Source organism: Gymnodraco acuticeps, unplaced genomic scaffold (assembly GCF_902827175.1).
Source record: "Gymnodraco acuticeps unplaced genomic scaffold, fGymAcu1.1, whole genome shotgun sequence".
Classification (NCBI taxonomy): Eukaryota; Metazoa; Chordata; class Actinopteri; order Perciformes; family Bathydraconidae; genus Gymnodraco; species Gymnodraco acuticeps.
In genome coordinates this window covers 711,550-855,728 of record NW_022991127.1, presented here as the reverse complement: position 1 = coordinate 855,728, position 144,179 = coordinate 711,550, and the positions used below count along the sequence as shown (strand labels likewise).

Sequence of the window (144,179 nt, the reverse complement as noted above, 5' to 3'; positions counted from 1 at the left end):
AAGTAAACTTGAGTCAAAGATGGCTGCAACTCCACCTCCTCGGCCCGTGCCTCGGGCAATATGAGTATTGATATGGCTGGGTGGAGTGGCCTCATTTATGCTGACATATTCTTCATGTCTCAACCAAGTTTCAGTGAGACAGCATATATCAATATTATAATCTGATATTAAATCATTTACCAATATTGCTTTAGATGCTAGAGATCTTATGTTTAAGAGACCACATTTAATATTCCTGTTTTGTCGCACTGTAGTAGTTGTTACATTTACTTTTATTAGGTTATTATGTATGACACCTCTATTAGGTTTTACCATAACTTGTCCTTGGGCAGACACACACCGCTAATATTGGGTATTTTATTGGGTTCGGGATTCCTATGGATGGCCTAGGAGAGAGCGCAGAGAAGCGTGTAAAACTGCGACTCCGCCTCCTGGTCTCAACTCCAGTTTGTCATGGATTAAGTCCACAAAGCCCTGAAATGTTTGCCGAAATTAGATCTGCACCTTCCAAAGTAGGATGAATGCCGTCTCTCTTAATCAGACCAGGTTTTCCCCAGAAGGCTGTCCAATTATTTACGAAGCCCACATTGTTTGCTGGGCACCACCAAGACAACCAGCGCTGAAATGATGACATGCGGCTATACATGTCATCATTGATCAGATTGGGGAGGGGACCAGAGAAGATTACGGTGTCCGACATTGTTTTAGCATAACTACACACCGACTCCACATTAAGTTTGGTGCATTCTGATCGGCGTATACGAACATCATTACCACCGACGTGAATAACAATCCTACTGTATTTACGTTTATTTTTAGCCAGCAGTTTAAGATGCGCCTCAACGTCGCCCGCTCTGGCACCCGGAATGCATGTGACTGTGGAGGCTTCGGTCTCTAATTTCACGTGTCTCATAATAGAGCTACCAATAACCAGAGTTGGCTTCTCAGCGGGTGTCTCGCTGAGTGGGGAATATCTGTTAGATACGTGAACGGGTTGGTGGGGACCTGCGGGTTTCGCGTTATGCCCCTTCTGAACAGTCACCCAGTCTCCCTGCTGCTCGGGAGTTGCCGGGGGACGGCTAATAGGAGCTACCTTTTGCCGGTCCGCACCGGCTAACATGGGCGTTACTGTAGCTGAGTTTCTTTCTAAGATGCGGAGCCGGGCTTCTATGGCTATGATTCCCGCCTCCAACCTAACAACTATACTACATTTAAGACATGTACCTGTACCAGTAAAGGAGGTAGGGAAGTAACCAAACATGAGACAGTTAGAGCAGGAAATAGCACCCGAGGGTGGGGAAAGAGCCATGGCTAGCTATCAAGCTAAAGTAGCTACCGTTAGCAAACCCGAAAAGAGTGTAGGCAACTGTGGAGTTACAGTCGCTAAGAGAAGGAGAGTTGTGAGTGCTTAAGTTATAGTAACGTGTGATTACAACGTCAGGCAGTTGCCGTGATCAAGAGTTTTAAAACGTTCGATTAAGTTAAGATAATAAGCTATCAGCAACAGAACAGGCACACGGGATACCCGGAGATGACAACAACCGGAAGTTACAACATGCTTACCGCAATAGTGGTCCGTGTAGAAACAGATCCATGCTGGGAAATAGTTTGTTTGTGTCTCTCTCTGCATTGTTTCACAGGACAGTTTGTCATAAAGTGATTAAAAAATGTTTAGAAAATCATCATAGGCCTTGTCAATATCGTCTCTCTCATTCTGATTTAGTAAGTCATTCTTAAATGCAATTATGTTATCTTCAGTTCTCAATCTTTTGTATTTGAAATGGCTGGCGACTTTCGGTTTCTTAGAACTGCAGTGATAGACAATAAAAACAGGTACATTATCACTTATGTCACTATATAATAGTCCGCCTACTGTATTGTTTTCCATAATGTTTGTGAATATGTTGTCTATTAATGTAGCAGAATGAGAAGTGATTCTACTAGGTCTGGTAATTTTAGGATACAAACCCATACTGTACAATGTATTGATGAAGTGTTCTGTCATTGTATGCTTATTTGGATTCAACAGGTCAATATTTTAATCCCCACAGATAAACATAATTGTTTGTAATGATTTAGTAAACATGTTTTCTACCCTATCTGTAAATGTGTCAATACAGGTTCCAGGAGCTCTGTATATACAACTCACAATACATTTTTTAGACTTTTCCATACACATTTCTACTGTAACACATTCAAACAAATCATCAACAGCTGTTGTCATGCTCTCCACCACCTTATAGTTCATTCCTTTATCCACATAGATTGCCACACCCCCTCCACTCTTATTCCTTCTGTTTGTATAATTCAGTTCGTAGCCATCCATCTCAAAGTCCACACCTTTCTCAGCACTGATCCAGGTCTCTGATATTGCTATGATGTTGAATGGGTTCTTAAACTGACTTAGATATTCCTTAATGTTGAGGAAGTTGGCATATAGGCTTCTGCTATTGAAGTGGATAATTGATATGTTCTCTTCTGATTGACACGTTACATTGAATTGCTCTTCTGTGAAATAGTTGCAGCTGTTGTTGATATTGTTCAGTAAGTTGTTTACCGGATCAATGTCATTTTCCATGTCCTGTGCTTTATGCTCTGTATATGCAAACGTTTCTAGTCTTGATGGAGATATGTGTATATTATCTGGAATTGTCATGGTAGTGTTTTATTTTCATTACCTTGTCTGATTTGTTTCATTGGTATTTTTACAGTTCCTCCAGGTCCCTGATGATTAACACTTTGGCTTGTTCTGGTGATCCGTTAAGCTTGATGAAGATTTTGCAGTTTGCAGTCCATGTTGATTGTATTTTTCACTGTTTCCTCAGGAATCGGGCCTTTCTGGCGATCTCAGCATTTCTTTTAGTGAGGTGTTCATTCATATATACATCCGAGCTCTTAAGCCGTCTTCCCTGTTTCAGAAGTTCAGTTTTATGTTTTCTGTTGGCAAACTTTATTATTATTGCCGGTTTATCAGTTTTATTTCTCCGTGGTAGCCTGGTATATAGTGACAGGCCTCGATGTTGTCGCTGTCAATCTCTATTCCCTTGGTGTTGAGGAAGGCCGTCACCTGTAGCTCCACAGATGTAGCATTCTCCTCGCTTGTGTCCCCTCCGGTCATCCTCGTCGCCGCCCGGGCGTATGAGCGGGGTTTCGTCTCCAGTCCAGTGATTATGATGTTGTTAATTCGGGTGTATTGTTCCAGCTCATCCACCCGATTTTCCAGCGAGAATATCCTCTTTTCTTTTTTGGAGTTTTCTAGCCTCAGGGCTTTAACTTCCTCCACCAGACTCATAATTGCTATCTGTTGCCGTCTTACAACAGATACATCCTCCGTCAACATGTCTAACGATCGTTTAATGTCGTCAACCTCCTCAGCATGCGGAGGAATCTTTTTTGGTGGCATTGCGTTTTGCTTAGGATTATTATATACGGAGAGAACGAAGAAATGTTAGTTTTCTCTCTCTTCATCTCTTTCAAAATGAAACAAAAGGCGAGCTTTATTTACAAAAGCTGAAAAAACATGAATCCATGAACAAGTACTGTAGCATCCAAACAAAAGGTGACTGTGACCAACATGAAGGGAGACATGAAAGACAAACAATGAACCAACACCGAACACAGGAAGAGACAAGACTAAATACAGGGAGGGGTAATCACGAGACGAGAAACAGCCGGGCAGGGAAGGAGAAACACAAGGGCAACAGGTGAACACAATCAGACAATCAGACACATCAGGGAAACTAACGACAGGGAGGAAAACACATGGAGAAAAGAACAGCAAAACAAAACCCATTACCAGACACACAAAACTAAAACCGTGACATGACATAAGAATCGTGACATACTTCCTCCAAAGCGTTGGCATGCATTTATATTCAAGTGACTCTGGAAACTAACCTTGTCCAGTTTTGTCACACTGGCTGCTCTGTGTAATAAATAGAACAAAAGCTGAATCATCTAGCAGTCCAATGTATTATCAATTACTTGATTTCTGCCCGCTCTAGGTCAGATGCATTATACAGTGTGGGCTGACAGTGAAAGCTCCACTGTCCAGACTGTCATTAGAGCTCAGCTAGAGGCCAAACTGGCATCACAAATCCATGTACTGTATGTGGTGAGTTAGGACTGAAGACACAGTGTGTAAGGGCAGCTCATTAATCAGCTCAAATAATCTACTGCTTTATCAATAAGTTGATTGCTGGCTGGCCTGAGCCAAATCTCTGGGTACAGCAGAGAGTTTCTTATCTAATGTGAAAGAGGGAGAGGTTGTCTTTGTGTGGGAGCAAAGAACAAGCATGAGTAGTCCACAAGATACTTTTCTGTTACAGTCATCTGGATCTATGCCATGACCTTTACACCATTTCCCGGTGCAGCTCAGGTGAAGCTCAATTAAAGCTGCAATGTTATATATATGTTTTGGCTAGTTGGGGACAATGAAACAAGTTGTAAACGCTACAAAATATATTAAGTTGATAGAGTGAATGTATCAGCAAACATCCAAAGACATGAGCAGACATTTGGAGCCGTGTTGCTTTCACAAATGTAACCCTAGGGGCGGCTGTGGCTCGTCCACCAATCTGAGGGGCCGTGGTTCGATCCCCAGCCCCTGCAGTCAACATATCAATATGTCCTTGGCCAATGGTGTGCGAGAGACGAGTGTGTGTGAAAATATGTCTCCCTGAGCATGTGGCACCTTGTATGCTTGCCTCTGCCTGTGTGAATGCTGTAAAGTACAGTGAGTGTAGTAAAAGTGAAATTTCATTTCATTTCATTTTTATTTGTCCCGCTCATGGTACGCAAAACTAAATGTACAATAATTGCCACAAAACATGACTCTACCAAAACACCATTGAGCGAAAAGGAGCAGGGAGAAGAATACAATCTTATGTGACCTGCCCCTTTCTAAAAAAAACAAATAAATACAAATAGATGGTCTGCCCTTCATAATAATAATATTTTTTTCTTCACAGCCAAACATAACAGTATCTTAGGATACTAAGAGAAACACACAAAAAAAATACTTATTTCCCACTTGACGGTTAATGGAAATAAACAAAACAACACCAAAACATCACATGTATAAGGAAAAGAAAAGTGCAACACCCTCATCTGAGTCCTACTGGAGAAGAAGGTGGAAAGTGACGCATGATGATAATAATAACAATAACAACAACAATAACAATGGCAATGGGACCCGCAAATACAGAGGAGACATCACATCAAAGACATCAAAAACATGAAGGACCAGAGTACATAGACTTATTCACATTCTGCTTCATATAGTCCCATCTTTCTTAATTTATACAACTTCTTTAACTGAAAAATACAAATACAATTCTTTAGATCCTTTTGTTGAGAATTCCACAATTGTACACCAACCACCAAAATACACATTTGTTTAAGAGTAGTCCTTGCATATGGATGCTTAAAATTTAATTTCCTTCTGTGGTCTTCCTTGTCTGATCCAAAAACAAACAACTGTTGTAAATATGCTGGTAACATTCTGCTTTTTGCCCTGTGCATTACTGATAATGTCTGCAGCTCAGCTATGTCTTTGAGTTTCAAGAGTCCTGATTTAAAAAACAGTCTGTTGGTGTGTTCTCTTGAGTCAGCTTCATGAATTATTCTTACTGCCCTTTTCTGTAATATTGACAATGGCTTTATGTTGCTCATATACGTGTTGCCCCACACTTCTATACAATAAATGAAAAATGGCAAAATGAGTGAACAGTACAACATCCTCAATGCCTTGTAATCTAGCAAACACTTTGCCTTGTTTAGAACAGACATATTCCTAGACACTTTCGTTTTAACATGTGCTATGTGTGATTTCCATGTCAGGTTTTCATCCAGCGTCACACCTAAGAATCAAAATTCAGAAACCCTTTCAATAAAAACTCCATCAATGGACAGTGAAATGTTTTCATCTTTTTTTCTATTAGCAAAAACCATAAACTTCGTTTTATTCAAATTTAGGGTTAACTTATTTTCATCAAACCATTTTTTAAGTTTGACCATTTCATGTCCAATACACTTTGCTAAAATGTTTAAATCATCTCATTTCAATCACAGCAACAAAAACTATATGTATCTCACGTGATACTCAAATCTTGCGAGAATGCACTTTTAACCGAGGAAATTGATGCGCTCCCTGATCTTGCCAACCATACTCCCAGCTGTGGAGAAGGCGGTGAATCTGCCACACACACACACACACACACACACACACACACACACACACACACACACACACACACACACACACACACACCACACACACACACACACACACACACACACACACACACACACACACACACACACACACACCACACACACACACCAACATGTAAGTGAATAACGCTTCAGTAAACACATCTTTAAAGTAGAACCGCCATGTGTGCAACCATAGTCGAGTTACTGACACGGTGTGTGTGTGTGCCATGTGTGTGCAGTGCGTGCCCTGCACAGTCAGTTCCGGTGATGTGCCGTGGATGGAAGCCGTGTTCGCTCGCACACGCAAGGGGGACGTCATTTCAGTTATTGGGCGTTTCGTCAAATTTTCTAAGCGGAAGAACGAAATAAATTATTTACTTTCTCTCCATTGAATTATATCTTTTCAATCAGATACACATCAAACGGCTGATTAAATATTGTGCATACAATTACGAGGAGGTTCGTCTTAAGAACACTTTACTAATCTATCAAATGTTTAGTATTGGAAAAAATTACAGTTTTTAAGTGTAGGCCTACTCGATTATTATTCCTCCTTCCTACAGAATAGATAATGAAATGATAAGATGTCATTTGTATGTATAGTCCTATTTCCATGGGCGTAGGAAGCATCCCCTTTTAACAGGGAGTGTGGGGGTCGCCCCCCACGGGAAAAAAAAATAGATTTCCTGTTTTCTGGTGCATTTTAACAGGTGGTTTGATACTTTTATGTGGCTATACTAGCATGAGGAAAATGATGAGTACATTTTGTAATTTCATCCAGTAGTAAAGAAAGGAAACATATTTGATTATTAATTCAGAGCAGTCTTTGAATTAATAAAAAGCAGTTTAAATGTATACAATGTATACAATGTATATTGTACATTTATATACAACAATAACTATTTGTGAGTGCATTGAGAGATATTGTTGTGGAGAGTCATTTATATATAAATCGCAAAATACATTTGTGAATCCTTCTGTGAGCATTTATTAGGGCCCGAGCACGGAGCGCTAGGACCCAACGGCGTCCTAGCACGAAGTGCGAGGAACCTATTGTTATTGGTGGAATTATTATTTTTCTGCTGGCGTTTCCTGTTTTTGAGGCCTTTAGGACGCTGACAAAGTTGTATAATTTTGCACGGACGCCAGGACTGGTGAAAAATACAATATTCTGGAGTCAATGGGTTAAATATTCCAACCTGCTCACTAGCGCCCCCTATCAAAATTCCATTTCGGAATACATTCACAAAGTCGCACCGTAACTCCGAATGACCTGAAATTGTGCACACATATCCGGGTGGACCTGTTCTACAAATAATCCAATTGGAACCCTAAGCTCCGCCTACATATATATTTTTTTAATTGGCATAATTTACATACACAGTTAAATATTCACTTAAATTTCCATTTTCAGTTTTTCAACACCAAACTTCGTATACAGCATCGTTGGAGGGTCAGACACATTACCCTAGGAGATGAGCATGTTCAAACGATAAATATTTCCGCCATGAATTAAAACGTACTCGCAAAAAGGCGGGGCTTATAAAGAAATGCTCATAACTCATCAACAATGTATCCATTCACCACAGATTTTGGTGGAAAGGTTCAATCTGTCTTGGGAAATAGGCGCACCAAATCATTTTCATTTAGGACTATAGGGGGTGCCAAAAACACCACCAATTTATAACTCGAGAGCGGATGTACGAATTATTATTATTATTATTTTTTACACATACTCTCGGGGTGACTACGAACTCAGATTGAAAGTGTCGCAACAAATGCAGAATGTGGGCGTGGCCTGTACATTTTTTTTTAAATTGCATATACATTTTTTAAAAATTGACAGAGTTCGAAGCAGAGAAAGAGGAGAGGAGAGCCTGATAGGTTAGGAGGTCGTCACGGTGTTTGGATTTCCACCGTTTCCGCTCTGCTGCCCTAAGGACGGTTCTATTACATTACATTACATTACATTGCATTTAGCTGACGCTTTTGTCCAAAGCGACTTACAATAAGTACATTCGACCAGGAAGACACAACCTTGAAGAAAACAGAATCATATAAGTATATCAGGTTTCATAGAGCCAAACATTTCAAGTGCTACTCAACTGGCTTTAGGTAATCCAGTCCTTTATTGGTATAAAAGTGCTTCGTTAATCGTTCTAACGCTCGAAGTGGAGTCGAAAGAGATGAGTTTTCAGTTTGCGCCGGAAGATGTGCAAGCTATCTGCCGTCCTGATGTCAATGGGGAGCTCATTCCACCATCTTGGAGCCAGGATAGCAAACCCACGTGTTTTCGCCGATGGGAACTTGGGTCCCCCTCGCAGCGAGGGCGCAACGAGTCGTTTGGCTGATGCAGAGCGTAGTGCACGCGCTGGGGTGTACGGTTTAACCATGTCCTGGATGTAGGAAGGGCCAGATCCATTCGCAGCACGGTAAGCAAGTACCAGTGTCTTGAAGTGGATTCTAGCAGTTACCGGAAGCCAGTGAAGGAGCGGAGGAGCGGAGTGGTGTGGGAGAATTTAGGAAGGTTTTGAAAACCAGACGGGCCGCTGCATTCTGGATGAGCTGCAGAGGTCGGATGGCACATGCAGGTAGACCAGCCAGGAGGGAGTTGCAGTAGTCTAGGCGTGAGATGACGAGAGCCTGGACCAGAACCTGAGTCGCTTTCTGAGTCAGCTGGGGACGTATCTTCCTGATGTTGTAAAGCGTGTATCTGCAGCAGCGGGTTGTAGCAGCGATGTTTGCAGTGAAGGACAGGTTGTTATCTAGGGTCACACCTAGATTCCTTGCAGTCTGAGTCGGGGAAACAACTGAGGTGCCGATGTTGATTGTCAGGTCAAGAGTTGGACAATCTTTTCCCGGGAGGAAGAGCAGCTCAGTCTTGTCAAGGTTGAGCTTGAGGTGGTGAGCAGACATCCACTGAGAGATGTCAGCTAGACAAGCAGAGATGCGTGCGACGACCTGGGTCTCTGAGCGGGGAAAGGACAGAATTAATTGGGTGTCGTCAGCGTAGCAGTGGTAAGAAAAACCATGCGGGCTAATGACTGATCCGAGCGAGTTTGTGTACAAGGAGAAGAGGAGGGGACCAAGAACAGAGCCCTGAGGGACCCCCGTAGTTAATTGACAAGGGTCGGACTCAGACCCTCTCCAAGTCACCCTGTAGGTACGGTCTTTCAGGTATGAGGTGAGGAGGGAAAGTGCAGAGCCAGAAACTCCAAGTTTTTGGAGAGTGCGAAGGAGGATCTGATGATTCACCGTGTCGAATGCAGCAGACAGGTCCAACAGGATGATGACAGAGGAGAGGGATGCAGTTTTGGCAGTGTGCAGTTCCTCCGTGACAGCAATGAGAGCAGTTTCTGTGGAGTGACCTGCCTTGAAACCAGACTGGTGCGGATCCAGAAGGTTGTTCTGATTGAGATAACAGGAGAGTTGTTAAAGACAGCGCGTTCAAGTGATTTAGACAGGAACGGGAGGAGAGAGACAGGCCTGTAGTTTATAACATCAGCCGGGTTGAGAGTGGGTTTCTTTAGGAGAGGGTTTACTCTTGCCTCCTTGAGACTGTTTGGAAAGTGACCAGAAGTTAGAGAAGTGTTGATGAAATGGGTGAGAAACGGTAGAATATCAGGAGCGATAGTCTGAAGGAGGTTTGAAGGGATAGGGTCCAGAGGACAGGTGGTAGGGAGGGCAGGGCAGAGGTAATGAGGGTAAGAACCTCACTTGGAGAGAGAGGAGGGGAAAAGGAGGTTAGTGTGTTGTGGAAGGAAGGTCTGGTGACCAGCGGTGAGTAAAGGTGAGTCAGAAAAAGAAGAGCGAATATCATTAACCTTTTTTTCAAAGTGGGTAACAAGTCGCTTGACAGAAGTGAGGAGGGGGGAGGAGCTTTTGGAGGGTCCAAGAGGGTGGAAGAAAGATGGAAAATAGTTTTTTAGGATTGGAATAGGAAGATTGGATCTTATCTTGAAAGAAAGTGCTTTTTGCCTGAGAGATCGAAGCAGAGAAAGAGGAGAGGAGAGCTTGATAGGTTAGGAGGTCGTCACGGTGTTTGGATTTCCCACCATTTCCGCTCTGCTGCCCTAAGGACGGTTCTATTAGCACGCAGTGCATCATTTAGCCAGGGAGCAGGAGGGACTGACGAGCCTGCCGAGATGTGAGAGGACAGAGAGAGTCCAGAGTGGATGAGAGAGTAGAGAGGAGAGTTTCTGCAGCAGAGTTGGAGGCAGGAGTTGGAACGAGTCAGAGGAAGGGAGGGCTGAGAGCACCGATGAGGCAAAGGTAGAGGGGGGGAGAGGGAGCGAAGGTTACGGCGGACAAGTGCAGGATGAGAAGAGATTAGTTTGTTATGTTTGGAAAGGGGTAGAGAGAATGAAATGAAGAAGTGATCGGATGTGTGGAGCGGGTTTACAGAGAGGTTAGAAGTAGCGCAGTTCCTTGAGAATATGAGATAAAGGACATTGACAGCTTTATGAGTCGGTGGGGACGGAGACAGTGAGAAAGCAAAGGCGGTTAACAGAGATGTTAGTTCGTCTATCTTCCCTGTCTGGAGGTTGAAGTCTCCGAGAAGTACAGCGGGAGGGCCAGTTTCAGGGATGTGTGAGAGGAGATTATCTAATTCCTCCAAGAAGTCCCCCAAGGCGCCTGGTGGACGGTAGAGAACAACAATGGGTAACTGTATAGGATGGGTTACTGTGACGGCATGGAATTCAAAGGTGGAAGGAGTGAAGTTAGGTAGTTTGAAGAGGGAAAAGCTCAATTTGGGAGAGAGCAGGAGACCAGTGCCACCTCCTCTGCCAGTTGGTCTGGGTGTATGGGAGAAGGAATATGCAGTGGAGAGAGCTGCTGGGGTGGATGTGTTGGATGGAGTAATCCAGGTCTCAGTGAGAGCAAGGAAATCCAGAGACTGCAGGGAGGCGTAGCCAGAGATGAAGTCAGCCTTAGGAACAGCTGACTGGCAATTCCACAGGCCACCTGAAACTAGATGTTGGATCTCAGTGGAGCATGTGGGATAGACGAGAGCAGGCCGATTATATCGATTACGAGATACACGGGGCCAGTGATAATTGCGAGAAGACACATGAACAGGAATGGAGAAAATACACATGATTATAGCATGAGGGGCTAAACAACCAAATAAAATAAAACACCAGCGATACTTAGCCCAAGCAAAGTAGGATTTGCCTCCTCTTTGCCTCCCTCGCATTTCGATGCCTTTTCTCATCTAAACTATTCAGTATTTGTATCTCTCTATCACAGAGATGGGGACTCGAGTCTGTGACTCGGACTCGAGTCGCACTTAAGTCGCACACACAGAGACTTCAGACTTGACTTGGACTCCTGCTCAAAAGACTTCGGACTCGACTTGGACTCGTGTTTTGGGACTCGTGAACAATCATTGTGTTTTCTATTTTTGGCGTATTAAAGGTGGGGTAGGTAAGTTTGAGAAACAGTCTCGAGATCGCTAGAATTTGAAAATACACAACCGGAGAAAATCTGCCACTTCCTCACAGAGCCCCTCCTCCAACACACACGAACGCTCACATGACCAATGAGGGCACGAGATAAGTTTGTGCCCCGATGGGAGGCTGACAGGCAGGTAGGCCATCCAGTTATTTTAGCCGGGCCGGCTATCGGGATGTTAAGACCATTCCATGGAATATAACAAAAAGTGTATCTCGAGCCGGTTTCTCAAACTTACCTACCCCACCTTTAACATTAACATTAACATCATGGTAACACCATGGCGACCAGCGGCACACCTGTAGCTGTACCGCTTGTAATTAGGTTCAACTATAAAAACTTCGAACAAAACTCCGGCGGCACCAACAAAAGGAGCGCACACTGCAAAGTCTGCAATATTAAAATCAAGGATGCTGGTGCAACAACGTCAAATTTCAGCAGGCACTTGAAAACTCACCCGGAGAGGTCAGTCACATTAACGCATATGGACGGTTAGCAAACATGTTTAGCTCAGCATCAGCTATGTAATGTTAACTTAGCTTGCTACTAGCTTTGTAACTGAATATTTGAAAAGATGAGTGAATGTTTGCTTGTCACACTTGTTTGCGTTGAGTGGCGTTGACATCCAACTCTTGACATGACATAAAAAAGGTCGGTAACGTTAATCATTACGTTCCGCTGCCACCATCTACTGGCTAACGATAAACGTAGAAAAATACATAGTTACATACATAAATACATCTGTCGGTTTATAGGCAGGTTACAGGTTTATTGTTGACCACGTAACGTTAATGTTACAGGTTTATCAGGTTACCATTACACTGGGTTTGAGTGAGATGATAGAGGAATATGTTTATTTATAGTAGACTTAAAAGATGTAATTAGAACCCAGTGTAATTAAACAATATGGTTGCAGAGGTCACATTTTAACATTTTTGTCCACTGGCCAAATGGCTAGCCTAGTGAATGTTGAAATGTTACCAGCCACTCAATAGATTGCCATTGTTATTTTTGGCTGGTGCGTGCAACATACAGTACAGTACCAGCCACTTGCATGATTTACCAGCATTTGGCTGGTAAATGGTGTTAATGGTAGATATCTCTTTTGGAACAGGTCATGTTTTAATATCACCAGTTCAGTATATTTCAGATAATATTGCAGCAATAGTTTTTTAGTTGCAAATGGCACAGAACAAATGTTTACTTTTAAGTACTTTTAACACAGTTTCCCTGCGGGGGATTAATAAAGTATTTGTGATACTGATTTCTGATTTTGAAGTGTTTTGCTTATAAGTTGTTTGCATTTAGCTAAACTGTGATGTTTTTCCTCATATTGCATTGCAATAGCCTGTTTAAAGTGATCATATAACAAACAACTAATCAGTACTGATACTGTATGCTAATAGATATAGGAGTGATAATAATACAGTAAATGCTTTGAATTTCTTAGATATAGCTGTGCAATATTCTTAACAGACTGGATAGCAGCAGACAATAGAAGGCTTATTACAACCAGAAGAGACATGAGACTTTTATTTTTTAGAGACTTGAGACTTGGACTCGTGACCAAAGACTTGAGACTTGATCAAGTCTCACCCCACAAAGACTTGAGACTTGACTTGGACTTGTGACCAAAGACTTGAGACTTGACTTGGACTTGCAAAAAAAGACTTGTGAACATCTCTGCTCTATCATGACATAAAGACGAAACTCCTCTCCAGAAGTGAGACGCTTTTGGCCATCACTGTTAACTGATTAACTTCTACCAGCTGATGACTTACTTTCCTCTTCTTTGAAACAAATGTTCTTATGTCCATGTTGTCTGGGGGAGAAAACATATCAAACCAAGAGATCATCAGTTTTGATTTTCGCTGTATTAACCATTTCCTGAACATTTGGTGTCTGTGCCTTAACTCCGCTACCGGCATCGCTTCATACAACAGATCTGAGCTGTCCAACTATGACAACACTCCTTGAACATGTGCGCGCTATGGGAGAATCTGCCTTGGTACAAAGTAGCAGTGAAAACATGGTACGGAGTTTCATTGATTTGGGCATTCTCTCAATAAGCAAGTGGAATGGATTTGATAGTGAAGCACTGACACAGCGCTCTACAGAGTGAGGCGAGTGGAGAGACCGATTCACGGACTTTCCACATGGTAAAAGTGAGGGGGTCTAAACTAATCATTTGAAAAGTGGGGGGGACTTGTCCCACCCTCATATAATGGCTGCGACGCCCATACCTATTTCATAAAACCTTCTCTGTTCAGTGGCTGATACTTTATAAAACTAATTTGTTCAAATTGGCTTTACTCACTTGAATTGCTCCTTTGGCTCGGAAGATCCACACTGCTCTCTACAGCCCATGTTCAGCAGAGCAGGTGTTGGTGCTGCCAGATTTGACCCCCCCCCCCTATAACTTTGTCCAGGATAGTCACACTGTCACACAGAGATGTTCACAAGTCTTTTTTTGCAAGTCCAAGTCAAGTCTCAAGTCTTTGGTCACGAGTCCAAGTCAAGTCTCAAGTCTTTGTGGGGTGAGACTTGATCAAGTCTCAAGTCTTTGGTCACGAGTCCAAGTCAAGTCTCAAGTCTCTAAAAAATAAAAGTCTCATGTCTCTTCTGGTTGTAATAAGCCTTCTATTGTCTGCTGCTATCCAGTCTGTTAAGAATATTGCACAGCTATATCTAATAAATTCAAAGCATTTACTGTATTATTATCACTCCTATATCTATTAGCATACACGCAGTGCTTCTCAAAGTGTGGTCCGCGGACCACTGGTAGTCCGTGAGCGCCCCCTAGTGGTCCGTGAGTATATTGATAAAATGTCACATTTGAAATAAAAAAATGTATTTAAGTTTTTCGCACTCTCGCGAGAATATCTCCGCAATGGAACGAGTTTACGTTTCACTTTCAATTGCATGATATAGCCCAGATAAGCACCTTCATCACACATGTTGCCACTTGTTTGTACAATTTTCAGGCGATTTGTAAAAAACGATGTGTTTTTGGATATTTGTGGAGTTAGGTGGTCCGCGAGTGTTTTTTTATTGGTTAAGTGGTCCTTGGTATGAAAAGGTTTGAGAAACACTGGCATACAGTATCAGTACTGATTAGTTGTTTGTTATATGATAACTTTAAACAGGCTATTGCAATGCAATATGAGGAAAAACATCACAGTTTAGGTAAATGCAAACAACTTATAAGCAAAACACTTCAGAATCAGAAATCAGTATCACAAATACTTGATTAATCCCCCGCAGTGAAACTGTGTTAAAAGTACTTAAAAGTAAACATTTGTTCTGTGCCATTTGCAACTAAAAAACTATTGCTGCAATATTATCTGAAATATACTGAACTGGTGATATTAAAACATGACCTGTTCCAAAAGAGATATCTACCATTAACACCATTTACCAGCCAAATGCTGGTAAATCATGCAAGTGGCTGGTACTGTATGTTGCACGCACCAGCCAAAAATAACAATGGCAATCTATTGAGTGGCTGGTAACATTTCAACATTCACTAGGCTAGCCATTTGGCCAGTGGACAAAAATGTTAAAATGTGACCTCTGCAACCGTATTGTTTAATTACACTGGGTCTTTAATGACATCTTTTAAGTCTACTATAAATAAACATATTCCTCTATCCTCTCACTCAAACCCAGTGTAATGGTAACCTGATAAACCTGTAACATTAACGTTACGTGGTCAACAATAAACCTGTAACCTGCCTATAAACCGACAGATGTATTTATGTATGTAACTATGTATTTTTCTACGTTTAACGTTAGCCAGTAGATGGTGGCAGCGGAACGTAATGATTAACGTTACCGACCTTTTTTATGTCATGTCAAGAGTTGGATGTCAACGCAAACAAGTGTGACAAGCAAACATTCACTCATCTTTTCAAATATTCAGTTACAAAGCTAGTAGCAAGCTAAGTTAACATTACATAGCTGATGCTGAGCTAAACATGTTTGCTAACCGTCCATATGCGTTAATGTGACTGACCTCTCCGGGTGAGTTTTCAAGTGCCTGCTGAAATGTAACGTTGTTGCACCAGCATCCTTGATTTTAATATTGCAGACTTTGCAGTGTGCGCTCCTTTTGTTGGTGCCGCCGGCGTTTTGTTCGAAGTTTTTATAGTTGAACCTAATTACAAGCGGTACAGCTGCAGGTGTGCCGCCGGTCGCCATGGTGTTACCATGATGTTAATGGTAATGTTAAAGGTGGGGTAGGTACGTTTGAGAAACCGGCTCGAGATACACTTTTTGCTATATTCCATGGAATGCTCTTAACTTCCCGATAGCCGGCCCAGCTAAAATAACTGGATGGCCTACCTGCCTGTCAGCCTCCCATCGGGGCACAAACTTATCTCGTGCCCTCATTGGTCATGTGAGCGTTCGTGTGTGTTGGAGGAGGGGCTCTGTAAGGAAGTGGCAGATTTTCTGAGATGGGTCTGGCTGCAGACCGCAGCAAGGAGGCGTATCGTATAGGGGCGGATCGTATAGGGGCGGATCCTAACTTTTTTTATCCAATAGAATAATGACACTCAGCAGAAATACATACTGTAGGTGGCAGTAATGCAATTTAAGGGATTCCAGCTGCTTTTATAAATCCTCGCAGAATAAGTCATTCGTTCTTTCACGATGGCCGAACAACAAGTTGAAACAGCGGTAATAGTATTTTCCAGAGATGCATGTTTATATTTATTGTAATGTCATTTTTCTTAACACACAATTGTCTCGTTATCAAAGTACAACATCGACTGTCCAACCTCGTTAAGCGTTAATAAAGTAGATAATAGTTGTATGTGGTAAACATGTTTGTGGTATTAAATGCTAACTTAGCATGATGCTATAAACACGTTGGCCTATAGTCCTGTTTGCAACCAGGCCTACTCTACTGTTGTAATAACGTTAAGCTTAGATAGGTCAATAGATTATCAGGCTCGGTAACAATACTGATTTGTGTTACCAAAGCTGATCATCTAATTGACCTAAGGTTAGCGTATATGCTGTGATGCTAACCAGCACTTAGCATGATGCTAGTGTACTGTTGTGTTTGATTGATTGATTGAAAAGTTTATTAACAGCTTGTATATTGGGTACAGTACAGCTCAAAACATACAATTGTTAAGGGGATGCAGACCAGAGAAAGACTTTCGTCTTGTTTACATCAGGGTCCCCCATTTCCTGTACTGTTGTATTATCTTGGAAATATAAGTAGGCCTGCCCTACATACTGTAACTTAATCAAATAATATGGTATGGATTCGGATAGACAACATGGCTAGCTTGGTTGGTTGAATTGAGTAATAAGATGTGCGGTACTTATTAAGGTTGTAACTGTAACAGTTTGTAACTACTAGTTGTAATGAACCAGACGAGAGACGGACGCATCCTTTCAGTAACGGAGCGTCCACACAGCAGCGTGCGTTGACGCTTGGAGGTGGGCGTATCTGAAGCTTGGGGATTTTTTGCGAGCAACACGACCAACAACCAATCACATGAATCTCCCGCCCCCGACATACAAAGCAATAGCAATGTTAAAACGAAGTAAACTGGATATAAAATCCCCAAACAGGCGAAAACTTCCAGTTTCACCCACTGTCTCTGCCTCCTCCCTCCATGCCTCGCTCCTCCGGTTTGTATCCCGGTAGATGAACAGAGACTGATCATACAGCACCGGGTGATTCACTACCGCTACAATGAATTTTCCCTCAATTTTTTTGAATATGAGGAAATGACCTGCGTAGTCTCTCCCAGCATACACGCGGTTTGATTGGCTAGTGATTTTACTGGCAGATTTGAATACACGGGATTTCATTGGCTGACGCCTCCGTCGAGGCGTCAAAAGTTGAACATTGCTCAACTTTTGACGCCAGCTACACCAGCAACGCTCCACGTCGCTTCCCAAAATGCAGTTCGGCTAAAAGTGACGTCACCCCATTCAAAGTGAATGGGCAGAAGCGTTGGAAGCTTCAACGCACGCCGCTGTGTGGACGGGCCGTAAATGTCGGCTGCTAATCAATATGTAAAAATAACACTTCGGATGTGTCTTCTATAATTATGTAACATTAGTTATGGCATCATCAGAAAATATGAGCTGGCAGGATTCTGCAACATTGACTGTTTCTATGATGCTGGAGGCACCTTCCAAGAATAAAACGTTTGTTTAATAAAGACTGTATTGTATATATTTTTTATTTTTTTTATTAATCTTACCACCAGACACAACATGAACAAATGAATGATACACATCAGGACAGTAACTTAAACTTCAGTATTTTAGGTGTACAGAAACCTCTACTCATGTTGTTAAATGATATATACAGCAATATCTTCCATAAAACGTAGTTGATTGATTTGAATAATAATTACTACCACTGCACAAACAGTGAAAAATGATATGCCTACAATTTATGAATTTGTCTTCTCTGTGGGTTGTATACTCTTCATTCTTTATGCAAATTAATTATAATTATGATTTTTCAAAGTTCGTTTATGATTCATTCAAAGCATTACAATAAATGAGAAACAGAGCGTCAGACTCATATACCTTTAAGAAATACGTGGGGGTGGGGTTCATAACCCTTTAGGAAACGCCCCTATACGATCCGCCCCTATACGACCCGCCTCCTTGCTGCGGTCTGCAGCCAGACTCTATTGGATTTTCTCCGGTTGTGTATTTTCAAATTCTAGCGATCTCGAGCTAATAGAAAATAGAAAACACAATGATTGTTCACGAGTCCCAAAACACGAATTCAAGTCGAGTCCGAAGTCTTTTGAGCAGGAGTCCAAGTCAAGTCTGAAGTCTCTGTGTGTGCGACTCGAGTCCGAGTCACAAACTCGAGTCCCCATCTCTGCTGTCACAGAATTCACACTGGTGGGGTTCACCACAAGCACACACACATGCACGCACAAGCATTTTACTCTGGGCTCATCAGTTGAAAAACTAAAGAGTTTTTCTGTGGTTATATGCTCTTGTATGTTTTCTTTTGATTCCATTAACCGGCCAGGGACAGCAGATGCAAATGTGCCTCTATGGCTAAATCCGATACATTTACTTGATGGAGTCAAGTGCTCATGTTGATCAATGTGCATTTTCCCGTGGGGTAGGTACTTTGAGAAACCGGCTCGAGATAGACTTTTTGTTATATTGCATGGAATGCTCTTAACATCCCGATAGCAATGAATATCTTAAGTGCTTTGACAAAAAATCCATACAAAAATGCCATCTGTGGAAGCCGTAGTAGCCTACTGTAAAAAGCACGACCAATCATCTGAGCCGGCCCGGCTAAAATAACTGGATGGCCTACCTGCCTGTCAGCCTTCTATCTGTGCACAACCTTATCTCGTGCCCTCATTGGTCATGTGCGCGTTCGTGTGTGTTGGAGGAGGGGCTCTGTAAGGAAGAGACAGATTTTTTCCGGCTGTGTATTTTCAAATTCTAGCGCACTCGAGCTGGTTTCTACAAAATTACCTACCCTACCTTTAAACAAATACATTCAAAAATACTTACAAAAAAAAATCACATTTAGACTGATTAGCCTACTATAAAATGACAACATTTTAAAGATTCTGTAATTTTTTTAATATAGCAACGTGAAATTAGGAACTGAATGTAGCTAATATCGTTCGTAGTGCCATCTTACTGCACACTCAGCAGCATTGAAGCTCACATCAATATGCATGCAGAAATGTATATCGCATCGATATGTACAAGGAGACACAAACTTACCATTACACACACATATGCATTCACATTTACATCAAAGGTAAATACAGCATGTTATAAACAGTAGGCATTGTGAAGAGGCCTTCACTGATGATATCTTTTATAAAGCTGTAAGGATTCTTAAGACTGCAGACTGAAATGCATAAACCATCATTTTGGCCTGTACTCCACACACACATGAAAGTCCCTGGATAAGCAGCAAACTGTATATCTTCCTCTGCCAATCAATATGGAAATGATCGCTTTGCTCAGCTTCATGTAGAAAAATCACAAGGGAAAAGGCAAATACGAAAAGATGGAATGGGTAAAAAATCCCTCATTTATGTATTCATTTTGACCATATCTCCCTGAGCTGTCCATATTTCTAGTTGATGTGGTTTAATGCAGACTAAGTTCTGAAGCTGTTAAATGCAAATAAAGCTGCATAAAAGTAAGATACCGTGAGGTCATTTACAGTCTCAATCGGGAGGAGAAAGTGGATTTATGGAAAATCTGTAGCGTTGAAAGAAACCTGAAAAAATGGTGTGAAATGTAGAGCGAGCTAATACATGTCTGAGGAATTTAATGGCAGACCAGCTTAAATCGCTTTCATGTAGTCCTGCCTTTACTATTAATGTATACCACTGACATTATTTACAAATGTCATTTGTATAGTGAATTTGTTTGATTTAAATGCCCCACTTATAATATCTATGAAGTGGCAGCATCCAGTGAAACAGCTTGACTGTAGCCGCAGGAATCACAGCTGAATCTATTTTTTTTACTTTCTAAAAATGTCCTCTTATCTTTTTCTCTCGGAGCCTGCGAGCTCATGTCTGTCAGTTTCATCCGACCACCGAGGGTTCACATCATGTGCACAACCGGCTGTCATTTAAAAGCTCTGTTGCCCAATGTCCCAGTTGTTTTGTCATAACTCTTGACAGCTGGAGAGCAAACGTAGCCTTACACCAAACACCTGCAATGCAGATCCAAACCCCTTTGGGATTTGAAATGAAGTTGGAAAAGTTGACAGTGTGACAATGAGGAAAACTTCCTGAGCAGCAGTAGGCTCACCCATATAATACATTAGACATCAGACTCACCGCGGGAGAAATAGTCTATTTGACCTTTTTTATTCACAGTTGGTTCCCCTGCTTGTCCTCCTCCCCTGCAGCTACAGGAGGTAATTATTAAAGGTTTAATGATGTCCTGCCATTCAACAAAAGCTTCATGATCTGTAACTAAACTAAATGAACATAAAGCTTTGTAACAAGGTGTCATTCATAAGCATTATTATGTTGTGAGTTTAAAAATTAATATTTGTCGAACCGCCTACGGTCAAAGGGAAACCTTTACTATTACTCTTGAGAAGTGGTTCTGCCTGTGATAACACATGTATATTCAGTGTCTCTGGGGGGGGGATATTTAAAATCTGGTAATGTATCAGACTAGACAGAGTGTTTAGGGTACAACCAAACAAATATGGTAAGAGCGGCAGCTATTTAAACATATTCCCCTTGGAATTGCAAAGATTGCAAAGGTCTAACTTTAGTTTGAACTTTCTGCAAGATGCTGACGTACTGTAGTGAGGTTTTGCAGTCATAACTTAAACAAGTATCAGAGTAAGGTTACGTATTATGGAGAGCCCGAGTGAATTCATCTTCCCCTAACATTCACGTTAAGTTTCTGGGGTTATGTTTTGAAACTTTTTTAAAGTAGGCTTAGAACTCACTCACAAGTTGAATTAAAACAAAGCTGCTGCCCCAGCATTTGGCCCCTTGGGAATCCTGTGTGTGATGAGGTCCTACATTATTTGACTTTAATGAATAATAGATAGAAGCTCTAGCTGATAACACTCCATTTTCTTTGACTTGAAATATCTTGAATGTCTGTACAATTACAAAGACAAGGCACTTGTCGGAAGGCTGGAGCAAGAAGGCACTGAAGCGTATGATCTTCTTCCTCATCTTTTCTATTCCCTCTGCTTGCTCTGTCTCTTGCATTCAGACTTTATAACTCAGCTCACTCATGTTTTCTCACTTCGGCTCTAAGCATACAAACACATCAGGTAGTCCTCATCCTGAAGATGTTCCTAAAAATTAAATGTAGGGTATGTCTTATGTGTCTAAGTATGCAAGCAAAGCAGTCAAACAAGTGTTGTTAGAAATACATATCCTTATCATACACTAGGACTAAGTGATTCTACGCCGTTATACTGTCTGCCAACGATTACCAACAGATGTGGATGTCAATATTTAGCCTGGGACATGCAGCTTTACCCTTAGTTTGTATGTGTTAGTATCATTATTTTGATATTTGGCCTTTTCACAGGTTTCTTAGTCACGTCAAAAGATTAAAAAGCAATCCATAGGTAAATGAGTTGGCAGTAGCTGATTTAAATCTGGTAGGGACAGTTCATAAAAGCTTGTCAAATTGATTGTCATTGGCTAGAAATAAGAAGTTGAGGGGGTCCGGGTCTAGCACATGGACAATTGTACAAATGTATACTTTGGAAAAGGCTACACATATAAAATGGTTGGCACCTTCTCTAGTTAATTGGACAGAAAGTGGACAAAAGAATACCTGCTTGGTCCTTAAATGCAGCAGTCATCATATTTGAAGGTCAGTTTGCTAGAAGCACTTTCATCCCTCTCCATTTCTGGGAAAAAAACCACTGTGCTCAAGTAGATACCGCCGCAGCACCATCTGCCCTGCTCATTAAAGCGGCTGTTTGTTTCAGGCTGATGAAGGTATCAAGGGGGAGAAAAACAAGTTTGAAAATGAGAGGGAAATTGGATGCGCTGGCTATGTTGATGAAGGTGTTTCAATTACAGGGAAATTAATATTTTGGCTGGGTATGGTTCCAGCTGAAAGTGGTTGATGAAGAATCAGGAAAACTCTAACAGAGGAGACATAAATGGAAAGGGAGACTGACGCAGAGAAATATCAAAGTTTTAGGGTTGCAGGAGAGATGTTTCTTTTGTATGGTTACGATTTTGAAAATGGTGATGGATCAGATATACAGACCACCGGACACTAGAGAGAAACAGCTGAAAAAAAGAACCATGAAGAACCTTGTTGTTAGATGTGGATACTCTCCTTTGTGTTCCTAATGGACGCAGGTGAAACTCAAGGTCTTCTATTTTTTTTAAGGACACACTCAACCATCCAAATGGGAACAATACATAGCATATGGGTTGCTGAGAACATGCGATGCTGTTTCAGTGAAAAGCTTCCAAACTTGAATATAAGAGCAGCATTGGTGCATTCATGCTCTTATCTTCCTTCTCATATATCACTCTGAGGTATAGCACACAACTTGATAAAGCAACACACACATGCCTTAAGAAAGACCCGATTGGGGTGATGCCAATGTGTAAGATCCATAATAATGTACATACAGGAACAAATAGAAGTTGATTATGCTGATCTTATCCTTACTCAACTCATTCTTAAATACCTTTAAGGACAGCGTACGCTCATCTGTTGTTTTCACAGTTCTCTGCTTTTGGCACAGTCCACATTTTAGTTGAGCAAATACTGTGTCATTTTATCAATAACCCAGGCATTGTTGGATGGATTTGAGATTTCCTTTTTGATAGATTTAAGCCTGTAAGTATTAACAGTTGTGTTCATGATATGAACCATTATTCCACCAGGTAGCCCCTACTCATACTGTACATCGGTGACGAAGGTCCTACCTGAAGGACACATTGTAATGTTTGCAGATGATCCTGTCATTTTGAGCCTATTTCAGGGGAGTGATTCTGGTCATGGTCCAGTGGATGGTTTTATTCAGAGATGTGGTGGTGGTGTTTACATTTAGAAGTTCACCGTTAAGGGATCGCACAATAAAAAAAAGTTTAGGGCAACAACTATGTGGGTACCTTCATTGATTATCAAAAACCTTCAATGACAACACTACAGCAATCAATAAAAAGCAACTACTGCATCTTCCTAGGAGGAGAAATTGATTTGGGCTGTCTGGGAAATTCACAACACACTTCTAAATTTAGTTTAGCTTAGCTAAATAAACTGCATTATATCAAACTGCATTTGCACAGTATTTATGGCCAGCATTTTGTAGGCAATAGCTTTCCAATACTTTTACTGCATTCTTTAATTGCATCTCCATATAGAAGTCAGTCCACATTTATGATGCAATGAATTAATTTAGCACACTGTTTTCTATTCATTTTTAAATGTCCAAGACTGACAGAGTGTACGTACCTATGGGAGACATTTTCATTTGGCCTGATTAGCTTTGAGTTGTGGTTAACTCCTTGTGTACAAAAAACAAGTCATTTGAGTCTGTATGCAGGCCGGAACCTCTTGCTTTATTTTCCTTGTTAAAAAAGACAACACAAAGTACACATACCACAACACAAATGAAATAAAACACAGAACTTGTATATCCTAAGGATACAAATCCATAATGTATGGGTTGTTTGTGCCTTCTGTGGAATAGAACATGCATCTGAGAGACATGCTGAGCTTTTGGTGCACAGAAAACAGAATACAAGAGAGCCAAAGGTGACTTCTCGAAAACACATTCATGCAAGCAAACAACAAGTTTTCAGAAAAACCTGGTGTCTGCAATTTCACATCTTTGCATTAGGGAGAGAGAGGCACATAAAGGTCTGCTTGGGGGCCAGAATTGACACATCGGAGAGGCAACATAAGTCTGAAAAATGGGCACTGCAGACAGTAAACTGGGATGATGGGACCAATATGTTGTCCCACAACTGGGATTTTGTCCTAGGCAAGAACAGAAATGACTTCAGGGGAGACCACCTGGTAGTGCTTGTGATATTTCTGAGGAAGGTAGCAAAACTACACCCAAAGATGTCAGGTTGGATAAACAAATAGGGTTAATCTAATGTAAAGGACGTAGAAAATAGTGCAGACATTTGACGGCTTAATCTTACTTTCTCTTCCAGTTACACCGTCTAAGGGAATACTGATGCCACATAATTAATTCATGCCCAAATAGAGCAGACTCTATTAGTGTCAACACAGATGCATCTTTTCATGGAAAATGTTTGATTTGGCTGCCCAACAAACAAAACAGGCTGACAGTGTTTTATAGTAAAGTCAAGCTGGAAGACTTTTCAGTTCTTAAAATAAATGAATGAATGTGTTCCAATGACACACTGAGTAGTAATCACTGATATTCAGAGCATTCCAGGTCATTATTGAATGATACTGTTGACAGTTCTGCTGTTTAAGTGGCCGTGTCAGACCCGACCTTTACCTCACCTACCTCTATTAAGCTTACCATAAAAAGACGCTAAATTGGCTGTAAATAGAAAGGATGTATGTTTCCATCATGTCTTTTCAGACGTGTGAAACCAGGCATGTGACACTAGATAGAACATTCTGAACTTTTGACCTATGCGCACTATGCATTCTAGATGGGGTAATACAAGCGTAAAGGTTCCAGCCACAATTCTGAGAAGGCGTTTGTGGTTTTTGACACCTTGAGAGCGCTTACAGCGGGTATGAAGACAATGAAGCACAGGATGCAGGCGACCTACGCAAATATTTGAATCAACTTCCTTGGCCAGCGAATCGTAGAGACAAGCTGTCCTTATTGTCTCTGTTAATAATTGAAGTCTCTGTTAATAAATTAAAGTATAAAGTTTGCATATTTGAAATTAAATGTTTAAAGAAAAAACGTGATTCTAAACATGACATTGACAATGTGTTCTGCTTTCATGAAAAATGTAATATTCCCTTTTGTTACAATTGCATATTATTACTATAAGTCTTTATTTGTTTTATTTTAACTTTACATTTGTAATTGTTCATTAAGTAAAAGTTGAACATATGTGACCTCCTTCTCTCTCAAAGATAGAAAAGGGGAAACCACCTGATGCAGAGAGGGAGGAGGGAAGAGACTATAAAAGATGATGTGTGAAGAGAAAGTTGGGCTTTTTAGGCTTTTTGAGGCTTGAAGGCTTGAGAGCTTGAGAGCTTGGGGGAAGTTTTCTGAGGCCCAAGCCCTGGGCCTGGGCTTGGGCTCTTTTAGACGTCTTTAGGACACTTGACTTGTGAACCTGTTGCTTTTGTATTTTAACCTTGTGTCTTTGTTATTTTTTAGGATTCTTGTAATCCTCTATTTTTGATAAAAAACCTTAATAAAACCGGTTTGTACTTTGTACATTTCGACCCAACTCCTGGTCTCTCTCGTGGTCTCTGAAGGTATCTGCTTGGGCTTAGAGTGAGGTAAGAACACCCTTCCTTGGAAAAGGCTGACATTAGTTGATCATTTGGATTTGAAATAGTTTAAGGGAATAGAAACTCTGCTAAGGTTAAACTGTTTCATATTGGCTACTGTGGTTGATGTGGTTTTGATTGATGTTGAAATATGACATATGCTCTGCTGATGTGGTAATATCATTGCTGTGATATTAATGTTTGACTCTGGCTGTGTTTGATATTACATTTGCATTGTTTTGATTGGTATAACTGGGGATACAAATTGGGGGTGAGGGATTGTGGGTCCTGAAGCTGCCCTAATTACCAAGGAGTCTCCCAACGACACAGGGTTTAGTTTTGATACTGCTCTGGGGTTCTACCAGCCCACCAACACCTACTACACTATACACTCCGTTTTGCTATCCTAGCGGTCGGACATCCGTGGCTGGAGTGTCTAAAATAGGGATACGACGGGCAGTTTGGTGTTAGAGGCCACGCTGTAAACGCCCCCCTAAGCAGATTACGTTGATCTTGCGTGTAGATTCTGGGGGGTTTAGTCCTAAAAAGATTAGACGGCCATTCACCGGAGCCTTATCAGCACCGGAGTTCGGTATCGGAGACGGCCTAGATATTAACGTTGGTTGTATCGAAGTTAGATTCCTTTTCAATACAATGATGTAAGTGACATGGTTTTGTTTCCCCTCAATGTCTTATTATGTCCTTTACTTCCCACAAAACCTGCTGAGGATTGACCTTTCTATCACTTCACTTAAAAAATGCATTGTTAAACACTTAAAAGCATCCATATGTTTGCAGCTACACTAGTGTCTTTTGAACACTTGAACATTATAATTTAGTGGCATTAAATGCTAAATAGAGGAGATAACGTAATACTTATTACTTTTAGGGATTTTCTAGTGTCTGCACAAATGTTCATTTAACAGCCTGTATTTGTTATTCCCTTGTCTAGTTGATTATAGATAAAGGCTGCAAAATACCGGAGGCTGCTCCTGAAAGTGTAATTTTTGGCTGACTTTCAACTTTAGCAAGTTTAAAATAGGTAGGAAGAGACAGCCCTAAGTAGTCTGTTTACAGCATGTATAGCTTTTATAGCTTCTTCCTTGGGATTAATCTCCTTCCTAAACTCTCCTGTGCGACATGACAGATTGCTCTGTTATAGATTTAGCTGGAAAAGCTGAGCAATTATATAGAAAGCATCCGATGAGGTAGTAAAGTGCGACCATAAAACAATTCTGCTTCAGTTCCACCGTTCCACTCAGCAGTCATGCCTGATATTATTTCTCTCGGTCTTTGCATGTGCTACTGTAATTTCTCTGGTGAATTACCCCTTCTTGACCTTTCCTGGCATTAAGAAAGGGCACTTTCACACATCAATTGTGTAGGCTGTGTTCCTTTAGCATCTTCAGCGCCAAGAAAGCAAAGGCAGCCCAGGAGTTTCATTATGGGATGTTGTTTGTCCAGCCATATAGGCTATATAAGTGATGAAATGCACATTTGAAATGTGCTTAGCTGTAGTGTTACATTCATTAAAACATAACGGTGTGTGATGGAAGACGTACACAAGTCCCAGGGTGGAAGGACATAATAACCTGTAGCACATCCTGCACGTGTTGTTGCTGTAAAGCTGGTGTAGGCAGAAGATTTTAGCGTCAATGGGCAAAAGTTCCATAAGATAGATAACTATACTTCTGAGAGCAGATAGCTAGTCATGACGTTACAAGTATGATGATAGTCTTTAACAAAATGATGTCTTTTTACAGTGCATGGTGTTTCTTTTTTTTGGTACTGATCAGGATTATAATTTCACACATTTTCAATTTTACACATTATTAAAAAAGTGTTTGATTGGCCAGAAATGAAAAAGTTAATTGTACTACAATCACATATTATTATTTACGCATCAAAGAACATCCCACATTTACCTAACTTGTTGTTTGTTGTACCTGCAGACATCCCACAAACATGGCTAATGACTAAAAGCAGGCCTCAGCTGTGATTCTCACTTAATGACGGACAGGCTTTGACCATTTCTTAAAGCCCAAATGAATGTCTTGTTTTTTCAACCATCAGTCCAAATTCAAAGACAGTCAGGTAACTATACAAAACATGTGCATGCTAAACTAGGCTTCAACTTGAGAATATTAGTCACATTTGCTGGAAAAGTATTTCATTATTCAATTATCATAGTAGTTGCTGAATCATTTTCCATCCAGGAAGTGGATCTTCATCCTGCGTCTCTCTCCCTCTGAGTAAAAGGTCCTTTTATGTTTCTGTGTACTACACGTATGTTAACTTTCTGTGTACGTGTATGTTAACTTTCAAGCTCTTCACGTTAGAAAGGACATTGTGTGGCTTCTGTTTTCATTTTTTGAGTCTCATAGGGCTGTATGTTTAGTAATGGCTGGAGATGGGAAAAGACCTGCAGGCTGAGTAGTGAGGATGGGAAGCTTCACCTTGAGCAGTTTTTAAAGATGTATGATAGTATTGATCACCACTCTTATCAAATCCCCACAGAAAACCCACAGGGATCATTTCAGTTTCAAACTAACAGAAAGGTGAGATAGATTGGGAAAAGCTGCTGGGGCAGAAATAATTACCCACATTTATCTGTTTTGTGTCCAGGAAAACAGTGCCAGCAGTAATGTTCAGTTAATCGCTGTTTAGCTCAATTAAAAACACTGACGTAGGAACGGAGAATAGCATGTTCATGGCACAGGTTAACGGCAATATTTCATTAATGAGGTTTTACAATGATATGACACAAAGCCATTACATAAACATGTTTTATGGGCTTCTTCAAATTATGCAAACCGTATGTAAATGTATTTTGTGTTAAATATTTTTGCTGCATCTATAGCCGGTAAACACGTCTGAGTATTTATTGTTTGTTTGTAGCCTTTATTTAACCAGGTGAAAGCCCCTTGAGATCAAAAGATCTCTTTTTTAAGGGTGACCTGCAGGACATTAGTTACACATGTGACATAAAAACAACAGAACAACAATAAGGATGACAAACAACATAATGTACAGGGTACAGTTTACAAACTCTATTTACAGTGACAGGTACCATGAATATCAAACAGCATGTCACCCAGCTGAGTTTATAGTCATGCTCGTACAACATTGTGATTCCACACTCTATAATAACTTGCCAGCTTCCTGACACAGACCCTCTATCATACAGGGAAAACAGAATGAGAAAAATAGTTGTACATTATATTAACACATTTGAATGATTAGCCTCAATTGTATTTAACATGGGTATTGTTATCCAAAGAGTCTGTATGAGCTACTTGTGTAAAATAATGGAGAGTGAGCATGACAAAAACATGTTTTTTTTCAAGAGACAATTGCATTACACTGTAAACAAAGTAAAGGAAATGTTTCTGTTGTATCAAACATTTTATCCATAACTTATTTTGTTATCAAAACCCATATCTTGTGTTTCTTTTCACCTGTTTTAATCTGCATTTTTGCATGGAAAGTGCAGAAAATAAAAGTGATTCAAAAAGTTGTAACACTTGGCTGTAGTGGAAATGTTTGTTATGGATACAAGCACTATGTGACAAATTACAATACAATTGAATTTGTGTATAAATTATGAACACGAGTGACATGTGACAACTTTGACGTCAATAAATATATTTCCAGGTTCATATTGAAAAGTTTTAGCTTGGTAGGTTGACTTTAAAATATGTCATCTTGTTTTTTTCAAATGGAAAATGCGCTCCACATACTGCATATCTATAAGATGGTAATGTATAGAAACAAGCATTGCATTTTCTCTTTCTGATTTTCTCAAAATCAGGTTCACATTTGCAATATATGTTGATTGTCAAAAGTAAATTAAATACTCATCACAAACATTCAAGGAAGCTTTGGGCTCATGAGAGACGACAGACTATTAGCCATATGTGTTAAAACACCATCAGCACTTGTGTCAGAGATAAACAGATGATCAGCAATCAGGATAATTACTATAATATCAACGTTTTTCACACTCTGTGTTCGCTGCATGTTAAGTTTTGCGTTTCCATGTGATTGTCCTCCAGCCCAAAACTGCTGCATCATCGTGCCCAAAGTTTCCTTGATTTTAGCTTCTCAATTGCCTTATATAAAACTTTGCAACAGTGATTCTCACTCACTTTGCTGCATAGTCTGACTGTCACTGATAGCACGGCTCGTCTTCTTGAAATCAAACGACCCATTGATTCGTTATTGTTTCATGTGGCATTCGATTTGCTGTAACCTCTGACACACACAATGAACAAATCCCCATTTCTAAACCAGTCAAGCATCTACCTAATCTCCACTAACCCTTGTATTTGACAGTCATGTGTAGAAAGAACAAGTGTGGGTTAATTGAAGATTAGCCACATTGTTTTACAGAGTGGACTTGAACCCAGGATGTGTTAGAGTCTCACTCCCTGCTAATCCTGCTCGTTCTATTCCCGCTCTGGAGGGAGAGAGAGAGAGAGCTCATTCCTCTCCTGCTCCCTCCATCTGTACCAGCCTGAGTTGTGACAAGTCAATCTGTTCAGCGTCTTCCCAAATGAATTATGGATGAACCCTGCAACCCCTGCATGTGGAGGGGGATTTACGCTCTATAACTCCTCACGCCCGTGTCACAGGCTCAGTGTGGATTTGATAGAGGTTGCGGGGGGAAAAAAAAGTCCAGGTAATTCGGAGAGCATCAAAGCAGAGGAAATGCCGGTATTACTATCCTTTGATGGCATATCACTGATTGACTCTTCTGTGCTGAAAGCCATTAGCAGAGCTCATTCATAAAGGGCCGTGGCGTGACTTCCCCGATAAGCAATTACTGAAGCATCATTCTGTCTCAATGAGCTGAGCTGTGTGATCCTACAGGTCAAATAAACAGAACCATTTCCTTAAGACTTTTCAGAGGAATAACAGCAAAACACATTTGATAAAGATACATTGAGTGTGTGTGTGAAAGAGAGTTTAAATGAGAGAATGCAACACTAATTGTGATGGGAATCAGAATTCCTTTATTCGTCTAAGGGGAAATGTACAATGGTGCATACATAGCAACTACATTACATAATAAGCAATCATATCAACACATTCATTTAGAGTAATTGAATTCAATGGAAAGAAAGGTATCTTTTGCTGGAGTGTAATATAGAAAGGCAGGTATTCATATGAGATACTGGTGCACATTCTTTTGCAATGCTTCAACCTCTAAAGCATGATGCTCACTAAGGTGGATCCCCTGACTCATAACGGTTTAATGTCTCTTCAGAAATGAATGGAAATCATTGGCTACCTGGATGGTATATGATGAAACCAAAGAAAAAAGGTCAGCAGTAATAATCCTGAAGGTATTACTGGGCTGGAATGAAGGAGATTGTTTGCCATGACACGTGTGCTCCTCTGAGATGATTAGATATACAGAAGAAGAAGAAGCAGGAAGAACCGCCGGAGGCCAGGAACCTGGAGACCGATACTGTTCCTCCTTTTCTTCTTCATCTTTTGTTCACTCTTGTGTAACACCTGCCACATTCACAATGACTAGTTTTATTTTCTTTCCAAATGAATATATAATCATATAACATTAGATATTATTATAGACATATAATCAGGTAGTGAGGAGCCTGAATATTTATCTACCTGATTTGTTTCATCTTTACCTAATTAGTATCGCAATGTGTTTATATTTTTGCTATCACAGCTGGATAAATGTGTCGGTTTTTCAGGTTAAGCAAACACTACATTCAACTAAGCTTGTTCAACATGTGATCCAGTGAGTAACCGTCAGTGTTCTTCTAAAATAATACATCGAATCAAGCTTGATGAAGAGAATCCGAAAACCACAGGATGTTAAGTGCTGTGCCTTCAAAATAAAAGAATGATTGATGTCATTCCCAGCAGAGGGGAATGGGGAAGTCGCTCTGCAGGACCACTTAAACCAACATACTTCTAAATAAAGGAGAGTCGAATGTATATACATATATAACATTTAGGATAGGATATTATGAAATAAACATAAATAGAAATATATTTCAGTCGGATTGTTCTGGCACCTGCATTATGCTACAGACTAGAACTCTTTATTAAAATAGTTATTAAAAAAGCTCTTAACATAGCATAACAGTGACAGCTGTCCTTAGCTGCACTGTTTTACTTTTTTGATTCTTACCTGGGGCCATTTTTGTTATTTTTCTATCTTTTAAACCTATTGTTTGATATTATATTAGAACTACCTTGACTGACTATCATAATCCTGGTGAACTTTGGTTGATTGTATTTGGTTGACTCAATTTCTATGCATTTATGAATGCATTTAATGAGCATGTTGTGAGATTTGAAACGTCTCTTTAATTGTGAAACTGGATTTGCAACCACCAAGGTGTCACTGGTTATCCTGGTATTTTACCATGTTCCATATGCATTGTTTATACAGGGAACACAAAGACTACTACTTTGACTATTGTATTTGAATTCGCCAATTGATGAGTCTTAGGGTTTTTTATTGTGAAAGTTCTGACAGGAAGTTGCGTCCTTGAGGGTATTTAGAGTAGCTTGAAAGCAGTGCGTACTCCAGTCAGTCAAACTCCGTGGGAAAGTTGTCTCCACTCGGGAAGCAGGCAGTCGGGGCTTGCTAGTTTCCACCGCCGCTACTTCACAAGCTTTCTCCCGGAGAGATGAGGCGGAAGGAGAAGAGGCTGCTGCAGTTCGCTGGACTGCTCATAGTGGCTCTACTTTTCCTCTCCAACGTCGGGCTGTGGTCTTTGTACCGGGACCGAGTGTTCGACAACTCGCCCAGCACAGTGGACGGTCCACGCGGCATTCTCCAGATACAGGTTAGCAAATATGGGTGATAATACTCCTCATGTATTGCATCCCAAACTTGGATCCTGATAGACACTTGTGCCCCACATTTGTTTTGTGACGTCTTCTCGTTTTCAACTCAATTTTCGGAATCTAAAATATGAACACATATATGCATGCGACTTTAGAAGCAACACTAGTCTACAGAAATAATTTTAGACCAATTCAGATTGTTTACGAGGTGGAGTTTATATATACACGGTGCCGATTCAGCACCATGGAGAGCGTCTATGCATTCAAGCGATGTTCAGGGTCAGATCCATGGAGAGCGCCAATACTTGTTTTTTTTAGAACTGCAGTGATAAAGCATGGGAATGCCGAGATAAATCAACACTATTTAAAATGTGATTGGTCTGCTTAAGGTTTTATGCTGTACTGATTTTAAATAGTTTTCTATCAGGCGCTTAAGGCGAGACACCCCAGATGAATAGGGTCATTTTTTAACTTAAAGATATCAGCTAGAAATGTCTCCAGTTAATTACTTACAATAAGGCAATTGTTTTAGTCAAAGACAAAGCTAGAGGCATAGAATGACAAGAGGTTAGTCAACATATTTGGTGTTGTCAGTTTTCTTTGCTTTAGGTTTTATTTAGTGATCTTATTTTAATTGATGTCACTTTCTTCCAACAAATAGTCTGTAGCTTTTGATAATGCAAACAAGCAAGCATACCACTGGTTCATCTGTACAGATATATGTGATAAGGATTTAGCCACTAATAGGGATTGTGTGCTGGTTTTAGACCTTGGCCAGAAAGGTTAGTTGAACATAACTGACAAAGGGTTTTTGCTCTAGTAATTCGAACATGAAATATTATACGCATTAGGATTCACGTCTACGATGTTAACACGTTTTCTGTTCTCCCTCTTTTGACGAGGGTTCCTGGAAATAGTGTCAGTTTTACTGGGATAATCAGTTTACCCTTTTAATAAACCTTCTACTGCGAGAGTCATCAGTCATTTACCCTTACTTTGTGGCAAAGTGTTAGATTTAATGCTGTTGAATTACTCCTTGTTGCACTTTGATGTGGATCACATTTATTTTAGAACATTTTGCATAGATTGCCTTTGATATCCCAAATTATTTCAACAACAGTACGGCTATAACATATGTGTTGCATTCAAGTAGTCTTTTGCTGTAACTACTCTGAGGGAGTGAGATCATTTTTGTATTTGTTCTGTTGAAATGATTGTCCTATAGACTCTCAATATGTTCAAAGTTCTGCACCAAAACAAGTAAAAGAAATGGAACATGATATTAGTGTTGACTTGATGAGTTGATCCATCTTTTTTTTCTCCATGGTTTTTAAACATATAATGGAAGTCGCAGCATAATCCTTGTAGAGTGTCAATCATGCCAGGGAAGGTTGTAGGGCATGTGATGTTGCTATATAGTAAGAAGGCTGCAGATGGAGGAAGTCAACCCAAGAAGTCAGTTAGTCGGAAGAAGGTGCTGCAGGTCATCCAATAATTGCATGGTTGGCTGATCCCTGGCTCCTCTTCTCTTCTCCGCATGTCAAAGTGTCCTTGGAGCCAGACACTGAACCCTGATCCTCAGCACCTCGCGCAACTACAGGTGTGTGAGTGTGTGTGAATATAAGACACATTCTTACATACTCTGTACGGAAGCTTGTGTGTTGACTCTGTCATAGCAGATGATTTTGAAAGGCGTTTATAAATGTCTTCCATGACGGGTATCAGATCTTAAAATGATGCCGTGTTCTGGAGGGTAACTGAAGGAAACATGTTGACATTTCATTTGGAAACTTATAATAATTAGTTTACACAGGAGTTTTTTAAAAGCCACTCAGGATTGCATTGCCTCGGGTTGACTTTGACGACTTTGTGTTATGACTCTACCTCAGTACAAAAGATGTACAGAAAGCTGGTGAGTAATAGTGATTACACCTAATGCGATTGGGTTGATGTTTGCCTCGGGTGAAAAGCAGGGAAATACACAGGCTGACTCACATCAGGAAGCACCAACATTCATCTTTAAGTTGCTAATACAAGCCTTTTTTTACACTGCTGGAAACTAGCTGCAAGCTTTTTTCTTCTGTTCTGCTTTTTATTCTTGCAATCTTTTAAAAGCAATTGAACAAAGGGCAAAGGATTAAAAGTAAGCAGCAATACGTGTTGTTTGTATCCTGTGCTCGAGTGCTCCCTGTGGGCTGTTATGGTTTCACTGAGGTAGATACAAATCAATACCCTTATCCCATTCAGTATTTTCCACATAAGTCTTGTTGGGGACAGCGGTAGCCGATATTTCCTCCCCTTGTTGGCTCCTGTCTGCTTCACTTGTAGACGGCAGTGCTTAAACCATCAGATTAAGATCAGAGCCTATTACAGTAAATATAAACAGAACGGGCCGCATACACAATCCCTGCTGTATTAGATCAAATATAATATGTTGTTTTTCACTTTGAAAGAAGAAGGAGAAGAAGACAACATTTTTTAGTGGCATACAATATTTTATTTAGCCTTGTTTTGCAGTTTGTCTGAATAATTTTAGTGAACATAAATTGTAGTTTGTAATTTCTTACAGTGAATCTCCACGTTGACAACCAGTCATGTCAAACGTATCCAAACATCCATTGAATCTTCTCAAACCACTACTGCAGCTAAGGTTATTTTGACCCATATGAGTATGTTCAGTTTCTCCATCATTTTCATTTGAAGCCTGAACAAACGTATTTAGGAATGTAGTGAGGAGAATTATTTGAAAACTAGGGATGCACGATATTGGTTTTTTGAAACCGATACCGATAACTTCCTGCTTCTCAATACCGATACCGATAACCGATAATAATATAATATATATATATATATTAAATGTACCTGTAGTTTTTGCACACCTGGTGGTAAAAAAAGACTAGTAGTGAGCAAATGACATGAGCATTACTACTATGAACAAAACAAAGCCAAGAACAGTTTTGACTCTCGTCAAGCGCCATCATTTCTATAATGAAGTTAGAGATCGTTTTAGCCCTGGGGTCGTCTCTGGCAAACTTCTTGCCTTTTTCAAAAGCCTCGTCGATAGGTAAAAGCCCCGGTGCCTTTGCAGCTGGCTTTGGATTCGCCGCTAGTTTAGCAGCGCAGGCGTCTTCGTACGCTTTTAACACACCATCGTACTGATGGCGATGTTTCAGGTGACTAATCAGGTTGGAAGTATTATAGCTCGTTGCCTTTTTCCCTCCTCGTGGAACTTCTGCATTGCATTTGTTAATACAAATAGCAAGCGAACTATCTAACTCTGAAACTTTGAAATAGTCCCATACTACCGGCGACATGTTTGTTTACTGTCCTGGCTTCACGGCCGCACACCATTTACGTCACAGCCAGGCATGAGTTAGGGAGCGCTGGATTTGTGAAAAACTCCCCTCTTCCTTTAAACCACTAATACCACAGTACTGGCAAAACGGGAGGAGCCGAGTGAAAAACAAGCGCCCCTCATCCAAATCCACCCACACCGCAGTATTTTTTTCTTTTTTTTGACCCAACAAATATATTGTATATTATCTGGGCTATTAATACTGGTATCGGGTTTATCGGGATGACGTCATAATTCCTATTATCGGACCGATAATTATCGTGCACCACTATTGAAAACGGCTGCTGACTTCTGTGTAGGAACAAACTTCAGGTTTATCAGAGCAACCGTTAAAACCTTCAGTGGAAAAAACCCTTGAGGTTTGGAGGTTCTTCATTGTCTGACACAAAGCTGCCCTTCTGAACAGCAGCACATCACAGTGGCAAATGACTTTGAGCAGTTTTCATTGGAGCTACTGGCTACAGAGATTTGTCATGTGGATTATCCAGAGACAGAAGGACACTTTTAGCCCACATTTGTCAATATCAATCGTTTTTAGCCCTGACGAAGACCTACAGCCGTCGAAACATGTTGGCTTTTTAATGATTTGGCCATTACCATTTAGGCTTTTTGAGGCTGTTTATCCAGTTTCTTCCCCTTAGGAGCGAGGATACAAGGAAGAATAATTAGCTGAATGAAAAGTACTCATTGTAGAGCATGTTGAACACAAACTGTCCGTGATGAAGTTGTGGCCAGAAGCATCAAATGGATGTTATTTCAACCCAAACCGAGCCGAGCAGCAGCCCTTTATGTGTTCTGTGTTTGTTTCCAATTTCAAAATTGGATTGTAAACGCTTCAGTTTTTTATATTTTACCGTGAGGAATTAGGTCAAAAGGGTAAGAAGCTTAAAAGACGGCTACTGTTGTTTATAAACAAATTGGCCTTGGGGGAAATTAGCCCTACATTAGACACACCAGTGTGGCTAAAGCCTTTAGGCAGCACACTGACCGTTTTTTGAGCTAAGCACAACACTTGTGACAAAGTCCCAGCAGAAGTCTGCTTTAGATGGAAACATTTAAAATGGTAAGATCCAAAGTATGCTGCAGGGTAGACAATACCCACCACATCTGCTCTTTAGTAGCCCAATGTTGACCGAAGTCCTGCTCCGCGTCAACAAGCAGAGACAGTACACTCATGTGTTGTCTGAATTCCGCTGACAGAGACACATTCATACGGAGAATGGGATGATACTGCCTCTGTCTGTGTTGTGACTGAGAGCTTCATTGGGTGCTCTTACAAGACGCTGATAAAAAGATACATTTTGTGGTGGCCTTTATCATAGCATATGAAAACACCACGCTAATATACTTTCAATTTAACAGACAAATGTGAGCAAACCTTCTCTTATAAAGTGAAAACATTGGTAGCCGCTTCATTATAACACATCTGATTCTAATGTGGCCAATAGTTCCCCTAATTCCTAATCACTGGTCCTTTAATGGCATGGTTCAGTCTTTTCCTCTGCTTTTAATTCCCGAGCCTTCCTCTCCATCAGACACGATAATAAGGAGCTTATTTGAACGGCTCGGATGGGTTTGGACTGGAGCCAGTGGAGGCGGTGATCCCAGCAGAACCAACACAGCAGTAAATTACCAGTGATCCCCCCCCAGCATGTCCATCACACCATGCTTAAAACACCATGATGTTTTTTAAAGTTCCTTTTGTTCGCAAGTCAAAATCATGTGAAAGGATTCTTAACATGTTTTCTTTCCCTCCCTCAGGGTCTGTTTATTGAAAAACACATGTTGTAACTTGCTGAGTAGATTCTTGCCACACAGATATTTCGGTTCTATGTGCCAAGGTTTGAAAAATATGTAAAAATCCTTAGCCCCTGCACTACATTAGAGGAACATTACATTTAGTTTGTGGCCATCCAACATAACTTCATAACACTTGACATTTATATTTTTCAAAAACAACCTCCTAGTTTTCCTTTAAGCATTTTAATGTTTATTGATAGAAGCTGTTCACATAGACACATACATTGTGGCAACAAGCAGGGCAGCAAACAAAGGAAATAATTAGTTTGCAAGCATTTAGCTACTCAAGCGTATATGACTCGCCGTCTAACACTTGCATTACACAAGTGGAGCCCCTCTTGAACCTTCCTGAAAAACAACATATTTACCTGAAATACCTTGAAGTACACCCAAAAGTACCTTGAAACCAAAAACAATCTCCTGCAGCATTGCATTTGATGAGCGAGTTTAGCAATATTTCATGAACTTAGCAGCAGTGTTTTATTAGTTAAAAGATTGCGAATTCAGATATCTGTTGTATCCATCAGTGTTTTTTTATGAACATCCTGTGCATCTAAAGCTGTTTCAAAGAATCTCTGCCATAAGCTGGAGATGGCAGGAATGCTTTTTGCTGGAGGCTGTTGTGTACTTTTTTGTGAAGTTGACCTCCCTATTGCATTAGTGATGTTCTTTCTTTATAAAGTACAGTATACAGTATGTGCACATACACAGCTGACTGTATATCTATTCACATACTGTGTACCTCTGAGTTTACCTTGACCTGCTTTTCTTTTTGCAGCTTATTTATTATAAGTGCATGTTTACAAATATACAAACCGACACAAAGCCTGCAGGCTGAAAACAGAGCCACTACTTACTGGAAGTCCATCATAACATATCACTCGCAATGTTGAAACCTGACTGCTAGATTTGCTCCCATTCCCAATGTTTCCTTATGTGTAAGTCCTCTGTTTATCCCTCCATCAATTCCACCTGAAAACCAGTCTGCAGTTTGTCTCTCGGAGTAAAACATTTTAATAAGATACATTAATATCAAGCAGAATGCAATGTTCTAATAGAAAAAGGATTTGGATTTCTTGTAACAAAAACAAAAAACCTCATGACCGATAAATGAGAGGCTGGTTTCAACATTTGATAAAGAAGCGAGAGCCTGCATCCGTATTTCACCATTGGTAACAGCAGTTATTTTGTAAGACCAGTGTTCACATCAGAATCCATCAATATCCAAGCAGGAAGTCTGAGGGCTCTGTGAGTCCTGGCCTCTATGTGGTCCTCGCTCTGCTCTCTTCCCTCTCAGCGGGATTCTGGGTAATGACTCCTTTTGGGATATCAGACCCAGCAGTGGCCTCTCTGAGCTTCTCTTTGAGGGGGTGTGGAGTGTCTCACTGCAGGGGCGTCCGCCTGGAGGTCCTCTGTCTCAAGCTCATGTCTGACTCAGACAGCAGTATCTCTCAGGACTCAAGTGGGATGATAATGTTGCTCTGTGTCTGTTTTTAGCCACTGATATGACTTGTGACTTGTGTGACTCCCTCTTGCCGGGCCTCTCACTGAACTAAAGCGGGAGTGGGTCAGACAGTGCACGCGGAAGTTTGGTGTTCTAAGAAAAAGCTAACGGGGGATTTGTGAGCCTCTAGCGCAGATTGACTTGCCTGTGTAGTGGCTGAAGGTGGAGGAGCAGAGGGTGAGGTGAAATAGGAAAGACAGGTAATTGTGTCTCTGGGGGTTGAGGCTGATCTGCCTGTGATCTGACAGAACAGGAAGGGGGAGAACAAAATAATTGAAAAGCTTCCATTCCCAATCTGAGCTTCTGTTGGCTCTTAGCAGGAAGAGAGGAAACAGAGAAGAGAAGTATTGACCCAAGGTGGTCTGATTCGTCCTCCTCAGAGAACAAATGGGCAGCTCTGTTCTTATCAGACTTTCTGCTCTGCTGGTAATACCAGCTTCTCCCCCACACCAAACAAAGGAAGTCCAATAGGAGTCCTCTATCTCTCCTTGTTCACTCCTCGTCTTTGTTCAGCACCACAGACCTGAAAGCAGATGAAAACCAGCAATGCATTGTCTGTTCAAAATGGGTGCAAAGTAACAATGCCTTGAATAGTGCAACACGTGTTAGCCAACAGCTTCTATTCATATTTGTTCCTACAAATTGTGGTGCAAGAGTTAACCTTAACATCATTTGAATCAGTGCTTTAGGACAAGCAGCAATGAGGGCAGAGGATGACAAACACATGACCATAACTAAATTAACTAACTGATGTTCTTAAATCCTTACCACAGCAGCAACTACTTTGTCCAGAGGATGGTGCCACATTATGTGACTGTACAATGTATCTCGACAACTCATATATGGGGATATATAATGTCAAAGCCAAATGAATATAAATATATGCACACTTTTTTGAAATTGCCACTACTGTGAATGGTAAATACATATATTAATAGTACATGTTTCCTACTAGCCTACCGACACATCTCACCTATATTTGCACCATGCCTGACTCATACAGGAAGCTGAAAGAAGGGCAAGGCCTGCATTTTCTAGACAACTCTTTGAAGATAGAACCAGCTCTAGTTTATACAGTAAACACAAAGGGCTACTGTGCATCTGCTCTGTTACAAATGATAAATGTAGTTGTAATGCTAATACCAATATTACAAATACAACCAACTAGTTTATACATTTACTGTAAATAATTGACTTGGCAATGTAATCATGTTTTCCCCTGGAGGCATCAAAACAGCCTGAAAAGCATAGCTAATATGTTACATCAATACAAACAATGCAAAGATTGAGAAAAAGGTAGAGCAGGGTGTTTTCAAACGGAGACAACACAATGCAGACTGGATAGCAACCACAATCTGACATTTTAACCTCCTTGAGCTTTCTATAAGAACAAGAAAAAGAAAAACCAACAGGTACAACCGAGACCTCAGAGGTTACTGGCCTTTTGTTATTTTGCTGTCACTCACTTATGGAGAAAAGGTTTTCCCTTGTGCCTTAGCACATCCAGTGAAAAATAAGCCACTGCTAGACAGCATGACGAGGCAACTCTTTGCAGAAAAGGTGATACCTCAGGGGTTAATACCATGGCATTTCCCTTCATTGTGGTGCAGTCTCATTGTTTTCGATGTGCTGAAGACCTTTTCAAGTCTAGTCAGGTGCAACATTTTCAGAGAGCAGTGGGGGGTGGCACCAAATAAGCAGGTAAGAAATGAAGTAGAACAATATTTGGTAAAATAGATTCAAAGCGTACAATGTAGTACATCTGCAGTGTAGTGATATCTACAGTATGGCAGATTTTGATTTAAAGTTTCGACACAATAGGCTTTGTGTTTTGCACTAAAAGTAAAACTAAGCAGGCTGGAGGTTATCTGCTGCAAATGCAACTGATGATTACATACTGCATTACAGTTTGGGTGAATCATTTTACAGCTATTTCATTACCTTTGCAACCCATTTCTTTGTTACCGTAATAACTCATTTTTACAATACCTTTTGGTCTCACCAGACGAAAAGCCAGTGTGATAAGCTTGCTGCATAGCGCTATAGAGTAAAAATACAAGTAATAAAAAGCTATGGCTGCAATGTTGTTGTCTCGGGGATGAATTAGCAAATGTTCAACTGCATTGTAAAAATATAATAGAGCCCTTTAACTATGCCTCTGTTCATGGTGCTTAAAGACACACACACACACACACACACACACACACACACACACACACACACACACACACACACACACACACACACACACACACACACACACACACACACACACACACACACACACACACACACACACAGACAAAGCCTTCAAAGTGGAACTCATAGCGTTTATCTTCACCCAGGGACAGATATTGTCTGAGCAGCAAACATTAGATGAATAGACCCATAAAAGGCTACACAGAAGTTAATTAGTGATCACTCATGCAGGTGAAATCAACCTATGTCCTCCTCATTCTCTTCTGCTCTCTCTTTTTTTCCTGTAAGCTGAATGTTTTGCTTGACAAAGTCATTTCCATTTCCGCCTGTCTTTTATATGACACCAGGCTTTGTAATTGATGATTGAATGGTTGATGGATAAAACATGGGCTGCATGGTTTCTGGTGTAGCCCCTGTCATGCCCTATTAGCACATTTATGCTGTACCTTGAATATTGATGGAGTAGAAAAGCCCAGAGCAGAAAAAAACAAGTGTTTAAGAAACAGTTTGTGGCAGCATGAAGCCACATCTCTGTAATGATGGCCATTAGGAAGGTAGTGGCAGAGCACACAGCAGGAAGGCAAATTAAGTAACACAAAGAGAAGAAGAAAGATGACTGTATTTACTGTCCTGTTTTTCTTTGTGTAGAATACCAGTGCCACTCACACCAGCGTTCATGAGGAAGGTATCGGTTTTGTGGTTGTTACTGCACAATACAGACCCCCAGCGGTATAGATTCCCTTCTTTATTTGAAATCGACCCCACCTGCCTTGCCGGTTGAATTGGATCTTTTTCAGGGGTTGGAGTGGATGAAAAAGGGGGTTTTGTTTAGTGAGGTGGCAGCAGGTGAGCGACTGTGATACAAAAGAGAAATACTGGCTAGACTTGCTGGTGGGTTTGCTTGTATCTTTTAAACAATTGACAAACATAAAAAAGCAGCAATAAGTGAAAACCCCTAAACAAGAAATTGGATACAGTAAACTTCATATCAATGTGTAATTAGTATTATGATTAAATATTGGCAGCAGCAAAATGACTGGAGTCATGTTTGTGCCCAGTTAATGAATTAAATATTAGCTGTCCTTTAAGCTCGGATTTGGTCTCCACCAACTCCAGAGCAACCTCCACTATCAATTCAAGCTCCACTGTATGCCTCCCCTATCAATATAGTTGCCGTTTGCCTCCATATTTGTACACAGAATCATCACTTTATAATTTAACTATATCATACATGACTGTTATTGCCATATTGAGCACACTGTATACATGTTTAAGTTTCAAAGAAAAGGGTTTTGTGAGGTCACAGTGACCTTTGATATTCTACCGTAACATCATATTCTACTCTGGTCATCTTTCAGTCAAATTGGAAATGTTTCCAAATTGGAAGCGATCCTGAAATATAACCTTTGCAAGAAAAAATCAGACGGACAGACAATCTTGAAACATCATGCCTCCAATCAGGGTTGCAAGACGAATACACATATCTAGATCTTTAGCTTGTAGATGTTCACTTTGTCTGTCTGCTGATTGGTGATGGGCAGGTGAATCCAGTGTGTTTCTAGGAGCTTACTGAAAACGGTTGCTTTTAAGATTTGTGTTGAACAAATTACATTCTTGTCCATTGGCCTCATTGTATGTGCACAGTTCAAGCTTCGTTTCTTCAGCAATGCATTTTACCTTGCACTACTGCAATTCAAAACTAACGTAATTCTATTATAATACAATCATTTTAATTCAAACAAATGTGCCTGTATGTTGGGAAGGAAACGGGTGTTCCACTAGAATGCTGGGTTAATGTTGTGTCCAGTTTCATTTCCTATGTATTAGTATTGAGTGATTAAAACTGTTTTGTTCCTGGGAGTGAGATTCCCTGGTGGTTTGCTCATTGCAAAGTCCTCTACATGTTGTGGCACAATCATTTCCTTCTCGTAAGAAATGCACAGATGCATGAAATATGAAGCAAAAAGAGGAAAAAGTGATGGAATTGTTGGACAAGTATACAGATATTTTACTTGTTGAAGAACAAAACTAAGCAGAGCAGAAACAGGAACTTATGACAACCTCAAATTCACATTTTAACCCAAATATTGCAGACACACATCAATGTTAAATAAGCCTCTATGATGATCCTTTCCACAGAAAGGCAGTGTTGGCGGTTCCAGTTCACTGACCTCCTCCTACAAATCAATCAGAATTCCCCACATCGCTTACACCATCAATCATAATCATTTGCAATTAATTATTCTGAGCTAATTAAGCACAAAAAAACCGAGACACTGCCCACAAATTGAATTAAACTTAAATGGCTGTGGTGTTAAATCACTTTATTTTAAATGCCTTCACCGGCTCATTCAATTCGGCCCGTCTGTCAGTCATCACTGCCTCTCAAACTCAGCTGTTGCTAAGAGCAATTTCATGTTTCCAGCATGTAATTACATTTGCATTACATATTCTTGAATTTGTACATATGCAATTATACATATACATATATATATGAAGTAGGAAAGTGCACTTAGTATATTTTCACCAGATGTGTCTGGGTCTCTCTGGATGGGAGTGCAGTGCATTGTCCATGTTGTGACAGCAGTGGAGTGAAGGGAAGGAGATGCGCAGCTGACATGACTATATATTTGCTAGCATTATAGGATGCTATACATTATTTTTTATTGAACCCTGCAATATATGACATACCTTTTTTAAGGTTTTTATTTGTGTGTGTGTGTCTTAAGAAACCTTCAATAGAAAAGCAGAACTTCTTGACTTCTACTTCAATTAATCAAGTTCTCCTTAATGGTGCTCAAGCTCTTTTGGGAGAAACTCTTAATGTCCAGGTAATGAGAGGAAGAGCTTTTGTGTGATCCATCATATATTTTCAGACACTTCAGCTAAATGAAGAGTTGATGGAAGTTTTATTGGTTTGTATTTCTTTCTCTCTTGCCTTACAGGGGTTGAACCAGATGAGAAAGGTTGCTCAGGTGGGAATTGATGGTGTGCGGCGGACAGACTGGCACGACTACGAAGCGATGATGAGGGATGCTGCTCGCTCAGGTAGGTCCGAACGCTGTGCTGACGCTGCTGTTCAGTCTGGGTTCAGTTTATTTTGTTGAGAACATCTGCTGTGTTTCAGCACACACACACATACACACACACACACACACACACACACACACACACACACACACACACACACACACACACACACACACACACACACACACACACACACACACACACACACACACACACACACACACCACACACCACAGCACTGTTTTTTCAGCAGTCTTTCCTTTATTCGTCTCTGTGAGTCAGTGGGAATCAAGGCTGAGATTACAGTTCTTAGTTCATGATTAAACACAGTTAATCTTCTAAAATAAGCATTGATCCAGTCTTAGGCCTTGAGTGGGAAACATACCTTTGCCTCTTTGTTACAAATGCAACAGATTTAACTTCCCTTTATATGGTATGATACTTAAGAAGCAAAGTCACTGGATTTCTGAGAGATTGCCAAGTTGTCTAAGACAATAAGACCTGTAATTGGGCGGTGAAAGGCACATCAAGAGACGACAGAGTTGTAAAGAAACTTAAGAAAACACTTGACATATGAAAGGAAACGCGATTAATAACTTTGCAGTTTAAGTACTTTAACTGCTTGTAAGGACATGGTCTCCCGGAGGATCAGCAGAAAAGATTAAAGGGGCCATTTAATGCTTTTTGGGGATTTCCCTTTCCCTGTAGTGTGCAGGTTCTACGCTGCAATAAGGATGTGTTTTGAATTCACTACCATGTGTCATATCCAAATCCTAAATGTGTTTCTCAAGATTCAATACATCCTTATTATATTGTTTTAGAGCAGGGGTGCCCAACCTTTTTTGAACCGAGAGCTACTTTTAAAGTTGCCAGTCTGCCGAGATCTACCAGTCCAAATAGAGAGGCGTAGCCATTACTGACAGCCTACTACCAGGTAAATACACACTTCTACTTGTATAAAACTGACCTTTGTACGATTAATACTTCATAAAATACTGCAGATCCTTTATCTTACCTCTTTCTAATCTACACACATACAAGTATTTAACTGAAGCTACACAACAGTGTTGTTGATACAGAGTTGGAGTTTATTCACACGTCACTACAGTGGGTAATGTTTTCAAGAAACATTGAACAGTGCTGCCACATATGACACAGGGAAAAAAGAAAAGACTCTGAACCCTTTCTTTGCCATTATATAAAAATAGTGTTGCTACAAAAGTATAAATTAGGCTTACTAATAAGACAACTCAGATCTGAAGCTACACAGGAATCTGCTGCAACAGTGCAATACAAAAGACAACATTAATAGAATCAAACCCTTTTTTTGTTGCATTTTAGTAGATTATAAAAATAAATGCCTTTTTAAAATAGGATGCAAGCAATACTAGTTTCTTAACCTGAATTGATAATAGACTATAATCAATTTAAGTTTGCATTCTTATACCATTTTGTACAATAATTATAATGAATAAGTTCAAACAAACTCAAACTTACAGCTGATTAATAACGGTATCTAACTTGAGTTTTTATTATATCAAAAACCTGTTGAAATGCTACTGTTATTTTTACTGTCCCCCAAAAGCGCATCGGCAGCCTCCAGGAATGCTTCTTTCACAACTTCGCCGTCTTTGAAAGACTTCATGACACGATAAGATGCTCTGGTAGCAGCCTTGCTCTTGTTGTTGGGCCTGGTGAAAATGGACTGCTGTGCATTTAGCTGTGCTCTCAGGCCCCTCCCCTTTTGGGAGCGTAGGGCAGAATTAGGAGGGAATTCCGTCTCGTAGCGTTTGTGCACTGTTTTGAAATGCCGCTCCTAAATGACCCTTCTTCGATAAAGCCACGCTCGCATTGCAGATGAGACAGATGGACTTTGAATTGGAATAGATACAAAAATAATCATCCTCCCACTCGGAGTGAAAATTATATATGTTTTGCTTCTGCCATAATTGCGGTCTTGTGTGTGTGCGGACTGTCACTCCTGTTGACACGGACAACGTTAGCGAACTAGTGCACTGCCCACTGCTCACCAGCCACGCCCCGACACATGGGGTCACGCCGGCCAATCACAAAGCTTTGATGCGTTCATGTGCATTATTCTGGAACAGGAAGATTATGTTACAGGACATTAACGATAAAACAGAATATTGTTGTTCTATTTTTAGACACATCTCGCGATCGACTGGGAATCTCCCCGCGATCGACCGGTCGATCGCGATCGACTGGTTGGGCACCCCTGTTTTAGAGTCTCTGTTTCATTGAAATCACTTGAAATGTGAATCACTAATCATTATTGACTTTTTAAGAGTAGTTTTGTTATTTTACGTCAGTAGACATTCTCTGAACCTTTTGAGGAGTATGAAGTAGGAATGTGAGGATTATATTTTGCTTGAACATTTAAAAGAGAAAGGCACATGACGAGCCTGAGTTTGAATATTTTAGCTGCAAGGAGAGGCAGAAAAAGAGAAAGCAAGTGTCTCAATATTCAACCTATAAATGCCGCTAGCCAAGTCTTAACGTTTCTAGTGTGCATTGCCCTACACAAACTCTGGAAGAACATAATTATCAACATTTTTCTCAGGGTATATATTTGCATAAGGAGCAATAGAAAACACCATTTAAGTGATCTATGTAACAAGTGTATAATGCAGGGAAAAGCACAATGTTAAGTAGAAGTGTTTATCTCCGAAATGAGCCATTAAAGTGAGGAGTTATTTTCCACAGTTATTACCTTCAGGAATGCAGACCGATCATTTATGCCTAATGGAACAAGGCAGCTCACTTTAATTTGATGCTTTCCCCTGACTATAGATTAGCCTCTATGCATGCGTCTCTGTGTGTTTGTGTGGAGTGCATTGATGTGTGGCTAATGAAACATGCAGCACAGCATAATTTGATGCACTCCTGAGGTGAGCACAGATTTCTAAATGTTAGTGTGGAGAAGGGTTGTTGAGGAGTGATAAATGACATGCTGTGTGTACAGTACATGTCTAACTAAGTGTTATATACTGTGTATATTAAGATTGTATACATCATGGATTTGTATTGACTGTCTTGGTCTATATGATAAGTTGATTAAAGGTGGGGTAGGTAATTCTCTGCAGAAACACTTTCATCTGTGGAAGCCGTAGCACTGTAAAAAGCCCGAACAATTATTTTCACCGGCCCGCCGAAAATAACTGGATGGCCTACCTGCCTGTCAGCCTTCCATCTGTGCACAAACTTATCTAGTGCCCTCATTGGTCATGTGCGCGTTCATGTGTGTTGGAGGAGGGGCTCTGTAAGGAAGTCTGAAGGAAGGGGCAGATTATTTTTGGCTGCGTAATTTCCAATTCTAGCGCACTCGAGCTGGTTTCTCCATTCTTACCTACCCTACCTTTAATGAATTACTCAATGGACTGAAAACGTATTCCTATATATTTTATTGATTTGTCATTTTGCCTCCAAATCAGAAGATTTTGCTGATGTTCTTAGTCATTAACAATATTAAACTGTCCATTTTGGAATTGGGAAGCTTCTATTTTGACTATTTTCTGACATTTCGTAGACCAGACTCCACACATTGATTCATCAAGAAAAATATAAAAATGGCTGTGCTTGAATACTGCAATCATTTAGATGTATTTTATAAATATAGCTAGTTTCTTTTTTTTTTTAAATGATTTTGTCTCAATAGACATAGAATTCGAAGGTTCAGCATGCTTTAAGGATTGTGTAAAACAGACACAATGTTTAGTAAATATTTAAATGCAGCTGAAATTGTAGTTATTGTATCCATATATCTCGATTTAACATTCGTACCTAGTATGTATTCATTAATTTGAAATGGTCTTTGACTCCATATGCATGTGTCTAGGATGCTTTATAAAGAGTCTCTTTTTACTGATCAGATGTACGTTTTTGATGCAGGTAACGGTGAACAGGGGAAGCCGTTTCCTCTGACAGAAACTGACCGGGTCGACCAGGCCTACAGGGAGAACGGATTCAACATTTACATCAGCGACCGGATCTCCCTCAATCGATCCGTCCCTGACATCCGCCATCCAAAGTGAGTCCTGTATGAGTGTGTTGAGTCTGTGTGCATTCCCGTAAATGTATCAAAACACTCTTAAAACACATCGAGGAGCTTACAATGTACAGTCGACAATGAAAGTGTATTGGCTTGATGGTGAAATGTCAAAAGGCTCTGAAATGAATACTGTCATAATCAAAAGTATGGCTTTGATTACCTGATGGTGTGATATCAACAGGGTGGGATTTTCACGGAGGCCATGGCTGTCGTAGCCCCTCGCTCTGGCCGTTATGCCCCACAAATAATTGTACGTCCTACGGCCACCATGGCCTTTGAGCCCCTCACACTGTTAAAATCTTGAAGTTGCTTTAAAAGCGTCAGAACAGTGGTTTCTGAACTGCATTATTCTGCGTTCACAACGGACGCGATGTGAATATTCGCATTGCTCTAACCGCTGGAGTTTCACCCGGTTTCACCGCGGTGAAGAGGGGGCGGGGCTTATATCCATGTAAATACTGTGGTGGAAACCAACTACGACAAACTTAACCTATTTTACCGTGATTTAATTGTAATACACATTTCAAAATGATGCTGAATTAACTAAATACGGGTAACGGTTAGTAAAAACCATGCTTTGAAAAGTGTGCAGACAAGACGGCAGGCGAAAAACCTTTTAAAATGCGTGTTTTCTGAATGGAGATCGGATCGATCAGGCTAAACTAACGTTGTAGCTGCTCCGTCCAATCTCACACCAACGTCCTAAAGACAGACATGACACAGACAGTCTGTGGTACACACACACACACACACACACACACACACACACACACACACACACACACACACACACACACACACCCACACACACCCCCACACACACACACACACACACACACACACACATGTTACATATTAATAGAATTTTTGATTTGATTTCGGATTTGTGAATGGGAGAAGTAGTAGATGGAAAACATACCAAACACTAATTATTCAAAGTAAAGTATTTAATTTGATACATGGTAATACTAAGGAGGCATAGGCCTATAGGATGATATCATGTTTGACATAATTGATATAAAAAAAGTGATTTGTTTTCCATGTCATTCGTGTGTTTTTCTTATCAGAAAGTTTATTTATTCGTAAGCTCCAAATCCCAATTTTTCCCTCAATGGCCTTTGTGCCCTGGCATGTGGCCTTTCCGCCCTGATAAAATGTGTGACACCAAAGGCCAAATGGCCTTGCCCCTAAAATGACGAAAATCCAAGCCTGGATATCAATGTGTTGTTTTGTTTTATATAAACATTGCACTTTATTCAGTGAAATAGGGAAGTTGTTGTGAGTTCTTTAGATCCGCCTGTGTATTCATCTTCATGGGAACAGCAGGTGGTGGAGAGAATGTTTGGTGCAGTATTTGTAAAGGATTACTGCTGGGGCAGAAAGTATTTTTAAAGTTTGGGATTTTGAAGCCAGAATATAATCAGACACCTGTGAATCATGTGCTCACATTCAATCCCACAATGGCATTGAGGAAGGCCTTTAATCACAGTTTTTTTTTTCCCTGACAAGGACTATCATCTGGCTTTTGACCATTCCCATTATTTCATTTAACTTCAGTGTTTAGAAATCAGGTTTTCCTAGACTCTTGCTGTAACTTTCTGTGCTGGTAGGTATTCAGATGTATATAACAAATCATTTGAAGTGCGTGTTTTGTTTATCCGGCTTGTAATTTAGTTCCAAAGCTGATGATAGATATGCATGAGATAATGTTAATCCTGGTTTTATGGTGGTTAAGTGTCTTATTTAATTAACTCATTTTGAAAACTCATACATGCACATATTTTGGGGCAAGTGTAATTTTTTCTTTGCAGATTGCAAGTTCAGATCCAAGTCCCTCAGGTCTCTAAATGCTGGTCGTTACAATGACACAGCATTTCCTAAAATGTTCAAAGCTATTATTAGAGTTATTTATATTTAACCACGATCAAGCCTGTTGTTTAAAAATCAATTTTTCTTTACAACACAAGGTCATTCTAGACACATTTCTAAAATAATGTTCAACAATGTTGTAGTTATATCTCAAGTCAAACCAAGTCTTCAGATGACTCAACTAAGTCAGGTCCTTCTCCACAGTCATTATCTGTGCAAGTGTTTATGTGACAACTGCTATAATCATAGTCCTACCTTAGCCTGTCATTTAATTTGTTGCATGTAAATGGTGTTAAGGACGTCCATGTGGTTGCCAGACACTTATCTCTCTCCTGTGACCAATCACATGGACACACCTGCTCTACCCAACCCCCCACCACAAATTCCTTCACCCTGTGTGCCCTGCAGGCGTCTGCCTCTTGTTGATTGGCATGTTGTCGGTGCCTCAGAGGCAGCAAGTCCCAGACCTGCGAGTGACACATTCGATTTCTGCACTCTGACAAGATTTAATTGAAGCACACACACACAGTCAAACACACACTCTCTGTCCCCTGTGGAATTGGACAGGGTTTGTTAAGAGTCACCAGCCTGCTGCCTGCCTATCACTCCCTCTGCCTTTCTCCCAGCGTTCATATTTGAATGAATAACACGCAGGCCGATGTTCAACACGGACATTGATCGACTGACACAGTTCACTACACACGCTCTCTCTCTCTCCGTCAGCGAGGGGCCATAACTCTCTCTCCATGATTAGCTCCTTTTCAGGCGTCCTGCCGCTCGCTATAATCATCGCGTACAAGGTGATCGCTGTAACCTGTCATCCGAGCACATGTTAACAACTACGGCAACTGATACCCGCTGTATGTGCTGCAAATAATCAAATAAAAGCTGCTTCTGATGGCCTCAATGCACAGGCTGCACTGAGCTCAATTGTGCTGACTTATTATTAAAGTTGTTGCTTCCACCTAATGACCTATTTAATTCCTGTTTTACTATTAGTATTTTATAATATTAACCTGGCCCAAGGAAGGAGGTTATAGTTATAGCTTGGTCGCTGTTGCATTGTCTCTCAGCAGGATTGAAGGAAAAAGACAGGCCCTATTTTCATGAAACTTTGTCGATGGGTGTAGCATGGACTAAGGAAGAACACATTACAATTTGGAGCATATCTGGAACACAGGGCGAACACTCAATTTATAGTTTAATTTTTTCTTTTTTTTAACACATTGACCAATACCACACATCTATTTTTTGTCATCTATGATGTTTCCACGTGACTAGTTAAGGCTTATGAATTGGGAAAACAACGTTGCAATTCAGGAAATGCATCCATCTGAGGAGCATGTGAATGCACCATTGGCCCTTAGCAAAGGTAGAAGTAATGATATGTTGTTATAGTGCCTCAAAGTCCAGATATGAAGAACAAAGAGCCAGACTAAAACCCACTTAATATCTCTCTCAACAGTCAATATTGGTTTCTTTTAATTATGATAACAAAGGATGAATTTGTTATTTCAACAACACTGTGATCCCTATCCCAGTCATTATGTTTGTCCAGACCTAACCAAATATCATGCATATCCATGTCATCAACAATTACTCAGGCATCATGTTTTAAAAGGGGATTTGTTGTTTGCATTACCTTTTATATGTTCTGGCAGGAGACAATGCCATGATCACAATATCTTCAAATCATCATTATAACAGGAGGCTTATGTGGTTGTATCCACGTAGAGCAATCTTTTCCTTTGCTGCTGTTTTCAAGATTTTGATCATCTGTTTTTATTATTAATGTATCATCTACATTATTTTGATAGTTTAATAATAATATAATAACAGGATACAATTTGGTACCAAACCCAAAATGTGTTTAATTTATAAAACCAAATGGGCTCTTTCATTATTTATTTTGTTATCATATCTTCGAGAGGCGAGCGAATACAATTTTCACTGTAATAGCAAATGATAGAAAAAATAGATTGAATAACGGTTTCAGAGAAGATTGCTTGTGGATTTTAGGAAGCTGAGTAGAGCTGCTGTTCATCAGCCTTCTCAAACACATTCATCTGAGCACTGAATCCATATGTCACCTCACTGACCCGGCATTTGCTGAGCAGTCGATTGCAGGATGAGGGTGTGAATGAAGTTGCTTCCTTCCCTTAATAAGGTGGATTAATAAAACATGGAGATGTTGGTGTTGTTTTTTTGTTTGTTCCGTGAACTGTCAAGTGGGAACTAAGTATTTTTTGTGTTTCTCTTATTTTCCTACGATACCGTTATGATTGGCTGTGAATAAGAAAATATGACGGACAGACCATCTATTTCTATTTATTTTTATTTTCATAGAAAGCGGCAGGTAATATAAGATTATTTTCTTCTCCCGGCTCCTTTTCGGGTATGGTGTGTTTATAGAGACATGTTTTGTAAATAATTGTTATACATGAAGTTGTGCATACCATGAACCGAACAAATGAAAAAAATGAAAACAAATGAAAACAAATTAAATGAAATAGTAGTAAAATGGCCACCCTATTACATTGGGGGTATTTCTTAATTTTTTTCACTTTTCCTGTTTGCAGCTGTAAACCAAAGCTGTATGCAGAGAAGCTGCCCAACACCAGCATCATCATCCCGTTCCATAACGAAGGCTGGTCGTCGCTGCTGAGGACCGTTCACAGCGTGCTCAACCGCTCTCCTCCACAGCTCATCGCAGAGATCATCCTGGTCGACGACTTCAGCGACAAAGGTACAGGAGAAGACACACACACACACATTACAGATAACATCTCCTCAGACTAGAAAAAGAGGTTGATTTATGTCACTTCTTTCTGTGTGTATTGTAATTGATATTTGAACAGCTATGACATCGATTTTTGATTCCACACTTATGGTTGAAAGTGTTGAAATTACACAGGGTTTCATGAGGCCCATGACCTGAGCATGCTATGATGGGTTATTGTGTGCAGATATATTTGTGGCAATGGATTTAGATATGAACATATATTTATTTGTGGGACTGAAGATAGTGGATCTTGGTGTGACTTAAGATGATTCAGTGAAACAATGTAGAGGGTATCGCTGGGTTTCCATCAGGGACTTCTGTACACTTTTCTCATTATGTTCAATTATATGAATGCGATAAGTGAGATGTGTTAACCTTAGAACACTAAAGGCAATACACTGGCAGAAGAACAGTGGTATCTTACTGTCAATTGAGCGATCTGAGGCATCCAAAAGCCTCTGTGTGTAGCATTGGCTCATTTTCCAGTTTCTAGTCAGAGGATCTCATATGTATTCCTGACAGTGCTGACAGGTTAGATGGCTCTCCATCTATCAGGGGCTGAGAGAGTTTCCAAGCCGAATAACAGAAGAAAAATGATCGATCAGCAGCAAAGACTCAATAACCACTTGGCAAAGGACTCAGATGATGGCCTTCAAACATCCTCTGACTCCTCATGCACTTCTGAAACACTATCTCTTCAACCAATAGGCTTTTAGAACATTCTCAGTCTGTCTGACGTCCTTACTCTCAGCCTTACAAAGCCATCCTAATTTGTTCAAGATGTGTCTCTAGAAACAAAAACCATCCATAATGAAACAGACTAAACCCCTGAGTTGTAAACTACATTGATCAGTGGACAATTGGAAACGTCTAAGCTTAATTTGACATGCTGATACTCTCTTTCTGCAACCTGTAGCTTGTAAATAACTACTTAAGCTTCATATTTATAATATTATATATAACATCTACACTCGATCTGCAACCTCAATGTGTATTTATTAGGGCCGGGACCCGATTAAAAAAATTAATCTAATTAATTAGAGGCTTTGTAATTAATTAATCGAAATTAATCGCATTTTTAATCACATGTAAATATTTGACCTAAGAACAGTGAGAAGCAATTTTTTTCACATGGATTTTAGTATACCATTAGGCGCATTCACACCGCAGTACTTTTCCCACAAAGGTTCATGAGAATTTAGTTCATGAGAACTCTTTGAACCTGGGGGTGGATTAGGCAAATGAAGCCGCTGACGTCACTTCTTCTTCTTCTGCTTTGGGTTTACTGGCAGGCCGCAAACCACTTCACGGCGTATACTGCCGCCCAAAGTCCCCGGCCGGAAGTCCCCGGAGTTGGGGACTGGCTTCAGTAGAAGCTGCTGGGAGTCCCAGCAGCTTCTACTGAAGCCTTCCTAGTAAATCGCCAGAACGCCGACACCTCCTCATCTCCACCACTCCCATGTTTTATTTTGTGTTGCCATAAGTTAGTCTCTCTGCGTTTCTGCGCTGGGCTAATGCTAATAATGCTAATGCGAGGATAATAAAATGGCGGCTTCACAAAACTTTTTGGGAGTTTTACGGGGCGTGGTTTGCAATCCGCCCAGCCAATCAGAAATATAGCTCTTTTCTCACAAGAGAGCCGAACGAAAGTCCCTGCTCTCTAGCAGCTCTCTGCTCTCTAGCAGGGACTTTCGTGGGGGTAAAAAGGTTCTCATGAACTAATTTTAGTACCGGCTCTTTTTGGTGTGAATGCGATAAAAGAGGCTAACGTCCACGCTAGCTTCCACGCTAGCTGCTATATGTTTTTGCATTGAGGTGATACTTGAGGCTTGATGTGCTGCGGTGATATGCGAATTCCTTTTTGCATAATTTGCACACAACCGTGCTCTTATCGACGCTTCCATCCGTCCGTTTTTTAAAACAACATTTCCCACTGTTGTTCACTGTGGTTTGTTGTTGTCTGAAGTCATGAACGTTAGTTGGTGCTCCAGTATAATCGGTACGCCTGAAACTCATCCAGTGAGAAACGTTCCGCGGTGCAAAAATAAGTGCGATTAAAATGCGTTAATTTTTTTAACGCGTTAATTTTTGTGTAATTAATTGATCTTAATTAACGCGTTAAAGTCCCGGCCCTAGTATTTATGTCTCATACCCAAAAATATCCTTCTGAGCTTAATTTAGAGAACACATGTCATGGTAGCAGCACTCTTACCCAAGACTAATTCAGTGAGTGGTGCAATTATCCAATCAGGTGTAGAGAAGAGTTATGTAAGATTATCTACTGACTAGCTTACTTTAAATGAGTCATGTTTTTAATGAAATGCAAAGTCAGCTTTATCAACTATTAGGGCTCGCTCGGTTTAGAAACTGCACACTTTATCTGAGGACTAAGTGAGACATTTTTGCAGCGAAAAAAAGTAGTATCAGTACAGTATTTTGCCTGCAGTATATACTCCAACAACCTCAAGCAACACATGTATCAAAAATCTGTTTCCAAAGTTTCTGTGGTCATTTCTATAGAAGCCCAATGTTAAATAATGCGTGGACATATCTTTCTGCCCTGCAGTGAATCTATTTTATTGAGCTCTCTGACAGGCAACACAATACCCTAGCTTCGACCTAAAGTACATTTAAGCGGCCTTTAAATCTTTCTCTCACCCAAGCGAAGAAAGAAGAGACTTGGCAGTTCATATACATTGTACCTGCTTTAGGCTATACTATATAATGCTTCACCACTTGACTGATATGGTATTCAATCCACGATCCCTATATTACACAAACTTTCCTTGAATCAGTTTCCTCGAACTAGATTTAAAAAAGAAAAGAAGATAGTCTCATTATTCAGATATGATTCAAGAGTACTTTATTTTAGATGTACTCAAGTACACTAACAAGTGTGAGGAGTTTGTAGAGGCTCAGTTACAAGTACCCTACCAAGCCTTTTAAGTAGTCTGTATTGTATTGCACTAAGAAGGTAAATTAATAGGACAATGTTACAGACAATTATTAAAAGCATTTAAAGTCATTTAGTTGTAGTTTCTTTTGCGAGGGTGTGTGTGTGTTTCTATCTGCATGGTGTGAAGACTAAAGCCTGCATCTCACAATGTTAGGAGTCAATCCAAGCTGTTAGAACTTTGGTTAGGACAGTGAATATAGAACACTAATTTCCCAAATTCCAAGTTCTTTAAGTTACATTAACATTTGTTGCTCAACATCTTAAGGGAACTTGGCCAATCACAAGCTGCAGAAAAAAAAGGCTGAATTGTTGAATAAAAAATGCACATTAAATGTAGGCATTCAGAAAATAGATACATGTTTTTACCTAGAATAGTACATGATTGTTTGGATCCCTTTTTAGTTGCTGAGGACATGAAGTGGTAATTTAATGATGGCTCCCCAGTTATCAATGGAATGATAAAAATGAATTAATATCTTAAAAAAAAGAAGATGTCTACTGCTTTGTGTTCCGCTCTGGTCCTCCCTTGTGAGCATGTGTGGCTTTACTTTTGTTTGTCTGTGGCTCTTCGGCAGCTCTTTGCAGTAAACATCTATTGTCCATTGTTGCATAGCGTTGTGTTTTTGTGTGTGTTTGTGTGCCTAGATTTGTCTCCTTTTTCACTCTCTCTTCACCAGCCCTCTGAAGAAAGTGTTTAATTCCTTGTTAATTAGTGCTCTCTGTCACGGTCCCTCGTTGAAGGATGTGTTTACCTCTCGTCTCCACAGTAATGAGATGTTCCGCTGCCTCAGACTCATTTAGAGGTTAACACCCATCAGAGCTCGGAGACCAAACCCTCCCGCTGCTCAGTGGTGTGGAAACAAAAAATGCCTAAAATAGATTTACAATAGCATAGTATCATTTCCATACATGTTTTAAACCAGTGATACAGACACTAAAAATATATATAGACACTATATCTCAAATGACTTACTATCAATGTGAAATCCCCATTTAAAGAGTACCTGCACACTGAAATCACAACTAGCTTTATCTAGGTTTTCATTGGCCAAAGGAAAAAAATAAGGATGAATGTAAAGAAAAATGACCAGTGAACATTTTTTATATTATCAGATTCACATCTATATATCCTTGGGTAATGAAGACGTCTTCCTATCAATAGGTCACAAAAGATACCACCCATATAAAATATCAGCTCTATTTTATATGTACTCGTTTAGAGCTTTTAAACAATGAAACAAACCCTATGTTTCACTTTCAAATATGTAAGAGACTAGGAAAAAATCATCACTTCCCGTCTACCCTCACACGTCCCCCTGGGTGGGGAGTAAAGAGTAACTCAGTTGTGTGAAAATAGCCTGAAACATGGGATGCATTTGGGCCCTGTGTTGTTACGATGGATTTAACCTCTGCAGGCCATCTGTTCTAACACCCCCTCGCTCTGCCACTGCTCTTTGATAAGATACAAGTCAGGCTGTAATTAAGGCTTCAGAGAAACAAGGACAAAGTAAACTTTAATCACCTCTTGCTGACCTGCTGGTATTACAATGTTGCAGAGCAGAATCCCGGCGGCTTCTTTGCAGAAAACCACAAATCAATACTCAGCTTTGAAACCTTGCATAATATATTAAGTGCATTACAAAGCCGTAGAGAAAAAGTGATCTATTCGAATGTGAAGTGTGGTTCAGAGTTTCAGTTCAATTTCTGGTTTATACATTTATTTACCAAGATGAGAAATTATTTTCGGTAAAACTTTATATTAAGGTACACAAATTCACCATCAACTAGTTGTTAATTAACATGCATATTAGCAGTATATTGGCTCTTTATTAGTCATTATAAAACACTTATTAATGCCTTATTCTACATTACCATATTCTACAAGTAATAGGCCATTAGTTGAGAGTTTTTCCTCAATAACCCTCTAATTAGTGCTTATTTATTGCAAGTAAGGAAGTTGTTGTACATTAGTTTTTTGTGTCTTAATATGCTCTGCTCAATATGGGCCTAATAAGGCAGTAGTACCACAACAATAGTAATTATCCCATAATAACACTTAACAAATATGATATATTCTTATGTAACAAGACATGAAAGTGTTGATTGTGTCTAAATAACTCAAAATTAGGTATTTATATCTAAGAACATGTTCCCTATTTTAAAGTGAAGTCTTGTTCATAACCAATATGCTAGTAGTTTGACTCTAATTTACCTGAACAGGTGTCCTATTCTAAAGTTGCCTCCTCTTCACACTTTGCAAAATACATTATAGCTCACAACTACTGAAATTAACCTCAACAGTACATGAACAAAGTAGGCACAATTTGAAATATCTGTTTTATTAATGAACCACTAAAGAGAGGTTCAGACACATGTACAAAAACATGTCCAGTTTCTCCAATAGGTGTAATGTTCTCTCTCTGTGTTGTCTCAGTGTGAACATAGATTAAACAGCCAGCCAAACTCTTTTGAGAGCCAGGGAATGAGCAGCCATGCTCCTTTATTGACTTATTTGCAGTCCACTGACATTCAAACGGAGGGAAACTATGAAAAAAGAAGTTACACTTAATGATCTCATACATGCAAGTGTAACATACACAGATTAACACATAGGACCGCTAAGTGTAAACAAGGTAAATATAGCTAATGCTAGCTGTGCGATAAGCATGTGTACAGGCTAGTATGGCTAACGCTAGCATGTATGCTAACGCTACTAACGCTAGCGCGAATGCTAGCGCGAATGCTAACGCATTTTCTCATTGTGTTTAAACCGTTTAAACATCTCCAAATGTCATCACATAAAAACAATACATGTTACTAATCCTTACAGTGTAAGTGTAAGGCTTACACTTACATTTACAGTCATTGCTTTCTGACGGACTTGGCCTTTACTCTTCAGGTTGCAAAGGGACAATTAGTAGCAGTCTACTGGTGGATGTCTACTGCCATGCTATTCAGCTCACTTTCTCCTACTTCCTGAACCCGGTTTCCTGTCTAACCTTCAGTACACATTTTACAAATATATAAATGTGCAAATATGAAACATACAGGTCAATATCACCTTGCTATTGGTAGATGACCTGTCAATACCCCAAAACATATTCTTAGATATAGGCTACCTCATTTTGAATTATTTAGACACAATTAACACTTATAGTTTAATGTCTTGTTACATAAGAATAGATCATATTTGTTAAGTGTTATTATGGGATAATTACTATTCTTGTGGTACAACTGCCTTATTAGGCCCATATTGAGCAGAGCATATTAAGACCAAAACTCATGTACAACAACTTCCTTACTTGCAATAAATAAGCACTAATTAGAGGGTTATTGAGGAAAAACTCAACTAATGGCCTATTACTTGTAGAATATGGTCATGCAGAATAAGGCATTAATAAGTGTTTTATAATGACTAATAAAGAGCCAATATACTGCTAATATGCATGTTAATTAACAACTAGTTGATGGTTAATTTGTGTAGCATACAAAGTGTTACCGTAAAACTGTTTTTATTTCACCCGACAATCTTTGGTAGATCAAAAACGTTGAAACAATACAATTGCAGGTAGCTTTTAATTGTTGTGGCTTATCTCATGTCTGATTCTTAAGCACTTGTATATTGTATTGCTTCTTTGATTTCCAAACAACCTGCAAACTGTTTATCTCAGGTCATTAATAGCTTCACGAGCTAGCTAAATGAGACTCTAAATCCTCATGAAGTCACTAGCTAGGATAATGCAATCTACCTGGAAAACTTTCTGATTTATCCTTTGCTTAAATAAAAAGGCATGGTTGACGTGTTCTAAACGAGAAGCAAGTGTGTGTAGTTAAATGTCGTTTCTGTTCACATCATTGAGGTGAGCACAGATCCTTAAATTAGATATTGAGTATTTACGATTTGGTAATGTATAGAGTGGTAGTGAGGGATAATAAGCTAATTCCCACATGACAACTTCTGTAACACAAGTGTTGGAACATCTAAGTATAAGAATAGATACAGTTAAAATATGCCAAGCTGCTTTTGCCCAACAGTCATGTTCGAAATTGTGTAACATAAAACAAAATAATGTGTCAAAATGTTACATATCTAGAAATCTGGATTATAGGCTTTTTAATTTTGAACTAGCTATCTTGACACAATCGTTTGTTTCTGTTGTATGGGGCTTTGGGGCTTTACATAGACTTTCTTTTTACTGAGAGATGAAATAAAAGATAAATATTCCTCAGCAGTTTCTGATCTAATTCACATTCACAAAAGAGAGTCAATCTGTGTGAGTAATTAACATCCCAGCCCACCCAAAGGTACTTGTCCTTTCGTAACACACACACACACACACACACACACACACACACACACACACACACACACACACACACACACACACACACACACACACACACACAGGAAGAAACCCTGTCTCAGTTCTGCTGACGCTGAGTAACCTCGCTCTGCTTAGCAGCTTACAGACCCTACAGTCATACTAATGCGCTGTTATATTTATAACTTCATTATGCACCACCACTGCTTGTAACAGTTATCCTGAGGCAAATTAACTCATGATGAGACCCTTTTTTTAACACTGTGGTTTGCCTGTAAAGTGATTAAGATTAGGCTACAGATGTTGTAATTATAAAAATGACCTGCAGTTTTATAAATGTGGTCTTTAAAGGATCCCTCCAGTGTTGCTGAAAGTTAGCATCATTTTCCATATCACCCCCACATCTCTCACTCTTCTTTATACAACTAATTCACCTAGATCTGTGAAACGTCTAGCAAACGGTGGTAGTTGCTTACAGAGTTTATAGTTGCTTTTTAGAACATTTTTCAGCAATCACCTTTTGATAGATATATAGATAGATACATACATACATACATACATACATACATACATACATACATACATACATACATACATACATACATATATAGATAGATAGATAGATACAGTATTCATTCCAAATTCGGTAATTATTTAGCCACTTGAGTTAAATGATATCTAAAATATAGCTGTGTGTGTGTGTGTGTGTGGTGCTGCACTTCTCAGAGGCGGAGTTACACGTCCCGCTGCCTCCTGATGCTGCAGCCATTTCATAAAGTGAAGGAGGTTTTCCTTCTATAAAACAGCTGTGGGCATCAGATACTGAGAGTCCCTGACATGAATTCATAGATGGAAGCAGACTGGTTCACAGACTCTCCTGTTTTGCCAATCCGGTGCTTCAACAAATAGCTCTACACCCCTGGCCGACATGTCCTTAAAATTAAGTCTGAGTTTGAAATATATCTCAAATAATGTATGCACTGCCATTTCCCCACATAAACATAACAGTCTGCAATCAAACGGTTGTCTCCTGTGCGCTCCTCTTCCTACTTGGCGCACCGGTAACTTTCTCGTGTGCACGAGAGGCTGAGACCAGGCTGAGCCGCCGAATCCCTCGGAACATTATAAAAGCCATTTTCAACTGTTTTCTGGTGGAGGATTAACTAGGCTACTGGATGAAATAATATGACTGGTATAGGTGCAAAATTAAACACTTTTTGGAAAAAAACATTATGATAAAATATTTGTATATATTTATAATACCGGTCCGCGGCCCGGGGGTTGGGAACCCCCTTGGCAAAATAATTGGTCGCCACAACCTTCAATTTCACTGCTACGCCGATGACATCCAACTTTATATCTCAACAAAAACTATCACCCCCACAACACACTCCACTCTCACTGTCTCTCAGAAATAAAAGCATGGATGCAAACAAACTATCTCCAACTGAACAGTGCCAAATCAGACATCATCATCGGCCCCCCATCCCGTATCAAAGACATCCAGAATTTCAACTTCACCATTGACAGCCACACTCTATCCCCCCTCCACCCCTCACATCCGCAACCTCGGAGTCATCTTCGACAGTCAGCTCAAATTCAACCACCACATCGATCACATCACCAGGACCGCCTTTTTCCACCTCAAAAACATTGCCCGTCTCCGGCCATCACTCTCCTCCTCTGCTGCTGAAACCCTGATTCATGCATTCATCACATCACGACTCGACTACTGCAATAGCATCCTACGGCATACCATCCAACCTCCTCAATAAACTCCAACATATCCAGAACTCTGCTGCCCGCCTCCTCACCCTCACCCACACCCGCTCCCGAGACCACATCACTCCCGTCCTCCAGAACCTCCACTGGCTCCCCGTCCGTCAAAGAATCAACTTCAAAGTCCTCCTCATTACTCACAAAGCACTCAACAATCAGGCCCCCCCTACCTCACAGACCTGCTGCACCACCACACCCCTTCCCGCTGCCTCCGCTCATCAGAAGCCAACCTCCTATCCATCCCCACCCGCATCAATCACCGGACCTGGGGGGACAGAGCTGCCCCCTCCCTCTGGAACTCACTCCCACAACCCATCAGAGACTGCACTGACCTCACCACCTTCAAAAAACCTCTTCAATCTGGCTTTTAATGTGTGATTGTTTTTGTATTATTTGACTTTAACTTGAATTATATATTTATTTGTTGTTCCTTTATTTTTATTTTATCTTCACTATATCTGTAAAGCGTCTTTGAGCACCTGTAAAAGCGCTAACAAATTAAATCTATTATTATTATTATTATTATTATTAAAGCATATGCCTATAATATTAGTGGCGAAAACATGCATTAAAGGCTGGTGTACACAAACAGTGTTGGTATAATCCGTCAACAGATTTTTCAACAGATTTCCAAACAATAAATCCAAAGGTCCAAGCTGCTCTCAGGAGACATGTACTAACTCTATGTTTAGCTCCCGTCTGTTTCACAGAAGCCGCAGATGACAAATGCTATTTGTCAGGTGGCAGTGATTTTTAGATAGGTATCATAGCAACAGGAGCCCCAGAGGTATGGTGGAAAAACGGGAGTAACCTTTGTCCTATCATTCTTCAAACCATCTATCTATCTAGTCACACATGTGGCTTTTTTGTTTTGTTTAGCCAGCAAGGACATAGCTAAGTTTCAGTGTCCCCAGGCAATTGTTTGGGGGGGGAGGTTGATGAGTGATGCTGCAACGACTGTATGATGTAATCAATCACTCAATCATCCACTAGGCTGCATGAGACCTGTACGTATCTCCTATCCTTAATCAGTTTATTCTCAATATAAAGTTAAAAAAAAATGTGCTGCTCATTTTACTCAAAGGTTAATATGTTGTTTTGTGTGCATGCATTTCGTTTTCAGTTTCATTTGAAGTAAAGCATATTGATCAGAATTGTTGTGTTAGCCAGTTGGCAAATATTCAACTGCAGTCATTTGGTGAGATGTTTTGAAACCAATGAGGTCATGTAAACAGCAGCGCTCCTTACTCCGCTTGTTGGTTGTGTTGCATTTTTGCTAGGGACGTTACAACTAGATTCCATGTTTTATTTACTGTTCCAAATAAAAGAACCAGCTCACAAATATAAAATAACATTTTAAAACAGCGTTGAATAAAAGCAGCTGTGCTTAATATCTGCCATGAACCCCTTTAATCCTCACCAGAGATTGGTCCCTCTGGAAAAATGCAAATCTGGTGTTCACATCCTTTAGTCGGGCCATATGGATTTTAATGAGCTATTTCCCTTTTACACACATACCAGTTCTGACCCTGTAAATAAATACATTACTATTAGTAGTGTTTATAGCACTATTATGGTGTTTTCCTCGATTTTTTAAATGTACACAACTTCCCTGTTTTCCAATAAAAAGCAGTGTTGACCCCTGCTGTCAAATAACACTGGACATTTGTTGGCAGAATTTTCCTTTTCCTTTTCTTCTCTTAATTTCCACCCTTTGATACATTACAACTTTGCAATGAAGCGCCTGCCCGCTCCCTCCTACATGCTGTGACCTTTCTGTTGTGTTATAGATCAAATAATAAAACCCACTCAGTCTTTCACTACACGGTCACCTTTCCTCCTGGTTTTCACACTTTCTTCATATTTCCTTTAGTTACAGGTTTCTGTTGAGGCCAGTTCACCATGTCAGTGTAGAATGCCCCCCAGTCTCTCTTATTAGCTCTCTCTCACTCTGAAGCTCGAGCATGAAGTAGAATGAGTAAGTGCTGCTATCAGAGCTTAAAACAACAATATATAGCCTTGTTTCTACTTCTCTCCACATTATCTAAATTCAAACCCACCATACACTATGTCAAATATTTACCTGTCCTCTATCTGTCACACTTAGAGCTAACCCTAACCCTAACCCAACCCCATCAATATTAAAAAAGCAGAAAAAAAGATAATCACCTTGGATTTTCTAAGATTATATCTAATATCTGGGTTTAGAGAAGACTAATGCCCTAATTAATAAAAAATCTTGGTGAACAAAACATTGAGTCAAGCTTATTGTCAAATAATTGTCATTATTGCCTAACTCTTCTAATGTGATTATAATAATTCTGTGGTACCCACAGCTTGCTGCTCTGTTAAGATGGTCACACTGGGTAAAGGGTTGCGTGTGTGTCTGCCAGCTTAGTGTTGGAGGCTGAGCAATGCATTCTGCTGATGGAGCCCAAGTCATTTCACGGATTTATGACCAGACGGGGCAGGGAAAGTAGCTGTAACTTGTCACACAGAAATAGAAAATAATAGAAAGCTGCCTCCTTCCTCTCCACATCAGAGAAGAGATGATGTTAGGAGGCGTAAAGAGGGAACTTTTATGTAAGATAAAAGTTTGTGCTTGACAGTATGTGCCTTCATGCTGGAGTCTCATATGTTCCATCAGCTTTTCTTCGGATAGGATCTACAAATCTCCTAAATCTGACTCATAGATCCAACAGAATGAGTTCAGTAACTGCACTATTCATATTTTCACCAAACCAATAGTTGATCAAATAGAAACATTCCATCAGTAAAAAGTAGCAAATAATCATCCTTTAATGCTTAAATTGGGGCTTTGGAATTGTTCCTCCATCTTGGATTCCCAGTTGTGATGGATGCCAATAAGGGCCACATTCCAAGGGAATATAATACCAATACATCAAAAGAAACGTCTTACTGTGTTCAATTAGTAAATTGCAAAGGCTCAATTAATTGCAAAATATATTACCTTTTGCACAGATTGCATTTAGCTGCATATTTATAGTTATGTTTTTCTATTTTTTGTTTGCAACCATTAGAACTAAACACAAGTACACTTGGCAAGCAATTTATGCCGCTTGCAACAAGCTGTGTGTAGCCATAATTGGTATAAATATTCATATTTGGAACAAACTGAGTAAATAAATTGAAAGGTGAAGTGAATTTTGCATTTTATGTCTACCGGACACATTTTTCCATTATTTTGTTGTATTTGTCAATAATATTGATTGTTATTCAGAATGAAACTGAAACTGAGCCTGTAATTACTCATTGGGTTCATGGTGCTATCAGCAATCATTTGATGGAAGCCTGCCATTGGCAGATTGATCGCCCAATTCATTTCCTATATTATGCTCCCCTATGGGATCAGTTGAGCAAATAGCTGCAATACTTCAACTAAGGAGTGGCTAGTATGCTGCTCGTATGCAGAGTGACTTATGATGTGTTTCCAGTCAGCTGAAGAGGAGGTTTGGTGGTTAGAAAGCATGGCTCCCAGCAGGAATTAGCACAGCCTCCAACCTGGAGCCAGCACAGAGCTGACCACATGGTCCACTGCTAATAGTGCAGAAATATGTCTCACATTTAAGAAGCAAACAGATTTCATTGTGTTCAGAAGCAGAATGATAGTTATATCAGCAAGTGCTGGTACTCAGTGCTGCCAACCTCAGATTCTTTTAGAGCACTTTTTTTGCACCTTTTTCTATGGTGAGGATAAGAAGACAGTCAGCGCTCTTATTTACTACTATGCTGTTACTTTTGCACCATATTGTGAACAAATGCCATGAATCCTAATGGCTAAATATGAGAGGAATGCAACTAATGGAGTCTGAGAGCATCAATGTGTTTGTCAGATCTCTCTTCTGCCTTAAACAGTTTTTTACCAAGTGTCTGTATTTATCAAAAATGTCTCCTTCGCAATTACATTCTTTGAGGTACTAGTTCACTCCATTGTATTTATTTATTAATATATGATAGTGCGGGATGCTCACTGCATCGAAACACAACATTACTGGATTGTTCCCTATATCGTGTATAATTTTCAGAATTCTCATCTTTAGCGTGGAGAGGACTATTGTCAAAGTAACTATATTGAAATTTGCAATTTTCAAGATTGTCCGAACATATACATATCGATACGTTAATAAAAAACACATCTGTACTAGGATTCATCAGGGAATAAAATGACTGACATACCTTTTAAACAACTGACATTACTATCCTTTTGCAATGACCATTGGTAGGCAAAATATGTTAAGGGCTTTGGTTTAAATAAACATGTTTGCAAACACTTTCTAATGGGTACTTAATGAACTGATTTAATTTCTACACAGTTTTATCTATGATTAAGTTGCTCCGGTTGCGTGAGAAAGCTGCTGTCAGCGATTTAGAGTATACTTTGAACCGTCTTATCAACACCAGCAGCAGAACCATCTGCATGATGGAAAGTTGGATCGAGGAGATAGGAGACGATTTGTGGAACGTCTTCAATAAAAGCGACAGATTCATCATTGCAGAAAGACTGAAAAACATTTCTGCATTTGTATTCCTTCATGCCAGCGTGTGTGCGTGTGTGTGTGTGTATGCGTAAATCTGTTTGTGTATGTGACTGAGGGTGTAGGGAGATAATTAGATAATGGTGCTCAGTGAAGTGTGACGGGGAGACGGGGGAGAGAGTAATATGAAGAGGAAGGTTGAGAGGGAGACAGAGGACAAAAGGAGCTAATTAACAGTCGCCATTTAGAGATGTTGAGCCATCAGTCGGAAGTGATCGATTCAATGACTTCCTGAGGAGGAGAGGACCAGATGAATAACGTGTGAGGACAAAAATAACAATGTCTTCTGTAGCTTGTATTCGTTGGTCTCTGCTATGACCTATCAAATAGTCGCAAGCTTCATTTAAAAGCTAATGAGCAAATTCACCTGTCTCCAATCTAGACTTCAGTGTATTTAACCGTAATAATGGCTAATTAGATGAAGTTGGTGATTAAATCTTAGTGGAACAAAAACAATCAAGTTGCATTTTCACTCCCTCACAAACTAAAAAAAGGATTTCTGCCTCTACAGTTTGTTGTTTTGCTCTTTGTAAATCTTTTCCTCGAGCATATTTTGTTTTATGTGTAGTTTTAGAAAGGGCCTAGAACATCAGGATAACAAGAGGGATTTAAAATGGGTTTAAACTTTGCAGTATGATGTGCTCTCAAACATTAATATCTAAAATCAGTGAAACTTTGTAATTGTGAATACAATTGCTACAATTCTTAGATGATCAGGGGCAGCATGGTTTTAAAACTGAAACTACCCAAATAATTAATGTATAAATCACCCACTCACAAAGGTCAGATGTTCATTTATAGTGTTTGCTATTTTCACCTTATCTACTTACTTCCTTCTTTAGACCTTGTATGTTAAGACTTGCATCACGACATAGTTACATTTTGTTATTTTCCTGTGTATCCTGCCTTAATCTGTTCAGAATCAGAATCATCCAAAATCATAATATATCAGAAGTATTTTCTTAAAGAGAAGAACTCTTAAAACATAAAATAGGCTGCTTTTCAAGTTCCCCTGTGATTCTGCTGGCAGCTGGTCTCAATTACTCGGAGTTTCAGGAAAATGTTAGCTCACTGTAAAAGTTAAATGCACACGTTATCTGTTTGTGCAAACAAAGTCTATTAAGATTGTTCTGGTTTTGTATTGATTTCATCTGGTTGTGGCCTGATCATGGTGTAACAGTGATGTCATTGAGAGAGATGGTCCTTCTTAGCTCACTGCCATTTCACCTTAATGAAAATTAATTTTAAGAGAGCACACTGATCCCTGTCAAGGTTAGTCCTTTTCATCCATGTCTTTTGTGTTTATTATAGATGGACCCTACTAGCAAGTAAGACATGAAGGTCTCAGTCCCTGTTTCCAGAGTATTGCATCTCTGGTTTTGTGGATGATGTGATTCTATATGCTTCATCGACCTGTAACCTCCAGCAGACACTGAGGTGTTTTGCAGCCAAAGCTGGATTTATACTTGACATAAGGAGTTTTTGGCAGTGCCCTCAGGTACAATTATTGCCTTTAATTGCAATACAGTCCTGCCAATACTCAGTTGGTCCACTCCTTGGAAAAGTGAGTGTTATATTGATCAATTCAACATTTATACTAATGCAATGTTACTGAACTGCCGTAGTGAAGTAATGAACATAACAAAACTGAGGTGTATATGCAATATGCCAGAGCTAGACATTGTTGGTTCGTCATGTACATCCCTAACCCAATGTACTTGCCATCCCTCACAATGCAGGGTACACTGACCTACGGAAAGCACATTTCCTCCCTCGAGAACTTTTTTTTAACGATAGAAGCAAAAATTCATGCTGCCTCAGGAATAAAATTGACGTATTGTGATTGAGTTCACAAGGGCATTATAATATTTCGCTGAGGGAATAAACGAGCAGCTCCGGTCCTTGGTTGTGTGCCAGAGTATCTTGGGATTAATCCACCACTGCCTGAACAGTGCTCAGTGTGCCATGTTGGATCCACTGTGTCTTAACGCTAAATTAATACTTTTTTAATGCATTAGGGAGGATTGTGCAGGTGGTGTGTGGTGGAAATGGAAATCTCTCAACAGATTTTAACATAAGTTAATACCCTTTATAGCACAAGGATTTAACATATTGTAAGGCCCATTTAAAGTATATGTAAACATTATCATTTAGAAAAATAAAACCTATAAAATGCATGTTTATCCCTGTTGCAGAAAAAAGTGGAACAAGGACAAGAACTAAATAAGTAGAAGTCAGCATTGGTTTCTTGTCAAGTAAAGGTGATCCTTCTCATACCTTAAAAAGGTATATTTAGTTGCCTCAAACTATTGGGCTGTCTTTTCAGAAAACGCTTAATCAGTCATTTTAGCTTGTTATTCAAAGGAGAGGATTAAGACGGCTATGTAATAATTTGACACATGCTTAGAAGGACATTTTGCAGTTAAGGTGCTTGTGATGTAGTCAAAGACCTGAATTGACTTACTACTCCTTTAAACAGTCCAGACAGACGGTGTGATTTCAGTTCACGGGACATGCAGAAGCTAAAAACACATTTTATCAATGACATTTTAAATGCACATAGACACTTTGACAGGAGCCTGGGGCCAACTGTCATGCCTTTCATATGCTAACCAGTAATTCATGTTTGAGTACGGCCCCATTTGAGTAGATGAAAGAAGGCCGGGCAGCTCAGGCAACGTCCACAGGAGAAATGCGTGAGTGACGGCCTGCAGGGAGGTAGAAAAACTTAAAGAGATGAATGGTAGGCTGGGAATTCCGGTGGAGTCTGCTCTGAATAAATTGCCTGGATTTGATCACCGACCTGGGGAGCGATTCACGCGATGCATCCCACTACTCCACGCTGTGAAATGACCCTGACATCCAGGATGCCTCAGCCCTTCAATCTCCTCCGCTTCACATTTTAATAAAGACTAATGTGTTTGCCGACATCAGCTCGCTCTCATTAGCGTGATTAATTTCCTCCTTGCTTTTGGTAAACATTGAGAGCAGTATTCCAATTTATTCAGCAAAACTTAACCAATCATAATTAAATGCTGTGATCTTTCACCCTCACCTATCCCCATACAAGATCTCCATACACTCAGGGTGAATGTTCCTTGATTAATTTTGCCTTGCTTCCTGTCATTAAGAGGATGATGTAAACGTCACTTTGTGTATGGTGCTCGTTTACAAAGAGACAGAGTCAGGCTCGTAATGGTCAGTTTTTAATAGCTTGATTTATTGCAGGAACATTCAGGGAGGACAGCTCGCCTTTTCCACGCAGTATGGCGCCGACCTCACGGAGACCTTCCGCTCTTGTTGCAATGTCACACTTTACAGCTTGTAGGTCATCTGCTGTGCAACACAATAAACACGGCAACAGAAAATATACACCACTGACCTTCACTGAAGTCAGAGAAAATCTATAAAGCAGAGAAAAATACTTTAAATACATCTGAAATTGGGGATGGAGGGATGGATTAGAGCTGGAATTTGTTTGGATGCAGTGAGAGAGGAATGTTGTAACAGATACAAAAAAGAAGAATAATACAATTAAACAGCATCGCAAACAATCAGCTTGAAGGTTATTGAGTTTGTTTTTTTGCAGAATTGAGTGTTATATTGAAGCCTACTTTCATTCAGTGTGTTAAACAACACTAAACCTGCATCAACGTGTTGTACATTCCTAAAAAGAACAATAACTTTTTAGCTTGTAGCAACTAACTGATTCATTATGCTTTATTAAGTTAAAGTGTCATTCAAATAATGCTGCAATCAGGGATACGCACATTTTGTAGAGACAAGCGTGTTTGAAAAAACAAGTCAAGGATAAACATCCATTAATCTGTTTTGACTTTTACTTAGAAGCTAGTATAGCATGATTTTAGCCAATATGTACAAATAAAAATAAGTAGACATTACAGAAAAAATAAAATGAACAACTGAGAGAACAATAAGGTATCAAAATCACAGCCTTCTCTTTAAGCACTTCTGGAGAACAAAGATAAGTATTGAGGTCAGAACGAATGATTCCTGTCACATCCTCCCTGTTGACCTTGACGTATTCTTCCTCATCCCTGTCGATGCTTTGTTTTACTTTGACCATAAAAAACTGTTGTATTTTAAATGTTTCAATGTAAAAAAGAAGGAACAGAGAAAACTGAGGGGAGTGAAAATACCGAGATGGAGGGAAATGTTCTCCTCCATGTCATTTTTAACATCCCATCCAGCACTACTCTCCCTCCTTTACAAAAGGATAACAAATTAACAGTTATTTTGTCTGAATTTATATTCAGAATACTGTATATATTCCTCTCAGGGCACTTTGTGTTTATGTTACTGTCAAATGTAAGCTCAGTCTGATGTAGTTAATAAAAGTTAAAAGGTCAACTTTTCAAACTCAGAGTTTCTCTCTCTGCTCTTGTTGACAGGCAGTACTGGGGCTTTTTCAAAAGAACCTGTCAAAGTTACATTTCATGTTTTGACTGCTTGAGGAATGATTTCTATTGAAACCACTGAGAGCACTCAGGGCTCACCCTGTTATCTTCAAAAATAAAATCTTAGTGTACAAAAACAAACTCATTTTCACCCCTAATAACATAGAACAAGAGGAAAAACATGAAGATACACGGTATTTAACAAGAGGATCAAGTTCAGACACTCAAAGCTACTGTCAAATATACGTGGGCTGGTAAAGCAAACACATATATTGCAGTGGGAAAACAAGACTTTTTCATTTCTGAATAAAGCTTTGCATCTGCACCTGATTTAAAACAAGCTCCCTTCCAAAAACATAGCTCAAATATGTTATGACCATCAAGCCGAAAGATGGAGATGAATACCCTTTTAATATTTTATATAGCCTTTAAATCTTTATCTCAAGCGCAATAAAAGATGAGGAGAAAAGTCCTTAATGTCATCTTATGCACATAAAAAAAAATACTCTTCTCTTGAGGGAGACAATTAAGTCAACCTGCTCCTCTGACAAATAAGAGCTGAACTTTTCAAATAGATATTGACTTGATTACAGTGATGGAAAGGATTTGATTACACATGCAGGCATACTGTACACTACAAAGGTATAATTTGGACAAACCTTTTTACTTGTATTGGATACCTGTTACAGTTTGTCTAGAAGAAGGCTTGCAGCATGTCTCTGCAAGCATTTCAAGTTTGTTTGATTCCCTTTGATTAGTGTGTCTTTCCTCCTTTAAGCAACATGTGATTGGTCATTAATCAATACATGTCAATCTCAGAAACAAATACATGTTGGGTGTTTACAGCATTAGCTGATGCAATATTACTATAAATCATGGATCTGTTATTGAAAGACATTTGTACTGCATCAATGAAGCAACAATGTTCTGCAGCTTGTCAGTCTGAGTCATTGCCTGTGCAGTTTAATGTACTGACAATGTAAACATCCCAAATGCAAGTAATGTAAAGACATTAGGGGACCTGCAAAATGTGTCGGCTGCGTTTGTTTTTTGAATATTTCCCCATCCTGACTAGTCCTTCAGTGCTACTGCAGTAGGCATCCATCCATATATCTAAAGCACTTATCCTGTGCAGTGTCATCCCAAAATGCCAGCATGCAGTCGACAAAAGGCAATGTGCACCATAGAAAGGTTGCCAGTATATCACAGGCTGCTGCAGTAAACACTGAAAATGCAACATCTATGTTTTAAGTTCAACTTAAAGGACACACTTTATTAAAGAAAACTTAATCCAAAGTTCTACTAATGCAGGTAATCAGTTATGGCTATTATTAGATGATGTTTTTCCCATTATGTATGGTGTATTCAAATGTAATGGATTGTGGTATGGGCTACTGTTTGGGAACAATACTACAATTTTCCAGATTTAGTTAAATAAGGACTACTATACATCCACCACTTTGTGCTGCAGTAAACAATCATACAACCAAAGTCCATCATTTAGCAGCACACTTTAATAACAGTCTGAAAACATTGAAGCAAACAGAGATATGTTGGCTTCAAAATCAAGGTTTGTTTGCTAGCTTTGTCTGTGTCCATGTGGTTTATTGAAACACCTGTTTCTGTTAGTTAACAGTATTCTGTGAAACCAAGAATGTTATTGAAGTTGATGTGTTAAGCTGAGAAGAAGTGAAATGGCACACCAAAGCAAAAATACGACTTCACAAAACAATTGTTTTCAGCACTGAACATGGGACTGATGAGCTTCTTCCTGTTTCCCCCCCTTACTCCCTTACTCCCTTAACCTCTATACAGAGCACCTGAAGTTGCCGTTGGAGGAATACATGATGCGTATGCCCAAAGTTCGCATCATGAGGACCAAGAAGAGGGAGGGGCTGATCAGGACTCGCCTGCTGGGAGCCGGTGCTGCTAAAGGAGAAGTCATCACCTTCCTGGACTCTCACTGTGAGGCCAACGCCAACTGGCTACCTCCATTGCTGGGTGAGAAATACAAAACCACATCAGTCTTACAAAGTGATTTAGTGAATTAAATTTGCTTTTACAATAGTTAACAATGTGAGGCTTTTCCAGCTTTTACATCCTTGGTAGTTTTCTATAAGAGGCCATCTAGCTCACAACTCATACTTGGTCTTACAAACAATATCAGAATCTCACAAATACACCATTAAACTATTTTATACATATTGCTAAACACTTTTACACGCACAATCATACTCTCTTTCACACACTTTTGTCTGGGCCATAAATCAAACTTACTTACATACCAAACTGTACTTTCTTAGAAACACTATTATTCCCACTTACACACAACATCATACAACAATATAATACTCTAGTAGTGTATGCAAGATAGAACACTTTGTGTGTGAGAAAGAATTATAGTATGTATGAGGGTATAGTAGTGTGAGTGAGAGAGAATGATAGTGTATGTGAGAGAGGAATTGTAGTATGTATGAGGGTATAGTAGTGTGAGTGAGAGATAATGATAGTGTATGTGAGAGAGGAATTGTAGTATGTATGAGGGTATAGTAGTGTGTGTGAGAGAGAATGATAGTGTATGTGAAAGACAATGCTTGTGTTTTTGAGAGATTATGACAGTGTATGTGAGAGGACATTGTACTGGTTGTGAGAGAGTATACTTTAAAAGGAAGTCAGGTTGATCCAACAGAAAATATAATATAAATATTCAAGTTGTTGTACATGAGTTTTGGTCTTAATATGCTCTGCTCAATATGGGCCTAATAAGGCAGTAATACCACAATAAATTCTCCCATAATAACACTTATGATCTATTCTTATGTAACAAGACATGAAACTATAAGTGTTAATTTAGTCTAAATAACTCAAAATGAGGTATTTTTTATCTCATATGTTCCCTATTTTAAAGTGAAGTCTTGTTTATAACCAATAAGCTAGTAGTTTGACTCAAATTGACCTGAACAGGTTCCCTATTCTAAAGTTGCCTCCTCTTCACACTTTGTAAATACATTATCTGCACACAACTACTGAAATTAACCTCAACAGTACATGAACAAAGTAGGCACACATTGAAATATCTGTTTGATTAAACCACTAAAGAGAGGTTCACACATCCCAAAACATGTCAAGTTTATCCAAGGCTGAGAACACATATGCAGCCTGTACTTTTTAATAAAAACTGATTTTTCACAGAGTTGATGTACTTGTGATCATACTGTGTGACCTGCTTGTATGTACTTACACAATAGGTGTAGCCTACTGCTCTCTCTATGTGTTGTACTGTCTCAGTGTGAGCATAGATTAAACAGCCAGCCAAACTATTTTGAGAGCCAGGGAAGAGCAGCCATGCTCCTTTATTGAATTATTTGCAGTCTACTGACATTCAAACGGAGTTAAACTATAGAGTGGCAAACTTGATGGGACCTTATTTCGGAAAAATTATGTATTTAAGTCAATGGAGAGAGAAAACGTATTTTTCGATCCCGTTTGAATTTTGCCACGAATTACACATATGATGTTTGTCAATCTTAAAAAATCATTTTCATGTCAAAAAAGTCAGTTTGTCGTAAAACTGTTGAAATATAAGACTAGGAAAAATACGCAACTAGAGACTACAACTCCCAGAGTAAGTGATGTCATAATTGTTTTCCTCCGCTAAATATAAGAGAAAGATAAGATAACTTTAACAAGATGCCTGTGTGCTTAGTACCAGGTTGTTATCATACCAGCAATGGGTCTTGCTCGTTCTTTCGCTTCCCGTCTGATGAAAGGACCAGGAGTGGCTGGATCAAGTTAGCTACCTAGCTAGTAGCTAGCACGTTAGTTAGCATTACAGCCTTAGCCTTGTCATTTTTATTAACCTTAACATGAAGTAACATTAAGTAACCCAAAATGTTAAACAGTAAGAGTAGTAGTCATATTTCGTGAACCCTTTGAAGAGTACTGTCACACCGGTGTGATCATTCTATAATACACCATTTAAGCCCGGGGGAGAAATGCTAACGCTACATTAGGATCGGCGATCTTTTCTACTTCATGCTATCTGCACAAATGGTTGACATTAAACATTAAAAAGACTAGGCAGTTCAGAGATAATCAAAGGAAGGCAGGCAGGCAGCTTTGCATGACATTCTTCTGGACGTGTTTCATTGTGGTGATAGTGAGGGTAGTCAATCCCTTGTTTAGCAAGACAGTAGTGACGGCCATCTTGGTGACGTGTTTTGTTGTGCAAGACCAGAGATTACATTGCATTTAGCTGACGCTTTTATCCAAAGCGACTTACAATAAGTGCGTTCGACTAACAAAATACAAACTTGAAGAAAACAGAATCATATAAGTACATCAGGCTTCATAGAGCAAAAACATTTCAAGTGCTACTCAACTGGCTTTAGATAAGCCAGCCCTTTATTAGTATATAAGTGCTTTGTTAATAGTTCTATTGCTCGAAGTGGAGTCGAAAGAGATGAGTTTTCAGTCTGCGCCGGAAGGTGTGTAAGCTATCTGCTGTCCTGATGTCAATGGGGAGCTCATTCCACCATTTAGAAGCCAGGATAGCAAACCCACGTGTTTTTGCTGATGGGAACTTGGGTCCCCTTCGCAGCGAGGGTGCAGCGAGCCGTTTGGTTGATGCAGAGCGGAGTGCACGTGCTGGGGTGTACGGTTTAACCATGTCCTGGATGTAGGAAGGGCCAGATCCATTCGCAGCATGGTACGCAAGTACCATTGTCTTGAAGTGGATTCTAGCAGTTATCGGAAGCCAGTGAAGGCAGCGGAGGAGCGGCGTGGTGTGGGAGAATTTAGGAAGGTTGAAGACCAGGCGAGCAGCTGCATTCTGGATGAGCTGCAGAGGTCGGATGGCACATGCAGGTAGACCAGCCAGGAGGGAGTTACAGTAGTCTAGGCGTGAGATGACGAGAGCCTGGACCAGAACCTGCCGGTCAGCTGGGGACGCATCCTCCTGATGTTGTAAAGCGTGTATCTGCAGCAGCGGGTTGTAGCAGCTATGTTTGCAGTGAAGGACAGGTTGTTATCTAGGGTCACACCCAGATTCCTTGCAGTCTGACTCGGGGAAACAACAGAGGTGCCAATGTTGATTGTTAGGTCAAGAGTGGGACAATCTTTTCCCGGAAGGAAAAGCAGTTCAGTCTTGTCAAGGTTGAGCTTGAGGTGATGATCAGACATCCACTGAGAGATGTCAGCTAGACAAGCAGAGATGCGTGCGACGACCTGGGTCTCTGAGCGGGGAAAGGACAGAATTAATTGGGTGTCGTCAGCGTAGCAGTGGTATGAAAAACCATGCGGGCTAATGACTGATCCGAGCGAGTTTGTGTACAGAGAGAAGAGGAGGGGACCAAGAACAGAGCCCTGAGGGACCCCTGTAGTTAATTGACAAGGGTCGGAGAGATGTAGTTCATTGGGCATTTCACACAAAAAAATGTGTTACTTCACAGTTTTACGACAAGTTTTTTTTTTTGACTGGCAAAATTATCTTATAAATTGACAAACATCATATGTGTAATTCGTGGCACAATTCAAACGAGATCGAAAGATAATCTTTCTCTCTCCTTTGACTTCAATACATAATTTTTTCGAAAAATAAGGTCCCATGCAGGTCCACCGGAAGGGGAGGGACTTTGCCACTCTGTTAAAAGAAAATGAAGGCACTTAATGCGCGGTAGCGTGTATGCTAACGCTAGCGCGAATGCTAACGCATTTTCTCATTGTGTTTAAACATCTCCACATTTCATCAAATAAACACACATGTTATTCATCCTTACAGTGTAAGTGTAAGGATTACACTTACACTTACAGGCATTGCTTTCTGACGGACTTGACTCTTTTACTCTTCAGGTTGCATAGGGAAAAATAGTAGCAGTCAACTGCCATTGTGGGCGGTGTCCGTCAAACTAAAAACGTAGAGCCAATCAGGAACTGAGAATTTAGTCCAACTTCCTTTTCAATCAAACTCACTTCCTTTTCAATCATACTCTCTCACACACATAACTATTCTTATGCACACACCCTATCATTCTGTTGTATACACATACCTATATATAGTCATTCACATTAACTATTATTACCTCTTATAAGCTATTATTCGGCCATTCATTGCTATTCGGTTTTACATATATTATTGTTATTAACATGAAATACTATTCCCTCTTACATAGGTTATTATTCTGTCTTACATACATTGTTTACCGATTATACACATACTACTATCTTCTTTCACATACACTATTATAATGTTCTATTAGATTATAGTTGTTTGTGAAAGACAATAGTGGTGTGTTTACGAGAGTATGATGGTGCGTTTAAGAGATTTTGTTTTTGTGTGTGAGAGATAATAGTTATTTATGTATGATAGTATGATAGTAAATGAAGGAGGAAATGACAGTATGTTAAAGACGGTGTGATACTATGTGTGAAAGAGTTTGGTGGTGTACATGTGAGATTCTGATAGTTTGTAAGACCAAGTATGAGTTGTGAGATAGACGGCCTCTCATAGTTTTCCTTCAATCTCTATATTCACAGTAAAGTTGAAATGTTCATAAAGCCCCTGGCTGCTTTTCTTCAGGAATTTCCTTTTATTAAAAAATAACAAACAATCATTTTTTTAACCAGACTACAAACTCAACTCCAAGCCCTGCACATTAGCTGAACAAACTGTGTTTTTTTAGACCGAATCGCCCAGAACAAGAAGATTATCGTGTGTCCGATGATCGATGTGATCGACCACGACAACTTCGGCTATGACACACAGGCAGGGGATGCCATGCGAGGGGCGTTTGACTGGGAAATGTACTATAAACGGATACCCATCCCTCCGGAGCTGCAAGGGGACGACCCCAGTGAACCGTTCGAGTGAGTAACAAGAGTGTGTTTTGTCTATCAGTTATAGGATAATTTATTTTATTGTCCACCTAAAGGTTATACTTGAGGATCCCTTCTTTTTCTTGTTTCTGCTGTTGTTATCTTTTTCACGCCAGGATAACTTTTTCTTGAGTTAACACACTGTACTCTTTGTCATATAGCGTTGAGTCATTTAATGCATGTGACATCTAGCACTTAATAAGTGTGCTGTACAGAAGAAGTTGCCAACCAATGCACCCCTACCTCCCTTACCTTGATGTCACAGATGTGTGTAGTTGGTGCGGACAGGCTGAAAGCCATTGTTTGATTACTTTTTACCTTTTATCTGAGAACCCAGCAGGGGGGGTAATCCATTATGCTCTAACCAACACTCAGTTCAGTGGAAGTCAAACAACCCCTGAGCAACCACTTCACTCCTGCACTGCAGTGCTCTTTTTACTGTAGACACTGTGTCAACACATGAATTAAACATTTAGCTTAGTGATGCTCCTACTACAGCCACAGCATGTTCCATGTGGAGCAACTACAAACAGGTGGCAAATGCACATTTGTGATTCTTTTTTTGTTCCTTTATTACTATGTAACAATTGCATTGTGTGTACTTGGTTATTGGTAACAGCAAATCACTTTTATTTACTAACAGATAATGAAATGTCCCAACATGGCCTTCACCCCCTTGTTGCCCTTGTGTAGTGTTGCAGTGGGGGAAGGGAGGATTGAAGAAATGCATTGTTTGTGTCCTATGCTTACTATGGAAAACAATATACCTACATTTAAAGAGTAAGACATTTGATTTACTTCAGGGATATTCGACAATAAAATCATTCTGAGGGTAATTAAGGCTACACAGTGTGTTGCTTTTGTCAATGCAATGTGAGCATTTCTAATTAACACAACCCAAAACGTTTCTAAAGCTTCATTTACTCTGCTTCACAATGTCTCAGCGGTAGTTAAGTCCATTCCCCTGCAATGTTTCAAACTGATCCTTTGTGCTTAAATGTATTCTATTTTGGATTTAGACCAATTTGTAATGCAATGGGTTGTTATTTCAGGCAAAGTCAATAACTTCTGTGTTATTTGACTGCAGCTGCCACGCAGAACTGTATTTAAGCCAGTGAGAATCCAGAACTTTAAAACAGACATGATCAAATCAAATGTTTATTTTTATCATATTAATGTTTTACTCACTCAAACCCTTTTTTTAGGCTTCACGGTTTTTGACCAGCATAACATATTGGAAAATTGTAGCTGCTGTTTCTAACCCAAACCCTGTAAAACCCTATCTGTAAATATGCTGATATTGAATATAAAACATTAGTGTGCGTGTGACACGGATATGTTGTAGAAATAAAACTGAAAAAATGCCAGAGGGAAGTACAGAGGTGTTTGTAATCCCTGTTGGATTAATTTAATCCTCTTCACCCTTGGAGAAGAAAAACTGCATATACCTGACTATTATCACCACGGGAACAGTGTCTGTGCTCAGTGCTCATGAGGCATGGGAAGACCCCGGATTCGTTTCTCTTCGTTTTTGCAACCATACGATATACTGGTGCATGGAAAAAAATGATTACAATTGACTGACAGTAATGTTTCTACAACAAAAAACATACATGTACTTGATAGAAACCTATTAATAATGTATAACTGACATTGTCTTTCATTGTAGATTTATAGAACATTCAGAGGTTTGGAACCAACTAAAACCACAACTTGCAGATTTATGATTGTTTCTCGTGGAACTATAACTGGAAGTATAGGTGGTTTCCTTACAAGAAATAAGAGTACATCTGTGTGTGTGCAGCTACCATTTATTCTGCCTCAACCTGAGGCAGAATAAATGGAGCAGCAGGTGCAATGAAGTACAGCAGCGATACAACAGCTAACAAGCCGTGCACTCAGCGGCACAGAGCTTGTCAGACAGAAGCCACAGCACTCTATAGTGGGTTAATTGGTTCTGCTTTGTTCAGTGCATCTTCATTATCTGGTTAGAAATTGGGCCACCATAAATACATGAACTCTGACTTGCTTTCAACGTCTCGTGTGTGTGTTGTATTCTGCAGGAGACTTGGCTTTACAACAGCTACAATGGATTCTAACATAGTGACAGCAAAGAGAATACATACATGCATGCATACAAAATACTCATGAAGCACAATACAATATTCCACCTAAGATTAATTCACTGTGAAGCATATAAAACCAGCAAAATTTGGAACATATTGCAATGAAAATCTGAGAAAATGATATTCAGGAGGAATTATTTAGAGCAACACTAACGGACACAATCGTTTGGTTCTTTTCACTTATTGTCAAGACCATTCTTTTCAGTGAAAGAAAATCACAATAGGTAACATTAGACGAGGCATCCTCAAACTACGGACTCTGGTCCGGATCCGGACCGAACCACCACTGTCTCCGGACTCTGAGCAAATTATACTTTTCATATGTATTATCTCTCTGTATTATATGTGAGACATCGCCACAACGCATTCGCAACGAGTCAAAATTCTCCGCTATGTCCACTGCAAACAGCGCTCTGCATGTCTGTGTTCCACCTGTGTGTGTCAACGCTTTGGTCCAATCACATTCAGCATCCAGTCAGCGTTTTTCCCCCCCAAACAATCTGCGAATCAGAGGCACAGTAGGGCGGGTCTTCGCGGAATGCGGGTGGGAAAAATGTGTGTGTCTCTTTCAACCTGTCTAAGTCAGAGCGAGAATAAAAAATAAAAAATTCAGAGCGAGAGTTAACAGCTCATCTAGTTCCATCTGTACTGTAGCTAGTAGCCTAGTTTCACCTACCGGGGTGGCAACTGACACCCTAAAAATAGGCCTTGCCACCCCAGCTGCCACCCCAGTTGGCAGCTTTGTTTTGAAAGAAAAGTTGTGGCTCATCGGACATTTATGAGAGAAAGTCTCTAATGTCCGAGTGCAAGTGAATGCAGCACAAGATGCACGTCATGTAACCCCTCCCCCGGTCCTGGCGCGAGCGTGGACATACGATTGGCGGCGATTTCATTTTGAACTGGACGGCGCAAAACGAGAAGCATTCGGACCCAAGCACTAAAGGAATGAGGTATTTGCGGTCTACAATGACAGAGAAGAGACTGTCAGTTTGGCTGTACTCAGCATTGAATCAAAACGCACTAAAGCTGTTGATCTTAATACGTTTGTGAGGCGTTTTGCTGAACAAAATGGTAATCGCCGCATTCAGCTGTAATAGACATGTCAACTTGATGCTCTGCTCACGGATGAGCATACACAACTATTAAGATGATGACCTTACGTGTGTAAATATATTTTTTTCTTTGAGGGGGTCTGCCCCCAAAAAACTGTTTTTAAGTCCTGAGAAAGTCAAATAAGACGGTGTGTAAAACTACACTGCCCAGCCAAAAAAAAGTAACCACTTTGATTTAACTAGGCCAGTAGGTAAGGACTTTCCACTGGATAATAACTGCAGTATAAAAGAATGCATGACTGAAGTGATGGAGACCATGTTGAAGGCAAACAAAAAGAGGAAATAACAGGTCAAATCAAGCAAATCCCCCTCTCAGATTCCACAGCAACCAGAAGAACATACATACTGGCTGGTGATTTGATTCATCAGCTTTGTGATGGAATAAAAAATGCACAGTGCATTTCCTTAGCTGTGGGTGAGTCCACTGACACCACTGACAATGTTCAGTTGCTGGTGTTTGTGAGTTTTTATGATGAGGCAAAGGGGGAGTTTGTTGAAGATGTGTTGGGCCTGACGAACCTCAGTGGACACACAAGGGGGCAAGACATTTATAAAGCAATAATGGGAATGCTGAATGAAAGAGGGTGCAGCTGCCTTTATTCATAACTGTGCAGCTCTTACACTGCGACTCTGAGGGGTCAAGCACAGAAACAATAACAATGAAAACTGCTGCATACAGATTATTTTTGGTTTTGCAACCTCGTGTTAAGAATCTTGTTACAATTGTTTAAAAGTTTGAATGACCGTAATAAACGGACCTTTGTCTTATTGAAACATTTATTTTGGACCTTTAAGATTTGTATTTGAGTACCCCTGCATTAGACTATACAATCATTGAGACATTGAGCACCTATCGTCGTATTATCTTTTTCACAGCTTTTTCAGTTGTGATAACACAAAGGACGTTTTTAAGGTTGATTTTGGATTGTCTTCTTGCTTTGTTTGATCCACCATTTGTTCCTATGACTCTGATAAAGTGCTGAGCTTCAAAGTAGTCTTGCAGTAGATTGTAATGAAATCTTACATTTATAAATGTATATGGCAAGTGAAAAGTGGAAGGTAATGTTGCCGCTCTGCAGATCAGTAGAGCAGTAATGTAAATGGTGTAGATGCCGCTGTTTTACAAATCTGTTGTGATTTTCCTGCAGGTCACCAGTGATGGCAGGTGGACTGTTTTCTGTGGACAGGAAGTGGTTCTGGGAGCTGGGAGGATACGACACTGGTCTGGAGATCTGGGGAGGAGAACAGTACGAGATCTCCTTCAAGGTAAACACGTTATCAAATCGATAGGTTACACACCACTTACTTATTAAGACTTATTTGATTTACAAATGAATGTTTTCTACAAATACAACATCTTTCTACCTGTTTGTTTAGCTCTCTGTCATTTCATCAGGGTCATACACTCAATTATAATAAAATATGTCTCCTTAGAAAGTTTCTCGAACCAATAACATCATGCTCCTTTCTTTTGGTTTCTGTCACATCTATAACTACAACGATACTCATAGTGTGCAGACCATTACAAAGGCCGTCTCCTTGAGTGTAAAATATTGTGTGTATATCCGCCGAGTGTTTGAGATCCACCATTTAATGGGTTCTTTGTTGACGAATAAACTATCAAACCGGATCAAAAACATCACCTTGGCAGAGGTAATGAAAGCTTCATGTTTCTCTTCGCTCGGGCCGTTTGTTGTACTTGCAAAACAAGGACACTCTTTGTTTTGTTTTTGAGGGTCTATTTCTAATGTTCTACTATAAATGTATTTGCTCATCCCTCTGGTCACTTTTTCTTTGACATTTTAAGTCGCTCATAAAACATGACCCAAAATCAATGACACAGCTCAAAGAAGACTAAAATATGATGACTGATTCAAATACACTGAAGGTCCCTTATTTGTCCCTGATCAAATAAAATAAAACTTTTTTGTAGACGCATTCATTATATTAAGAGCATGCATTGTTGCATAGCTGAGGTCTTACAATTACTTTTTGGGGTCTCATTACAGAAGAATGTTTACAAATGTACACCAAAAACACACTCTTATTTTATACTTGTATTCTTTTTAACAAAATAATGAATTTCTAATGGGTTTCCTATTGGTTTTATTAACCATGACCACAATTTTTCCCTGACCTTTACCAATTCGTTTTTGTGCCTAAGCCTAACCAAAACGTAGCCATAGCAGTGGTGGATCATATCATTAATATATGTTTTGAAGCTTTTTATCTTGTAAAAAGTAATTACTGAGATAATATTCCATACCAAGGTTATTACTTTTGGCCATGATTATCACGTTATACAATTTTGCTATCAGCACATGTCTAGCTGTGCCTCTTAACCCTACTTACTGCCCACAGATATTCAATTTGGTGTCCTTTTTTATTAAGATCCCCATTAGATGATACAGAGCAGACACCCAGTCTCCTGAGGTGAAGAGATTAACAGGCTTTCATACTAATCCTTACAACCAAACTCCTGCTCCCACGGACAGCCTGCCTCTGCTGGCATATGAAACACAATCGCCTCATTGGTACAGCTAATCTAAAGCTCCATCCTGGTCACACTGGTATGGGAACATCAAGCCTTTCCAGCTCACACAGTGAATTCATGTCAGAAATTCAGGCACACAGAGCCCAGTGGCAATATGACCTCACATGCCGAGCGAGGCATACAACTGATGGTGGATTTTCTATATCCTCATGGCAGATAGGAGTTTCAGTTCTGTCCATCATCAGACACAGAGCTGCTCTGGGGGCAGAAATCATTAAACCTCTATGGATGGAGCTAAAAAAAGAGTAAAAGTAAGCTACTGTTGGAAGAAGAAAACTTTTCTTACAGCATACAAGAACACATGACATGATTTTTATTTGTGTATTAGTTTCTGTAGCATTCAAAGGTTTGGATAGATAGTAGACTACTTAGGTCAACCTTACAGTATTAGCAAATGATATGCTTGAAAATAGATTGTTGCTACCATGAAAATGCACTGGTTTTCCAATCCTTGTTTCTATTAATACACTTTCAAACAGTCCAAATGGGAAAACAACGAAGTTAATGGTTAATTACAAGTGGACTATTTTACATTCTGTTATTATCAAGTTAGAATGAAACCAAGCCAACACACAAATCAACAATTAAACCTACATTACACTCCTGTTTCTTCCTGACTTTGGTTAGGTCATTATTATTCAAGTAGCTGGAGCAACCATATTACCAGAGCCACTGAAAACATTACACTGTATGTGCTTGTGTTTTATTTATTCAAAAAACATCAATAGACACAGCTCAAGTTGCATTTTAAGTCAATGATGGATTTTGTGTTGCAGCAATATGTTTTATTCATGCAGTCGAAGTTAATTCTGTTGTTCTGTAGTTTCTCTCTATTGGGTGAGCTGAGTAGCTCCACTTGACTGATCTGAGTTCAGAGACGTTCTGGTTGTGGTGTCAAAAGTTAGAAACATTTCAAATGATAGGGAAGCAAGGAGTTTTTAAATACGGCTTCATAAAAAGGCCACAATAATTCCTGCTGGACTCTAGTTTTTAGGAATAATAAATATGTTTGTCGTGAGAAAGGTTAGAAGGTCACTTAAACCTTTTTGAACATCCTCTCGGGACAATATTAATTACAATACTTGTTTACTCTCAAGATAATAGACCTCATATTCCTCTTGTATTCCTTAACCTTGGCAACTGACGGAATGTCCCTCATAACTCGTCAAATACCGATGGCTTTGTTAGAGGCCGAACACTTCAAATAATAGTGGCTTTGAATCCTACCCTCAGTTCATCAAGTAACACGAACGGATGTTACTTTATGTTTGAAACATGATTTTTTTTAAAGATAAACGCAATAGTTACGTAAGGACAACAGTTACTGCTGTTTACATGCATTTATTTTCTTGTTTTTAATGTTTACATGAGCAACAAAACTTATTGGTTAGGCTTCAGAAAGACAAATGTTTTGGCTATACGACTTTTTCATTTGGTTAAACAATGTGTAAAATATGTTAAGATTGACTTGTGACCGCAATTACATGAATTGCGGTCATCGTTTGAATTGGACCGCATTAACATTAGCACATTACCAGTCTTCCCGACCCCTCAAAGCACTTTTAAACATACATGTAATTCCCCTATTTCCACACACTTACGGAAGCAGAGTCTGCCATAGAATGTGACGCCTGCCTACGGAGAATTACTTTGTGAAAGTCCTGTATTTGTCTGACTTTGTTGTTGCAACGGATTGAGCCTTTTCTTTGGCCTGTATAGTCAATCATTTTGGGATGCGATCGTCCTTCATTCAAAACACCCTACCCAGGCAGTACAATCACCTTTTCTATAAAGTTCCAAGGCAGCGTTCCTGTTAGGTCAGACATAATGCTACATAACCTCTCTTGATTATAAGGTTACGTAGTGTTATGTTTATTAAAAATAGTGTGTAGCGCCATCTGTTCACACATGTAAATGAGTTGAACTCAAACTTAAGTCAGGTCATGGCAAGTGGATATGAGGTTGATCACTTTCTTTGCAGCCCCTTTGAACTCTCCTCGAAATCATATGTAAAATATGTATATTTCATGTTTAAATAGACTCCCCCCATGTTCATGAACTTGCACTATCTTCAGCATGCCTCTAACCTTCAAATGGCTTAAATCGTATTTACATTATAAGGGCTTTACTGTGCATAGAGAACAACCCGACACCTCTTTCTTCTCTTACTAAGCTTGTTTGTTTTCATGTTTAAATCCACCTTTTCATTTCCCTCCATTTTTTATTTTGCTATTGTCTGTAAAACAAAAAAATGTTTCCATCTTGCCTGCTGTCTCATTGTCTTCCCCTTCATTGCCACCCTTTCTTTCCAATGGTTTATTTTCAACCAAGTAAGCCAAGAAAGAGAATTACCACTTTTGTCATTATTGGAGGTTTAAAAAGGTAAGCCAGTGCTAGATGTCTCTTTTATGCAAAATTGAAAAGGGAAATAAACAAAATACAATTACTGTTAAATAGGATTTAAATACAAGCACATTACTATGCTTAAAACATATATCCTAATGTAATTTAAATATTTCAACAAGACACCATGCCTTGTTTTCCCGTCAAATGTGTTTAAAGGGCTAAAAGGGGCTCTATTATGCTCATTTTCAGATGTGTGTGCCTCTACTGTGACATGTTTACATCCTTTAATGTTAAAAAAGTGCTCTATTTTTCTCATACTGTCTGTGCTGCACCACCTCTTTTCACCCTCTGTCTGAAACCAGAGCCCAGTCTGCTCTGATTGGTTAGCTGGCCGGCTCTGTTATGATTGGTCAACCTCTTAGAGATGTCACGGCCCTTAGCCTATCACGTCCAATGTGTTTGAGCGCTAGCCAAAGAAGTGATTTGTGCTTTCTTTAACCCTCCTATTGTCTTCGTTTTCCCCCCCTTACTTTGGTGTTCGCGGTCAAATTTCACCGGTCCTGTTTTAACTGCTATTACATTAACACATAACACATTAATCATCACCAAATTACATTTAACACCCTTTCAAACTGTAAATATTGTATCAGACTACTGGTATACATGAAAAACTGCAGTAAATATACAAAGAATAGACACCAAACATGTATTGCGTGTGCCAGGTGTGATCCATGTGGGGGGATGGGCACATACGAGCGGGACATGTATCAAATTGTTCTGTGTGTGTGTTTGTGTGTGCCAGGTGTAATTCACATGAGGGGATTTGGCACATAAGGGGGGGGAAACACATCTAGAGTATGTATGTGTGTTTTATCTGATCCGGATGATTACTAATTCCTTTTCTTTTTGGGACCACCATGGGTGTTACAAAGTTGACTAAATCATCCAAAATGCAATGAAAGTGGTGATCAGCAATTTGATATGTTCAAATGTCTACTGTGAAGGATATCATAGAGCCTTAATGCAATTGAATGTAAAACAAAAAAGTTATGATTTATGAAAGTAGTACATCGGTCAGATTTGACCCGAAGACAACAGGAGGGTCAATCTGACTCTGCTGCTCAGGTGAAGTGAGGTCACCATCATATCTTAATATGTTTGTGGTGTCTTCTTTTCTACTTCCATTATCCTTCCATTTAATCTTTATTGCCTCTCCCTTCAAAATACACTCTTCTCTCCTTTAAGTCTCCCAGGATTTATAAGCCTGTTAGAATCACTGTAGCCTACTTCATGCCTCTTTCTTCTTAGCCATCAATCTCCTGCTCGTCTCCTTGATCGTCTCCTAACCTCACCTTTCTTCTACCTTTCCACAACTTTGAATGTTTAGATGGAAAAAGATTCTATATGCATACAAATCAGTCTGATTAAAAATATCTTCCTCTCTTTCTGCATGTCCCTGTAGGTTTGGATGTGTGGTGGTCGGATGGAGGACATTCCTTGCTCGAGGGTAGGACACATCTATAGGAAGTACGTCCCATACAAAGTCCCTGGTGGGATCAGCTTGGCGAAGGTAATTCTTCACACTGTACTGTATGCCTTCACGGATCATGACACAATACAATACAGCAGATCAGTCACAGATTGTATGTGTACTTTAACAGTCTACAACAGGGGTGCAGTGTCAGTACAATGCTGTCTATTATATATTATTCACCACACAACATTGGATTACATTATATTGTAAGTAGGACAAATCTATTAGAATGTTAGCAGCTCAAATCAAAGCATAATGGATCCATATTTGCTGATACATTCAGGGCCTATATGTTTGATAATAATATAGCATGGCACACTTGCAGTCTGACACTTGAGTAACCCGTCTATTTTAAATTTATGTTACACATTAATATAGTTTTAGGGCTTAACAATTGAATGCTGCAGAGATATCCTGACATTATGTGCATTTTATTGACCAAGCTTCACAAAAAATGTGATCTACAGCTCAATAGTGTCTTTTTTATTGGACAGGGCCAGCCGTATAAAATCCACATTGTTAAATTGCAATGTTCAAGTCTATAATCCGGTCTGTTAATACAATTAAAAAAATGTCATACCCAATGCAAGGCTTAACCCTGATAACATCTTCAGGGGTTGTTTTGTGAGACTTTAACATGCTCCTACAGAACCACATACAACATTACATGACAGTTTCACATGCTGATTGGCAAAGGAAGTGACAATATTACTGCTATTTCTTACTGGAGGACTGCTTCATTATTATATTTTCCATCTATCTGGTCTGCATATTACAAGTTCTTTATCAGGTATTATGAAGTGCATGTATGGCAGAGACTCCCTGGCTCATTAACAGCAACAACACAATAGTCCTATTTTATTAACAGTTCCTATTTGTGTCTGAAAAAGTTCTTATCGGTAAGGTTTCTTGATTGGAAAATACATTAAGCAAAATCCAATTATTCTCTTGCAAAATTTTAAATACCATCTTATCAGCCAAATAGATTTATACATTATTAGTTTCCTGCAGTATTCACACACAGGGCTGTTCAGCATTTAAATTAGGGTTTTATTTAGTCTACGAACCAGAATAAAAATAGCATTGTTGGCTTTGTGTGAAGTATGGCTTGATGTGAAACCAAATATACTTCAGCTCAGGACATTTTTAGATATTGGAGTACAGGGATTTGGAAAAGTCATTTATATGCAAACACGCACACACACACACACACACACACACACACACACACACACACACACACACACACACACACACACACACACACACACACACACACACACACACACACACACACACACACACACAGAGCACGATATAAAAACAACTGATGTGTCCTTGAACTGCAATGAAACTGAACCGAAATAAATTGAATACATTAAATAATGAGACAAAATGAATGATCTCATGAAGCTAAAGTACACAAATGAAAGGGTAGATAAACATACATAAGGAATGCACACTCGCCATCACATATATTATACACTCACACACAGGTACACACGTCGTTCTACTGTGAGCTAGTCTTACAGTGGTGCAGTATAATAAAATTGTGTAGTTTTTCTTTCGTATGTCCTCTACTAAGTACTCTCCTCCAGTCTGAAGAACACTTTACAGTCAAGTTAACTCTACAAACAAAAGACCACCAGACGATAAAGGCAGCAGTATGCAGTGTGTTCACTATTTACAACGTACAGTATATGCGTTGCAGGTGTTACTGTGAAGAATGAGCAAGTTTCGTTGTTCGGTATGCTTCAAAGTAGCTACACGGATTGGAAATGGTCTATAAGTGCTAGATCCTCTAGGGTGTATCCTAACATTCATTCTGTATGCCTCTGCCGCACCTGGAACTCACCTCAGTATTCAACTGAAGGAAGCCGGCATTTGTTTTGACTGTTTATTCTGAATACCTTGACCTCAGTAGAATGCTAATGGTCCTAAATCAACCTGATTATAAGGGATGAAAGAGAACATTTATATAAATATACTACAAATGAAGGAAGTCTTGCTCCCTGCATATATTTGAAACTGCTGTTAAAGAGTAAGACGTTTTTATTTGTTATCATTTTACAAATGTTTTTTTTTTTATCAAAGTGCTAAAGTACCCCACTTAGAAGTGAATGTATAGTATCAACAAGGTTGGCTCTAATTCAGTTGGCTCAAAATGGATTTCAATGGAAAAAAACTTTTTACAGTTGCAGCAAAGTCATAAAATAAATACTGATATATAGGGTTATTTCAAAGCAGGATCAGAAAATGGATGCCATTGTAAGCTCAGGCTCTCCGAGGAACATCTACACTGCTAACAGCTGACCATCTAAACATTTATGTGCACAAAACAGTCCAAAGATGTTCCAAAACATTTTCTTTGTTGCCAGGGACTGTGGGATTGTGTGCTTATGTGTGGTAGGTTCATAGAGAGTCTGGCAGAATGTAAATGCCTGCTAAGAAAACTCTGCTGTAGTGAAAGAATATGTCTGGATGACTCGTCTTTTATTTCAGAACCTGAAACGTGTGGCAGAGGTGTGGATGGATGAATACGCCGAATATGTCTTCCAGCGTCGGCCTGAATACCGTCACCTGTCAGCAGGAGACATGACGGCCCAGAAGGAGCTGAGGAACCGCCTCAACTGCAAGAGCTTCAAATGGTTTATGAGCAATGTGGCCTGGGATCTGCCCAAACACTACCCAATGGTGGAGCCTCCAGCAGCTGCATGGGGAGAGGTAAGGATTAGTTTACGAAACTAGGATGAATAGGATATTATAAAGAACCACATCTCTAGTTTCTGAACACAACAGTAAATTCAACTTTATCAGCAGAGCACATTGTAGTGATCTAATGCACACCTGACTGACAGTTGCCTGGGAGAATGAAGTCATCTTATAATAAGGCAATGTACTCCCATCCACTCTCAGCACTAACAGGGTTTTTAAAAGTTAGTTAAACTTTGCAATAGTTGAGAAATACAAAATAATATCTGAAAAAGGAGGAAATTAATGTTAACTGCTCATTAGCTTAGAGAAAAGTTTAAACTGTATTTTTATCCTCTGTTGGAAAATGTCAGCAGTTTCTACCGCCCCTTAAATAATATGGAAAACATTTTTAAAGGCCTAGCTACTTCCCCAACTCTGTTTCTCGGAAGACCAAACAGTTTAAAGTGAATATACTCACCATGACCATACTGTGAACCAGTGGCGTAACAAGGTTGTGATTGGCCCCGGTGAAAATATTGTTTTGGGCCCCCCCATCGCCCCAAACATAAGCGCACACTGATAAGCTCACACACGCGCGGACATACACAACCACTCAGAAGCGCCACATACATGTAAGCTATCAACAACAGCCTACCCTGGCCTCAAACCACCACAGCCTGACAACGGCACAGCAAACTAAAAAGAGGATTTAACCCGTTTCCTTGATGTTTGTCTCTGGGGAATGGGCCGGTAGGCCTACATCAGGGGTGCCCTCACTTTTTTGGCTGGTGAGCTACTTTTGAAATGACCAGCTCACAGAGGTCTACCAACCAAAAATAAAAACCCAAATTGCAAGGGTTGCTGAATAACACGTTTTATTTATACATGGGATAACTACAATAGGGCTGCAACAAACGACTAATTTGATAATCGATTAATCTATCGATTAATGAAACGATTAATCGACTATTCGGACTATTACTGTATGCCTTGCACAATTTCTCAAACGCTCTTATTTAGCCATCAATTTTTAGATTTAGCTTGAGGTTGTTTTAGGCATGTGGAAACTAACAATGAAGAAAGTAAATGAATACTTGATTCAAAAATACATATATTATTAAATTAACTTAACAGATTGTTTACAAAATTAACATTGCTTTTTATTTAAATAAATAATATTTCACATCAAAAGAAACAACAATGTTTTAACAAATCGTATTAAATAATCTGATGACAGAACTGTAAACAGAATAGCTGAAACTTTAACAAAATAAAGAGTAACTCAGTTACCTCTAATCATTAACCCATGTTTGTATAATTGAGTTAACTCTATGTGTTGCTGCTAGCATACACCTGACGTGGAAAAGTTACTCGTGGATGGGGCTACAGAGCTACTAGAAAGACAGTCGAACCCGGTGTATTCCTCCGTCTGAATGTGGTGCACTTTTGCTAAATGTTTAGACAAATTGCTCCGCCCTTACATGCTAAACACTCTTGGCAAGGAGCATTGTCCACCTCAAGACGGGTAACATTTAACCACACCTTGGAGCGCTTCTCTCCGCAATCCCCGCCGTGTGTTGCTGCATGTAGCAGCTGCGTGTGTGTGTAAACTGCCCCGCCCCCTCGCACACAGACGGGGGAGAGAGATCTCGTCTCGAATGGAAAGATCAAAAATACACCGACCATAGACGCATTTTTTTGTCTTTTTGCATGTTAGAAACGAGTTGGCGACACTAAGACTGCGAGATAATGTTTGTGTAGCAATAATACATGACCTTTCTCTTTCTCAACTCGCTACTCGGAGGGAAGTCGCTGTCATATGCCTTGTGAACACTCCGATAATGCCTCTCCACGTTACCTTTCTTTGGCAGAGCGAGGCTTGCTTTACAAATAAGGCAAATAACCTTTGAATGTGACATCACAACAAAAATGTCTTTAGCTTCTTGCTCGGTCCCGCACTCATTTTGTTGTTTGTCTCTTGTTTAACTTAATTTGAGTTTTCCCGGCACTTTACTGATTTTGTATCGCTTTGCATTCTGGGTTAACAGATTGGAAAGCGATAGGTCACTTTTTCTGTCAATCAAGTAAACTCCTGAATTAAGTGGCAGGGAGGCCAAGGGAGGAGGGATCAAAACCTGTTTTGTCTATTTTAACGGAGCTGGATTTTTTTAATGAATGACTTGCGATCTACCAGCATTGGTCGACCGCGGTCGACGTACTGGGCACCTCTGGCCTACATGGACCGGTTGCTATAATATAGCTTTTGATCTTGGCGTAGGGGGTCTCAATAGCGCCATAGAGTCCCCTATCGGTTGGGGCCCTTGGGGGAACTGTTGGACCACCGCCGGGCACAGCCAAATCCAGCCTCTCCAACTGGCTGGCTGGAGAAGAAGATTGTACAGCCACGTCCACGGATACAGCTTCACTTGTGGAGCTAGATGGCAATGATGGTGGTGAGGCAGGTAAGCTATCGTTAGCCTCCGGCTGCCGCTGCACATCAACATTGCTAACATTAGCTCTCGATTTCGAGGACGATGTATGACATAGAAAACCGTCTAATTACGTCTGTTTAGCTGTTACATCTCCTTGTTCTTTCTTGTCCTTTCTCTTTTGAGCGCCGCTCTTTGGTTTGCTGTACATTATAAATGGAAGCTGTTACATTTGTTATAATGCTGCCGAACTTGCTGCAGCTAGCTACAGTACAGGTTGATTAAACGGTTCGCTCGTCACGCAAGGTATCACATGACATGAAAGGGAGCAAGGTCATTGGACAGACAAATTACAAATTAATTGAGTTTGCTTGGTTACTTTGAAGACTGAGTGAACCGGTCAATGCCATTGGGGCAATTTCTTTGCATGGGCCCCTGGCCGGCTCTGGGCCCCGGGGCGTTGCACCGGCTGCACCGGCGATAGTTACGCCACTGCTGTGAACTCATGCTGTAGTGGTGGACAAAGGCAGGAAATCAGTAGCTCTACATATAATATTTAAGAAACGTTACATCTGTTACTGTGTACGAGGTATGTCACTTTGTTGTGTTAAACACAAACACTAAGTGATGCTCTAAAGTGCACTGGATACAAAGGTATCAAAATTCAACACATAATTCAATTGAGTTGTGAATTAAAAGAATGTGTTGAACCAATATCCAAATACTAAGTCCCTGCCATCTCAGTCTAGGGTTTGAGTCCACACATATCCATTTGCTGCCTGTCAACCCCGTTTCTCCCCTTTAATATCCCTTGAGTTATCATTAAAGGTAAACAATAAAAAAATAAAGACAAGTTTGATCAAATGATTGTATAGTAAGGGCTCTATACGGAGTGGATATACAGTGCCATATAATAATGTTATCCATAGTCATTATTACCCACATGTCATAAAAGCTGTAAAGTGACAATAAACATATGACTGTTTTACTAACCAAAAAGTCCCCTAGCACAGGGGTTCCCAAAGTGGGGGTCGCGAGACAATTACAAAAATAAAAAAATAAATGAAAAAATATCTACCAGTCCAAATAGAAAGGGGGGGGGGGCTAGTGAATTGTCAACGAGGGGGTGGGGGGGGTGGGTGCTGTCATCTGGGGGAGAGCCTCGCTGCGGGGAAACGGCGGACCTCTGTCAGTGCAACTTCAATGATGCCATTTAAAAACATAAAACATGAAGGGCGGTGATGGCCGTTAGCGAATCGAGCCGGCCCTTGACGACCGGCCATTCTGTGATTCACCAGATTCTACAGATGACCAGTCCGCGGAGGGTGGAAAATACATACCGGAAGTAAACAAAGACGTGCAACGGGAAGGTGGTCTCACAGGAAACAAAACATAAAATATTAAATAAAACAATCTCATCACTTAAAATTCACAACTTATTATGAATTAATCATTCACAAACTTATAATTATGTATTCATATGTTTAACTCCGTTACATATGCACGCAACAAACAGAAGAGCGTAGGGCAGAATTAGGAGGGAATTCCGTCTCGTAGCGTTTGTGCACCGTTTTGAAATGCCGCTCTAAATTACCCTTCTTTGGTAAAGCGACGCTCGCATTGCAGATAAGACAGATGGACTTTGAATTGGAATAAACAAAAAAATAATCATCTTCCCACTCGGAGTGAAAATTATATAGTTTGGGCTTTTTTGCTTCTTCCATAATTGCGGTCTTGTGTGTAAACACAACAGGAGTGACAGTCCGCAGACTGTCACTCCTGTTGAGACCGGTTGAGACGGACAACGTCAGCTAACTAGTGCCCACTGCCCACCAGCCACGCCCCGACACATGGGGTCACCCCAATCACAAAGCTTTGATGCGTTCAAGTGCATATTCTGACTGGTCGATTGCAGTAATTCATTTTTCAGTTTTGCACATCCTCCTATTAATATCTTTGTACATCCTGCACTAAACTGTTTTATTGTAGAGATCACTTACTTATCGCTTACTTAGAGATCTTCTTGATTTTTTATATTCTATATTTCTATCATTGACCTTCTACTTTCCCCCTATGAAAGTATGTACTCATGTACATTTTTTCCCAGATGGCATCATAGTGCGTACCATAGAGGGTTAATATTTTTTTCATCAAATATAACACATTAAAACAATCATTCAATAACGTGCTTTCACCACTAGGCGGGGCACACAAAGTACATGCAGCCATAATAATTGTGTATTATTGTACACTTATGTATGTTAGTATGTATGACATCTGAAGATGTGTAGTTTTATTCATGTTTTCACATAATTTTACAGCATATTGCTATATTATTTCAGACTCTGTATTTACATTCTTATATTCAAAGAAAATCAGTAATATCTTTAAAAACTACAAGTCCTTTTATATCAGCTGTGCACCGTTATGGTGTAAATATAACCTATCTACGAATTGGATCAAATATAAAAGTCAGCCGAATTAATGTTGATACTGCAAGGAGACGTATTGTGTGAAGAGAAATGGAAGATGTTGTTTAATTGCTGATATATTTATGATCCACGTTACATATTCAGTTTCCGTGGCAGTTCTTCCAGTTTGTCTAGAAGTCTTCTAATCAGAGCTCTATACATAAAGAACTACGGCAGATGTGTAATATTTAATGCAGCCGAACAATCTGCATAAAGTATTATTTTCTTTTTTTGTTTATGTTAAACAAAAAAAGAAGGAAAAAAAGATTTTAAAAAATACAGATTTCAGTATTCTGAGGCTCTGAACCCCATTTATTTTCCTCACTGACGGCAACAAAAGTCCGACATTATACAATTTAAAATTAAAAACAATAATTGTGGCTTGATATTGAGTAAGAACCATAGACTGTATATATAAAGAACATGTTTTATGAACCACACAGCTTCCGGTCTTCCAAGTCCCGACCGGACAAAAAGACGTGTTGCAGGCACGAAACACAATAGGCTTGTTTGAGACGCGTTGCGGCTCGCCTCGAAAGTAGACGAGAATAGCCGATCGCAGCCGGGGGAGGTCTCAAAAAGCTCGCCTGAAGTCGGACAGCTCGGAGTCGGCTTCGTCTTCTTCTTCTTCTTCTCTCGGTTTTTTGGCGGATTGCAAACAACTTTAAGGTGCATACCGCCACCTCCGGAGTCGACTTGACTCGGTTTGCATCTATAAAGAATGCACACATGTGTTTAATCGTTACTGTCAGATATGTACTAAGTAAATACATTTGTTCCTGCTCCAGATTAGATTCAACTTTATTGTTATTGCACATATTACAGGTACTGAGACAACGAAATGCAGTTTAGCTTCTAACCAGGTGCAACAAGCAGTAAAGTGAAAAGTAATGTACACAATCTACAGAATAAAATATAGAATGAATTGAATGATGAATAAACAGTGAGGGGTATGAATACACTAGATATACACAGCAGCCTGAGAGCAGTATGAACAGTGTGTATGAATATGCTAAGATATATAAAGTATGAAAACGGTAAGCAGTGCAAGTATAGTATAAAATATATGGATATTAATTTAATGATGATAAATATTGTGGAACAATGATGAAAAATGTGAATGGAAGTGGCGACGTAAAACTGACACAAAACAACAACAAACTTTTGTCCAGCCAATTGGAGAGTTTCATCAGCAGCACGTGGAAAAAACCACCAATGAGCGCTCAGCTCGAGATACCAGCGAGTCGTTTCCCATCAAGCATTTCGCTTCCGCAGCCCGTGGAGAGGAACTGCGCCGCCTCGCCGCGCCTCGCTCTCAAGGCTGCGGGCGTCTTTGTCCCGCGAGATTTCAACGTCTCATGTAGGCGAGCCTCCAGAGCAAGTCGGACAAAATGACTAACCATCATGCAACGCACTAGCAAGACGTCGATCGCAATTGCGCAGGTCTCGCTTGTCTCAAACAAGCCTAATACCAATAGAAATACATTGCTTTTAAAATCGTTCTGTTTTACACGAAAAAAAGGGGAAAATCGTGTTGGTGAACACGAATCAATAGATTAAATGTCGTGACTATAACGTGAGACTGGGTTGACCAAAACATGTCAAGTTTCTCCAAGGCTGAGAACACAAATGCAGCCTGTACTTTTTAATAAAAACAGATTTGTAACAGATTTTATTGTGATCATAGTGACCTGCTTGTATGCACTTACACCATAGGTGTACTGTTCTCTCTATGTGTTGTGCTGTCTCAGTGTGAACCTAGATTAAACAGCCAGCCAAACTCTTTTGAGAGCCAGGGAATGAGCAGCCATGCTCCTTTATTGACTTATTTGCAGTCCACTGACATTCAAACGGAGTGAAACTATAAAAAAAGAAGTTACAAGGCACTTAATGATATCATACATGCAAGTGTAACATACACAGATTAACACATGGGACCGCTAAGTGTAAACAAGGTAAATATAGCTAATGCAATAAGCATGTATACAGGCTAGTATGGCTAACGCTACCGTGTATGCTAACGCTAGCGTGAATGCTAACGCATTTTCTCATTGAGTTTTAAACATCTCCAAATGTCATCACATAAACACAATACATGTTACTAATCCGATTCCTTACATTGTAAGTGAAAGGCTTACACTTACAGTCATTGCTTTCTGACGGACTTGACCCTTTTGCTCTTCAGGTTGTATAGGGAAAATTAGTAGTAGTTTACTGCCATGCTATTCAGTACTGCGGTCAAGCCAGCCTCCACTCGGGAAAACCTAGTCAAGCCAGCCCGCACGTGATATTTCGGTGCGTGAATATCCTATGCATTACGGTAGAGTCCTGGAAACACTGCCTCTGTGTTTAGATGAGAATAAAACAAAAACTGTCCAGTATCAAAGACTCATCTCACTTCAGGGTGATAGCAGGACACCCCATCTAGTCACTCAGAACAAATCAGGACATTCTGATGTACAGGTTCAAAATAAAAGACCTTTGAAGTCTCATATATATATATATGTGTTTTGACTAAATGACTAATAAAGAGCCAATATACTGCTAGTATGCATGTTAATTAGCAACTAGTTGATGGTTAATTTGTGTACCTTAATATAAAGTGTTACCCTATTATTAATAATAACGTGTGCATAGACATTTTTCAGGGGCGGACCGGCCATCTGTAGCGAGGCTCCCCCCGTTGACAATGCACTAGCACACCGGGTAGGACACCCCCCGTTGACAATTAACGTGGTGGGGGGGTCATTTTGGGGGTCGCAGGCTGAAAAGTTTGGGAACCCCTGCCCTAGCACACATCAACACATGGGATCTGTGATAAATCCATGCGTCAGGTTGGGACCGATTAAAGTAAATGCTGAATGAAGTAGTGGCTGGAATGATTAACATATTTAATGGGACCTATACTGTGATTTTTTTGAGGCTCCACGTGATTTTGTGTATGTGTTTTGTAGATACGGAATATGGCCAGTGGGATGTGCATGGAGATCAAGCACTTTGTGTCAGGAAGCCCTATCCGCCTGGAGAGCTGTGTGAAAGGGCGGGGCGAGGTGGCCTGGAGCCATGGACAGGTGATTGGCAGAATGCTTGACCCCAATCACTTTAATTCAGCTTGCTTTACAATCTGTACCACATGTCCCACACTAGCCTCATATCCTCAATTCAAATAAGGAACATTCCACATAGAAACACTGTGATTGGGAAAATGGAAAATGTGGAAAGAGCAACAGAGGAAGGAAACAGTGTGAATGTTTTTTTTACAGTTGAGATGTGTTCCCTGCAGGTGTTAACATTTGGTTGGAGGGAGGATATTCGGGTGGGTGACCCCATGCACACAAGGAAGGTCTGCTTCGATGCCGTCTCTCACAACAGCCTCGTCACCCTGTACGACTGTCACGGCATGAAGGGCAACCAGCTGTGGCGCTACAGAGAGGTATGAAGAGGAAAGTGCATTTTTTTTAATTTACAGCTGCATCCTGTTGTCAGCCTTCTAACGGTGCTACTGTTGTGATTTCTGTGGTCACCTAAGCATAATTTGAGTCAGTCAATTACTAATGTCATCATAATGTTGGCCATCTGGTAAACATTTACTGTAATGAATGAATGTGCAAACAAATTCCAGGATGCATAAACAGCAGACGTTACCCTACCCCTGTTCCTGTTTCTTTAAAGCCAGTATGTGATGTGATTCTACCATCGTTCAGCTTGTCATTTCGGCTGCTTTTGTTGTTGTGTATAACGGAACCATTCTGGGGAATCTATTTCTGTACATATATACACATTCAGCAGCGAGAGGGAAATATTTTACTTAGAAGTTGGTGTAGATCAAACCAGACTTAAGGTATGAGGAATGCCAGTTGTTCTTTTTATAGTTTTTTTTCCGCACAGAATTAAACATTTGAGCTAAATCCTGACCTCATGTCCTTTCATAAGCTCCAGAGGTATTCTTGTCAAACTCAAAATATGACCTAAAGTTCTGTAAAGTAATCTTTTTTAGTTTATTTGTTCACCATTTGATCGCCTTTTTCTTTGTTTTGGTTTGATTTGTTATTTCTAATATCAAATATAAGACCATGGTCCAGGAACAGAAAATACATTATAAAATAAAACAACAACCACTATTATGGAAAAAAAATGGATAATGTTTTTGAAAGAAGTATGGGTTGAGTGGGATTAAATGGTTTAATAATCACAGTTTTTTTTTAACATTTGTGAGAAGATAATGCTTCAAGTTACATCAAGAACAACAATGTACATCCTCTGTATGAATAGGGCTGTTCTTTCTTTACTCTCCTTCCTCCAGGATAAAAGTCTCTTCCACCCCGTCAGTAACAGCTGTATGGACAGCAGCCCGAGTGAGCGACGGGTCTTCATGAACACGTGCGACCCGTCCTCTCTCAGCCAGCAGTGGCTGTTTGAGAAAACCAACGCCACCGTGCTGGAGCACTTCAACCGGGGTGCCAACTGAGGCCGATGGACGTTGAGATTAAACGTCTTCCAAAGAAAAAATACACAACATGATGATCACCTTGATCAGGTAAATAATACATGTATTTGACCCGGCTTTCTCTGGAACCAAATGGTGCTGTCAATCATTTTAAAGACATTGTCTACGTTTCTCTTTGCTGCCTTTTAAATTCAACCTGGTTCACTGTTTGTTTGTTTTTTCAGATAAGAATGGGAGCTACAAGTGAATACTGTGCTGCTTCAGTAGTATTCTCTGTGGTCCAGCAGAAATCCAGTGTGCCGGCCAAGAAGCAGTAGAGCTGGTCGGACCACACACAGCAACACTCAGAAAACAATCATTCAGCATGAGATTTTGATGAGGGCGAAGGTAAAAGAAAGACACACTTACCTGAGCGCCAATGCCACCACACAGTCAGCCAATCACTAATTTAAAAACACTGAAAAAAACACTGAAAAATATTTCATTGATTGTGTGTATTTTGTTCCTCCCTAGGCTGCGAAAACCATGGTGAAGCCTGATTGCCTCTGGAAACACAGAAAACACAGAGCTCTTACAGACTGAAGGTTGGACCTTAAGCATTTCCAAGAGTGAAAAACTCAAACTGTGCTGGATTTAATGGATTGCCTTTTTCTTTGGCCTTTTTTTCACCTTGTGATCTTCAATTGTTGCCTTAACTATTCCAACAATGGGAAATACCTGCTCCTACTCTTTCATCCAAGGTTCGTAAAAGGCATATGGCGACATTCTTTGTGCAAGCCAAAACTCTATGGAACCTGGAAAAAACGTCTTTAATACAAGTATTCCTGCACAGTGTGAAGATTAATTGCTTTTATAAAATGAACACAATCTTGTACAGACTCGTCTTTAAAGTGCATTTTTTTACTGAACAATAAAGCAACACAATGACACAGGTATGTCCCTATTTATCTCAAGATGATTATACTAGTTTTATTTTGTTCTGTCTGGTATTTTATAGTTAACCTGTTCAGATTCCTAAGAGAGATGTATTCAGCTCCAGTTGTTTTACTTTCTATCAGCACACCGAATATCCTCTTGTGGGTATTATGTTTAATACAATAACTAGAGTCATAGTTCCGACATTTCAGACATTAACTGAAAACCTAGGTCATCAGAGCTGAAGTTAAGGTATGGGTTTGGGTTAGTCCAAATAAAAAAACGTTTACAGAATGATCAAATAAGGATTACTAATATTTACTTTGTTAACATACACGCAACATGTGTAGTGTGCCATCCCTGCAATGTGTAGTTGACAATTCAGGTCCTTCAAATATACAAGGATATCTTATTGGAAATCTGATAAAACGGAGGTCACACAAACTCATCATCTCTGCTCAGTCTGCGGAGGAAACCTGTACTGCAAGCTAATATTTCCCTTCAAAGGACAGCAGCTGCAGAGGCCCAAAGATCATTTGCCACTTTCAACATTTTATTGACAGAGTGAGTCATCACCCTGTGTGGCATTCAAGTCTGTGAATCTTATTGGCGTCTAATGCCTTCAAAGTCTACCAAACAAACACTGCAGCTACTGCAGAAATGGCTCGAACCATGATCGTTTTGCACGCTCTCTAATTACCAGATTTTATATTTTAGTCCACTGGCCTTCATTTATGAATATACATGTGCATGTTCAGAGTTTCACACATAGACAAAAATGCTAACAACTGTGATTATATTGTAAAACATCGATCACAACAACATTGTAAACATTGATCACAGTGGCACATAATGACATCCCAGAATTAAGCATATTGAAAATCCACTTCCTACCCTTTATACATGTACTGAGTCATTTTAGCTACAACATACAGCAGACTTAAATTCAACATTTGATTAGAAATGTTGAGGTAAAGGGAAGGGCTGTTCATTGCAGAGGACTAACTGTAACCCTACACTAATTATCCTGACAGTCACATAATTTGTTAGGGTTAGGGTAAAAAAGGCCATCAGTACATCAATGAATCGTGGTGTGATGCCATTTATTCTTAAAGGAAAACTTTTTCTTGCATACTTTCTCGCCAAATGGAGACACCAAAAATGAAAAAAAACTCTTAATTAATTCAAGTAAAGGGCCAGGTTTACCAAAAACAATATCAAAATGTATCTTCATACAAATCTTGCAGTATAATCCAAGATCACTGAAATCTACTACAGTTGTTTTTTCTACAGAAAGATGTCGAGATTAAATATTTGATGTCCGACTTAATGATTGATTATATTGGATGAATGAAATTACACATGTTAAAGATGAAAACACGACTGTGGTCTTATATATTCAACACAACAAAATAAAACAAGAAAGGAAAGGCAGACAATACAAACAACTCAAATAAAATTTGGAAGATAAGTTTTGATTGAATATAATATTGCCATTCACTTTTTTGCTCATCACTGTGAGTGCTATTGAAAAAATATGTGACTGAAACATTGACATCTCAAGCTCTAAACAAATGCAGAGACAATCAGAAGGGAATGTAAGGTAATTTCCACAATAGCTCTGGAGCTGTGTGTGTAATGCACTGTGTCGAGTCAATTTTACAAAGGGGGAGACACCCACTGTCACGAAAATACAATTTCTAACACATCCAGCACCCCATTCGCCTTGATGATATGATGACCCTACAAATTGCACCCACTCCTTCTGATGATGTGCTTGAACACCAGACAGCATGAAATGAAAAAATAGATGCAAACTGAAGAAAAAAAGCTGAAACAAAAGATGGCAAATTGAATTCTGACTGAAAAATCTAAGTCCTTATCCAGTTAAGCCCCATGACCTCGGTACCGGGGGGCATGGGGCTTAACCTGCAAGAAACAGCGTCTCAGAGCTTCTTAACATTGAACAAACTATGAATGTGTCATACCCACTTAACGGAAAGAAACTCAGCTATCAGACAATATTAAACATTTTTTGCTAAACGAAAAATGCTAACGCACTTAGCACAGAACTCACTGTAAAATACCCTTATTACTTATCGGATCTGCACAAACAAGATATCGATACAGAAATATAAGTATCATCACTGAGCGATCAGAACTCGCGACAGGGGAAGCTGTAAGAAATTAAAAGCAATGTTGATATGGCGTAATTTGAATTAAACACACTGTATTTTTAATTTAAATCTGTTTTATTCTAAAAACCGAATATTCACACTTGACTTCCGGTTTTCCGCTAGTGAATTTCGTCATTTCCGGTTAGCATTAGCATGTGGCGAAATGCTACGTTTTCAACCCGTGAATTGAAGGTGAAATTACGTGATGTTGTTCCCTAAACACACTGGGTTTAACACTCATTTATTGACGCTGAAATCACGTTTACTAGGGAATGTTTAAATAACCACAGACATCAGAATTATGTAATTCAGCAGCAGAAACCGGCAGGAATTGCATTGGACACGCCCCCGTCGACGCCGGCCAATAGCAGAAGACCACAGATGACGACAGGAAGAGCAAGCCAAGAATCGATCTCTTCTTCTCCTGACCTCAGCTGACCGGACACACGGGGAGAGAGCCTCCACTCGCAAATTTCATTTGTACATCACCGCATCTTTTGTGTAATTAAATGCTGTTAACTTTTATAAGCTTCCCTTGACTCTTTTCAGTATGTCCTGCTCTCAGGTTTCAAGAATTACTAACAAAGCTAATCCAGACATCACACCACGTAGCTTTACGGAGCAAACACGGGAGAAATGTCTTACCTTTTGCTGTTTCTGATCAGAAGTTGTGTTCAATGGCATTACAACGATAAAAACGCAGCTGAATGTTAATCCATAGGTTAATCCAATGTGTCTGAAATGATTACTGATAATCCATCTTCATATTTATGTCAATAACGGAGTTTTCATATAGCTGCTATGATAGCTACCAGAGTTTATGACAGCTTCTGGTTTTTGGGCATTCTGGCTACTCATTCACCAATGGGTAATGTTTAGATGGATTTTAGGAACTTCCCCTCGATTATATTGGCTCTAACGGTTAAAAAGAGGTGTCAATCATCAAAATCGACTGAGGGAGGCCAGAGATATTGAAAATCCACCCAAATGACCCCAGAAGTATTTTATTTTTGCTAAACCTCTCTAAAAAGGTAAAATGTCACTTGTTTTGCATCAATCTTGATACAGGGTACTTATTATATGTTATAGTTTCAGGGCTCGACCGTAACGGTTGCCATTGGCAACCATTCAGAAAACATGTCAACCACTTCTTGGCCTTTGGTTGCCATCAGTGGCAACCAATTTTTAACATAAATAATTGAAGACAGCATACAGCTAAATGTGCACCCCAAAATAGATAAATGTTAATTATTTGTTGTATTAAGAGTGATATTTAATTATTGTTGTGACCAGTCGGAACCTGATACTTAAATTGCACATGCATTGGTGTGATTACGAGCCAGAAAGCGATACACGTGTACTCGCGTGCGTGGTGCGCCGTGCGTTTGTTTTACAAAAAATGGCGAAGCAAATTAAGTTGTTTGACTGTGGGGTAAAAAGTTCGGCCAATCCGTCAACATCTCAAACGAATGTTCAAAGTGATTCAACTGATAAAGCGCAAGATGAACCCGAACGAAAAGAGGAAATGTGTAAAGTCTTGGGAGACTAAATATATATGTACGTTCTGCTCCGTTGTCCGTTCACTTCCGGTAAAAGTTCCTTCAAAATAAGAGTCCCGATCTTATTACTACCAAAATAAAAGTGCAAAACAAAACTTTACCATAGAAAATATTGGCATAAAAATATAATCACTTCTGTAAAAAGGTAACACATTTTAAATATAGTTAGACATATTAAAAGGTAATTTACAGCATTAATAATTCATATATAATTCTTAACTGTGAATGGTTTTCATTTATTTAACTTTAGACATTTAATAGTCTGGCCAATCCAAGACTGGGGATCAACACAAAGATCAAGAAAACCCAAATCTGAAAGGGAGACAACGGATGACCAAGAAACTAGTGACTTGCTCAATTCATTTGTGAGGTATTTACCGGTATTTTGGTATATTACTGGTATTTTGTATACCAGCAATTGAGGGTGGACAAGTTTACTACCACTTAAGTTTCAAATAATTGTGTTAATTACTTATTGTAAAGCATTTGAACATTCTTTTGTGTCATATTTTCATTATTAAGTTGATGTATAACTGTATAGTATCTTAATTATTTAAAATATAAGGTGACTAAAAATGGCAATCGTATTTTCAGTTTTGGATGGACACTATAATTGAATGTTCAATCTGAATTTACTTTAAAATAAAACAATTCTATATTGATTCTGACTTTTCTACATCCAACTCACAGGTTTATCATTGCTTTGAGAAAAAGATTATTAATTTACCCCTTTTAGAAGTGAAGTTATAGTAATTTGTTCTGGGAATGTCATTTTCGAGGCTGAGGCCTGAAAAACAGGCTCGGGGCTTAACTGGTTATCTATTGTCAACTTTTATCTTTCATAAAGAAAGAAAAGTACCTTTGCAAAAATAAGTCAAGATGAAAAGCAAATATTAAGCAGGTGTAACCAGGAAGTATTAGTCATTTGCAGTACAGTAGATAGGACTGAAAGAGTCCTTAAATTAAATATGAAATGACTACGAGTGAAAGTGCAGTTTCTCTCTTTGGGGAAGGAATTGGTGCTAGTCTGACTATAACCAAATGCTCGTCCTGGGTTCGGATTGGCTCAGTCTGGAGAATGGTGACAGGCCTGCTCTGCTCATAACATCAGTTGAATAATTACAGCTAACCTCCCTCTCCACAGGGCTTCAATGCTATAAACGGCCCGCTGTCAAACACTAATGGAAAATCACGGCCATGGCAGTGTGGAAGTGGCAGGCTGGAGTCACCGGGGACCTGGGAGGACATATTCGGGTCAAATCCTTTAAGAGGCCTCAGTGTTTAAAAAGGCAGATTGGAGCTGTGTCTACGAGGGTATTTTTATTAGGGTAATACTTTTTTGTATTTAAAGTCATTGTATTTCGTCTCTACATTGCCAAAAAAACGAATATGCATATCAAATGATTTCATTTTTTTTTTTAAAAAGGTGACACAGAAAAACAGCAGGCTGAGACACAGCACAACACGCAACAGCTCACATTGGATTTCTAACCTTCTCTCTTATGATGTTGCTCACAGAAAGAGCAATCAAAACAGCAAAAATGTGTATGCAGATGTGATATTAATTCCTTTTCACAACCGCTTTCAAAACGCTCTCGGTCCTCACCTAAGCTATATTTACCATCCTAATTGCTTTCCATTCAATCTCTGTGCCCCAGCATGTTAAGCTATCAAACACAGAAATACCAACCAGCCCACATTATAGGCTTGAGGCCAAAGGAGTGATATTTCTCGCAAAACCAATTTTTCCTCTTCTATTCATTTACAAAATAACATTATTAGCATGGACAATAATTTGTTTCTCATTTGAATACTTTTTTAACAGTCAAATATAAAAAATAAACTAGTACCTACATATTCAAGGCCCTCAGCTATTATTGCAGTAATTGTCACACTCAGGGGAGAGTCTCAGACTCATATACATCTAATTTAACCTATTGTCTCATGTTTCAACTATTTGTATGCATGAACAAGGAGATACTTGTACTGATTTCTGATTCATCGTGCTCTCCTGATATTTGATGTGTCACGGTTGTCAAAATCATAATCAAATTTTGCTTTAACATCACTGCTTGACACTTTATATATATTTTTTGGCTGGGAAGTGAACATTTTCTTTTCCTCTCCCCAGCATGTCTGAAGCTCACTGACATAGTTAAATACCTGATGTTATATTTGCATAACCTGGGTGAGTAATTCACAGACTGGGGCTGCAGAACAAAAACTGCGTTTTGACAGCAACGAGACGACAACTCATTGTAGTGCAGTCACTGACTCGCTGGCTTGGCAAAACACTGACTTGGCGACACACACATGCTGTTGTCACCTCTGTCTTTGTGCAGATGTATACAGTGTGCTATATATTCTGTTCTAGTAACCTCCACCAGGGCACATTTCAGAAAGCAGCTCAAATACGGGAGCTTAACTGCTCTTTACTGACTCTTTAGATGAGATAAAAACAACATGAAATAAAAGTTTAGAGTTAAAATAATTTTGCAAGTTCCATACTGGTGTTAAGTTGTTTTAATTTACATACTCCAGGCAGCCATTCTTAACTATCAAACCCATTTTATTACATTGTAATAATAAACTCACAAAAACACTAAACTTGCTTGAGTTTATGAATCCCATTGCAATGAACATCATGTCTAAATAAACAACAACCATGGCCTGCGCCAAGGAGCGATTTCGTCGAGAAAATCCCATATACTACACTGAACAAAAATATAAATGCAACACTTTTGTTTTTGCTCCCATTTTTCATGAGATGAAACTCAAAGATCTAAAACATTTTCTATATACACAAAATAACAATTTCTCTCAAATATTGTTCACAAATCTGAACAAATCTGTGATAGTGAGCACTTCTCCTTTGCCAAGATAATCCATCCCACCTCACAGGTATCAAGATGCTGATTAGACAGCATGATTATTGCACAGGTGTGCCTTAAGCTGGCCACAATAAAAGGCCACTCTAAAATGTTCAGTTTTGTCGCAAGTTTTGAGGGAGCGTGCAATTGGCATGCTGACAGCAGGAATGTCCACCAGAGCTGTTGCCCGTGAATTGAATGTTCATTTCTCTACCATAAGCCGTCTCCAAAGGCGTTTCAGAGAATTTGGCAGTACATCCAACCGGCCTCACAACCGCAGACCACGTGTAACCACACCAGCCCAGGACCTCCACATCCAGCATGTTCACCTCCAAGATCGTCTGAGACCAGCCACTCGGACAGCTGCTGCAACAATCGGTTTGCATAACCAAAGAATTTCTGCACAAACTGTCAGAAACCGTCTCAGGGAAGCTCATCTGCATGCTCGTCGTCCTCATCGGGGTCTCGACCTGACTCCGGTTCGTCGTCGTAACCGACTTGAGTGGGCAAATGCTCACATTCGATGGCGTCTGGCACGTTGGAGAGGTGTTCTCTTCACGGATGAATCCCGGTTTTCACTGTTCAGGGCAGATGGCAGACAGCGTGTGTGGCGTCGTGTGGGTGAGCGGTTTTCTGATGTCAATGTTGTGAATCGAGTGGCCCGTGGTGGTGGTGGGGTTATGGTATGGGCAGGCGTATGTTATGGACGACGAACACAGGTGCATTTTATTAATGGCATTGTGAATGCACAGAGATACCGTGACGAGATCCTGAGGCCCATTGTTGTGCCATTCATCCACGACCATCACCTCATGTTGCAGCATGATAATGCACGGCCCCATGTTGCAAGGATCTGTACACAATTCCTGGAGGCTGAAAACATCCCAGTTCTTGCATGGCCAGCATACTCACCGGACATGTCACCCATTGAGCATGTTTGGGATGCTCTGGATCAGCGTATACGACAGCGTGTTCCAGTTCCTGCCAATATCCAGCAACTTCGCACAGCCATTGAAGAGGAGTGGACCAACATTCCACAGGCCACAATCAACAACCTGATCAACTCTATGCGAAGGAGATGCACTGCGTGAGGCAAATGGTGGTCACACCAGATACTGACTGGTTTTCGGACCCCCCCCAGACCCCCCCTGTGATGCCCCTGTGGGTTCATCAGTGGAGAGGGTGTGGCTGTCCTGTCTTGGCTGCATTGATCGCACTGATTGCAGTAACTCAGGGCACCTGGGTCTGGTGCTCTGCAGCTATTTTAAAGCCTTTCTGCTCCTGTCTTTTTTCTCTCTCTGCTTTTTCCTGCAGGCACCCAGCTCTGATGAGTATAAACCATGAGTTGACTTGAACAGTGTTGTGTAAATAAACACCTTTACCTACCCGTTGACATGTTGTGTCTCCTTTTTGTTGTGGCCTTTTGAGCCAGGTCGCAACACCCCCAATAAAGCAAAACTGCACGTTTTTCAGAGTGGCCTTTTATTGTGGCCAGCCTAAGGCACACCTGTGCAATAATCATGCTGTCTAATCAGCATCTTGATATGCCACACCTGTGAGGTGGGATGGATTATCTCGGCAAAGGAGAAGTGTTCACTATCACAGATTTTTTTCAGATTTGTGAACAATATTTGAGAGAAATGGTTATTTTGTGTATATAGCAAATGTTTTAGATCTTTGAGTTCATCTCATGAAAAATGGGAGCAAAAACAAAAGTGTTGCATTTATATTTGTGTTCAGTGTATATAGGCCATGCATGTAAGGATTTGTGGTTATGATTATGGGTACCAGATATATACAAATATTAAAAAAACATATCTATGATGTGTTTTGCTCAAAATACCAAACAGATCATGCATTTTAGACATCCCTCATACCCCTCTATTTCAGCCCTGTTAGAGAATGGCTGATTCTCTGCTGGCCCCGCCCCCTTTTGAGCACAGGCACACTGTGAGTTCTGTGACGAGCAGGCTTTCTGATCAGATGCAGCTAAATTATGCAGTGATTAAACACCATATCATGTTCCAAACCACTTCAAGGATTATTTCTGAAACAATATGGAGCTGAAATGCTTATTTTTTTGCGGGTTTACTACAAGGTGAGTTTCTTTCTTTATTTCCTGCTTTTTTACACATACTCTCTCCAGTACAGGTTAGCTGTGAGTGTTAGCGATGCTTGATAATGTAAACAAAGACCATTACGTCCAAAACATGTCGGCATTGTTTCTGATAGCGTCGTTACTTATAGGGCCGTCAGTGTAAAGCCAGCCCACATTTCCGATATTAAGCCTACGTCATATCGGACGCAAATCTGGATCAGCTCCCTTGTACCCCCGTTTTTAGCGATGTGGGTAAGGAGGAAAAGAGAGAGGATTTTATTTTCCGACACTTTGTAAGTTATATTTATATTACATCAAAAAGTGCATAGGACACCTTTAAACCAACACACTCTCACTCCCTAAGCGTCCAGGAGCGACGTTTGGTCAGTGTCCGTGGCGTCCAGTTGTGACGCTCCTAGGCTCCTTCAGCGTCATAAAGGGACACAAATAGCTTTCAACTGATTGCAATGTATTCCCATCTGCGGCGGGATTTGACGCTCATGGAAGCACGGCATTCGTTTGTGTCGGCTGCCCTTAAAGGCAATGTGAGCGTCCATTCCCATTGGATAACGGAGAATTGTACACCCGGAAGTAAGTATTCCTCTTACTGTCGATTGATTTTACAGTGATATCTGCACTACTCATTGACTAAAAAACACCAGATTATCCTTGATAATTACACAACATTGTTTGGTTTAAATTGTGTGCAATGCTTTTGTATTTTTCCCCTTCGATTCGGAGAAACAAATATTTTTTCGGAGTAAAGGATGGCAGAAGACACTACACTACCCAGAATCCCCAGCTATCGTTTGGACTACACCATGTGCTCTGTTTGACAAACCCCGTTTTTTTCACTATTCATTCCAATGGCTGGCGTCTATGTCACGTGATCTTCAAATTTCTTCCTGCAGAAAAAGAAAACATGGCCGAACTTCATTTTATTCTCGGTGGAAAATGCCAATTTAAAGTTAGTTTGGCCATTAAAATGCGTTTTGATGTCATTTGATGCGAGAAATATGAGTTGTTATTTCAGATTATGTGTGCAGTGGATGTCCATGATCTTTAGTTTGCTAGTTATTACGAAGATTACTTCAGGAAATCGCGACGTTTTCATTGTTACCAAGGTGGTTGCTAGGGACGCTGCTATCGATATTATTTATGTTATGTTGTGTAACTGTTTAATGGTGTTATCTCTTTATTGCTACCCCCTTCCCCGTCAATGTATAGTGTTGGTCCACAGCGCAAACATATTAGTTTAACTAAATCCGCATCTAAAGATAACCTACGTTATTTCCCCCTGTGCAATTTCAGTCTCACATCTCACAGCACATCGTCATTAACAAATACCGGAAACAGACCGAAAACTTTTTTTAAAATAAAATAATACTTTATTCCGAGTGTGCTTGCTTTTCTCTTTGAAAGTCATCACATAACGGCATTGTAATACACGGTTCGGCTGCATTAAATATTACATATCTGCCGTAGTTCTGTATTTATAGAGCCCTGATGAGAAGACTTATAGACAAACATGAGGAACTGAAAACGTGACGTGGATCATAAATATATTTAGCCATTAAACAACATCTTACATTTATTTTCACACAACACGTCTCCTTGCAGTATCAACACTAATTCGGCTGACTTTTATATTTGATCCAATTGGTAGATAGGCTGTATTTACACCATAAAGGTGCACAGCTGATATAAAGGGACACCTAGTGGTTAAAGCATGTTATTGAATTTCATTATTATATATTAATAGGATCCCTATAAAGTATATTCATTACTCGTTATTCTCTACTAATAGTTAATTAAAGACTGTATATAATGACTATTTTGCACATCCCTTTCAAGATTTTCTAAGGTTTATTGACATATCATATAGGCCTACACAACTATGGTGTAGTTCTGCATTGAATGAAAAACTTGGGTCGCAGGTTCCTCAATATTGCATTACAAGACATCTATAAATATTTGTGCATACCTCCAGCAATGTTAACTATGTTGAAGCACTTATTTTAACTGATATTATACATAATGTATTATACTCTTATAAGATGTATGTAGATATTTCATCTCCGGCCTTGTCAGGTATTGAACAATCAATAAATAAAGAACACAGAATTGTTAAATATAAAACACAGAATTTGTGTGATTATACTAAATGATTTACAAATAAACACCACTGCATATTTACAACTGTTACACATGCTGATGTAACGCAAATGTTCCAACTTGGGATCAATAAAGTATATCTTATTTTAAGCTGATCGATGGCTACTGCCATATTTGCAAAATTTGCCTCTGAACCTTGACAAGTGCATGTTTCAGGCTTACCAATTAATGTAATGTAATGTTATTAATTAACAACAGGGGTCACAAACATAAGACCAGCTGTTAAATAAAGCTCTTCTGACCTTAGCTGGAATGTGTGTATATATATATTAATGCTGCCCATTATGGGCACAAGCAATTTTCACCCATTTATTAATTATATGTTTTAAATGTGAGTGTTTCCTATCCCCTAAACCTCCAGGGATGTACACAGTTTAATACTGGCAACTTCTTATTATGGGAAATACGAAAACGTCTTTTAAAACTACAACTCCCAGTAGAGACGTGCCATAGATAGAGAACATGTTGCGAAACAGAATAGCCAGCATGTGTAGTTCTGGGGATGGGGTGGGGGAGGGGGGGGGACGCGGTGGACCCGTTCAAATCCAGTTTTGGACAGTCTGCCGTGCATGGTTCCATCCCATTTCAAGTGCTGTTCGAGAATCGGCGTAACCCTCAGAGCACACTCTCCAATCACAGAGCTTGAGGACTATCACAGGGTTTGTCAAACAGAGCACATGGTGTAGTCCAAACGATAGCTGGGGATTCTGGGTAGTGTAGTGTCTTCTGCCATCCTTTACTCAGAAAAAACATTTGTTTCTCCGAATCGAAGGGGAAAAATACAAAAGCATTGCACACAATTTAAATCAATCAATGTTGTGTAATTAACAAGGATAATCTGGTGTTTTTTAGTCGATGAGTAGTGCAGATATCACTGTAAAATCAATCGACAGTAAGAGGAATACTTACTTCCGGGTGTACAATTCTCCGTTATCCAATGGGAATGGACGCTCACATTGCCTTTAAGGGCAGCCGACACAAACGAATGCCGTGCTTCCATGAGCGTCAAATCCCGCCGCAGATGGGAATACATTGCAATCAGTTGAAAGCTATTTGCGTCCCTTTATGACGCTGAAGGAGCCTAGGAGCGTCACAACTGGACGCCACGGACACTGACCAAACGTCGCTCCTGGACGCTTAGGGAGTGAGAGTGTGTTGCTTTAAACAGCTAAACATTTGCTGCATACAAAACACAGAAGTTAATATGAGCAGATGTTGCCATGACAATGTCCTTTTTATTTTTTAAATAAAACATTTGGTATCATGCTGATGCAGTCGTAAAGTGCAGATTGGCTGCACTGCATAACCACAAAAATAAAACCTGACATGTCTCCTTTGATGTATTACCGATCTCAATTAAGTTTGAAGTCTCTGCAAGTTTTTTTCTTAGTGTACACAAATTAAAGCTCACCTGTTATGCTACATTTGAACAACACATGGTAATTTGAACATATCTATACAAAACATGTCTCTGAAGTGTTTTTCTCAAAATACCAAACAGATCACCCATTGTAGCCATGCCTCATACCCCTCTATTTCAGCCCTGTTACAAAAGTGCTGATTCTGGGTCTGGCCCTTTTAATGTAATCGAGCTGCTGCTGGCCACGCCCCTTTGGAGCGTCTAGCATGAGCTCTCCTCTGTGAAGAGAAGGCTGTCTACCAGCAGAAACTCAGCTGCCGTGAAAACGCCATATTATGTTCCAAACCACATCAAGCATTAAAACAATATGGAGCTCAAACGCTTTCTCTATCGCGGGTTTACCATAAGGACAGTACCTTTTATATCCGGCTTCTTTACACATATTCTCTCCAGTACAGTGTTAGCTCTGAGTGTTAGCGATGCTTGCTAATGTAAACAAAGACCATATTACTTCCAAAACACGTTGCGCATTGTTTCTGATACAGCGACATTTCTGATAGGGGTCGATAGGTCGGACCGTGGGCGGAACGTTGCCAGGAGTTCAACGTAAAGCCAGCCCACATTTTAGTAATGTCGTCATGACCGTGAGTCTCCTTACACACCGGGAACAAATATTTATGTAAAATATATCAAAAAGTGCATTTTGCATAATATATGACCTTTAAAGGTGGGGTAGATAAGTTTGAGAAACCGGCTCGAGATACACTTTTTGTTATATTCCATGGAATGCTCTTAACATCCCGATAGCAATGAATATCTTAAGCGCTTTGACAAAAAATCCATAAAAAAATGTCATCTGTGGAACCCGTAATACTGTAAAAAGCACGACCAATCCGGATTGCCGCCCTGTCTGTCAGCCTTCCATCTCGTGCACGCACAAATGTATCTCGTGCCCTTATTGGGCGTGCCGTAATTGGGCGTGCATTGCGCGTTCATGTGTGTTGGAGGAGGTGCTCTGTAAGGAAGTCTGAAGGAAGGGGCGGATTATTTTCGGCTGTGTACTTTCAAATGTTAGTGCACTCGAGCCGGTTTCTGAAATTTACCTACCACCACCTTTAAGTCTTGTTTCATGCCATGCAATGAGCTCAATCCTATATGTAAAGCGAGGTTAGTTATTGTTTTTTACAAAGGAGGATTTCAACTAAAGGGAAACTCCCATTTTCACATTGATTTCTGTATATTACAGCTCTCTGAAGTACACTGCACTTTAGGATATATTCTTCTAATCAAGTGATTTCATTTGGTTTTTGCTCAGGTATATGATGAATACATTTTGAAATAAGATAGAAAATGTCCCAAAAAAAAGAAAAGTTATTTAAATTTGAACATTGCTCAAGCCATATATAAAGGAGGTATAGAAACAAAGCAAAGCAATGTGTAAAATTCAGCGGTCTCTCCTCAAGCTTTCTTAATGTGCCCAGAGGCGTTCCTCAAGGTTCGGTCTTGGGACCGACCCTTTTTACTATTTATATAAATGATGTGGGTCAAAGTATGGATGCCTCTGTACATCTATATGCAGTTGATACTGTTGTGTACTGTTGTGCTAGCACTGTTGCCCTTGCATTTGAACGTCTGCAGTCTGCTTTTGACACTTTTCAGTCACATCTGTTCCACCTTAGGTTGGTGTTAAATTCAGATAAGACAAAAGTCATGTTGTTTTCCAATAATACAAAGTTACCAACTGTTCTTCCCTGCATCATGTCTGCACAGCATAACCCCATTGAAGCTGTTAACACCTACAGATACTTAGGCATCACTATAGATGAAAATCTCTGCTTCAAACCACACATTGACAATCTTTTAAGGAAATTGAAATTAAAGCTGGGATTCTTTTTTAGAAATAAGGCCTGCTTCTCCACAAGTGCGAGGAAATGGCTTGTAGCTGCCACATTTTTGCCGCTCTTGGACTACGGGGATGTTGTGTACATGAACGCCTCAGCTCACTCCCTTCATCTGCTGGACGCTGTTTACCATGGGGCTCTGAGGTTCATAACCAACTGTAAACCCCTCACACACCATTGCACGCTGTACGCTTTAGTCAACTGGACATCATTATCAATGCGCAGATCACTGCACTGGTACAAACTGATCTATACCGCTATGCTTGGACTGCTGCCCCTCTACATATCTACTTACATATCACACAAACAGTACAGCTATAGACTAAGATCTCAACATTACATCACTCTGTCCGTCCCCTCAGTACGCACGGTGCTTGGGAAAAAAGCCATATCATACTCTGCCCCCTCGACCTGGAACACACTTCAGCAGGAACTTAAGCTGACCACTTTGATACCCATCACGGATTTAACTCATTTTAAAAAAGCTGGAGAAATCATCTGTGGGTGTTTGCACCTGCTATATCTGACTGTATATGGATTTTAATGACTACTTTTTTACGATGTTGTATTTTAGTGTTGCCTCTGTGTTTAGTGTCCTGTCTGTCTGTAACTTTGTGTGGTAGTGTTACCACTGACAGGTCTCTCTTGAAAATGAGACCTTGTGTCTCAATGAGATCTACACCTGTATAAATAAAGGCTAAATAAAAATAGAAACAAAGCCATAGAATGACCAACTATATGTTGCAATGTCCATTTCACACTACAATAAAAGTTGTTGAACAGTGCTCTTTTAAACAGTAGCAAACTGAGGATGAGAGTGTACATGTAGCCAACATATTTATTTCAGGCCATTTCCATTAGATTGCCATGATTATCTTTTAGAGTTGGGGAAAGGTCAAAAAGATTAACAATATTCCGATAGGGGTTATGAATTGTAATGGCATATTTAATGCAAATGCGTCCATTATATTTGTAATAACCTCTGCATAGACCAACGTTTGAGTCAAAGGGAAATGTTGTTCAACATTGGCACTTGATGAAAGTGTAGGGGGTTTCCACAAATATTTTGAGTAATTTTCTGGTGACCTTAAAATGTACAAATGATGATTTAAACTAAAATAGCTAAGATAACTTCTCATGAAATAAAACAGCCAGGTTCACACAAAATGTTATTATTGTGCAGAATGAATAGTTAATTATATATATGAACACTTCATAGCACGTGCAGAAGAATAATACATTGGGTAGAGAAACAATCATACCAACGTGGGTTTGCAAATAATTAACTGACAGTTTCATCTGTCATAACAGCTTTGTTATATTGTTTTAAATTAACCACAGTTGCAGGAAAAACAACACATTCACTAAGTTGCTTCATTCGGAAAACCAATCACAGCAGGGGCTAAGTAGAGGATTTTCTGAAACTCATCTTCTGGGATCGTATCCAAGGGAAATTTCTTTGGAAGAACTAGTGTCTGTATACTAAAACTGTGTTTATTGTGGGTTTGCTAACTGTATGTGTTTCATACATTAAAACCATATTGGAAATAATGATGAATGCTGAATTCATATTTAATTGATTTGAACGTGCAGCCTGTAATGGAAATGTTGGCTATGAGTTTCTCTACAGACCTACTGTATCTATTATACTGTAAACATGACCTACTTAGTTAAGTTTCATCCAGCCAAAAATATTCATCAATCTTTCATGGAGCAATTTTCATTGCAGACATTAAATCAAACACTTACACACATAGCCTTCAAAAACTTGATCCAAGTTCGGAAGCATGAATCTGTCACTTAAAGAAGCGTGAAGAGCCTCTCTAATGTGGCTGCCTCGCCTCCATTCAGTGTCCTCAAAACCCTGCGACTTGTCAGAGCAATTTTCCTCACTTGAAATTAGCAGCGTCTAATAAAAGTGTAATTCAGTTATTACAAGCACAGTAACGCCTCAAGAACTACCCCTAAGCCCTGTCTGGCTTATGGAAATGTATCCGCAAGATGCACTTAAGCCTCATGCAAATGAATTTTAATTTGGTGAAAATTGGTTCTGATCATTGGCATGACATAATCCAAGCTAGGATTGGAATATGACTATTCATTTCCACACATTGACAGCAGTCTAATTTGTCTGAATTAGTTTTCTGAAGGACGAAAAGGTTGCTCCATTTGACAATACTCATAGGGACCTGTGAAATACAATAACTATAGTAACACAGTGTTTCAGCAAAAACTTGGTGCAATTCCCTCTGTTCCAGCTGATCCAGTAATGGCTTAAATCTATTTCAGGAAGGAGAGAAACTGTGACTGATGAAAGTACAATTTCCAGGAGAAACCCACAACAACACATGAACTTGTATGGGGATGCATCCAAAGCACAAGTAGAGAAAAAACAGTGCATTATGGTGTGTTTGGTGATCCGCTGGGTAGGGGTTTCACAACTACCAATATTTACTAGTCGACACGTTTTTCAAAATAGCAGTCGACTAGTCGACTAGTCGTTACGTCATAATAAAGACACACAAAGAGAGGTGTACAACGGTATTTTATATCGGAACTCATACAGTTACATTAAACAACTGCATTTTAGTTTGTGTTACATGGCTGAGTAAATAACAAACAGTAACTGACTTAGTAAATAACAAACAGTAACTGGACTCACCAAATCGACAGCAAAAACTCTGTTTACTGAAAATGCCACGTAAATCCAGTGCGCAACAGCGCATTGCGCAACACTTTACTCGCTGTCCTCCACGATAACGTCCACCTTTCCTGATTTTTGGTTCTCGTTGAGGAACACCAACGCATCGACATGTGAGGGAAGGAGGCTTGACCGCTTTCGGGTGACAGTGTTGCCTGCCAGGGAAAAAAACCCTCTCACTCGGGGTGCCTGTGGCTGGAATAGCTCCTCGAAAGCTTGGCTAAACGGGGGACGCGGTGCACGTTTTCTGCCCACCACTCCAGTGGGTTATCCATTGTGGGGATATGCAGTGTCCGCTGGCAGTAAACCCTAGCTCATCATCCGCATCACTGTAGACCCGTTTTCTTGCTGCTCGTCTGCCTCTGTCCTGTGCTGACGCCGGTCCGTTGCTCACTGGTGCTAGCATTACTGCTAGTGCTAGCTGTCGGCAGCGGGTGTCTCATCTTCAGATGGTTGCGCATAGCAGATGTATTTTTTTTGTACTTCAGTACAGCTCTACACAACTGACACTTCACTGTGGAGTTGGTTACATCTTTGTTGAAGTACTGCCAATACATAAGAATGTCGGACGTGTTTTGAAGCATTTTGCAGCACCTCGTTTACCTCCATTTTTTTTCACGACTAGTCGACTAGGGCCTACAGCGCCGACTAGTGGTAAAGGTAGTCGACTAGTCGACTAGTCGATTAGTTTGGTGAAACCCCTACCGCTGGGATGAAACATAGATGCCGAATAGGTGCAAGTGGATGTGTCTCATGACTGCCTGATAGCTTTTTTTGAAGATCTGTCATCCAGGCTTTTCTTTCCATAAACTGCAGTGTTTACAAATATAGAAACAGCTCGGAGCACAAGCTGTCTTCTGTATTTACGCTCTGAAATATTAAATATTAGCACTAGTCCTCATGAATTTAAGATAGACTCTCACATCAGTGTTGCTTTTCTAAAGGCTGTCAGCATGTTAAATGAGGAAGGGGACTAAGCAGCCCATGTGTGTCCTGTTCAAGTGTACTTTAACGAATGACATTGTCACTATGCAAATAAAAGTGAAGCTGGGTGTTTCTTAAAATAAATATATTGTCATATAACCTCATTTCTGTGATGGGGATTGGCCAAGCATTTTAAAAACCCTTGCATAAATCTTAAAAATTGGAAAGTCAAAGCCCTTAACCTCTTAAGCCCTGAGCCTGTTTTTAAGGTTTCAGGCTCGAAAATGCTATGCCCAAAACAAATGACTATAACTTAACTTCTAAAAGGGTTATATGAATAATTTATTTTTTCAAAGCAAGGTTACATCTGTGAGTTGGATGTAGAAGTATCAGAATCAATATAGATATTTCTCAGTCAGAGTAAATTCAGATGGAACATAGTAAAAAAAGGTAAATTCTTACCCCCGCCTAAAAAAAAACCATTACTTATAGTGAAAACTACCCTTGAATGATGGGATAGTAGACTAAAAGCTTTAGGAATCCAAAGTATAACATATAATAAGTACCCTGTATCAAGATTGAGGCAAAACAAGTTAAATCTGACCTTTTTAGAGAGGTTTAGCTAAAAGTAGTCCAGGCGGACTGACCTTTGGGCACATTTGGGCACATTTGGATACCATCAGTGCCATTTGACCTTTTTCAGGTACCATACTGTACAAATCATTCTATTATCACTACAGGTAATCATTCCATCCAAATACAAGTGTTTTAAAAAAAAAAAAAAAATTATTTTAAAATTACATTTGTTTTGTATGTAAATGGGTGTGTGTGTCTGTGTGTGGACTTTGCCACAGCCCTTACATGTTTATCACCCGACTAACACTTCTAGGAAGGTTTACTTACACAATAACAATTAGGAAACACTTGTCTCTTGTCTTGAGCAGATTTATTTAAAAAATAACACAAAAAACGACACTAAAACCAAAATAACACCACAAGCATTTTTTTTGTAAATACTGGCAAAAAGAAAAAATGTACACAACCTGAATGTGTTTAGTGTTTTTGAATTGAGGCACCAGGCACTTATGCAGTAGATAGGTCTTCACCGTTGTGTTGCCAGCATCAGAGCACCTCCTGAGCGCGGGTGGCATCTTCCCCATAATACTTGGGAATGCATACGAGTGATGATGCAGCAAGCTGCTCCCTGAAGGACTTCTGGGTGTGTGGCTTCGTCCTGCCGGGTCACCCCTCAATTTGTGCAGCTCCTTGTGGAGAAGGAAGCTGTTCACCACTGCAATGTCCAGAAAATGGTAAAAAAAAAGGTCTTGTACCATTTCATGGTTTTGTGGTGAACACTGTAGTACCCAATCAAAGCATCGGACACATCCACGCAGCCCATGCTTCTGTTGTAGTCCATCACAGTGTCAGGAACGGTAACAACCTTAGTCTTCCACACACCAGCCCGTTTCACTTTCCTCCTGACAGTCTGTCCACTGAATCAGAAGAGTGCAGAGGGAGGCTGAGTTAGTACTGGTGCAGACGTCCGGCGGCGTAGCTTGGATGTTGATGGCTCTGGGGCAACTGTATGCTGATCTGATGCACGTCGTAGCTCGGATGAGGCAGATGTTGATGGCTGTGATCCAGAAGCCATTTGATACTCGTCTTCATCACTGTGAAAACAAATGTGGAAAAAACAATTACTTTGATTACTTCACTGGCTTATTCTTTCAAAAATGTAACTCAAATCAGAAATAATTCCTCCATTTAGCGTGTGTGAAATAACAGTATACATATATCAGGGCTCGACATTAAGGATTAAGCATTTAGCTCGGGCAATGAAGCCTCACCTGCTGGTTGCCCGATCGGGCAATCTATTATGTCAGTATCATGCAGCTCGCGGATCCAGTAATGACTGACCCGACAGTAAAACTAAAACACATCTACTATAACTAGTTTAGGTAGTTTGAGAGGTAATTAAAATAGCTACGTGTGATATTCTAACCTGAAGTGTGTGTTTTGTCCGCTCACCGCTGCATGTGATCATGCAGAGCTGCGTGTCGACTCGTCAGCAGCAGCTGATCTCTCTCTCCCGTCAGATTAGACTTCACTCACGTTTATGTCCATATCGATCAGATCCAGCTAGTTCTAGCTAATGATATGACTACCTGCTTATTAAAAGACACCTAAACAATGAGTGTCGCTATGCAACTGGGTGAGGCCACAAAGTATAGCGCAGCATTATGCATTTGTTTACATGCCCACCGGAACCCCGAGGCATTACCAACAGATCAACGCACAATCAACCCACACAGGACATCTCTTTCTCCACATTAAGTGTTAGACATTAGAGTTGACTATTCTTGTCTGTCACATAAGTGGCGCAACTGAATACTACCCGGACAATGAATCGAATGCAACCACATTTTCGCGGGAATTTCAGTTTGTTACGGATTCTGATGCTGAATACATAATGATCAAATAATTTAAAGTGAGAGTGTATTACAATGTTTCTTAGTCCACCAAAGCAAGGTGAACAACCTGGAAAGAAGAAGAGAAAGACTGAGCTGCAGCCCCCCCCCAAAAAAGAGAATTAAAAAGAGAATCCCAGTCAGAAGAAGAGAGAATTCAGAAGGCCAGAGACTATGAGGGGAAGGAGAGGGCAAGGGCATTCATCCCAGCTTGGCTGGAACCAGTTTCCATGGCTGAGATTTGACAAAGAGAAGAATGAAATGTTCTGTGAGCCTTGCAGACATTTCCCTTCCATCAGTGATAAGTATGTATGAACTTATTATTATATAATTATGCAATTTTGTATATGTACTTGACTTAGAAAAAATCCTATATTCTGGCCCCAAATTCCACTATGTACAGGGGGAGTTCTGGCCAATTTTTGTCCATGTCTCGACTTAGAAAAAATGTTGCCCCCAAACCCCAAAAAAATCACATTGCTTATTTAAATGTTTCCCTAATTTCAGGACATGCAGTCTGTACAAGGGAAACAGTACATTCCGCAAAAACATTACTGGATTGTCATGAATCCAAGCAAGAAGCATGAGCTGTGTGCTGCAGCTTCCCAAGCAAAGATTGATGGTGAGAATTCTGTGGTGGCCCCTATACTGCGTGGCCTCTCTAAGATGCAGGATGAACTTCGTGCTGGCATGAGCAACCTTTTCCATGTGGCCTACTTTGTGGTCAAGAGTGAGAGGCCCTTTACAGATTTTCCTGTCTTGGTGGACCTGAACAGGAGGACCGGTGCCAAGATGCCCCTGTGTTACCACCACGACAAAGCCTGCGCACGGTAAATATTTTTCTTCAAAAGTAAATATCTTTGTCCTTCACAACTAATTTTTAGAATTACTGGTACCGGTACTTCTTGCATTTATTTCACCCTTAAAATGTTACAACTGCCACATGCAAATGTATTAAATTAATTGATATTTTTACTTTTAGATTTTTTGTGGATATCTACGTACCAGTTCATTTATGACCCTATTCTGGCTGAGGTGAAGAGTGCCCGATTCTTCTCAGTCATGATAGATGGGGCAACGGACAAGGCGATCCTGGAACAAGAAATCGTGTACGTACGGTACCTAGACTCACCAAGAGGCCAAAAAATGTGTTTTTTTAGCATTGAACACGTCAAGCGAGCCAATGCTAAAGGCTTATATGCACTCATTATGGGAGGTAAGATATTCTTTTCTGATGACATGTGATATCTATTTAAAAAAAAAATAATTGTTGCTGATGACATTTAATAAATGTGCTATTTTAAATAAAAAAACAGCATTTGCACGGGTAGAGTGGACGACCTGGAAGAAGAGGTTGGTGGGGTTCGGGGCAGATGGGGCTGCTGTTAACTTCGGGAAAGACAATGGTGTCCAGGCCCTCCTCAAACGAGATATCGCATATCTCATTGCCCTTCACTGTGTGGCCCACCGTGCTGAGAGGGGGCTCGTTGACAGCCTCAAGGAGCTTGACAAGCTCAAGGCACTTCATCAGAACCTTAAGTGGCTTTACAAGCACTATAAGTTCAGCCCAAAAGCCTTACATGAGCTGCGTTTGGTAGCGGAGGCCTTGGAGGAGAAAGTGCTGAAGCCAACCAACCTTGCTGGGGCGAGATTTCTCCCTTACATACACAAAGCCAACAAGGTAGGTCTAAACAAATATTTAATAGATAATTAAATCTCATCAGGATAGAAAATATAAAATTGCTATCTTTATTGCAGATTGTGTGCGGAAAGCTACGCGGTATTCGTGACCTACTTCCAGGATCTCATAAGCACTGAGAGAAGACCGAAGCCAAGCCCAAAGGTGCGAGGAAGGGCGTACAGGATCCTCACCTTCCTCATGGACTATGACAATGTACTTTTCAGTTATTTCATGCGTGACACCTTTTGAAGCCCTCATCTGAGTTATCACTGAACTTCCAGAAGGACAGTGATGCTGTGTGGAAGCCCTAGAGACATGCTCACTGAAGTTAGTGGACCTGCAGTTCCAACAACTGAGGGGATGCAGGAGGTCATTGATGCAGTCTCAAAAACCGGCCTCTTCCGAGGGACTAAACTCAAGTATGTCAACGAAGGGCAGATTCTCTTTCTCCGGAAGAAAGTCATAGGTATGTGGCCCAATAATATTTAATAAGTAAATATTCAATATTTTTTCTTCAAAAGTAAATATTTCTTCATAAGTAAATATGGGCATAACATGTTTTAATAGATAATTTTTTTTATGGTGGTCCAAAGACAGGAATATAATTTCACATTTGTTATGATATAAATGATTTTTTATGGTGGTCCAGAGAAGGGATTATAATTTGACATGTGTATTGTGTTTGCAGATGTGCCTCATCAAGCACCTGGAGAAAAGATTCCAGATCTCCAGAAAGGGAGTGTCCCTTCAAATGTTCCATCTTCAACCCCAGTCAGTGGCCCTCTGACAGACAGGAGCTGGCTGCCTATGGGCAAACAAGACTTTGCTGAATCTGTGAGCATTATCAGCCCCTGATGGACGAGCACAGTGTGTTACAACTAAAATGCTGAAGTCTGAGTTCATCCTCTACAAGAGTTATGCAGCAGCCTGCACACTTCGAATGCCACAGATCTTCTCTGGCTCCTGTGTGACACTGAGAGATGCAAACAGTATAAGGGGCTGTCAATACTGTTTGAAAACTATACCTTTGTTCTGGCAGTCAACACTGCAGTGTGTGAGCAGGGGTTCAAGCTGCATGAAGAGGGGTGAAGAACGACTGGCGTTCCTGTCTGGGTACTGAGCAGCTCAGCGCTGATGTTTTCCTCATTGAGGGCCCCTCAATGGACAACTTTGATGCTGCCGGAGCCGTGGAGAAGTGGTGGACCTCAGGAAATAGGGCTCGTCGCCCTGGCTTCAACCCGTGGCAGAAGAGGAGCAGGAGCAGGAGATACGGGACGACCTCTATGAAGACCTGGTCTTATGGATCATGAAGCCGAGCAGGAGCAGAATGTGCGCCAGGAGGACCATATCTGACGAGCTCGGACTTGAGGCAGAGAATGTGGCTGCTGGCGAAGAAGCGCTTGGCTGAAGCTCTTGACGACTCAGATGAGTCAGACATAGACGAGTCAGACATTGACACTTTCTTGAAAGACTATTAGTCGTTGAATCAGCAAACACAAACAAGAAGAAGTGAAATTAAGAATAAAATGGAACAATATAATATTGTTGGTGGTTCATCTTATAATTCTAGAGAATGCACCAGACAGCATCTAAGACCTGCAGGTCCCCCAAACCTTTCGTGTGTCCATTTCGTCCGTGCGCATTTTTCAGGGCCATCTCTATTGGACTCAGGGCCATCTGTAAATTAGCTTAGATGGCCCACAGGGCCATCTCCCCAAAATCCTTAATGTCATTCCCTGTATATATGTGTGTATACTGTTATTTCATATATATATACTATAGCGTGTGTGAAATAACCGTATAGCCTACATTATATATATATATATATATATGTAGGCTATACGGTTATTTCACACACGCTATAGTATATATATATATGAAATAACAGTATACACACATATATATGTATATATATATATATATATATATGTGTATACTGTTATTTCACACACGCTATAGTATATATATATGAAATAACAGTATACACATATATATATATATGTGTATACTGTTATTTCACACACGCTATAGTATATATATATATATATGTATACTGTTATTTTACACACGCTATAGTATATATATAGACTGATATACAATACAGCTTTATTTCTAAACTGCTGTTAGTCAATGTCTGTAGAACTACAAACAGCATCCATTTGGCGTGTGTGGAAATAACAGTATATATATATATATATATATATATATATATATATATATATATATATACACTGGGTTGATATACAATACAGCTTTATTTATATACTGCCGTGTTATAGTCACGAAATACAATTAATCTATTTATACGTTTCACCAACATGATGTTGCCATTGTTTTAGTTTCTCACGGAACGATAACGCTACAACAACAAAGCGGCGTCCATTTTGTATTTTGCGAGTGTGGAATAACTATAGATTACACCAAATACACAACTAATAGATACAAAACAGAGAGAGTACATACCTTTCCTGAAGGTTCATAATCAGGGTTGCCTGCTGTTGTCTCTGTGTTCTCTGTTCGCTGTGTTTCTCTGTTCGCTGTGTTGTCGCTTCGCTGTGTTGTGTTCGTTGCTGCTGTGCTGGAGGGGGTTGCGCGGCTGCTTCTGCTCCGTCTGTGCGTAAAGCAGCCGCTGCTGGCATTATTCATACTACGCAGGATCCTATCTCTGGAACCCATAGGTCGATTTGGGTGATTGACACCTTTTTTGAAACTTTGGAGCCAATAGAATCGAGGGGGGGTTAGTAAATCCCGCTTTACACTTACGTCAAGGAGAGAGAGGCTTGCGTAAACAGCACGTGAGAAAACCTAAACCCGGACTGAAAAACTTTATACCTACGATGCGGCCATGAATGTAATGATGGATTATCAGGAACAATTCTAAAGTGACTAAGAGACATTGGATTAACCTTGAGCAGCGTTTTTTATTCCCTTGAACACGACTTTTGATCACAAAACAGCAACGGTAAGACATAATTATTGTTATGCTTGAGAACACTGTTGTGTTTTCTTGCTCTGTTCTGGCTGCTCGCTCAGTGAGTTTGTGTCCTACAGTGATGATACTTATATAAAAATAATCTGTGGAGTATCAGCTTTCAGCTGATATGTAGTTTGTGCAGAAAATATTAAGTTTTAAGATCGTTTTTGCTAGTTAGCACCGGAAGTAGCATCAGCCTGTTTTCACTAAGGGCTAATGCTAACGCTTTCTTGTGAGACTTGTGTTTTGTTTCGGTAAAAATGGCTCATATCATTAGGTTGCTGAGTTTTTTTCCCGTTATTTGAGTATAAGACATTCATAGGTTTTTAAATATTAAGAAGCCGCCAGACCCTGTCTCCTGCAGTGACGTGTTTTTCCGCCCGGTATCGGGGGGGCCGGGTTTAAGAGGTTAAAGTATGCTGATCTCCAGAGTATGTGAGGAGAGGGTCTGTTTATGAAAGGATTACATCACGGTTTTATGACGGTCATAAAATAAAAATTAATGATGTCTGAAACAACGTGGGTCCTCAGTAGTTGAAGCCTGTATTAACAGTTGAAAGGTCAAGCTTAGTAACAAGATAAGTAAAATCATGGGCGTAATTTCCACTGGGGATAGGGGGGACATGTCCCCCCCCACTTTTCAAAATCCCATTTGTTTCCCCCCCACTTTTTAAATGTGTCTATTATTTTATTTGTATGCAAGCGGTCATCGTCACGGAGGAGCGTCTGTGTGTGGTGGTGGCACGAGCGCATCTTGTGAGAGAGATAGAAAGAGAGAGAGACATAGAGAGTTACGGGGGTTGTTGTTAGCATTTCGTGCTAGCTCGGAAACTAACGGAGATTAGTACTGTAGCTGTTTCAACAATAAGGAGAAGGAGAGCTCTTTTCCTGTCGGAATTTGAGAGACTGAGAGAGAGAGAGAGAAAGAGACTGAGAGAGTTACGGGGGTTGTTGTTAGCATCTGGTGCTAGCTCGGAGCTAACGGAGATTAGAAGCTGTTTTCAACAATAAGGAGAGGGAGAGTCCTCTCCTGTCGGACTGAGAGAGATAACGTCAGCTCAGGGAGGTAAAAGACTTTGAGCGATTAGATTGTAAACTTTAGTCTAAGTTATCTCAGTGGGTCTCAAACGGTTTGGTCATCTATGTAAACAAATATTTCCATCAATGTAATATTAGTTGTATATAAAATAAGTTAAAGGTGGGGTAGGTAAGTTTGAGAAACCGTCTCGAGATACACTTTTTGTTATATTCCATGGAATGGAATGCTATATTTAAATGATATAGTGTATGACCATACCTATATAAGGTATATTTATACATTTTATTTTTCAAAATACCAAACAGATCATTTTTTAGCCATGCCTTGTTTCGCTCATTTTCGCTCTATTTCAAGCCTGTCTTTGAAAATTCTGAGCAGCAGCTGACCACGCCCCCCTGCCAGAAGAGCGGGGCATGAGCCGGCGAGAGTCACGTTACCATGCTTGCTGTGATTACGAGTGTGGAATAAACATGTCATCTCAGAGCAATGCATGTGTTCAAGCATATTATCAATTTGATCCAGAGACTGACCCTGAAGCAGCGGAGGTTTTGGTGGAGGTGGAAACATCTCGGTTGCAGCAGGACGTTTCTGAATGGTTAGTTGACAAGCTGTTGTCCCTATTTATTTACTCTGTTACGATGCTTGCTACTTATTCCGTTCATATTTTGGCTAATTAGCAAGAATGCAATGTGTACAGTTTATAACTTAGAGCTTGTAACGCAAAAACAGCAATACATATATATATATTTATAAAGGGAGACATTCATATTTTCAGCATATATACAATGGCCTCATTGCGTTTATTAATAGTTTACAGTCCTTTTCTTCCAACATCGTGCAACAACCGTTGGAAAGTTCAATAACTTAGGGTGATAAAAAGTATAACTCCAACAACAACACCTCAGTTGTCAGCAATGTGTGTAGTTTCATGTGTTTTTAAAAGCTCAGTTATTGACTTCTTTCTACAGGTGTACATGTGCAAATGCGCCACGATGCCTTCTGAACGGAGAATGTGTGCTGCATGGAGATCAGTGGCGGAGCCAGGATATTTTCAGTGGGGTGGCCAGGATGGAACCAGTGATCATTTTGGGGTGCCATTGAAATCACTATTATATGAACATAAAAATACATCGCACTATAAAATAAGGGGTTTATTTAAGGCACCTACAACACACCTCTACATTATTTGGGATTAAGCTAGTGGTGGAATAGATCAAATAATATTCAGTATATCTAACTATTTTTTTCGTATTCCCGCAGGCAAAGTATCAACGAAGCTTACATTATACAAATGTAATGCAATATACAGACTGTTTAGCTTATGGTGATCAGCAGCCCTATGAGCTCATTCTCTCAGTGTATCATCAGGAATACAGAGACACACACACCATCATTAAATAAGAGTTTTTAAATCAAAGGATAGGTTAAGAATAAACATCTTAAAGTAAATAACAATAAACAATAGCCCTTAACCCTGTAAGGCCCCCGGTTGTAATTTTACAACATTACTTTAAGCTATCCAAAAAAGTCAGTAAATGTTTTTGTTTTTTTAAAAGACTACATTTACATAGTCAAAAGGTCCTTTTGTTCAGCCTCAACCATGCTATTGGGTAGTAAATGTGTTTATAGGTCCTGCCACTCTGGCCATACATATAAGACTAACATTCCTGACAATAGATTTCAATAGTCATCTTTTACGGTGTAAATACCTTTTTAATAATAACATTTTTGAATGGAACATTCTCAACACAAATTCATCAATCCAAATAAATATAACATAAATATGTGGGAAAATACTGTGTTTGAAATGTATAATTGAAATTAGATGTTAGCTTTTTGTTTTGATATATATATATATATATTGTATTCCAGTCTCCCTTCAGATATGTTAAGTGGCATGCAATTCAACACAATGCACAAAGTGAAATTAAAAACCTCTGCATTTTCTTTATAGATATTAACAGTAACTAATGTCAGCTTAGTAAAAAAAAAAACATAAAAATTATTATTTTACAATGGACTACGCTTAGCTAACAGACTAATTTCCACCACTCATGACCACACTCACCTTTTCTCTTGAAATACTGGGTGACATACTGTCGCCCTTTAGTTCCTCTCTCTTTTCTTTCTCTCCTTTCTTTTTCTTTTTCAAAGCATGGCTTTGTGAGTCGTTCAGACATGGTGTTTGTACCCTTAAAAATGGAAATAGTGAGGTGAGAGAAGTGAAAGACATACAATCACGCAGCTCCCGCCTTCACTCGTCTGAATCGAGCCATCTCGTACATTTACAATGAATACACTCACATTTCAGGACCAATAATTATGACTAAATTCTCCTTTATCTTTAGCTCTTTAACAGTGGTTAAAACAACATATGTATGGACATGTGAATGCAACAGTGCCTAGCTTTAGCTGCTAACAACATGACAAACGGCCAGATTCAGCGGCACCACAAGGTATACAGCAGCTAGCTTCAATGACCACAAAGTTTGCCAGAATTAGCAAGAACCTTCAAACAATACAACAAAGTGCAAAATACACACTTTTCCTCTTACAACGAACCACGGTGATGTAATACGGATTATATATAACATGGGTTGATAGATTTATAGTGCTTTGTATACTGTAATTACCTTAAAAAAGGGAAATAGTGAGTGAGAGAAGTGAAGACATACAATCACGCAGCTCCCGCCTTCACTCGTCTGAATCGAGCGAGGAAGAGCGCAGTGATCCCTCCCACTGGAAACCCCAAGGCATTAACCAACAGATTAACGCACAATCAGCCCATACAGTAGGATACATCTATCTCTCAGGATTGACTATTCTTGTCTGTCACAATGGCGTACACGTAAATACTAGCATCCCTGCTCACATGCTCTCACTCTCTGCTAGAAAGTGCTGTTTGGAGCATGGGTGTCACTGTCACTACCCGATCTGCAGCTCTGCCCGATCTGCAGTGTCGCATGTGCGAGATGGTCCGCCATAATTGGACAACTCCGGACGGCACCCAAGTAGGACAAACTTTGACACAGTGAGTTTTTGGCAAAGCCTCAAAAGGAAAACTCGACGAGAGATGAGTTATTGTTATTACGACGTGACTTCACTATTATTTAACAACTCTTTTTATTGGTTCTTTTATTTGGGGTTAAGTACATTGTCAGAATAAGTGAGGAATGAATGTAACTTCTGTTAGACAGCCATATGCCATACATTTTTGCACACATTCACAGTAAATATGTATTCAGATAGCTGTCTAACAGAAGTTAAATCCATTTATCACTTATTCTGACAATGTACTTAACCCCAAATAAAAAGAACCCAATAAAAAGAGTTGTTAAATAATAGTGAAGTCACGTCGTAATAACAATAACTCATCTCTCGAGTTTTCCTTTTGAGCTTTGCCAAAAGCCAAAAGCCACTGTGTCAATATTGTCCTACTTGGGTTGCCGTCCGGCGTTGTCCAATATGGCGGACCATCTCGCACCTGCGCACTGCAGATCGGGCAGAGCTGCAGATCGGGTAGTGACCAGCGGCAATCTGTGGGGGTAGAGCCGGGAAAGCCAATACGGAAAGTGCCACACACTGCAGTTCATATATTGGCCGATAGGCGATGGCCTTGCAGAAAAGGAGCAATTTCCATAGACCCCCATGTTAAAATGCCCAACTTTACAGCAGAAAAAAACATGTTTCTACCCCTGGCTCCATACATTTTTATTATCGATATAGTTAGATTCCACCTTCATGATTATGGATCTGTGAGTGAATTGTTTTCTAACGCGACCCTTTTATTTATATTAGGTTCTTAAAGTTTGTGCATACATTAGGGCGTGGTCACATTGAGTGACGGCTTCTGTCAAGTGCCTGCCGCTGTTAGCTTCTTGTCTCTCTGTGCTAGCTGCTCCGTGAAGCTAGCTACAGGGACTCTGCCTGCTCAGCTCATCCAGGAAACACAACTTGTAGCCGGCCGTGGTTGTTTGTTCTTCATGCTTATATATCGGACTATTGTGACTTCGCTCTGCGGTTAAAACAGACGGTGCATGAATGCGGTTTTGCGGTAAGTGAAATTCTAGTGCTTTATTTATGTGTTAATGATTTTAATCAGCTACGTAATGAATGGTAAGGCTTGGGTTAGCATGTAAGCTAGTGGTAGCTACATCGGTGCTAACGATTGTAATCGTAGCCTCCAAGTTAAAATCATAGACTGTATATATAAGTGTATATATACTGTATATATATGCCCCTGTTTCTACACGGACCACTATTGCGGTAAGCATGTTGTAACTTCCGGTTGTTGTCATCTCCGGGTATCCCGTGTGCCTGTTCTGTTGCTGATAGCATATTATCTTAACCGATCATTTTAAAACTCTTGATCACGGCAACTGCCTGACGTTGTAATCACACGTTACAACAGCTTAAGCACTCACAACTCTCCTTCTCTTAGCGACTGTAACTCCACAGTTGCCTACACTCTTTTCGGGTTTGCTAACGGTAGCTACTTTAGCTTGATAGCTAGCCATGGCTCTTTCCCCACCTTCGGGTGCTATTTCCTGCTCTAACTGTCTCATGTTTGGTTACTTCCCTGCCTCCTTTACTGGTACCGATACATGTGTTAAATGTAGTATAGTTGTTAGGTTGGAGGCGGGAATCATAGCCATAGAAGCCCCGGCTCCGCATATTAGAAAGTAACTCAGCTACAGTAAAGCCCATGTTAGCCGGTGCGGACCGGCAAAAGGTAGCCTCCTATTAGCCGTCCCCCGGCAACTCCCGAGCAGCAGGGAGACTGGGTGGACTGTTCAGAAGGGGCCATAACGCGAAACCCGCAGGTCCCCACCAACCCGTTCACGTATCTAACAGATATTCCCCCACTCAGCGAGACACCCGCTGAGAAGCAACTCTGGTTATTGGTAGCTCTATTATGAGACACGTGAAATTAGAGACCGAAGCCTCCACAGTCGCATGCATTCCCGGGGGCCAGAGCGGGCGACGTTGAGGCGCATCTTAAACTGCTGGCTAAAAATAAACGTAAATACAGTAGGATTGTTATTCACGTCGGTGGTAATAATGTTCGTTTACGCCAATCAGAATGCACCAAACTTAATGTGGAGTCGGTGTGTAGTTATGCTAAAACAATGTCGGACACCGTAATCTTCTCTGGTCCCCCTCCCCAATCTGATCAATGATGACATGTATAGCCGCATGTCATCATTTCATCAGCGCTGGTTGTCTTGGTGGTGCCCAGCAAACAATGTGGGCTTCGTAAATAATTGGACAGCCTTCTGGGGAAAACCCTGGTCTGATTAAGAGAGACGGCATTCATCCTACTTTGGAAGGTGCAAATCTCATTTCGGCAAACATTTCAGGGCTTTGTGGACTTTAATCCATGACAAACTGGAGTTGAGACCAGGAGGCGGAGTCGCAGTCTTACACGCTCTCTGCGCTCTCTCCTAGGCAGTCATCCATAGGAATCCCGAACCCAATAAAATACCCAATATAGCGGTGTGTGTGTCTGCCCAAGGACAAGTTAAGGTAAAACCTAATAGAGGTGTCATACATAATAACCTAATAAAAGTAAATGTAACAACTACTACAGTGCAACAAAACAGGAATAATTAAATGTGGTCTCTTAAACATATAGATCTCTAGCATCTAAGCAATATTGGTAAATGATTTAATATCAGATTATAATATTGATATATGCTGTCTCACTGAGACTTGGTTGAGACATGAAGAATATGTCAGCATAAATGAGGCCACTCCACCCAGCCATATCAATACTCATATTGCCCGAGGCACGGGCCCGAGGAGGTGGAGTTGCAGCAATCTTTGACTCAAGTTTACTTATCAATACTAAAACCAAAATTAAATTATACCTCCTTTGAAAGTCCTTGTTTTTTAGTCTTACGCATCCGACCTGGAAAAACTTTGCAGCCAATCTTATTTGTTACAGTGTACCGTGCACCAGGTCCTTATTCAGAATTCTTATCTGAATTCTCTGAGTTTTTATCAACTTTGGTTCTTAAAACAGATAAAGTAATTATCGTAGGTGACTTTAATATTCATGTTGACGATGATAAAAATAGCCTTACTGTTGCATTTAACTCTATATTAGATTATGTTGGTTTTTGTCAGAGTGTAAATAAACCAACCCACTGCTATAATCACACTCTCGACCTTGTTCTGACTTATGGTATTGAAATTGAGCAACTATTAGTCGAACCGCATAATCCTGCTTTATCCGACCATTTCTTAGTAACTTTTGAAGTACTGTTACGAGACTACAAAGCATTAGTCAAAAGCTCCTGCAGCAGAAACCTATCTGTTAGTGCTATAGCCAAATTTAAGGAAGAGATTCCACCAATACTTAACTCGATAGCATGTCTGCATGTAAGGGAGGAAACTTATACAAAATGTACACCACCCCCAAATTGATCATGTTGTTGATAGTGCTACAGATGCGCTGCGAATACAATTAGACTCTGTTGCTCCTTTGAAAAAGAAGAAAATAAAACAACATAGATTAGCTCCATGGCATAATGCCCAAACCCGCAAAATAAAGCAAAAGTCGAGACAACTTGAAAGGATATGGCGTTCCACTAAACTTGAAGAATCTCGTTTAATTTGGCATATTACTCTCAATGAATATAAGAAAGCACTGCGTAAAGCGAGAGCAGGCTACTACTCTTCATTAATAGATGAGAATAAGAATAATGCAAGATTTCTTTTCAGCACTGTAGCCAGGCTGACAGAGAGCCCACAGCTCGATTGAGCCTTCTATCCCATAGCACTCAGTAGTAATGATTTTATGTGCTTTTTTAATGATAAAATTGTTACTCTTAGAAACAACATTAATGACCTCTTGCCTTTGACCAGTATAGTGGTTATCAACAGCTCCCGGAAACGTAAGTTCTAATATTACACTAGATAGTAAACTAGAATGCTTTTCAGTCCATAAACCCTTGAACAATTAAATTTCATATGATTCTCTCTTCTAAACCATCAACGTGTATGTTAGACCCCAATTCCAACTAAGCTGTTGAAGGAAGTTTTTCCATTAATTAGCACTTATTTATTAAATAGTATGAATATGTCTTTATTATCAGGCTATGTTCCACAATCATTCAAAGTAGCAGTGATAAAACCGCTTCTTAAAAAGCCACAACCTCGATCCAGAGGTTTTAGCCAATTATAGACCTATTTTCCAATTCTTCCGTTCCTCTCAAAAATTCTTGAGAAAGCTGGTCGCAAAACAGTTGTGTGATTACTTAAAAAAACAATGATTTATTTGAAGATTTTCAGTCTGGCTTTAGAACACATCATAGCACAGAGACAGCTCTGGTTAAAGTCACAAATGACATTCTAATAGCCTCTGACAAGGGACGTGTCTCTATTCTTGTTTTTGCTCGATCTCAGTGCTGCATTTGATACTATCGACCATGATATCCTATTGACAAAGACTAGAGCACTTAGTTGGCATACAGGGAACTGCTTTAGACTGGTTTAGGTCCTATCTATCTGAACGCTCTCAGTTTGTACGTGTCAATGATGAATCTTCCACGCAAACCAAAGTTAGCCATGGAGTGCCGCAGGGCTCAGTGCTCGGACCTATTTTGTTCACATTATATATGCTTCCGTTAGGCAATATTATAAGGAATCATTCTGTACATTTTCATTGTTATGCCGGATGATACTCAACTATATTTATCATCAAGCCTGATGAAATTAATCATCTAAATAAAATTCAAGACGCCTTAAGACTTAAAACGTGGATGACCTTAAACTTTTGATGTTAAACACGACAAAACTGAAGTTATTGTACTTGGCCCGAAGAATCTACGAAACAAATTATCTAAGGATATATTAACCATGGATGGCATTAATTTGGCCTCCAGTGAGACTGTAAGGAATCTTGGTGTTATATTTGATCAGGATTTAATCCTTTAATGCCCACATAAAATCAATTTCAAGGACCGCCTACTTCCATCTACGTAACATTGCAAAATCAGGCATATCTTGCCTCAAAACGATGCAGAAGAAACTAGTCCATGCATTTGTTACTTCAAGGCTGGATTATGTAACTCTTTATTATCAGGGTGTACCAAGAAGTCAGTCAAGTCGCTTCAGCTGATTCAAATGCTGCCGCTCGTGTACTAACAGAGTTAGGAAAGGGACCCACATTACTCCTGTTTCTGGCTGCCTTACACTGGCTCCTATAGAACACAGGATAGAATTTAAAATTCTTCTTCTCGCCTACAAAGCCCTTAATGGGCAGGCGCCATCTTACCTTAAAGAACTCATTATACCCTACTGTCCTACTAGGGCATTTGCGTTCCCAAGAATGCAGGGTTGTTGGTTGTTCCTAGAGTCTCTAAAAGTACAATGGGAGCCAGAGCCTTTTCTTATCAAGCTCCACATTTGTGGAATCAGCTTCCAGTTGTGTTCGGCGCGGCAGACACCCTATCCGTTTTTAAGAGTGCGCTTAAGACCTTCCTTTTTGATAAAGCTTATAGTTAGGCGTGATTAGATTCAGCCCCTAGTTTTGCTGATGATAGGCTTAGTTTGTCGGGGGACATCTTACTTCTTCCTTCTCTCTGTCTATACCTGTGTACTCTCATGTTCCGTTACCCAGCTTCCCCAATGTCTTCTTTTGGGGTCTGTATACGCCGGGATCCGGAGTCTATGGATGATCCTTGCGCTCCTCTTGTCCTGGATCTTGAGTCGTGGCTGTGGTCCTGGATCATAGGTCCTGGATGGACTATCCTCGTGGATCATCTTCCTATTATACACACATGCATTTCCAAACATTTGGACTACCTATGTTGCAAATTGTATTATCTTTTCAATTTACACACGGCATCTATTGCACGTCTGTCCGTCCTGGGAGAGGGATCCCTCCTCGTTGCTCTCCTGAGGTTTCTCCCATTTTTCCCTTAAACTGTGGGTTTTCTTCTGAAGTTTTTTCCCTTGTACGATGTGAGGGTCTAGGACAGAGGGTGTCGTATTGTCATACTGATATTTTGTACAAACTGTAAAGTCCACTGAGACAAATGTAACATTTGTGATATTGGACTATATAAATAAACATTGATTGATTGATTGATTGATTGATTGATATAAAGGTTACAACGAAATAGGACAAGTGTTAAGTGGGATAATACTGTTTGAACAAACGGCTTCTGTTTGAGGTTGATAAAATAAGGTTACATCCTTGTAACTTAGAGATATTTTATGATGTAGGTAGAACTGTATGCATCTAAGGTTAATTTAAATTGGCTATGCCTCAAGTATGTAGACAAGCTAATGTCGAAGTAGTGTATGTGAAATCAACCTCACAATAAGATGTGTGTATATTACAATTATTAATGTCATATTTCAAGATGATTACTTAGATATTACAATATGGTTGGTTGAGCTGGAGTTCATTATTGAGCTTACACGTTAACGTCACAGTCATCTGAAGAACGAACCCAAACCTTGTTGTTTTTATTAATTGCATTACCAAATGGGTATCAAATAACAGTAAGCATTGGTAACACAACTTTCCAAAGTTACAGTAAAATAAAAAGGCCCCCTGACTCGGACAATCACAATCCAACATGTGCAACAGAAGAGAATCAGTTATATTGTTTGTACACATGGTACTTTACATATATATATATATATATCTATATATCTGTTTGTTTAAGGTGTCCAGGTGATGCAGACAGGCTGGACCAGAGAGTGAGAGACAGAACTGGACTCCTCACAGCAGTGAACTTCAGCCACAGGTACAAAGACTCTTTTTTCATACTGTATACAAAGAATCAAGAAAGATATTGGTTTAAATGAATGAAGTATTGACTTGAATACACTTGATTACATTCCATTAAACAATACTCAATACTAGATCACCTAATATCAGTTAAGTTGAGGGTTTTTCCATGCAAAAAGTTAATTAGATGATAACAAGCAATATGACTGTCAGCTTTCTAATTTAATGTATTGAAGGCAAAGATATTTAACACATAGTGAGAACTGCTACTATTTATCTCTCAATATTGTCTGTAAAAAACGTGGTAAAAGTTATTCTTTCAGTGAGACAACAGAGCAAGTTCTACAGTTGCACTACGTTTTGATAACAGTTACATATTATTTTGATAATAACATATATTTCAATGTTGATGAACTTCATACTGTTCATTCATAATCTTGATTGTCTTTGTAGCTCATTGTTGAAATAAAAAAAAACATTACAATTACAAAATAATTATATCTACAGCCCCCTAAACCACACAAACACACCCGCTTTCATAAATAACACACTTGTTTCTGCAATAATATGTTTTATGTTTCCTGTCATTTTTGTTAGGAAAGGACATGCCTGAAGGACACGGACATTTTCTCCTTCTCTGAGGGTCAAGAAGAACATCCAAGAGGAACATTAAAAGCTGATGTTATGAGATTTTAAGAACAGTACAGGACATTCACTAAGAAACTACTTTTATTGTAAAAACAAGCTGATCGAATGCAGCTATTTCCACATCTACACACTCCATCAGCTGATATTTCTATTTGCCTCACTTATGAGCTTCATAACATGTACCTTGTTTGCAACGTCACAAATAAATGGGGCCAATCTTCAGTCAGATGTGAATGTGTAATCTAACATTTTCAGTAAGAATAATGGACCAAAAGGAGAGCAAATACAAATACAATTTATGAAATGTGAACCAAAAGTTAATCAAATGTTTTAAATAAAAAGCACATATGGACAGAAGGTGTAAACCTATTAAATGTATTAAACACATTTAGTCAAATAAAGCTGACCGACTAGGCCTGTGCAGTTGGTATCAGCTTTGCCCAGCATGGGCTCCTTCATCAGCCCTGGTCCTCCTCGCAGAGGAAAGACCCTCAGTCCTCTCCAACCAACAGACAGGACGTCCATCACATGGAGGTTTCTCCCTGAAGTCTCTGCTGCTCTCTGGACACCATGCTGTCTCAATTCCGTCCACACTGAATATGAGATTGGGAAAATGAAAATAATAAATGCTTTAGACCAGGGGTTCTCAAAGTGTTCATGAGTGAGGGCCAATTTAGGTACCCAATATTGGATTGAGGGCCACCCAAGAAAAAAACGGAACACAAAATAATTCCAAAACAAATCCTTTCTTTATTGTACTAACCAATTACCGCAACTCGCGAGATGCCTAGTTGCCATGCAACCAGTAGTCTAGCAAACTTTCCACAAGCTGTCATTCATAATTTCGGAATGACAACCCAGGGGGCGCAGTTTTACCATTCTTAACCCTCTGGAGTCTAAGGGTATTTTCTAGATTTTTAGATGTTTTCTTAAATCACCTTTTAAATGTATTTTCTTCTAACATGGCCACCCCATGTGTTCAATAATCAAAATGTTTAAGGACAATCTCTGGTCTTGCTATATATGCCATATTGCTCACCTTAGAGCACTGTTTGATGAGATAAGTAGCTCAAAAGCTTAAAATGTGAAATCCGATTTTTGGAAAATCTTCAAAACTCTTGTGAAAACACAAATTTACTCATGTGATCGAATTGTTTTGGTGTTTTAGATTTGGTTACCAAAGTCTTAGGATCACAAAAGCAGTGAAATATTTGAATTACACTGTATATAAATGTGTTATTCATGTCTAAAATGCAGAACATTAAATTCCAATTTTGAGTAAAATAGGTGTTTATCACTCTACTTTTCACCACAGCAGGGACTGAGATACATCAGGACTGAATAACTGACTTCATATTACATACCAAGGTTTCATGTGATGTGTACAAATACAAATTGAGCATTCAACCCTTTTTTTTTCAACCAACAATTTATTATAAATATGTTTTTTTCAACCAACTATTTATATAAATATAAGAAACTGGAAAAATCTCACTATTTACAATATTGAACATCAGAACTTTCAACCAACTATTCATTATAAATGTCAAGACAGTGTCAAGGTCTTTGTCTGTCTTCCAAGACAGTGGGTCTGGCTGCTGTGTAGGTGGGGGTGATGGTGCATGGGCTGCTGTGTAGGTGGGGTGTACAAGTGCTATACGAGACCTCACGAGACCTCCTTGCTGGCTGGTTTTGAAGGTGATGGCTGTGAGTTGGAGCCTTTGTGCTGAGGTGTATCTTGACCTGGTGGCAGCCGCAGATGGAGGTGGAGGCAGCTGTAGTGATGCTGGTCTGCTGGTCCTTGGTGGTGATGGCTCTGGTGAAGGCCCTTGAGCCACGGTAGATCTTGACCTGGGGGCAGGCACAGATGGATGTTTCTGGCTGCTTGGATAAACGCCGCCACCTGTGGGCCACTAGCCCGACAGCTGTGAAACCTCTCTGTAAAACAAATTAAAATGTAGGACAATAATTACAACTAATTTCATTGAAATAAAGTTCAGTAAAATGTTGCTCAAGCACAAATAACAATGCACACCTACAAATAAAGTTTGGGAGGTTGCAGAAGGAGTTCTCTCGATCTCACACACACACACACACCACACACAATAATAATAATAATAATAATTTCAATTTATATAGCGCCTTTCACGAAACCCATAGACACTTTACAATGGGAAGTAACAAAACAAAAAGTGATAATAATCATACAGATACATAGGCTGAAGAAAACAAAACAGGAACAGGTTGCTGAGTACTGTATATTAGTTGAGGCCAAAGGCCTGAGTGAACAGATGTTGTTTGAGGTGTTTTTTGAAATTGTCCAGAGTGTCTGCATTCCTGGTACAACACAGGTATTTCTCGTTACTTTACATTCAGTATAAAATCACACACACATAGGCTACATCTGATTACAAAGTCTCATCTGTACAGGATGGTAAAATAATAACAGGCACACATATAAATAAATCTATGACAAAGTCTCATCTGTACAGAACAGTATGATAAAATAATCGATGGCAAAAACATGTCACTGTAAATGTCTCCGTTGTGGGACGAATAAATGATTAATTTAATCATCTACACATGTAATCTCACTTTTACACAACCAAAATAACGTTAACACAGAGTAAACGTTTGCTAATGGAGAGTCTATTTTGTCCCAATCAAAAGTTCATGACTATCGATACAAAAATATATCAATAAACCTATTGTTCATTTCGCGGTATTCCCACACATTGCCAGTACACTATTACTGTAATATTTACACGTACCATGTCCAAATGGATCCTTGTTGTGTCTTTGTATCTTCTTCTTCAGAAGAGTCAAAGACTTCAGGTTCTGAGGCTCTATCTTCACTGCTGCTAGCGAAAAAAAATCTCTAGCGAAGTCGGCAACTGTAACGTTTTTTTTAGCCATTTATCTGTCTCTCTCTCTCGTAAACTGATTAGGAGACACGTGGTTTATGTTTTTTTTACTTGGTGGGTAGGCCCTTAGTGATTTCTCGATGTCCATTGGTCATTTCAGACCATGATGGCTGCCGGCCGAGATTTCCTTGACGGACACACAAATCCACCAATCCCACACAGTGTAAAGTCAAGCTGCTTTGAGCAGCCATATTGGCTGCTGTGCCCTGGTTACAGTCTCACAGGAGATACCGCTGGAAAGCTACTCATTCTAATTCTTACTAGATACAACCATGGAGGATTACAATATAACGCATGCATTTCAGCGTGTCACATTAACTATCGCGGGCCGCCAGAAACATTTCCGAGGGCCGCCATTGGCCCGCGGGCCGCACTTTAAGAACCCCTGCTTTAGACAATAAGAAACATAAAGTTGACTGTTGAGTTGCTCAGTTTTTTTAGATTGTCAATACTATTACTGTATAACTAATATCTCAGGTTAAGAGGCACATTCAAATAAAGATTGGTCTTTAAATACATTTTGTCTTTTGAATTGTTTGTCTAAAGTCAAGGATCTATAACTGGTACTTAGTTTCAATGATACAGTCTGGTTATTATGCTGTTTGGAGGAGGCCTCACAGGTAAGAGCGCTAACTAGCTACCATCACATGTACCTTAGCTTGACTTAAATGTATTAAACGTATAGTTAAGTGATATAAAAATATAAATAACTAATGACATGCAAACATATTAATATTTGCTTGATTCCAGTGTTGAATTTAGCACAATTGCATACAAACGTTAAGGGGTTTTAAGATTCTGAAGTATTATGCTAAAAGCTCAATAACTTAGATTATTATTTATAGTTTTGCTGAATAGTTTCATGTCCGCTTACCTTAGAAACGTAAAATGCGACGGCAGCGTGCAGATGGGGAGCATGTTAGCTTAGCTTGGTAGCTTCAGCTAGCTCTGGAACTTCCAGCTCGGTGGCAGCAGGTCCCGCCTCGGCTCCGCCTCTTTGCCCTTATTTGGAGCAGGCTGGAGAAGGCGGGAGTTGAACTCGGCGTCACTGTCGAGCCGTTAGTGGCCGACTCCGCCTACTAAGGGCTTCACGGCAACTCTGCAGAATCCTATGGGTGACGTCACGGACCCTACGTCCATTTATATATACAGTCTATGGTAGTGACAGGATGTATAATAAGAACTGGATACAGCGTGGGAGGCGGGGCCTCATTCATTCCTATGAGAGCTGCTCATTAGCGCATGATGATAAAATGGCCCACCTTTTGAGAGAGTGAAACGTCACAGATTACCCAGCATGCCTGAGAAGTACCCGTATGTGCGCTCATAGAGCATGCGCAACTTTAACCAAAATGCTCGTTCACATCAAGCACGTCAATTTGCGTACACGTAACATCACCGCGCGTTCATGACAGCATGGTAATGGATTGTTGTTATCATGGATTTGATATGAACGAGGCGGCAGTTAGCAGCTAGCGGCTAGCTAGTAATGATGCTAATGTACACATCAATCGTTATGTACTTATATTACGCTGTAACAGGATCTAGTGATATCCAACAGAGCTTCATTTAGCATGAAATAATTATTGCACTGTATATATATATATTTATATAGGCCTACAGTGCAATAAGCTTCTTAGTGCAATACGAAGCTACAGGGACGTTAATAATGTCGGTAATATTAACTTTATTTAATACAACATTTACGGTACAAGATTTAATCATACAGCCCATGTAGTATGATAATGAATTACAGCAAACATGTGCAATATATCCATTATTACAGCTCCGTGGGAGGGCAGTAAGACGATATGGATCCGTTCTTATTGTGCATCCATGGGTAAAGATAAACGCAACTCACATTGGTTTCTCATACAGCATCTCTGTAAACTACGTGTATTCACTGAATTTCACTCTCTGCCTTTAACGGCTCGTTGTAGCTCCAATAGCTTCAGCCCCCACCCTCCCTGTGAGCACAGTGTGCTCTGATTGGTCGGGACACGTAACATGAACGTGCCGGGCGACGCGGTCCCGTGGGCTAGATGCGCGTTCATAATGCAGAGGGAAATAACTCTCAGAATAACGTTATTAGCACATTATTACAACTTGAGGAACGAATGTTTTTAATAAGGGCTATACAAGTGTTCATACTGGGTAGTTTATTTAGTTTAAAAAAAAATTATCCAACGAGTTACAGACCACTCTTTCCCCATGTAAGTCAATGGGAAAAAGTGTTTCCGGGCCTGGCAACCAAACGGAAGTGTAGTACCGCCGTTTGGCCAGCACGAATATTTTCATCTGAGTCCGGCGCACTTCCTGGGGGCTTGGTTTGGAGGCGGGACCAAACCATTACATGTAAATAGAAGGGGGTGTACAGAGGCTTTGGATAATTAACTTTTGGAAGAAAATAAGTTAAATTAATTGTAAGTTTAGTGAGTACATTATCAATATAACGTTATATTTGTTAATTATTGATGAATGATGAAAGGTTACTTAAACATTTTGTTCTTAATGTTCTAAAATTGTTTGGGCCCCCGTGGTGAGGGTGTTTGGGGTGGCCAATAGGGTGGCCAGGATTCAACTGGGGGTGGCCACGGCCACTCCCAGCCACCCCCCAGCATTTTTGATAGCTTCACTAAGTTGTCTGTTTAGAGCAGTGGTTCTCAAACTTTTTTCAATAATGTACCCCCCTTTGAAAAAATATTCCGCCAGTACCCCCTGATCAGCGCAAAAACAATTGTTAGGGAACAAAATGCCTATATAAAGAGGTACAGTACAGCGCTGCACCATCAGTGTCTGATTTTTTAACACAACAGTAACTGAGAAACACTTAAATGCTACATTTCGATATGTTTACAATCCCATCACTAAATTCATGGCAAACCAATTTACATCATGCAATAACACTGAGACGACATTAGTTGCATTGAACTGATCTTTTTAATAAGTTGACTTACAATGTAGTGAACATGGGCTTGAGCTTCACTGAGGATCTTTGTCATTCTGACAGGGAGGCAAAACTGCAGTTATTACACTTCCGTTTTGAAATATTTGTACTCTGTTCATAAAAACCCACACTGCTCAAACTTCGTTACTTTTCTAAAATGTGTAATATTTATTTATTTGGGGCGTGGGGAATGAAGAGGAAAAAAGATATGAGCATGTTATGAGCACGGATTTTGACCCCTCATATAAACATATAATGCATAATGCTGCTATATTTTGCGGCCACACGCCGTTGCCAAGCAACACTTATTTTTAGGTCCTTTGATAAGCAGGCAGTCATATCATTAACTAGAACTAGCTAGATCTGATAGATTTGGACAAAACGTGAGTGAAGTATACCCGACGCTAGAGGGAGGAGAGATCAGAGATCAGATCGCTGCTGCTGACGGAGAACACGCAGCTCTTCCTGATCACAGCTCCGCTGCTGTGACGGACCGGTGAGCGGACCAAAATACACTAAGAGTTAGACCTAACACACTTAGCTAGTAATCTACTCTGGAACAAGCTAAACAGTTATACCTATATGTATTCTTTACTGTCGGTCACTAATTACAGGTTCAGCGAGCTGCACGAGACTGACGGGCTGTCAGGAGAGGGAGAGGAAGAGAGCACCCTGTTTTATTTTCCCCATTTTATTGTCCAGAATTTACTGTAAACCTTTGAATAAGTAGTTAATCTTACTATTAGCTAGTTTGTTTAAATGCAATTAATTATGTTTATTAACATAAAATAAATCTCACGTACCTCCCCTGCAGTACTCCAATGTACCCATAGGGGTCCGCGTACCCCCATTGAGAACCACTGGTTTAGAGAATACATTTTTCACATGTCATTCAATATATGTTTATCACACTAGGTGTCAAGACGGATGCAGGAACTTGAGGACTCTGTAACTTGTATGGTGGAGCATCCTGGATTGGAGCCTGTGTGCCTGAATGTGTTCTCCCTGCAGAATGCATTGAATATTTACAGAGCTGAACATGGTGGACTACAGTTGAGGCAAATAGAGCAGTGAGTGGTTTGTTTGTTTTGACTGAAATAGTAAAACGAATGCTAATATTGTTCATGGAAATAAATACTGGTGTATATGGCTTTATGCAATCTTTCATTCTGTCATTGTACATGTACTATTATATACTACACATCAATGGCATAACACACCCATGTGTACGACAAAAAAAGTCCACACACAACCTTATGCTTTTGAAATCAGAATATTCTTTACCCATCCAAACATAAATAATCACGACACATTTGATATCAACTCGGAACTTTATTGTCAACATCAACGGTTCTTTGAACCCATAAAAAAAAACTAAATGTACTTGTATTTTGTATAAATGA

The 144,179-nt window shown here is 39.8% G+C and overlaps 1 protein-coding gene across 2 annotated transcripts; it reads left to right on the top strand.

Annotated features, from left to right (window-relative positions):
- Positions 1-32,201: 32,201 nt before the first annotated feature.
- LOC117560326 (polypeptide N-acetylgalactosaminyltransferase 10-like) lies at positions 32,202-100,602 on the top strand. 2 transcript variants are annotated; one of them, XM_034237177.1, is made up of 14 exons: positions 32,202-32,441; positions 44,246-44,348; positions 48,240-48,378; positions 52,848-53,014; positions 72,897-73,082; positions 77,762-77,945; positions 82,341-82,458; positions 87,555-87,662; positions 90,129-90,350; positions 98,175-98,291; positions 98,504-98,653; positions 99,524-99,757; positions 99,892-100,054; positions 100,181-100,602. In XM_034237177.1, exons 1-12 carry the CDS (start codon positions 32,283-32,285, stop codon positions 99,686-99,688), a joined length of 1,818 nt encoding a protein of 605 aa, XP_034093068.1. In that variant the 5' UTR covers positions 32,202-32,282; the 3' UTR covers positions 99,689-99,757; positions 99,892-100,054; positions 100,181-100,602. The 2 variants fall into 2 exon arrangements, with proteins under 2 accessions (XP_034093068.1, XP_034093069.1); XM_034237178.1 differs by lacking the exon at positions 98,175-98,291.
- The last annotated feature ends 43,577 nt before the right edge of the window (positions 100,603-144,179 follow it).

Bases quoted from the DNA above. Each gene is read 5' to 3' on its own strand.
- LOC117560326 (XM_034237177.1), top strand. From the start codon at position 32,283: ATGAGGCGGAAGGAGAAGAGGCTGCTGCAGTTCGCTGGACTGCTCATA. The intron at 77,946-82,340 runs GTGAGTAACAAG...ATTTTCCTGCAG, and splicing joins GACCCCAGTGAACCGTTCGA to GTCACCAGTGATGGCAGGTG. The intron at 98,292-98,503 runs GTGATTGGCAGA...TGTTCCCTGCAG, and splicing joins TGGCCTGGAGCCATGGACAG to GTGTTAACATTTGGTTGGAG.